The sequence below is a fragment of the Agelaius phoeniceus genome, chromosome 1 (assembly GCF_051311805.1).
Source record: "Agelaius phoeniceus isolate bAgePho1 chromosome 1, bAgePho1.hap1, whole genome shotgun sequence".
Lineage (NCBI taxonomy): Eukaryota > Metazoa > Chordata > Aves > Passeriformes > Icteridae > Agelaius > Agelaius phoeniceus.
The window spans coordinates 130,824,978-130,956,714 of NC_135265.1; the positions used below are offsets into that span (position 1 = coordinate 130,824,978).

The 131,737-nt window shown below is 38.9% G+C and overlaps 4 protein-coding genes across 12 annotated transcripts; 2 read left to right on the forward strand and 2 right to left on the reverse strand.

Moving 5' to 3' along the window:
* The first annotated feature begins 1,615 nt into the window (after positions 1-1,615).
* On the forward strand, positions 1,616-59,554 carry RNF19A (ring finger protein 19A, RBR E3 ubiquitin protein ligase). The gene is made up of 11 exons (XM_054631954.2): positions 1,616-1,948; positions 4,863-5,017; positions 38,241-38,991; positions 44,782-44,990; positions 46,913-47,057; positions 47,614-47,776; positions 52,177-52,291; positions 54,297-54,458; positions 55,126-55,339; positions 56,843-56,986; positions 57,354-59,554. Exons 3-11 carry the CDS (start codon positions 38,375-38,377, stop codon positions 58,027-58,029), a joined length of 2,445 nt encoding a protein of 814 aa, XP_054487929.1. The 5' UTR covers positions 1,616-1,948; positions 4,863-5,017; positions 38,241-38,374; the 3' UTR covers positions 58,030-59,554.
* A 4,520-nt stretch (positions 59,555-64,074) lies between these two features.
* SPAG1 (sperm associated antigen 1) lies at positions 64,075-101,766 on the reverse strand. 4 transcript variants are annotated; one of them, XM_077187465.1, is made up of 20 exons: positions 101,610-101,685; positions 100,597-100,809; positions 100,147-100,288; positions 99,436-99,595; positions 98,987-99,112; positions 94,286-94,353; positions 92,327-92,445; positions 91,754-91,859; positions 89,435-89,565; positions 88,709-88,815; positions 86,137-86,299; positions 81,815-82,237; positions 81,333-81,432; positions 79,076-79,228; positions 74,722-74,894; positions 72,067-72,208; positions 71,045-71,171; positions 67,709-67,873; positions 65,427-65,804; positions 64,075-65,258 (listed from the first exon to the last, which is right to left on the reverse strand). In XM_077187465.1, exons 3-20 carry the CDS (start codon positions 100,284-100,286, stop codon positions 65,127-65,129), a joined length of 2,913 nt encoding a protein of 970 aa, XP_077043580.1. In that variant the 5' UTR covers positions 100,287-100,288; positions 100,597-100,809; positions 101,610-101,685; the 3' UTR covers positions 64,075-65,126. The 4 variants fall into 4 exon arrangements, with proteins under 4 accessions (XP_077043580.1, XP_077043571.1, XP_077043582.1 ...); XM_077187456.1 differs by lacking the exon at positions 100,597-100,809 and having other exon boundaries at positions 101,610-101,766; XM_077187467.1 differs by lacking the exons at positions 100,597-100,809; positions 101,610-101,685 and adding an exon at positions 101,270-101,562.
* A 1,347-nt stretch (positions 101,767-103,113) lies between these two features.
* Positions 103,114-106,866, reverse strand: POLR2K (RNA polymerase II, I and III subunit K). Of its 6 annotated transcripts, none has more exons than XM_054638784.2 (4): positions 106,784-106,866; positions 104,476-104,539; positions 103,671-103,763; positions 103,114-103,269 (listed from the first exon to the last, which is right to left on the reverse strand). In XM_054638784.2, exons 2-4 carry the CDS (start codon positions 104,534-104,536, stop codon positions 103,247-103,249), a joined length of 177 nt encoding a protein of 58 aa, XP_054494759.1. In that variant the 5' UTR covers positions 104,537-104,539; positions 106,784-106,866; the 3' UTR covers positions 103,114-103,246. The 6 variants fall into 6 exon arrangements, with proteins under 6 accessions (XP_054494759.1, XP_054494752.1, XP_077043608.1 ...); XM_054638777.2 differs by having other exon boundaries at positions 106,671-106,862; XM_077187493.1 differs by having other exon boundaries at positions 106,756-106,846.
* Positions 106,867-115,928: 9,062 nt separating this feature from the next.
* FBXO43 (F-box protein 43) lies at positions 115,929-119,717 on the forward strand. The gene is made up of 4 exons (XM_054647564.2): positions 115,929-117,412; positions 118,271-118,373; positions 119,193-119,378; positions 119,469-119,717. Exons 1-4 carry the CDS (start codon positions 115,929-115,931, stop codon positions 119,715-119,717), a joined length of 2,022 nt encoding a protein of 673 aa, XP_054503539.2.
* Positions 119,718-131,737: the final 12,020 nt, after the last annotated feature.

Here is a 131,737-nt window from a genome sequence, read left to right on the forward strand (position 1 = left end):
GTACTGATTTGCTGAATCCCTCTGGACATTTAGAAAGTAATATATTACTGAATTGCTTTGCTGGCTGGTTTTTGTTTTATTGGTAGCTGCACATTTGAGCTGGTAAAATGGTTTGCTATTCCAAAATTTGTTCACTAACCTACAATGCTATTCTATCTGCTAATCTTTTTGTTTCTCTCTTCATTTTCTTTCCCTCACGCACCGCCATTCTTGTCTTTTTCTCATTTTATGAGCTAATTCCCTTTCTCTAATTCCCTTTTTCTGTATCAAATCCCATACATAACAAAGTGTCCAAGATTTTACTCTGCAAGTTGTTGTATGTAATAAACTTCTGTATATCTTATCCAGGTGAACACAATGGCACCACTTACACACCCTAAGTGACATGTACGTGTTTGCAGTACTGGAGCCTGAACAACTCACCTAGCCACTGGCTTTTACAAGCCAAGAGGGAACTACTGTGGTTTGTACACAACATGCCAAAATTCCAGTATAATCTCATTGGTGTTACCCTTATTTTCCACTTCCCCTCCCTGTTTGTTCTAACTGCCTATTCTGTCATTTCAGATTAAGTATCTCACCGTGGAATCACTTGTATTTACTTTTAATTTGATGTACTGGAAGTAGTTCTATTGACTTAAACGGAACTATGCACATAAATAAAGGTAAGTATACGTGCAAGCCTTTAACTGATGGTACACTGCAAATCCCACAGGAAAAGCATGGTACATTTTATTCATTTTACTATCTCTGCACATGTTAAATGCAGGCTGGGTGATTAATAACTTTTTCCAGAGTAAGTTTTCAGGTTTCATACCAGCTTAATGGAAGAACCACTAGTCATAAGCACAGGATCAGCTCCAGTTCCACAGAATTCTGAAACGGCAGTGTGAATTATCAACTAGGGGGAAAAAAAAGCACACGATTTAAATCTAATGTAAAAATAATGTAGGCAGAGAATTCTGAAACATGCCCGAGGAGATTCGGCGTTGGGCCAGGAGTGGAGGTCAGGAGCAGCAAGCCGGCTGTGGGAGAGGGCGGCAGCTACGATAGGGTTGCAAAGGGGGGGAATCCCGTGGAAGACCGGATAGAGGTCGGTAGCAAAAGGAGAGGAGAACCAGACCTCAGGGACGGGTGATCGATACAGGTCGGCCGGAGGCAGCCCAGGGCCGGGGCTGCTGGACGCCCGGGGCTGACCGCAGCTAAATGCAGGACACGGCCATGCCTGAAGGAAGGGATGGGGGCTTGTGGGCAAATTCTGAGGCGGCTTCTGTTCCAAATGGCAAGGGGGGGCGAAAAGAAGGTAAATCTGCATCTTGCAGCACGGAAACAAGGTTTTGTCATTTTGGCAAGTGAATCAGCGCTCAGCAGCCCGACCTATTGAAACGCCCCGATAATTCATTCTTCGCCTCGCACTTTTCCATTTCCATAGGTGTGAAGCCCACGGAACTGTATATGCATATAACGCTGTACCTAGTGCTGCTACTGTGGCTGGCAGCGCTGCGGCGTCCCCCACCACGGGGGGAGAGACACCGCACCCACCCGGCCGGCTCTGAGCATCCCCCGCACCGCGCCGGGGGCGGCAGCGAGCGGGGACCGCGGGACGCGCCCCAGCCCCACCGTGGGGTCCGCAACGCTCCCGCCTGCCGGGGCCGCCCTGCCGGGGGCGGGCGAGGGGCGGCACCGCCGTGCGCGTTGAGCTCAGCGCGTCGCGGAAACCGACGGTCCGGGCGCCGCCTCCCTGCCGGGCAGCCCCGGCCCCGGCCCCGGCCCCGGCCCCGCGTCGCCCCGCCCCGCCCCGGCCGGGCGGTGCCGCCCCCTCCGTTCCTCACTCGCACTCACACACACACACACACACATAGACACATACACACACACGGAGGCGCTTCCTGCGCGGCGCCGGGCTCGGGCAGGCGGAGCAGCGCCGCTTCCTCCCGCCGACTCACAGGTATCGGGGGTGGGTCCGCGGTGGGGCGGGGGGCGCCGAGGGGCCCGGCGGTGGCGGCGTCCCCCAGCTCGGGCCTCCGCCGGCGGCCGCCGCCCTGAGCGTGGCGGCGGGTGAGGGGTGGAGCGGAACCTCCGAGCCGGAGCCGCCTCTGGGCGGGAGCCCGAGCCCGGGGGAAAGAGGGCCCGAGAGCGTCCTGGGGGCCGGGGGGAAGTCGGCGGCGTCCCCCGCTGCTGCTCACATTGCTGGAGGGTGAAGTCATCGTGGCCATTGTCTCCCCCCGGGCGGAGCGAGCGGCTCGTGGCGGAGGAGGGGGGCACGGCCGGCCCCAGGGCTCGGGGAGCCCCGGGTGGGTCCCGCTCGGCCCCGACGCGGTGTGCGGGGAGGAGCTGCCGCCCTCCGCCAGCCTGGGTGGGCCGCGGGGCCCCTCGGCCGGCGCCGCGCTCCCGCCGCCCGGCAGCGGGCCGGGGGCCTGGGAACTCCGGCTTGAACTTGCGGGGCACCGGGAGACCTGGCACGGGGAGGGGAACGCGAGCAACCCCCGGGCCTCCAGCGCCCCGGGGGCAGCGTTCGCACCTCCCCCCAGAGAGCTTCTCGTTGACCCCTCCGTGGTGTGTTGGCCAGCCCGGATGCGGTGGGTCGGAGCAGTTTGCAGGGATAGTGCATCTCGGCTGTGAAGGCGGTGGGGGACAGGCAGTGGGAATAGCCCGCGTCCTGCCGGGTGTTTTCCTTGCATAGGTCCTTCTGCAAAGCTGGGAGTTTTCCACCTAGCAATTTGCTAGACACACACAGCAGCTACTGCAGGCGCACCTTTGAAAGATAGGGAAGAATTGGTAACAAACTGTGTGAAAGCCAGCGTGCATGTAAGTGAGCTGAAGAGGTGATGGCTGGCCAAGGGAAGGCTCCTTCTGCCTTTCTCGTTCTGCTCCAGTACTGCCTCTTGACAGAAAGAAATGGGGCTTTGCCAGAGGGGTAGGAGTGGAATGGAGTTATGGGGATATACCAAAGGGACAGTAGTAGAATGCTGTTAGTGCTGAGCAGAGAAATCAAAATTTGAAGCTTTCATGCCCTTGTGGTAGCTTATTGGATATATGTCTGTGTTTTTCCATGAGGAGCACAACAAATCTTGTTTCTGTTGAAATACTGTAGTTGGCATTGGTACTGATTAGAGCTCTATCTCAACTGTCATCAAGGATAGCATTATTTTATTAAGCACAGTTTGGGGAAACACATCTTGCAGGGCTTAATTCTGGAGACAAAGCTAAACATAAATTAATTTTGAAAATTAATTTTCCCCCTCAGTGTTTTTTTACTAACTAATCTTTTTGTTAGTCAGAGAACCATATTTCACTGTCTGATTAAATGTTTCTTTTTAAATTCGTTGGAAAAGAAAGTTTCTGGTTTAATATCCAGGTCAGACTGAAGTAAAATTCTGAATTGCCCACCTAACAGAATTCACTTGAATGCTTAGAAATGATGGCTGTGTAACATTACTTAACAGTTTACAAAATCTGATACTTATTTAACTGTAAACATTTAAATGCTTGTACTTCAAGCTTTCAGAAAGCTGAGAAAGCACTTTTTATTTTTAATTGCATGTGAACTCAGCCTGTTTGTCCAGAAAATGAAAGTTTTGCTTTTGCACAATGATAATAATGCTAATCTTAAAAACGAGTTCAGTAAAAGGCTTACATATGTATAACTCTTCTGTGTACATATTTCTTGAAGTATGCCAGTTTCAACTGCATTTTATACAATTCAGCATTTATAAAATGCTGAATTCAAGCTGTTATGTTTATGTTGTCAGCTATTTTTGATTTTGTGGACATAAGATCTTAATTTCTAAAAGAAGGAGCTGAAATGTTTAAGTGTGTTTTTCTTCTCTCCCCTTCAACTTAAATCTGTCAGACAAATGACACATTCCTCCTTATGCAGAGCAGTCATCAGATTTTGATTAATTGTACTAGCTGAGGCTCAGGAGGAAAGAAGATGCTTGACAGATGTATTTGTTTACCTTCGTAGTGTGTACAAATTCTGGTCTATCCATTAGTAAATGAATCATTAAAACTCCCTTAGCTAGGAGATTCCCAGTTAACATTATTAAATGCATTAGGAAAACTTGGTTTATGTAAATATTATCAACCTGTGAAAGAACACAAGCCCTTGAATTCTTATGGCAGTTAGGTAGAGTCTTTTGTGGTGGAAAATATATGTTATACATTTTCTTTCTCCCATATTCTTAATTAACAGCATTTAGCTACTATTGCCCTATGAGAAACAGGGGAGCTACTATGAGAAAAAATTCAGACTGAATTTGTTTGGTGAGTAGGTGATTCTTCCTAACTAGTATGGTAGGTAGGGTTTTTCTCTCTATTCACTGAGCCTGTTTGATTTGTGCTTAGTCTTATTAAAGTATTCCTTACAAAGATCCAACACAAATACCAGTCCCCTTCCTTCCAGGATGACAGTGTAGGATGCCTGAATCTTTTCATAGGACTTCTGAATCCTGGTTTGGAAGCACTAAGAAAGATCTTTGAGCTCTGAAGTACAACTATAGTGCTCTGGACCACTGTCCTCTGATGGCCTTTAGCCAAGCTCATGCTCTCCATTATGGGGTCAGTTTACTCTGGCCCATGGTCAGACATCCATATTAGCTTTGTGATTTGTTTTCTGAATTGTGCCTAAACATCATGTACTAGCAGAATAAATTTAAATACCTGAATTAAATGAACTGATGGATACATGTTTTGGGTTCTACTCCTAGTGTGATTTCTGGTTTGTAGCTGAGATGTGAGTCAGTCCAATTCTTTCTGAGGGTCGGTGAAAGCTCTTTGAATGATTAATAAAAGTATTAATTTTAACACTGGCTTATCCATGTAGAAGCTGATTTCAGATTTTTGTCTTGTGTTTGTCTTAGCTCTGTTTCCATTGTGCCTTCTGTGTTAGCTGATGGAAGATGTGTAGCTGAATGAATTGGTGTACCTAATACAGCTTCAAGACCCTGGGACTGGTGTTGGATCTTACTGCTAAAAGCATGTGAATTGCACCTGGAGATAGACTTCTACCAAGAAGGTAAAAAGTTACATTCAATCTTAGAGAACTGATTGTTTTTATTAGTGTTGCAATGTACCATTTTTTCCCAAGTAGGAAGAATATGGAAGAGGCTGTATCAGTACCTCTTAAAACAGTTGTTTAGGGTTTTTTTTTATGTTCCTATTTTTTGCAAGAGGAGACTTCCTTTTCTTTATGAGTCTCTGAAGTGGAAGTTTTAGTCTTGTTTTATTTTTAGTTAATTTCGAGTAGTTTGTATTTTGAATTATCAATGAAATAATCTTTAAGGAAAACCATATACCTTTGTGTGTTGTATATAGATTACACTTGAGATATTGTTGTGCTCTATTTTAACCCAGAAAGAAACTTTCAAGTAGAATTACACTCTTCCCCCTTAAGTATTCACTTGAGGGATTACTTCAGCAGATTTCTTCAGGCACTTAAAAAATTTATTTTATTTCTTGGTGCATTGTAATAATAAATAGGTGTTTAGTCTGTTGCTGATATTTATGTATTGACAGATTTCTTCCAAACTTGTGTAAACTTACGTTCACCTCATTATTGCAGATCTTTCTGTAAGTTTATTTTTTAGTTGATGGAAAGAGACTGTGGAAGAGATTTCACTCATCTGAGTCATAAGGTGCCTTAGCCTTTTCTTCAGTGATCTTGAGTGTTCCATGTACATTTCTGGTGGTTCTCAAGCACTTCATAGCTGTGTTTTACCTTGGTTTTGGTTGCTGGTCCTTCTCTGGCATGAGTTGCTTGCTTTTTCTCCTCTTAATGCAAGTACTGATTCAAAGCAATGGGTATTTAGAAATAGCTGTAAATGCTGTGTGGGACTAGAATATTACAGGGCTCTACAAGAACTTTTCTTCCTGTTGTGAGCATGTCTTATGCCAGCTTTAGAATGGTCTTTGAGTTTTCAAAGTAGAATTTGTAGAAGGAAGAAAAGCCCCACAGGTGAGCTGTGAGATGTCATTTGTGATACGACCCTTAGGTCTTCCACCATTATGGCAAGTGAGAAGGAGTTGTGTGTCTGTTTTGCTTTACCTTCATTGATGTTGTAGCATACTTCTTAGAAGAATTAACCATACCTTGGGGCTTATCCATGGAACAACAAAAAGTAGAAGTACTTACATTTTAGGTTACTTTTTTTTGTAATGGAAGGATTACTGTAGATTTTTCCCCTTTTAAACTGTAGATTGAAGGCAGTCACCTGCTGGGCAGCTGGTAGCCTCCTGTTGGACATGTAGCCAGACACAAAATGAGAACAGTTGTTGTGGGGTTTTGGGTTTTTTTGAAGGGTGAGTTTCCAGAGATTCACTTTGCATCTAGACATACTGCACCAGTCTGAAAAGCTGATATAAGAGTTATTTTAACATAAAGCAACTTAGCAAAATGACCTAGTGAAATGAGCTTAAAGTTTCATATATACAGGTGTTTCCTCAGGCATTAAAACTTCCTCTCTTTAGAGGCCAGCATATCCCCATATGATGTCTTCAGCAAGACATTTAAAGGGCACCTTGCAGAAATAAATGTTTGTACCAATTGAGTTTGGTATAGTCACTTGTTTTTGCTTCCTAAATAGAGCACAACTCTGTTAATGCAAGTATCCTGTTATTGTTCAGCACAAACTGTCATTGTGGGACTATGTCAGTTCTGTTCTGCTTCCATTTATAGTCGAGACAAATTACTGTTAAACAAACATTTTTCCATAGGTCCTTTAGTTGCTCCCATAAGGCAGATTAGAGTTTACTCTAAATTGGAGCGCCTAGCTGTCCCCTTCTGTTGTTCCATTTAGTGGATGAAGAACTGCTTCAGCAAAAGAACTAACTCTGGGGAAATGGTATGCAGTAAGAATCATGTTGTTTGTTCTCATTGTGTTTCACTGATGCTGCATATCCTTAATAAATAAAATTACCACTTTTAAGTTTCTTGGTTAATGATCAGATTTTTCATATAAAAACAAACTCTGTGAGCCACATCAAGTAATGAAGTTTTATTTTTATCCTAAAATGCTTAATATGTCAGACCATTCCAGCTGAAGTGTTTAGGTGCATTGTGTACGACTTCTGGTGAGACAAATTTACACATATTTTCAAGAAATGTTTTTTAGGGAGTGCAAAGTGGTCTTGCACCTTAGGGATCTTCTGAACAGTGGAGGTTCAGATGGGACTGAGGGTTTTGGTTGAGGCATGGGGCTTTGGCAGTGCTGCCTGCTAGTCTTCTGGATATGATGGCACCACAGCACTAGTGCTGCTGTGCCTTGTTTTTATTTTTAAGTATTTATACAAAATAACCTTGTTAACTGCTCTTAGACAAATAAGAGTCTTTCATAGCACCATAACAGTTGCATTCCAGAGGAAAAGAGTATTGGTGTTGCTGTGTCTAAATGCGTCATTCATCTGTTTCCTTTGCTAAAAGTACATGGTGCTCAGAACTCACTGTATATTTCTGTGAAACTGGACAAGGGGAGGGATGTTTTGGCAGATCTTCTGCAGTATTGCCATTCAGACCTCAATCTCAGGAAGAAACATTTATACTTTTTTTTGAGAAATAGAAGGCTTTTTTTGTGTAAATTAGATAGTTGATGAGTGCTTTCAGCTTTTTATGACCTGCAAATTGGGGTCATGTGCCAAGGCCCTATTCAGTGTTGCAGCTCTTCCTTGTATCAAGATCTAATAGGACTTTCCCAGTAAATGTTTTATTGAGTATTAATTAACATCCATACAGGAACTGTGTATAATAAGTGACAGTGCTGACAGAGAGTGGTTGTTGCAACATACTGTTTGGATTTTCTCCTTCATATCAAGATGGTTTTGTAGGGAACTTCCAGGTGTCCCTCAGACTTCTGATAGTGGAAGAACGTTTGGATGGGAATAAATGGTGATTGTGGTGACATCATTCTACTGGCAAAGTTGAAGCCTGATAACATTTTCTTCTGGTTAGTGATTGGGAACTATCTTACTGAGTCTGCCTTTCATGTTTGATAAGCAATCTAATACATTGATCAATGCAAAGAAATGTATCTGGAAGGTGGAGCGTGTTCAAGGTTACTTATTTTTAGATTGTGTACTGGGAAAATGACTTTAATCAAAGTGTTCTCCACTGTGTGTCCTAATGGAGGTGCTCTGATTTGGTGTTCTACTATACTATTACGTCAAATATAAACAGAATAAAGCATTTTAAATTACCTTTTTTCCCCTGCGTTGAAGACCTTGCTTCAGTTTACTGAGACAGGCAGCTACCTTTTCACTTTCATTTTACTTGTGAAGCTGTATCTGATACTTACTTTTTGTTTGATTCTGCTTTTTTCAAAAGAAGTTAAGCTTTCCTTTATATGATACTGCTAAAAACATCTTGGGAGACCAGGAACCCTTTTACTCAGGGTCAGAGATGGAGGTATCAAGCTTCCAGCTCCTTTTTAAGTGAAGGGAATGATAGTGCTTATAGTCTGTGAAGCCAGGCTGTTGCTTTACTGAAGTGTAAGATTTTACAGTCAGTGTAAGTTTTATCTGTGGGACAACATAGAGAGGAAACCTAAAAGGCACACTGCTCTTCATTTCACACCACCATGGTTTTAAGCCATCTGCTTTTTGATTGAGAGGTTTTAGTACCTAATGACCAAAAGTATTTTCCTCATGAAGTGACTAGTTTGGGTTTTTTTTAATCTCCTCTCTTTCTTTACCTTCCTATTCCTATTTGCAATTGTACTTTCTTCCCTTTATATGCCAGTATGCTTTGTTTGGACTTTGTGGTGGTTTCTTCAGTATAGCTGAAGAAAAGTAGACTTCGCCTTCTGTGACCTGACACCAGGCAGAAATTCAGCCAGGGCAAGAATAGAAGAGAGCTTGTAAACTCAGCACAGGACTCCTGAGTCTTTCCATTATTAACAATTAAAGATGATTCCAAGATAAATTAGGTAATGGATTAACTAACTCATGAAAAGAGAACAAGGATAAACAAAGAGAAATATCCTGCTTTGCAAGAATTTAGATTATTAAGATCACATGCTGCCTGCATGTCTGGGAAAGGAAGAACAAACTTCCCTGTTTTCAGTGTTTAATTTAGTTAGTAGATAAGGTATATGATGTGCCAGATTAATTCAACAGCAAAAGATAAGTTTAAACTTTGCAGGAGGTGTTTTTAGTGGGGAATGGGTTAAGAAATGGAAGCATCCTGTTTAGTCCTGCCCAGCAATGCCACAGCTTTTTCTTTAAAACAGTAAGCAGTGAAAACAGTTTCTTCCTACCTCCTACACCCTGTCCTAATCAGCATAATATCTTGGCTGGATCTAGACCAAGAACTGCTGATTGAGTAAAACACTAAGACAGTGACATGGTTTTGTTTTCATTGTTCCTTTTTTCTGTTTTGTTTCTGAGGTGTGAAATATTGCTGGGGGTTTTTTTAGGGCTATACAGTCATATCCTTTTTCTTATCTCAAACGTCATACAATATTGCCTTTTTGTTTTAAGGGTAACAAATAATTTGGAAGTAACAGTTGCAACCTAAATTATCTTTCACAAGCTGTGGGGATCTTTGCACTATATGCTTTTTAAAGCCACTTTATGGAAAATTACATATGCACAATTAATGTAAAAGCCACAATATGCTGCATTTGTGGGATGGAGTTTCTTAAACTATCTGTAAATTTGCTTTTGTTTCTCTCTGGTGGATAAAAATAAAAAAAATATTGGTAATAAAGAATATTTGATATGGTTGGTATTTCTTATGAAATGGTGAAAATGCACCTCTAAGTATGCAGATGAATAGTTTTATTGTGCTAAAAATCATTCAGTGAGAGAATAAATTAGAATCCCAAAAGGAAGGAGCTTCCAATTGGCAATACACTGAAGAGAAATGCAACACTTCAGGGGAAGCCTTGGGTAGATTGATGCTTTTATCTGTAAAAATGCAGCGTGGGTAGTGAAACTCTGTAAAATGCAGTCCTTTTGAAGTTAGAGCTATTCACCTTTAAAGTTCATCCCTGAAATAGGGTGCTTTGTACAGTGTTACTGTAGATTAGTATTTGGATATGGGTGACTTTGGAGTATTGGGTGATGAAGTCTTGTTTTGGTGATCTGATTTTCCTTCAAAAAAAGGGGGTTTATTAGATTTAACTTCATTATCACAAGTGTCAAGTCATAAAAACAATTGACTGGAGTATGGCTTTGAGTATGTTTTATTGAAGTCAGTACCTACTTGGAGTAACTTTAACTTACCTAATTTTCATTCTGCAAAACAGTGCATTTTGTAGGTGAAGAATGGCTCGGGTTTTCATTGTGTATAGAATGGAAGAACTCTGTCTATTGTAGAGACAGGGAAAATAGCTCTAGGATGCTGGTAGTTTAAGTGTTTCTCAGAAACCATGATAATGAGTGCACTAGAAATACTAGAAAGGGCAAGGTATGCCTTCTGCAGCAATTACATGACTGGTTTGGCCAGGCTTTGAAATGTGAAGGATTGCACATGCAAATGGAGAGTGAAACAGATTCTGCCACTGTATGCAATTAATTGTAATTTTAAGGTTTCAGGTAAAAGTCTCAAATGTTAAGAAAGGCCAGAATTAAAGCTGAAGAAGCAACCATAGCTGGATTTTCATTTGTGCCTACCTTTATTAAGTTACTGTTCTTAATTACACAGCTGTGGTTTTTTGGGTTTTTTCCCCCTGCAGAAGCATTTTTCAGAATACAGTTGCTGTCTCTACTGGGGCATCCATCTACTTTGGGCAGAAATAAACCTAGTTTCTAGGGCAATTATTTCCATTGAATAAGAGATATAATGCAAATAGAGCAAAAAAAGATTTTTATCTTGTCTGAAATAGACATCTGAATCTTGGCCGTGTTTGGTGGGGTAGGGATGTGTGTACACTATTGATACTGCAGGTATCTTTGATCATATTTACTGTGTAACATGCCCAAGAACTTAGTTTCATTTAGGCTATCTCAGGTCAGGCATCTGAGGTGGTAAATAAATTAATCCTTAATCACGTTCTAATATTGCATCTATTAACAGGGATAATAACCATGCTTCTTCAGTGGAGTGAGAATGGTTTTGACTATTTCAGCAATATGAATCTAACATATTGGTGCTCTGCAATGGCTTAGGGGAAATCAATTTCTGCTTTCAATGTAGCATTATGCAGTAGTTATTTGCTTGTTTATTTATTTATTTGGGGGGGGGGGGCACAATGAGTAAGAATAAACAAAATCCTGACCAGTGACCTGATAAGTGTGTACCAGGCACCAGGCACACTGGGGGGGAAGGGATAAAAGCCATGCAGTTAAACTGTCATAATGTACTTCAGCAATCATTTCCAAATGCAGCTTCATCAAGTAAACAGAATTATTTCTAATGTAGTTTGTGTGTTGTTTTCTATCCATTAAAAATAATAACTGAAGTCATATCAGGAGGTTTGGAAGCTACTCACTAGGCAGACTGCTGCTGTTTGAGCTAGTAGTATTTAATGATACTGTGTCATGCTTTATAGGGATTGACCCAAGACAGTATGATCCATGTGCTTGTGTAGAGTGTTTTATCTCTGTCTTTGACTGTAGAGGATGGGCAATAGAGGAAGGCTTACTTTGAAAGTACAAGCTGCTTCTGCTGGTTTTTTTTGTCACTGGCAATGTAACTTTTACTTTCTGCATCATTAATAGTGTTTTATGCAAATCCTGTTCATATTTAGCCAGTTAAGATTTTTTTTAGGCTGATACCTTAGTTGATCTAAAATCATATCCTTTTCAATACCTAATCTGATGTCTTTCCTTTTTCTCTCCTATGATTTGGAGAGGCTTTCCCTTTCTGTTTCCTGTTCAACTACTCTGTAGAATCTTTCTTGCCTTTGTTGGCTTGTTTTCCTCCGGTGTTTGTGATCAGCCAGTCCGTTCTGTCTCTCATACATAATCTCTTATTACTTGTGCTAAAGTTCACAGATTGCTTTCCCAAACAACATCTGATGGCTTCCTCACTCTGCAGTCCCCTTTTTTGTTCTTATATTTTTCTCTTTAGCATGCTCTGATGGAGTTGCTGTTCAACCATCCAGTTTCGGTGCAGGTTTCTGCCTTTCTGGCAGCCACCACTTTGACTATTGCTAAAATTGCAACACAGTTTAGGTTGAAATCCCACCCTCTCCACATTTGGTTGAAGTTTCTTCTATGTTGCTGCCACTTATTAGTTGGATGTTGGAAAGGATAAATCAGCTTCCTACCTTTATTTTCTGGTACTTTGATCAAGGCATATTTTTCACCTGGAAGTGAAAGGAAGATTCTGTTCAGTTCCAGGCTGGATCAAGTTTAGTAGAGATATTAGCAGATAAAATACATGCTCTTTGCTGAAGACTGGGTATCTTTTTCTCATATTCCCAATAACTTGCAAGCATGGATATATTCACATTGCTGGAAGGGTGATAAAATGTACATCCAAGTTATACAGGCCAGAATTCAAATTCCAGCTTCAAAGTGTGCTAGTGTTGAACATTTCCAGAGAAAATACTGCAAGTTTTTGATTTATTTTCTCTTCTAGGATAATTTTCTCCATTAGATTGTTGTGGTTTTTTGGGCTGTGGTGGTTTTTTTGTTATTGTCTTAAATACTTTGGTTGAAATAAGAGTTCTAAAGAACATTCTAGTGTATAACTTCCAGCCCAGTTTGCTTGAGAAGATTCTAAGCAGGTTGGAAAATAGGATGTTAGAGCGGGAAGTGTCAGGCAGTCATAATAATAACTAGCCTTTCTTTTAACAAGAAAATACTTCTTTTGAAGTAAATTACTTGCTAAACTCTAAAAATGAGGTGAGTCACAGTGCCTTTAACTTACTACTTTATTTTCTGTTTTCAATAGCATGGTTATATTTTTCCAATTGGACTTAAGCTGGCTGTGTGCTTGCATTCTCCTCCCCCATAACATCTGCTGCTTAACCATGAGGTGCTGTATCCATCCTTGCTTTACAAGCCTGCTGCTGATTTTTGTAGGACTGCTGTACTCTGTTGTGTGCTGCTCTAGAGTGAGTTCTGGTAAATGATTGCCTTCTGGAGTTAGTGTATAAGCTAGTTTGGAAACTTGGCTGGCGGGACATTGTTAATTTAGCAAATAACCACACTGATTTAAAATGTGAATACTTGTTACCACCTTCTACTTATTAATGACTTTCTCTTGGAATTTACTAACCTACAGCCATTCATATAATGCAATGAGTGTCCCTGCTCCTATTCAGATCCAAAGATTTAGCTTAAACCCTTGGTACAGGCAGTTTAAACGAAATGCCTGAGCTCACTCTGAAGAGTGAAAGGTGGCCGTGTTCTGAATTTGTGCTTCAGGGTGGGTTAACCTGCAACAAGAGATAGCATGGGCCATTGCTTGTACTAATTTAACCCTCTGAAGCTAATTCAGTGGGGGCTGCTTCTGTAGGATCTGAAAATATGTAGTGAAGCTTACTGAGCATAAAGTTCCTCTATACCAGAGCCTCTTGCTCTGTACATTGGAAAAGTTGTATTCTCTTTAGTATTTAAATATTTTAATATTTTAAAATGCATCCATATCTACCTACATTCATGTCGATCCGTGTCTCTGTCACACTGAGTTGCTTTGTGCATTGTTGGAGGAATTTATGTTAAAATACAAAAAACCTGCAAGCTGCCTAATTGCACATTAATATAATTTTGTAAATGTATTTTTTCATGCTGAAATACATTTCTTAAAGGTATATTTAGCTTAATTAGTCTTAAGCAAGTCCAGATGTTACTGTAACTTCAGTGATAACTGATTTATAAAACAAGAAGTATGTTTGAACTGAAACTGAGGGCACATTGAAAACAAGTGATGTAGTATCTCATGGAATTATGCAATCCCTTAAAGGGGGATTTTGTGTTGTTAGTTTGTTTGAACTATCATGTCCCTATGTATTTTACCACGTTATTTTGGTGATGCTGAGGATTTTCTTCATATATTTACAGCTTGAAGTGACATTACTGTTTTCTTGTCACTGTGATCATTTATTTTATGCTTAGGGCCACAGAGCATGCATGGCTTGCTAGTACTGTGAAATAATACCTTGTGGTTGCTTTCTTTTAATAAAGTAGCAAGATAAATATTAAATTATAAGTTCTAGCAGGTAACATAAGGAAATGCTTGAAAGATCTCCTGCACTGACAAAGTTTGTTTTTCAGAAGTTTAAATAGCTTTTCAATGAAATTATACACCTGCTTCCTCTAATGTATTTGTGTAACATTTTTCTTTGGAACTGCAGGAGGAAATAAATGGTTTCAAGTAAACAGTGAGGCTCTTGACTTCAAAGTACTTCTTTCAAAAGTGAAACAACTTTCCTTTCTTAAATAAATAAAAACCAAACATACCTTCCTATCTTAAATTTTTTATTTGTATGTATAAATCTGAAGGGAGTTTCATCTTGAGTCTTTCATAGCAAAAAAACTATTACTGTCAGACACCTCAGATTATATTAGGGACCTGGTTTAGTGGTGCACTTAGTAGTGTTAGGTTAACAGTAGGACTCAATGGTTTTGGATGTATTTTCCAACATAACTGATTCTGTGAATTTGTGTTGGAAAAGGTTTACTGACTTATTTTAATTTTTCATATCTTTATTGTAGTGGTGTAAAAAGAAAAGTTGTCCATGGAGATGAGCTCTCTGGTTGAAAGAGAGAGAGATATTTTTTGTAGTGGTACTGCAGGGCAGTGTCTTTTCTTCTTCAGTGACTCCTTACCTAGAGTATCCCAAAACCAGATTAGATGGCATCTATCTCATGCTTTGCTTAACCAGGACATTACTTAAGGAATATAATTAAAATAGAATAGTTTTTACTGGCAAACGTTGCTTAATTAGGATGTCTGTAGATACTTGATTTTCAAATGCATACAAATATGCAGAATTGTTGGATGCCCTTTTGTTTTTGTTTTTCTTATACAGCTACAGTATTGAATGCTGCTGAAATTCTGTCATGTTGAGGTTTCACTGCCAGTTCATTTCTTCTGCAGATCTGACCTGTGAGGATTGCTTCCCCACATTCTCCTGGGATGCCATGTGTTTAATAGTCTTGCTGTGTCTGTATAAGTGTGTGGTTAGCATTTTAAAAGAGGTGATGCTTTTTGTTTGCTTTGGTCTGTTACCAAAACTTTTTATTAAAGTTTTCTCCTTTTATATTATGCTCTGTAATGAAGTGCTTTCAGCAATCTCTTGGAAATAATGTAATTTCCAAGATTTTTACTATTTCAGCTCTATTTCACAGCAGCTTTTTGGTAGCTTTGGAGAAATATTTATCAAGTCCACGACTGGTGAAATATTTTATTCTTGTTGACAAGCCAGAGCAGGTATGAACTACATACAAGTACAAGGACTATGTTTTATTAACTTAATGACTTCCTCTTACCTTTATTCAGGGCATAATACTAAATATTTGTATCAAAATTGTGAAATTATTTGGCACAAGAAATCTCTGTCACAGCTAGATGAGATTGTACTTTGATTCATTAGAACAAAGCTACTTTAATTCTTTTTTAAGGAAGCTTTTCTTCTCAAGTTTGTTTATTTAATCAGTTACATTATAACATAGTATATATAATATATTGCTTTTCATCATGTATTTGGTATTTTGGGAAAGATTAAAAATAAAAACCAACACATTTCCTGGAAAACTGAGATACTAATAAACATTTATATGGCCATAAAATTTTAACTTCAAGGTTATCTGTGTAGTTTAATACTTATAACTAGCTTGTTCCTCAGCAAAAGTTGTGGGTTAATACTCTTTTTTAAAAGGCAGACTTTGAGTTACTAGAACATCTGAAATCCAAGGCATCAGTTAAAAAATCCTCCTTCTTGCTAGTTGTGATTGCAGACTATTCTATAGCTAATTATTATATTTCTGAGGCATTTAAAATAATGAGGAAAAATAAGATTTGGAATAAAAATAATTCTTTTGAATAATTGGATTGGTGTTACAACATTAGATTTCTTAAAAAAAATAATTAATTTGAAAAAATGTGTGGACTATTATAGAGGTTATACATAATGAGAAGGGAATATGGAAATTAGAGAGAGTTATTTCACCCTGTTCTGTAGAGGAAAAACTAAGAAAGTTTACTGATATGCAGAGGATCAGAGTGCTCCTATATTCCTTTTCTTTGGTAGCTGATACTACGATTCACAGGAGTTCAAATTTCCCCTCCACTTTTAAAATTAAACCAGTCTGAATCCAAGGTGCTTCCTCAGCCCAGAATGGTTAAGGACATAAATTATATGTTGGTTTGGAGAGACAAGTTCCTTTCTGACCCCTCTGGATGGCTGGTGAAAACGTGGTAGCTTGGGATTAAATCAGTGTCAGCTGAAAGACATCCAGCCTGCTCCAGGGTGATTCTATCCCACCTTTAATAATGCTTCAAAATGAGAAAAAATGTGCCATCAGTTTGCCATAAAATTTATTATTAAGACAAAAACTGTGCCTGTTCAGGATTCAATTTTATTAATTTCCTTCCCCCATAAATTAGTTTTGATTGAGGGACTGGGGGGCAGGGAGAATATTTTGGTGCAAAGTTGAAATGCAAGTGATTATTGTGGTCTCTAGTTGGGGTTATAGTCTGGTTCTGTTGTTCTTTTCTATATGCATTTTAGACAGCTGTCTTAAAATGCCATGTGACATCCTGAATCAAAATAATCTGGGTATTGACTGCCATTTTAACTTTTTGTAGAAAGGATTTCTCTTGAATAGCTGGCTTCTCTATTTTTTTTTAACCTACTTATTTTTCACTCCTCTTAAATAGCAGATGGACAGACCAGAAGAAATGGTGTTCAAAGATGACAGGATTTTGCATTTGCATGGGAAAGTGATTTCAGAGCTTGTTGGTGTCATTGTATGTTCCTTCTCACAGTTCATTGAAGGAAGTCCTAGTGAAATGTAAATGCATTATCAACAACGTGTCTGTAAAATGGAGGCCCAGAGTTGTTGGAAATAAAGCCTCTTGTGTGGCAAAGCTGGAAAGAAAATGAAGGGTTCACTGTAATTTGGCACTGATGCTTGTTTGGCTGCCCTCCCAACTTTCTTATCTTGGCTGGTGTTCCATCAGTCAGTGAACTTGGATATGGATCATGATGCATCAGAAACACACCTGTGATATGACATAATATTAAGAAAAAGAAGACCCAAATCTGTTTTCCTTTTCTGAACAATCCATAGTTACTCTACTATCTGTTAAAACTATGATTTTTAGATCAATTTGTCTGTTGAAGTTCTGTCACTTTAAAAAAGAATGAATCTTGTGTAAGATCAAAAAAAATCAATGGTATTTCTTCTCAAGATTTGTTATTTCAGCCTGATTAATTTCCTGTTTTTCTGCTGACCATTGACAAAAGGAGAAACAAGTATTCTCCAACTGTAAATCTAGAAAATATGTAATTGACTGTATTACAGGTGGCTGTGTGTGGCTGTAAATGATGCAGAGATTTATGCAGTACTCCCCTCTGTCAAGCTCTGGTCATGCTCTTACTTCCCTGGGTAGCACTGCTGTTCCAAGGCTTCACATCTTTTTGGGTGGAAATTCAGTTCTGATATTAGAAAGATGAGGATAAGTTAGAACTTCTGTCCTCATACTATAGTGTGAGAACAAGAATATATTCAGTTGGATTGGTGGCAAATTAAATACTGATTTTTGAAGGAGCAGTTTTTTGGGTTTTTTGTGTTTCATTAGGCTGTTGGGCTCATTGCCATAGACTTTCTTGGGTATTCACAGTGCTGAGAGAAGAGATTTGGTATTTCTATGGATGGCAGTATAGAAGTACTAGAACATACTGGCAGGAAGATAAATGTACTTTATGAGTCTGAAACCACTCTGACAAGTTAAAAGTTCGTGTTTAGGGCCTGGGACCAATAGAAAATTTGTTGCACCTGTCATTTGCACAGTGGAGTCTTACATAGGCTGCAAACAGGATCCTGAACTCATAAAATTGAGAGTGACTTGTTATGATCTGGTGAACTTGGAGGGTAGTCAGAAATGCTGATTTATTTAAATAACAGCATGTGTTTTCTCATGGCTACTGATATCTTGAAATGTAATAAAATGTAATAAATTTGTAATACCTTGTATGATTTATATTTGAGTAAAATATAGATTGGCCTTTTCCTATTGAAAGACTATGTCTTAGACAAAAGCTATATCCACTCGCTTTCAATCAAGTACCTAAGCACTTTCAACAGGGGTTTTTTTAGCATGATGTAGTTCATTCTGTAATTTGCAAATTTATGAATTAGTAGACAGTTGGAAGTTTGCAGTTTCTTTTACAAAACATAATCGAATTAAGTTATTGCTTAAATAGCTTTTTAAAAATAAAATTGGGGATTACAGTAGTATATTATTGAAATCCTTTCAGGACTTATATTTCTGAATTAGTTTTAGTAATAATATAGCTGGTTTGGCCTTTTACATATTTATTTCTCTGTTAGGGAAGATTGCTTCACTTTGGAGAAACAAACCAAGGCCTTCAAGCGTTTCAAATCATTTTGTCATAATCTTTCCTTCTAAAGGTATCAGCACTTTCCTGTTATAATTTACAGAGTCAATACATTACATTTTGTGAAATTGTTTTTGTCTGTTTTTTATCAAGTGTTTGTCTTTCCTTCTAGCTCCATATGTCTTTCCTTTCAAGGATGAGAAAAGTGTACTGTTGAATGGCATTGAATACCTCCAGGCTGCCATTACAGATTGTATATTTTGCCAAGCAGAGGAAAATGTAAAGGGTCCTTCTCCAGTGATGTCAGTCCTGTGGTGGGTATTGTAAATAGAGCAGGAGATAAAAGAGAGAAATAGTTGTTTGTACTGACACAGTCTGGGAATATTTGGGACAGATGATGGAGTTACATATGAAGGAACAAAAAACATGCTTTGTTTCTGTTCCAAATGGTGGTGGGATTTTTAAATGTTTTTGAGGACAGCCCATGGTGGTGAGTGGCCTGGTGTGCTACCTATATTAGAGTACAAGCAAAGGAGAGCAAGTTGTGGAGTTACTGTGGCTTAGTGCTTAGCAGCTCAGACAGAGGAGGCTGATCCTTGCTGCCATCCCAGCCTGCCTGTGAGTTAAGACATGTTCTCCTCTGCCCATTGTCAGCTTTTCTGGGCATTGTCTCTGAGAGTTTGGCAAGTCACATTATCTGGCTGCTTCAAACATCTGTCTGTAAAATGAGTGATGCCTCCTTTCTCTTCATGCTTTGTTTTTAGAATTTATACTAGATATGAAAAAAAGCACTTACACATGTGATAAGTGTATGATAGAAGGGAAATATTCTTTGTAGGTATTCATTTGGACTGGGGCTGCTACATCAAGTAAACATCAAAGAATTCCTCTTTTTAGGAGTTTGTTAGCAGCTCCAAGTATTGTGTATACAACTGTGCATGCAATACTTAGAACTGACACTATCTTTTATAAGTAAGATTAATACTTCACATTATGAAACCAGGCATTCAGGTTTTTTGTTATATTTCACTCAAAATGTATTTGGTCTTAAGCAAAAAAAAAAAACCCCACCAAATATTGTGAGAATATTTGAGAATCCAGAGGAAAGGTTTCCTAATGTTTAAAAATATAGTGCAACTGCTCTGAGAATGTTATAATGTCTGTATTTTGGATCAGAGGTTGGGGTGGGTTTTTTAAATTTTCTTCTGCTTTTATTTTCTTAGTTCCTTGTTCCATCTTTATTTTATTTCTGTGAAAATTTGCAAGGAATAGCAAATTTTTAGAAAGTGGTTCTGAGCATTTTCTTGAAAGACTGATTGTTGTGGCATCAAAATTCTGAACGTTTCACATACAGCCACACTTTTTCAGCCATTGTAGCAAGTGGTGAGGTACTTACATTTTGTATCACAGCTGCTGGGCATCAAGTCAATGATGAGAGACTCAAGTGAGAAGGGAGAATGCTTCCTTCTGCTCTTGATTCTGTCAGGATGAGAGGCTTGAGACAAAGTGTGAGCTGTCTACCTTCAGTTCAAAGGATGTATAGGAAAACATGATGGATAGAGGCAACAAGAAGAGGTAGAAGGAAAAAGGATAAATGAGGAAGAGTAGGAAGAAAAGGTTGCATGAAGGAACTGAGGGTGATGTAGACTGTAATAGCTGGTTTTAAACCAAATCTCTCTTTTTATGACAGCTGTCCCTACTTCACATTTTTGCTCTCAAACTAGAGCACCTGCAAAGAAAATTATAAAAGGAAAGAAGAGACTGTTTACAGGTCCTTAACCCCTGCTAATTATTGACCAACATCTGGGGAGGAGGGATGGAAAGGTTTAAATGAAGCTTTGCCATGCACAGCCGTCTCAGCCACCACCTGTGTCTGTGTCTGCTGTTGCAGGAGCACGGGTTTATTTCACAGCATTCTTCCTTTGAGATGTATTCCACAAGCCCTAGTTCAAAACACGCTGTAGCAGACTGTGGTGTCCTTGAGAGAAGCCATTCTTCCAGGTTTGTTGTGCTCCTCAGAAACCCACTGGCCAGCGTTAATCAAATCTGTCACGGGGATAGGAGTTTCAAAGACAAACTAATTCTAGTTAATGCTAGCTAAGTCTTGTCACTTGGTGTCTGCAAATTATTAAATTGCAGAAAATTTGTGTAAGAGAACCTTCTCATGCCCTGGCAACAGAAAAAATACTATTGGCATTTAAATCATTAGACACAGCCACATTATTGGAGTGTGCTGGGATATATGCTTAAGATAGGGAATGCCAGAACAAGGAGTCTGTGGCACCTCACTTATAGAGTGTTTGTAGTGTTGGGTGAGGGCCTTATAGAATATTTAGGTGTTTTCCTATATGCCAGGTGTTGATCAGCAGGTCAGTGCTGTCAATGCTCAGTCTAAGTTTTGGACCTATACAGTCTTATATTGGTGCAAAACAGCCTTAGAACTTTGGCAGCCCACAATATCAGAATCTCATTTCAGGTGACAGCATTAGCTTAGGTATTTGTTTCTCATTTTGCAAATTTGGAAAATAATCTTCCATTGCAGAATTTCTATGAAGGTTTCACAGGACTGCTTTGAAGATTGATTTGCTAATGATTTTGAAGCCTTCAGTCTGGTAAAAATATCTTAAGGATTTGTGTGGTATTTGTGAATTCAGTGTTGTATAATGTTGTTATAAAGCAAAAAATATACAACATGTAGATATGGAGCCTCATTTAGTATGGAAATGAGAAAAAGCTGTTGCTGGATTGAGACCACTCCAGAAAAATCAGTATGTCTGTGTGATTCTTCAGGAAGTTCAGAAGCTGGACACAGCCTTTAAGATCTCCCCATGGCCTGGAAATGACTGCTAGAGCACTAAGTGGCATCCAGCAGAGGTCTTCCATCTTCTCTTACTGCATCTCACCTACCTGATGCTGTACTTCTCATTGCTGGAGTGGGAAAGAGTTGGCCCCACTTAATTTGTGTCTCCCTGTCCTGGTAGCTGGATCTTTGTTGTGCACAGGGGAAGAGATGTCCTGATGTCCCTGGAAACGATGACAAGGATCAGGTATCACAGCCAGCCATCATAGGTGCTGAAACTGGACCAAAATTTGCATTGCCTTACAGTGCACCAGCTACACTGTCAATTGGCTGGTTGGGGGGATGATGAATTTAGTTTTTATGGACAGCTTGCTTTCTGGAATCCTTAATTTTTGAGCACTCAAGCGTGCAATATTAAATGTCCTAATAGTTCTTAGTGTAGCTTTCTGTGCCTCTGTTACCTGAAGAGTATTTGATAATACTCTTCAATATTACTCTTCAGTTATACTAATTTGATAATTTGTGTGTCATAAACAGATAACTTATTTATTGGGGAAAGGACTTCCTGGGGGGCAGAAGGAGGGCAAGATTTTGTCTTCTGTAATCACCACCAGCAGTGGTGAGATGGCAATTGCTTTCACTTGTTTTTGCCAGGTATGGCATGGATGTGTAGAATTTTCATGTACTAGAATTAAGTACACTCTAGGAAACAGTTCTATATGAAAAACTGAGTTGTTTAACACAAAGGTTTTGTTGTCCTTGTTGCTAGAAAAAGACTTGGTAGCTCAGTTTTTTTGGTGGATCTTGATACTGTAAACAAACATGAAAGGACTAGAAAAAGTGTTTTTAGTAAGGTAGAAAGTCAAAGTAGAAACCAGAGTTGTCAGAAATACTGAAACATGGACATGATCCAAACTTCTATATTAATTTCCTTCTTTGTTATCAGGCTAAACTTAAGGAAGGAGTAGATGACACTTACACAATTACCCTACACCAATAAGTACCTGATAAGGAGAGGGCAATTTCTGGACACTTGTGGGTTTTCTCTTACTGTCTTGAGAACAATTTGTGTTACATCCTCCCCTTCTTTCCCTTCTTTCAGTAATTTGAGGTGAGGTCAGATTAGTGAACAAACAATACTGCATCTACATGTCAATTGTATAGAATTCTGCTTTCTACGGTAGGTTGACTTTCACTCCACACATTTCATATTTCTTTTCTCGTTCTCATTTTTCTTCTCTCCCCTTCTGTCTCAGCTGAACAGTCTTGTATGATTGTGGCTTCAGAGACAACTATGTTACTGGACATTTGGAGAGTAAGGAGAGAGGGACCAAGACAGGGAAACCTGTGAAGTTTTAGTAGTGCTTTGCTCTTTCATTGAAAAGCCGCAAATGCAGCTGAAGGTGCTGGAACTTCTCTAATGGGGAAGTGTGGGCAGATACAAACTACCTCAGTTATATCAAAACCGAAATTTAAACAAAATGGTGTGTTTTAGTGTAGCTGTTATCTTCCCAGAAAGGAACAGTCAGCCTGACCAGAAGGTATTTAAAAAGGCTGCACTCAGCATACATTTAATTTTAGGTTAAGGCTTGCTAGTATAAGTAAATAACATAAGTCTTGTGAGTTGTAACAGTCCCTTTTTGGGCACAGTGTTGCGCCATGTAAGTTGACCTGGCAGATTGTTCTTCTAGTTTATTTGCATTTATCATTCATAATCTCTACTGTACTGATGTTTGAATCCTTTTTAATATGCCTTGGCCTTTCAGCTTCCTTAAGTTCCATCACATGACTCTCACAGTTGTACCATTGTGATAACTGCAAGGTGACAACAGATTTGCTCTTCAGAGGAGAGATCTTTAATAATACTGGCTAAACTGCAGCAGAGTACTTCTGTAGCTGCACACAACTTGAAGAGAGTGAGGAATCATTTATGTTCTTTCATACAGTATTTGATAATTTTCTGTCCCTGGAATTATTTGAGGATTAGTAGGATTGCAAATCAGAAAGGGCAGAAATAAGGACAGAAAGTGAATTGTTACAAATACTTTTGTTCATAATCATAAATGGTGCGAGCATGAAAGAAGTGAATGACAGAACAGCTAAAAGAACTTCAGAATTAATTTCCTGAATAACTTTTCTGTTACAGCTTTTTTTTTAATGCAATGTTGAGTAATTGTTTAGAAAATAGAATAAGCTCCCCTTACTGAAAATAGACAGTATACCAGAAATGTTAAAGAAACTGCATTTTTTTCAGAATAGAATTTGTTATCTACTGTGTAGACTTATAGACTTGAAGCTTCTAAATAACTATTAAATCATTAAAGCTCCTGTTTTATCAACTTACCTAAGTTAAAATGATCTGATTTAAATGTCTCACTTGTAGACCACTAGAACTCTTTTGACATTCTATATGCCTTATTTCTTAGGTAAAGACACTGAAAAAGTTAATCCTACAATGCAAACAGATGTGCAACCAACATTTTTGTAGGGAACTTTAGTTCTTCAGTAATAGTGATTGTGCTTGTTTTATTCTCTGTTCTGGCACTGGTGCAGTGTATGATTCATTTTTGTCTCATGCTAGCTTTAGCAAGGAAACCACACACATACTGCAATGTAACAAGGCTAGAGAAGTACATTTCAGACTGAATATAAAACAGTCATCAAGAATATTTATTTGCTCTGTTGAAGTTTCACCCTGCATTATAAAGCAGACTTGCAGGGGAAAAAAAAGCTCTCGCACAGATGCGTTTCACATTTGCTGTAGGCACTTCTGTGCTGCCTGAAGAATGGAGCTGGTGGTAACACTCTATTCTGAAATCCTAAATACTTTCAGTTTGTTTATTCTTGCTGTTTCTTCCTCCCCACCCACCCTGAGAAAACATTTTTAAATTTGTTTCAATGGCCAAAAGAAAGGTCTGGGTTCAGACTAGAGCTTAGGAGTTACACCTGCATAGTAATCCTTACAGTTGAGGGGAAGAAAGCTGTGATATCCAGATTTGATGTCCAGATTTTCTAAAGAGCAGCTGGCATCATATCCAGGTATTTTGTACTGATCTAGTCTTGCTGTAAGATAGCAAATACAAATACAGGTTTGTCCAGATCACAGTGCACTGAGTTGGAACTGGATAGTAAGCTACAGTTAACTCAGTAATGTTAAGTAGTGTCACCAAGTCATCTAGAGACAGATGTGGCCCTTTGTGAATATGAAACTCAAAGCTCTTTGTGTTTGGTTTTTGTTTAAATGTCAACATCTTCTCTGGTTTGTCTGGTGTCTCTGTCAGATGCTCAGTTTGCTTCCCAAGATGATTTTCATTAACAAACAGACTCATGTCAAGAGCTGTGGAAGCTAAGTGTCATTATCTTTGAGTGTTCAATGCAAGTTTATAAAATCCATGTTATGAATGTGTTTCAGAATGCTGTCCTCAGTTAGGGTTCTTCTGTTTCATCTGACACCTGCTGGAGGTCAGGTAGAAGCTCCGACTGAAGTGAGGAGCCTTTTATTATAAATATATGAGGTAGCTGAGAGTAAGGCATGAAGATGGTTGCAAGGTCATTTTGCTTACAGACTCGAGTGTGAGGATCTGTGACATGAGCCATCCATCACACTTGTGAGTGTGCCTTGGTGGTTTTGTGTAGCTTGCTGAGAGTGAATGCTACATTTCTGAGAGAAGAGTCAGAATGTTGCTGGTGTTGGATTGGTGCAAAGGGGAACCCTGATCACTGTAAAAAAAAAAAAAAACAAAAAAAAACCCCAAAAAACCAAAACAATAGGGGGGACCTCTGAGTTATTTAAAATATCTTTTTAGTATTATTTTTCACTCCCCAGGCAACCAGTGTGAGGTATTCTGCCACCACCACAGACCAGTGTCTGCAGGCAGTTTCAGCAATCACTTAGTTTTCAGCAATCCGCAGAGTGTACAAACTGTTAGCTTTGGCTCTGCTTTCTGCTTCTAGAATAATTCAAATATTTCTTACTTGAGGCATCTGGTTTGTTTTTGGAAGGTGGAGAAGAAGGCAGATGCGCTGCCGTCTGCCCTCGTTGTGTCTGGGCCAGGCGGGGTGGCCCGAAGGGACAAGGTGCGCCGGCCGGGGGCTGCTGCTGCCTTCGGGGCCGCGCCTCTGCCCCGCCGGCTCTCGCTCTGCGGCCGCCGCGGCCTTCGGCTCCTGCTGCACTGCTTCGTGCCCCTCCTGGCTCTGCTCGGCTGAGAGAATTTACCTGAAGCCTGCATAGCGAGCCAGTCACATGGACAGACCGTGCCAGATACAGCTCTAATCTCGGGCTGAAAAATTGAATTTGCCCTCCCTCTCTTCCTGCTCTTTTGCATTCGTGTTCCGATGCAGGAACGCGAGCTCTGAGTTCCACAGCACGAGGGAGAATGAACGTAACCATTTCTAAAGCGTCTGCTGGCAAGAGAGCTCTGACGTCAGGAGAGCCGGGGTGAGGTTTTGCTGTGCGCACTTGCAGCGGCTCTGCTCTGGGACCGAGGCGTGCTGGAATGGAAACAGTGCTTGGGGGTGGCACTGGGAGTCGTCCTTGGGGCCTGCTACTCCCTCTATGGCCTTTGTGGGTAGAAAATGTACTTGATAAACTATGTTTGTGCCATTTGTTTATTACAGGCATTTCAGAATATTCTGTAAATATTTGTGCCTGACACTACTGCAGGATATTGCTTTTAGCTCTTTGAACTGCAATTCCAGTAAGAGTTCTTTGCTGGTGTTTCAAGTGAAGATATTCTTTAGAGGCAAACTAAATATATTGCTCAAGGATTTCCCTTCCCCTCCCCCCCCCCGTGTTAACACTAGGTTTAGATAAGCAAAAAGAAAATAAATCAGTAATCAGCTACTACAATTTGAAATTCTTAATGGTTAACTTGCAAGTAGAAAGAAAACAAGGACTCAAAGACACTGTGAATTTAAGAGCCACCAGAGAAACTGGTATTTTAGATTTAAGATGAGCAGAGATTTGACTTTTGTTATTGCTGACTAAACAAATATCTATGACCTGAAAATAAATATGAAAGCCTCTGTGTTATATTCAGTTTAAGGTACTTGTTTCATCTAAAATTTATCTGGCTGCAGACAGCTCAGGAAAGCTATATTTAAGGCCATCAGAACAGAATGGAGCAGTGGATGCCACTGTGACAGGATTCAGAGTCATGCTGTAGGGTTGCAGCTGAATTTAAAAATAAACAAGAAGCTTTTGTGTTTGCAAATTGTTTGCGCTGCTTTTTAAAGGAAGAAATCTCAACACTTGAGGGCCAGATCTCAGGTTTAGGCTAACAGGTACTCATGGTTAGAGGCAGCATCTTCTGTAGTAATTCAGTTTACCAAATCTGATGTTTCTGTGGTCTAGGAAGCTTTTAAATCTGACTTAAGGTGTTGGGTTTTTTTAGAGATCTACTAAAAAGGGTACAGTTAAAGGCATATTACCAGTGTTACTATTTAAAAACCACAAAGCATGGTTTTACCTCAGAACCTGAAATAAAACAGGTTTGTTTGGAGGCTGTAATTAGGAAGCGTTTAGCTGTTCTAAATAATGGAGAAAATAAGCACGGTAGCTTTTCTGTGAATTGCAATATGCTTGCTTTGTATTTTCTGCCTGTAACTGCTGGAAATAGGTAATTTCTCACAGTCTGTTGCACAAAGGGGCCCAGCTAATGATGTTTCTATAATTATGTAGAAAGAGCTGTTTAAGATGATGCTTTTGAAGGAAAAAAGTAACATTCAACACAGAAAAGGTACATGAGTTTGAATGTGAGAATGTGAGGGGGTGAGTGGAAAGGAAAAGGCTTTGCAATCCCTCCTCAAAAGCATGAGGCCAAGGGAGTTGTATTTCAGAAATACTTACTGTGCTGTGAGGCCTGGCAGTGGAGGTGTAATTCACTAATTAACAAGTAACAGAGCAAGTGGAATAGTGCAGCTCTTGGCACACGCTCGTTTGTGTCACTGAGCACTAAAAACTGCTCTAGCATCCTCAGCTGGCAGAGGAACATCACTGTAGGTCTTCTGCAGGTCTTTTTTGACTTTGTATTCTGTTGCTAAATGTGTGAAACGTAGCAGGAAAACTCTGAGTATTTATTTTTTAAAATTTGGTGTGAAGCTTTCTGACCATCCTGAATGTGGCAGCGCTGTCAGGATCTTGTCAGCACTTTGTGACCCAGTGTGTCACCTGACACGAGGCCTCTGGCTAATGCAGTGGTGTGCAGGGGATTCACAAACTCCCCTGTGTTGATTCATGCTTGGACACCGTTAAGGCAATAACGCCTAAGAAAGTTTCACAAGATTCAGTCTTTAAAGCCACAAGTGGGTGTTTTTGTGATGACTTTTCTACCCATTTTATGCAGCAGTTGTTTTGCATAGAGAAACTCTGCTTACTCCTCAGTCTGTGTTGATGTCAGTGAAAAATGTTTGGAAAAACTCTCATCAACCTGGCTAAATCCTGCTGTGTGCTGACAGAGCATATCTTCTGGCATAGTGTGATGTTGTTGTAGGTGGGATAATTGTGCTGGCAGAATAACTCCTCCTATTGGCATGTACTGTATTTCCAGCATAGGTACAGCATCAGATGTACTTTAAATGACTGGCATTCAGCTTTTTCTTGCTGTGTGCTTTCAAAGTAGTGTTTACACTATTTACAGTGCTAGTGGAGTCTGCCTGTAAATGCTGCTAGATCATTCCCCTTCTCCTGCGCTGAATGGGCTCTGTCTTTTCAACCTGGTGGTTTTTATTCATTTATTTTCAGCTGGACTAGAATAATCTTTTCCATTATTTTTTTTTTCCAAAGACACATCAGTAAGATTTAAATTTTCACCTAGTGTAGTCATAAGCAAAGATCTGTGGCTAGTCCGTTGTCTTTGCCTTCCTTTTCTAATGTTCTTCCTTCATTTTACATTAAGTTCAGCTGTGAGATAAGTTTCATGGTACTTCTGCCATTTCCTGACGCCAATGGTTTTTCTGGAGGCAGTGAGTTTCCTGTCTGGAAGCTACAGGCAGTGTTTCTGGCAGGATGGAGTATTTTTGTTTCCCTGGCTAGACCTTTCCCTGTCTTTGTTTTTGTCTCTTTTCTCTCAGTTGTTCTTTCTTTCCCTTTTTTTTTTTTTTTTGTTTTGTTTAATCTTGGGCTATATTTGATATTGCAGCAGTTAATTTAGAACTATTATTCCAAAAAACTGACATGGTGATTTGAAGTATATCCATGCAGGATTTTTCAGTTAACGTACTTGGCAGAATAAATTAATAGGTCAGGCTGCAGGAGAATTTGAATGTGTTTTGCTAGGTTTTGACCTAATCTCACCTCTTGAGTGAACAGGAGCTGTTGGTTAGGCTGGTGCAACTTTGTACCTGACCTGAGGGCAGTTTCAGAAGCTGTGGCATTAGCCATTACAGAGTTCAGAAAACTCTGTCATAGTTTCTGTCTGTATCCCTGACTTGCTGCTGCTAGAATAGACAGGCATGGATTATTCACTCAGTCATCCAAGCTTTTCTGAAAGTTTTCTATTTAATTATATTTACCAAAAGTATTAATTCTCTGTAACGAGATATCAAAGAAGACCAAAGCAGGGCAGTTGTTCAGTTCTCAAGGGCTGAGATACTGGCAAAGTGAGTTACTGTGAGTTGTCACTGTGACTTCAGACACTGACCAAGTTCTTATCCCCGTGGTAAGGTCTTGTTAGTCAGCCTAACCTGATCTCTTACCTGGACAGCCTAACCTGGAAGAATTCAAAACTCTTAGTAACTTTTTAGCAATTCCAAATCCCTTTTAATTAGTTTTCTTTAAAAGTTTTATGCAAAGTATATCTGTATATACGGGGGGGTTTTGAATGGTAAAATAGTACCAACTGTTTAATCAAGTAATCCATTAACAGCTCCTAGGATTTCTTAGTTGGAGGCAAAGCTATTTCAAGATTGGGGGGGAGGGGGATATTGGTATTTGTGAATTGTTTTTCTATATTTTTTCTTTATCTCCCTTGCCTCCAAAATAGAGGTTGATTATGCCAGAGATAAAACAGAGCTGGGAGATGCTGCCAGTCAGACAGTCAATAATATCTTCCCTCAGTGCAAGACAGAAACTCTGGCTCTTGCTGAATTTAAAAATCATTAGGAGCCAGGAACTGCAATCTGTAACCTGTTATATATCCCCTCAAGCTGCTGCCTCTGGTATGCTGTTCAAATTCTGTTTGTGTGCTCTCTCCGGTACTCCTGTTCATGGTTCCAGATCCCTCTACTGCAATATTTGTCCCATCTCATTTCTTGCTATGCCTTATTTCATTTGTTTTTGTAGTGGGGCAAACTTGTAAGCCTGCTTGAAAACAAAAGCTTGTCAGAATTCAGTATGTAGCCATAACTGTTTGACCAGGCAAAATTACAGACCTAAAATGAAATCTGCTTATTCTGGAAATCTGTTGGTATTGGTTATTTTCATTTTGGAACATTTTCTGTAGGAATGATCTCAGCATTCGAGAGTGTTGCAATGTTTTCCACTTGCAGGGATGGTGACACTGCAGGAAACAAAAACTGTCTTTTGTTATTTCACTGGTGTATGTCTTTAATTATTTTGCAATGTATAGTGTAGAATAAAAAGCAACTGCAGCAATGAAAGTATTAATACAGATAGATTAAACCTCTTTTTTTGGTACATAGTAGACGCAGCTTGTGCAGTTTTTAAATCCCTTAGTGTTCCACTTTTCAGACCACTAGCTAGTAAAATATTTTAGAACAATACTTATTTTTATGTATCTGTATCTATATATAGGTATATAAATCTCTTCACAATATTCCGAAGTGAACATACATGCCCATCGTTGCGCTGAGAGAACACATTCAGTTACTTTTGCAAGAAAAGCATAGTGTGAGGATTCTAATGATTAAAGGATTAAAGTAGTTAAACGTTTTGGTGATTTTTGTTTTGCTTCCTTCTTGGTTTTGTTGTGTTTTTCTCCCTTCAGTGTTTCCAAGCCTTTGGTTTCCTCTTGGCAGAGTTTGGTGTACATTTGTTTGCTGAAGGCACCAGAGTGCACAGGAGAAGCTTTAGACACGCAAGCGTGTGCGTGGTTGAACTAAGATTGCTCTGCTGAGTTAGATAAGGGAAAATTGCAAATAGTCTTACTGGCAACAGACACAGGCCTGCAGATACACAAATAGAAAGCATCTCTCCACTGAGTTCTTAGCTTTGGTTGACCACTGCACACAACATACCCAGATTTAATGCTGCTGACTTGGAAAATTAATGTTTTTAGAATTTAAGGAATTCTTTCCCTTTTGCCACCAGACCGAGAGAGGCACTTTGGGTGTACTCTCTTCTTTACAGGCATTATCTGCAAGAGGAAAAGTTTTGCCAATCATTTGTTCAGAGACTTTCAGAATGAGCTGAGCAGCTTGTGAGACTTCCTTTCCTAATAGCAGCTGTCATGGACACATGATACAGGATGTATTGCTCATAAATTTCTAAGGAAGAAGCATAACTTTTTTTTTTTAATAAGTTGTTGAAGATTTTTCTAGCTGTCAGGGTTAGTTTGTCATGTGCTACATACCATTGTGAATTTTAAAACAGAACATTGTATATCAGTTCACTTTTGACAGTTCTGTAGGCTTCTCTGTATTTTAAATACTGTCAATCTTTTGATTTTCATGCCTGGTCAGTCTGACTCTCTCAGTCCTTGAGCCCGAGTTCATAGTCAATCTGTTTGTGTCATTGTTTTACAAACAATATTGCTTTGTCCTGTAAGTGAAAATAGAATTTCCAGATAATTGACACAGGACCTTAAGGAAAAATAAAGTGCAGTCAGAACAAACTGAGACATGGTAACAGTGCAGTAGGGGTAATTTAATCTCTGCTTCACAAATGCTTTTCTCTTAATTTTGTATAATAGTGTCCATGAATATCAGGGGGTTTTAATAACATCAAATCGAGGAATTATGTGGGCTGAAAGGGGCGTTAAAGATAATCTAGTTCCAGCCCCCCTGCCCTGCAGGCCACTAGATGAGGCTGATCAGGCAACCTGGCCTAGAACACTTCCAGGAGTGGGGCATCCATAGCTTCTCTGGGCAACCTGTGCCAGTGCCTCACTATACCCTGAGGAAAGAATTTCTTCCTAACATCTAACCTAAATCTCCCCATAAGAAGTCAGGTGAGACTAATTATTAGAAGACTTTCTCTAAAATAACTGACTGCATTGTAGCAACTTCCATATGTTAAAGCAACTCCTGTTGCTCCTGAAACACCCCTTGTTCCTCACTTGGCACTTGTCTAATGGTCTACATGTGCCAAGCTGGCTTATTCCAGGGGGTTTGATTTCCTCTCAAATTAGGGGTAAGGGCTCTACCCTATTCTGCTTACCATGCTGATATGGGCATGTCCCAGATCGTGTCAGCACCTTCACTGAGCCCCCTGTGAGCTCCAAATTAGTGAGTGAGTGCTTGGTATGGTACTTGCTGGGAACTCTGCTCCCAGTCTTTTGGGTTTACATAAGTTAAGTGATATTATGACACTGTTTTTCTGTCATTTAAAGATGATATGTGAAGTTTAAGTCTTGGCATGGCAAATTTCTAAAGGTTTTGAAAAACTTTTGAGTTAGTTGTGGATTTGGGAATTGTGTTTTTGGAATAATGGCCTCTGCAGCTATCAACAGTCCATTGTAAGCATAAAGAAATGAGATGTAATTAACTAAATGATCAAGTGATTTTCACTCTGGAAAGGATTTACTAATACTAGGAGCAACTCCAGTAACTTTTGTAATAAATGTTCTTCATGCTATAAGAAAAGCATTCACATACATAGCTCTTAGAACAAAGCAGGATAGAAAGTAAAAGATACCTTCCTGTGAAAGTATCTGAAAGGTAAGACTTCCATAACACGTTAATTACCATATTGGTGCTCTTTTTTGAAGGAGAAAAGTTATGATGAAGTAAAATTTACATGAGCATATATTTAAAGTAGTTTTACACAGTTCAGTTTGATTTAAATGAATTATTTAAGAGGCTTTGACAACTTTTTTTGCATCCTGTATGTCATACTGTAACAAATCACTGTAAATGTTTAATAAGTATCTGTATGTTTGAGTTTGTGTGAAAAGCTTGAGAAATCTTCTGATACAAATTTGTTAACTTTCTTTTGAAGAATTAACTGTTCAATTTAGTCCAAACACTATCAACCCTTTCTTTCACCTTTTATTAGAAATCAAAGTCAGAAGACAAATCAAAAATGCCACACAAATTAAGCTGAAGTGTCTTTACAGTCTTTGAAACTCCACATGGAAAATGTTGCTATTCTTGATCTTAGAATATGAAGGGATATATGCTGAAGGAGTCATAAAGCTATTCTGCTAATTGTTGCAGTTAAGCATGTCACCTGCACAATATGCATTTGCCTAATACAATGTGCTGTATTGTGTTACCATTAAAGGATTTGTTTTTCATCTTAGTGCATATAAAGGTTCTGCCAGAACCTTTGTTGTTTCAACATAATTTTCATCTGTTTTCTTCCAAGTTGCAATGTTGGTTCTGCTTGTACTAAATAATCTGTAATAAAAGTAACAGTCCTAACATGCCCTGACACCATGTGCATTGACATGACTATGGTGAGATGTTTTTCATGGGACAGAGTGTTGCAGAAGCACAGAAATGTCAAAATTTAACCTTGTCTAAGATGTTAAACTTTTCCAGGCTGTTCATCACTCTTAACTCAGTAATGCCAGATGTATGCTTGAACCTGAGGCATGTGTAAAGTGCGTAGGGATACACTCTTTTAGAAATCTTCAGGCAAAAGTGTTTGCATTTTTCCCCCAGTTTTAAACACTGCTGTGGAATGAGCTGACATTTAAAGGATGGCCATTGAAATCAGGTACTTGTTTGCCATTTCAAAATCCTGTGTGTTGGTATTTAACTGAGTAGCTTCAGCTCTTCCATCTTTTCGTTTTACATTTTATTTCACTATGTTTATAGTTCTTAGACCATGGATTAAATGAAAAGGAAAACTTGTTTTAGATGTCTCTTTTAGATGATTACTGATGTCTCTATGTTAACAACATCACAGCTTAGAAATTTTAGAATTCTGTGTGATTGGTAGGAGATGCTTATTGGAAGAGGGAAGCAGAAATTCTCTGTGATGGTGGTTGAAATTCAAGTTCTGAAGGTTAGTTTATTTGTTTTACATCTCTCTTTAAGTTGGATCAGTGCATTTCAGAAAGCAGCTAGAGAGTACAGATGTTGGGAATTGCAGATGTCAGAAAGGAAGCCATTAGGAGTCAGTTTTAATCAAAAAGTAGCTTTCAGTATGCTACCAGAGTAGGAGGAGCAAATGCCTAAGATGAAGAGAGTTTATTTGGAACAGTGTTTAAGAATCCGTGTATCTCGGGCTGTTGTATGCATCCAATCCGGCTAGCTCTGGACTCTGGCCCACACAGTCTTACATAGACAAAGTAAAAGATGAGAAGTGCTCTTCTCCACGTGGGGATGAGTGTCCTGTTCATTGGCTTGGGAGGAGACACTTCCAGGTGAAACCTTCCAGGTGAAAAAGAGGGGGTGACATTTTTGCGGTGGAGTTTTATACCCGAGGGGATGGGGGTGGGGGAAGAGGACCGCGGCCATTGGGATGCCATTGAGGAGGGGCGAGGGGAGGGGTAACCAGGGGCCAGAGCACCAGGGGATATAGCAGAGGGGTGCATGAGGGAAAGACCATGTGACACAACATAGTCAGTACAAATTTCCAATCACCCAGTGCTAAACAACAACTAAATAAACTGTTTAGTGCAATACAACAGAACAGAAGTCTAGATTTACTATTTAAGCACCAGTTACATGAGGGAATATTTAAGGTGTTTAGTGAGGATCTAGTTACATCTATGTTTATGGTGGGTTCTCACCTTTCCTATGCCGATGTTTAAGCCTGCCTTTGTTTTGCAAACGTGTGAAGCTGTTTGCCCTGATGGCAGACTTTTTGCCCCAGATTGGACATGTAATGGAAGAGTAGGCAGCATGCTGAGCTTGTGCATCTGGTGTGTTTGGAGGACAGTTAGCAGCATGAGGGAACTGATCTCCCCCAGCAGCTGGGCTTATGGAGGTAGGCGTTTGTCACTCTTTTCTTGCAAAATCAGCAGAGTTATTCTCAGCTGCACTTAGGGCATTTCCAAAGTGTTTTGAAATTGGTGAGAAAAACAAAGATTGTGCCATGGAGAGCCATATGAGAAGATACTTATCACCCCAGTCATCTGTTCAGTTGAAATCTTCTCCTTTGGCAAGATTATTCCCAATTCCTTTCCCTCTGCCTCCATTATAAGGTCACCAACAGCATTTACTTAAAGGAGCATGGTCAAAACAACTATTGAAGGCATTTAGCTGGACGCTTATTAGGTTTCCCTAGCAAATAGTTTAGGCAGGGTTGAGAAGGAACAGATACCAGCTTAATACTGAGCTTCAAGTAGTTCAAGTCTAAATGTCCTTTATGCATCTTCAGATGACAAGGTGTGTTTGTGCTGTGGCAACTGGTGTTTTGTGGTAAGTCTGTGGCACAAGCAGAATGCAAAGCACGGCTGGAATTTGGATTTATGGTAGGGCTTTGGGCATGGCGGGGAGCCAGAAATATGGTTTTTCTGTAGTCGGTAAGTGCTTTTGAGGAAATGATGAAAACAGGGGTGAACTTTAAAGTTTTAGGATTTGCACTCTCTGTTTTTTCTGTCCATTTGCTGTTGCCCATATTAGTTTCTTCTGTGTGTTGACAGAGTTCATACTGGTCAGTGAGAGTAATGCAAAACTTGCAATGTTTGTTGCCTCAAAATCAGATTGTTTATTACTACCATAGTTTGTGTATCTCAGCTCATTTCAAGTAGTTGGATTTCAGAGCTTCAGTTTGCACACAGCGTATCCCCTTCATGTGAACTCGTTGTTGCTGGAATAATGCAGGCATTGTGTTCTCTGGCTGTACAAAATCAAGTATTTTTTACTTATTTTGTCAGCAGAAACATGCAGATGCTGTGTTGGGTTGGGCAACATGAGAACTGGCCAGTGCTCCAGATTGCGCTAGTCAAGCTTTTATGGTTTTGTGCAGCTCTGATCATTATTAGCATTGTAACATTTGTCTTCATTTTTTCCTCTAATAAATCATCTGCTGAAGCTTTTCACTTCAGCAAAGTCATCTTTGAACGTCACTAGAATGTCAGTCCAAAATTACTATATAAGGAAGAGCTTGCCTTTTGAAACTAGTTCTATGCATTTAAATCTAAAGAGCATAATTGATGATTGTCTGAAATAACTGGCAACTTTTCTTTTCAAAAGTCCTGTCAAAGTTTAACTATTTTCCTTAGAAGAGCAATCTGCTCTTTTAGAGAGACTGCTTATCAGATCCCATTATGCAGAGAGAACTATGGGATGTACTGGTCTCTTTTTTTAACATCATGGGAGAATCTTTGTTTATTTAAAAAGAAAAAAAGTACAACTGGTTCACCACCAGAACTGCTATTTCTTGATTTTGTACATCTGTTGGAACTGGCAGAAATGCTGTAATAACACATTCTTTCCTCTCCAGAGAAAGGGAGGAGGGGAAGGCTTGTAGTCATACACTTGGCTGTGTTACTGTGTTTACTTCCTACCTTTTTCTGTTTTATTTTTAAAAACAAACAAAACCACAACCCCTCAAAAAAAACAGACAGCAACAGACTTTTTGCCTGAAATTAATGCTTTGCTTGCTATTCATTTTGTTCATGAACTCTCCTGATTTAGGAGGTTGGCACTTTTCACTGCCCTCGTGGTATCTGTGTGAACATACCAATGTTAGTAATTATCCAATTATAAAAATGCTTTTAAGGTTATTCTTGCACTTCTGAACATACAAATTTAATTGTCAGCAATGGACTGTATCTGTAGTATATTTCAGACATGGTCTATCAGTTGTGTCTGTCTATGATATAACAGAATACCAAGATCCTGAAGAGAAGGACATCTGTGAAAATTATGGAGTAGTTTTTTTCAGTTTCACATTTTTTTATTTTTTTAGATCAGGGAATGTTTTAGTTCATTTAATGAGAAACAGCGGCTGCAAAATTATTAAATTTGTTTTGGGAACAGGAGCAGGTAAAGCATCCAAGATGGGTTTTTTTGACTAAAAACGTTCCCTTAGGAGGGAAGGAAGAGTATGTTATGTTCTTGAGGTATTTATACTCTTTTAGACTCTGAAAGTAAGCTAAGATTTTTTTTTAATATGTTCACACTAAGATTTTCCTCTATTAGGAAAAAAAGAAGAAAGACAAAGCAGTAATAATTCAGCATTTGAAAAATAGAATATGGTGGCTTTTTAATTCTAAAAAAACTCTAGGGACTCAGAGTTTTTTTTAATCAAAACCAGGAGAAGTACGTATTTTTTGGTAGGTGTTTTTGTGGGGGGGTGGGGTTTTTCCCCCTTTTGTCTCTTGTCTTTGATGTTCCCACTTGGGGAAGGTAGTATCCATGCGGAGTACTGCCATACCTGCTGGTAGTGGACTCTGAGTGGGTTGTCTTGGCTCCCTGCTGGTGCAGACCCAGCAGCTGCCCGTGGCTGTGTGCAGAGGGCCCAGCAGTGGCTCTGCTGCCAGGGACAGCCTGGGGGCTATTTCTGTGTTTCCTCTTTGGAGAGGGATTCCTGTTTCCGCTGCTGCTGAGCCGTCCCCTGAAACTTCCCTAGTCTCGACCCAAGCAGCTCAGTGATCCCTTCCGGAGGCTGCAGCACGTGTTTGGATTTGTGCCCGTCTCTAAGGGCTGTGCAGACTGCTTAGCTCTTATAAACACAGGCATTCATCTCTACATTCCTTTGTTCCTACCTTTGGACTTTAGTTTTAGTATCCAGTTTCTGATTTTATCTTTTGGTAAGGTCATAGAAACCCATTTACACCTTTCTGGGGGGTTGGGAAACACTGAGGAAAGAAAGGATGGCAGTAGTTTTGCAGGGCAGTAGCTTTGCATGTGCATTTGCAACACTGGTGCAAATGTCTTCTCATTCTTCTGTTACAGATGCAGTTCATCAAAAGTTTAAAAAATTCCTATTGTACAGTCAAGCTTCCAAGAAGTGGGAATAGTTGCATGTTTGGGGAGAACTTAGTGGTTTTGGTTGGAGATGATCTGATGCTTTTTCCTCTGTCAGAGGAAAACAGGAAGAGTTCCTTCTTTCTCTTCTCACTGTGCAGTCATTTAGGCAGCAGAGAACAGAAGGAAATTCTTGCTGTCATCTTATACATAGGTAATAACTGAAGCTTGGTATGTGATGGGAATCTGGTTTGGGGGCTTTTTTTTTTCCTTACAGAAATACATCTGATAAAAAATTCAAATGTTGTCACCTTAACTGTAGTCTTTGCCGTGCCCTTCAGCTTCTATATAATCAAGCAGTGTTGGCTGTCACTCTGCAGCTCTGCTCCTTGAAATATTCAGATGCCTTATGCTATAAATATGCATACTTCTCTGAGAACCCTCAGATTTTGAGAATATCTTGAGTTGTTTAGCCACAGTGATTTAATTTCTGCTGTCAGTCTGAATGGTTCAAAAAACACTGAGGAATCTTTCTTTTAATTAACTGTATTGGATTTGTACTTGACCTCATCACATGTGCAGAAAATGTAAGGTAGAGAAAACAGAAAATTTTCCAATGCTGTAAGCCTGTTGCTAAGCTTTATAGAAGAACTTGCATATTTACTTAATTGTCACCTTGGGTTTTGGTAATTTGTACACATGCATAGACACATGCACACACCCTGCTTCCCTTGGGGGAGCAGGGGAGTGCAGATGCCTTTCTCTGCACTGATTAAGTGTAACAAAGATAGTCCTTGACCAGAAGGAAATTTCAGGCTTGTTAAGATAAGAAGGATGTAAAGGCTAGAAAAAGCTGACAGGAAGAGGTATTGGGTCAGATGGTGAGGAAAAGAAGGTAGCAATAGGAATAACAGGTCACTAAGAGTGCTGTGACCTTTCAGAACCACTAGTGATTGTTGTGATTTCTAATCCTGTTTTTTTCATCTCTCCTCCTAATACAGGGAATTCTTCTGAAGGATTTGCTGGAAGCAGATACATGTGAATTTTCTGCATGAAGACTCTCAAACTGGATTACATAATAATATGCCTGTATCCTCTGCCTCTATTTGATCCTTAAAAATGATTAGGGTTGTATATGAAATTTAACCCCTTTCTGATGAGTGACCTAGACATGAGTTTACATCGGCAAATGGGCTCTGATCGGGACCTCCAGTCTTCTGCTTCCTCTGTGAGCTTGCCATCAGTTAAAAAGGCACCAAAGAAAAGAAGAATTTCATTGGGCTCACTTTTTCGGAGAAAAAAAGACACGAAACGCAAGTCTAGGGATTTAAATGGAGGTGTTGATGGAATTGCAAGTATTGAAAGTATTCATTCAGAAATGTGTACAGACAAGAACTCTATTTTCTCCACGTGTACCTCTTCTGATAACGGAACAACCTCTTGCAGCAAACCAAGCGGAGACTTCATGGAATGCCCCTTGTGCCTTTTGCGGCACTCCAAGGACAGGTTCCCGGAGATAATGACTTGTCACCATAGATCCTGTGTGGATTGCTTGCGTCAGTATCTGCGCATAGAGATCTCTGAGAGCAGAGTTAATATTAGCTGCCCAGAATGCTCAGAACGCTTTAATCCTCATGATATTCGTTTGATATTAAATGATGACATCCTGATGGAGAAATATGAAGAGTTTATGCTTAGGCGATGGCTGGTTGCGGATCCTGACTGTAGGTGGTGCCCAGCTCCAGATTGTGGGTATGTATTTTTCCTGTATTTGCAAAAAAGTCAGTTATAAATACATCATTTTCATTGCATTATGATTTTTGAAAAGTCACTCACTTTACTTAGGGTGTTGTTACTGTTGTATGAATAGGTAGCAGGTAGAATTCTCTTTAATTAGAAAAAAGACAAGAAATCAAAACAAATTAAATTGAAAACAACAATAAGAACCTCTCCAAGCCACAACCACTTTCCCAAATAAAATGCTTTCTCAAGTAGGTTTTCCTTTTTTTTGGCATAGAGGGAGTTTCAGCAATGTCAAGCAACTTTTATTGGTAGATGCCTGCCTTTTTTTACAGCAAGCAAAAGAAATTTTGATGTTGCACTGCCAAGGTAATGATACAAAGCTCAAACTGAAGAGAATTGAAAAATTGGTGACTGTAATTTAACTTAATTTGTTAAAGCACTGTGGGCAATTTGGCTTTTTAACTGTGAAAAATGATTTAAGCTTTTCTTTGAATTAAAAGGCCTTTCCTGCTTCAGATATCTTCCATCTTGTGGCTGATTGAGACAGCACTTGTTGCCTGTCAGCAGGATTCTGATGTAAGATAATCAGCTTGTTCCTGCTTATTATCTGGGGAACATAATGTTTTAACTTTGCTTTAATACTTTAAACAGTTCTGAAATCATGCTGAATTCTAAGTAGGCTGAATACTAGTGAGCAGCAGCTCATCATGCTTTTGTGCTGCTGGTGTCTCATAATGCCATTCTTCAGCAAGCTGCTTTTTAGAGATTGTTAGTGTTATCATACTGCTTAAGGATTATAGGCATGACTGCAATCCAGATGTGCAGTGCACACTAAAAACTCAGAGGCATACAGCTCTGTTTCAACGGCTCACAGATGAGCAATAAGAAGAATGAGGAAGAGGAAGAATGTTGCAAGAGAACAAGCAAGATAGGACTGACTGTTAGGTAGATTAAATACTCCAATATTAATAACCAGGTGCTTAACTTTTAGGACTTATTTAAAATACAATTTTGCTTTCATACTTTGAAAGAAACCGAATTTGCTAACGCAAGTCAAAAGCAGGGACTGGAAAGGTGATAGTTTCGTATCTGGTCCAAAGTGGGATGGCATCGCTGTGGCATAGTTTGAGAACAGAAGGAAAAATAACTTGAGAGATATTTTGGTTGCATGAGCTTGTAACAAAGTCATATGGACAAAGCCACTACAGTTTACTCTTAATATTTTGATACTGAAAAATAAAACAACCACTGGAAGGTATTATTTGATATCCAGAAGCATGCTTTGCCCTGAGTTTTTGTGGTATAAACAGTTATCATTCAAGTTGAGGAGAAGCATTTAAGACCTGTTAAAATATTTTCTATTATACCATGTTTGTGTTTCAGATACTTTTTTAGTATTTAATTAAGTAGACTAAGGCAGGTTTGTTTAACCTGTTTTGGTTTTTATGCATCAATTTTCTTATCTGTTTAAAAAAAAAAAAACTTCTAAGAATCTTTAAGTGGTCAGAGCTGTGATGATAATTGCTATGGATAATACCATCATAAAAATAAAAAGTGGGTGTTCAGAGCAAAGTTAAAGTTCCATGCAGTCATATGGGACCACAGCAATGCATTAGTGTGCAGCAAGTATTTAAGTCATTGCTCCAGAACTGCTTGTTGCATGCTCCATACTCTGGGAGGGGAGTCCTGTGAAAAATACAGTATATTTCCAGGCAGATAAACTCTGCCATGTCTGTGTGAAGGGAATAAACTTGTACTGCATGGGCAACCTTATGTCGAGCTTTTGGTACCATGATTTTTCATTATACTTGAAGTGGCAGGGAAATGCTTCACAGTGATAGATGAGTTGTGCTTTTAATGTACAGATAGTGCCCCCTCACTGAATTCTCATTACTCAGTTTAAAGTGGAATAAAGTTGGCTACTTGGGTACTTCTCAGGAGGATCACTGGTTTTGGTTGTCATCCTAAACAAACAAGGGCTCTTGCAACCATGTTTTGTCTTTTTTCCATCCTTCTGATTGTTTTGAAACCTTCAGAACCTTTAGATCTGTTGGGCAGCAGGGATTGAGAATTCAGCAGAAATTAATCTAAGTACTTTAGGGGAAAGGGCATACATACTACTTGAACAACAGACAGACCATCAGTAGTGCCTCCAGCAACAGTAGTACCTGTGTATGAATCCTCCTGTTAAAAATTTAAATTTGGCTTTCAGGCAGCCACCACAGCACTGTCTGACAAGTCTGTATGTGCCCAGCTGAGGGAAAGCACACAGAGGGAGGTGGGAAGGAGAAGTGGGAGTGGTGTGGAAAGTAATAATGGGGATTTGATGTTGTGGTGGAGCTTAGTAGGAAGATGAAGGAACTGTACAGGTGTAAGGTTTAGGGAAGCAAACACTACTCAGACTTCCACAGAAGAGCCTTTGCTAACAAAGGCTGTTCAGGGATGATGCATGACATTCAGTGCACACAAACTGCAGATCAGCAGACATTTACTTTAATAATTATGTGGTGCAACAGTAGTCACAGTTTCTAATTGCTTTGGCAGCTAATCCACTTGTACAATATGCAGTTAAAGCTGGGGTTTATTTCTTTTTCTGAACAGTTTTTGAAGTGTCGTACTGGCAGAATGCATTAGGGTTATGACCTTTTAGCATGGATCAAATATTTCATGAAGGAGATGGATGGAATGCATTTACTAAATGTGCAATTAATCCCAAAGTAGGAGAGGTGCAATAACTTCAGAGGGTAGCATAATTTCCTGAAGTTGACGTGAAGATTGGAAACAAGTAGTGTAATAAATAGGAAATTGGTGTGAAATTGAGCATTTTAGTAGGAAAAAATTACTGCACAAATAGGTAAAAAATGGATGGTGCACAACAGTGCTTCAGCTCTTCTTAGTGTTGATCAAATGTCCCATGTAGTACTGTTTCAGGGTTTGGGCAGCACACGAAGTCAAAAATCTGGACCAGATAAAGAGCACATAATTATAAAAAGTTTGATCCCTGAAATGAAAAAAATGAGGGAAGCTAGATCAGTCTGTTAAAACATAGGAGTTTTTTTACATCATTGGTCTCCTGGGTTCTAAGGAAACAACAGTTAATGGTTAAGAACTAAATAATTCTTTTTCCTCTCTATTTCAAATCTATTTGAGTAAAAACAAGTCCTAGGGTCAGCAAAACATGAACCAAACAGATCTTGAAACAAAGTTATCTACAGTACCAAATGTATTGCTCTTACTTCTGTCCCAGTGGAGAACTTCTTATCCTTCTCATGGAAGAACTGCAGATCAGTTTGGAGGAGAAGCTCTGCCCTGGATGGGCTTAGGGGTGTCCTGCACTGCAGCAGCCCCATGCCAGAATGGTCCATACCACTGGCACCACACACTTTCTGACCCTGGGCTGCTTCACCCACAGCTTCTGTTACAAGCTCAACTGCATCCTGATCATGTTGTTACCTGAAGCACTGTGGAAGTCTGGACCAGCTCTAACCTACCAGCAGTGGCTTGATGGGAGACACTGTCATTGGTGATCTTTCCCTGAGGAAGGAGCACTGGTACAAAACCTCATGAGCCTTCTCCTAGAACAATATCTTTATAGTCTGTTTTTCATACCAGTTCTCCAGTGTAATTTTAACAGGCATCACTGAATCAGTATTCCAGATGAGTTCTGTCTTTTCTTCTGTTTGAACTGTTTAATGGTTTTGCTCTGAGGTTGTATTGCTGACATCATTAGAAGAGAGCAGTGATGCCTAAATGTTCATACCTTTATCAGGCAAAAAGCAGATCATGCAAACGAGTACAGATTCTTCTTCCATCTTTTCACTATGCAGCCTTCAATTAATGGCTCACTGCCTCTGGTTTTTGTTTTACTGGGTATTACTCTGAGTTTGGTTGGTTGTCCCTTCTCTCACCCTAAAGGACTTTAGGCCTTCATATCTCCTTTGAAAAGAATGCAAACGTTAAAATTAAACCTGTAATCCTGTACAGTTCAAACTGAGATTTTTCTCTGGTCTAAAAAGTTATTTTCTAAAGGTTTGCCAAATTCATCAGTCCCAGGTAGGGAGTGCTTTCAGGGATGTGCCCATGCTTTATGAGTGATAGGAAGGTGGCAGGATATAAATTGATACTTTATTCTGTGTCTTAGACTTGAGATATTTTTGGTCTAAGATTAGCAAACTTTGAATGTATCCCCGTATGTTGAAGGAGTGTTTGGATCAGAGTCTCTTTGTGTACATGCAAAGCAATTATCTCTTCAGTTTGCAGAAAGTGGGGAAAATGAAGCTGATTAACTTGGCAGCAATATAGAAGAGTCTAGCAATTATTGAAATAAATCTCTACTTGGAAAGCAAGAAATATTTGTAAACAGACAAGCATGTATCTCATTTGTAACTGCATCATCTGTAAGTTAAATGTTGAAAGCCCTATTTGTTTGCAAGATTTCCTAGGGAGGAACATCAAATATGCTGTTTTAAAACAATAGTGGAAGGGACAGGATTTGCATTAGCTTTGCAGAGTTTCAGATCTAGCTACTTCAATAAAAATAGCTGAATTTTAAGATAGGCTTATAAGTGGGAATATTTTTAAAGTATCATTACTAATAAAGAATATATTTTGAGTTAACTTATGCAACTGGTATAAAATGGACAGGGGGTAAAAATAAACAGTCTTTAAAAATAAAATTACCTTAATTTGAACAGACAGAAACTTAAGTCTTGTTGCATTTATAAATCTGTTGAAGTTCTACTCAGGGACCCTGTTCATGTGAATAAAAGCATACATCTGTTTTAAATGTTCATACCAGTGGACTTAGTATTACATATTTAAAATAAAGCTATGACATAAAATTATTGAAAAAAGCTACAATGGATATGAATCAATAAACATATATACATATGTTTGTATTTACATTGTTAATGTGAACACATTGTGTTTTTACCGTGTGAAATTTGAAATGCAGGTCTAATGAAGGAACAGTTTTGTCACTTCAGCTCTCATCCTATAGAACTGTTCATGTAGTGTCTGATTACAAAGCAGTGTGACACAGGTTTGTAAGTGTCAGCATTCTTGGAGGTTTTTTACTCTGTAGTGTTGTCAGAGTAAAAGTGGCATTGAGGCCCAAACTCTTACCAATTTTTACATTAGTGTTTGAAATGTATTTTTAAAAATGCCTTAATTATTGAGAAACCAAAATCCTATTTATAAAATACTTGGTTCATTGTCTTGACATTTTAAAATACAAAGAGTTAACAAACATCTATTTAAAGTAAGTAGTAGTATTCATGATAAAAGGCAATTAGTAAAATCCTAAAATGTCTTGCAGTGTCCAACCAGATGTCGTTACAGCTGTAGGTTACATTGCAATGGACGGGGTCAATCTAAGACATGCCCAGAGTGACTGGGACACTTCTGAAACTATAACTTTTCCTAATTGCTTCAACACCTTTTTTGGGTTTATTGTCCCACTCTTCTAAACTGTGGTGTTTCTTGGTGACTGTAAACCTTACAGTATTGCATTCAGCTTCAAATACAGTATATTTGAATACTGCATGGAGTAAAGATGAGTGAGTGTTGCAGTGATGATTACAGTATTTCTGTACAATCTTAATCCAATGCAATGGCAATAGAGTTGTGGAAAGAGGAGTTTAGGAACTGGTGCTGGCCATCTCCTGAAGGAAGAAGTCAGCTTCTGATGTCCACTGCCTTTGTAGCTGCTCCAGCTGCCCTGCCAGCTGTGTAGCCAGCTTTGTTCTATACTTGGAGCTGGTTTTATGAACAGAACTCTCTCTCGCCCCGTTGTTGAAGGTACGCAGTGATCGCGTTTGGATGTGCCAGCTGCCCCAAGCTGACGTGCGGGCGGGAGGGCTGCGGGACGGAGTTCTGCTACCACTGCAAGCAGATCTGGCATCCCAACCAGACCTGCGATGCTGCTCGCCAGGAGAGAGCCCAGAGCCTGCGCCTGAGAACTATTCGTTCTTCATCCATCAGCTACAGCCAGGAATCTGGAGCAGCAGGTATTTATCACTGGGGTGCCGTGTCTGCAAAACATCTTTTCTGTACATTTGCACAATTAGCCCTAGATAAGGAAAGAATGGAATAGTTACATGGTAGATAGATATTAGATGCTTTGTCTTTCAGAAACATAAAATAATAATTCTAAATTTGGATTAAAATGTTGTGTTATGCTTTGAAGTACTCTGTGACCAGAACATCTGACTTAAGTCTTAAAAGCTTGTCACTATTTTAAGTTCTTTGTAGTTGAAAAATGGGAAATCAAACTTGCTGCTAGGCATCCTACGTCTTGCACATTGAAATTTTTAGTTGTATCACTTTGTACACTTGCTTTCTCTACTGTAGGTGAAGTTCCCCAGCTGTTAAAATTAAAACTTGTAACCACTGATTTTCTGTTTTCAAAAAGACCATTACTCTGATGCCAGCTTTGATGTTTGATATCTTTGTTAGTACTAATTTCTGGTTTTCCAGGAAATGCTCATCTGTCTTGTCTACCAGAAGGCAAACAATTCCATCTCTTAAAGCTGAGCTTGTTTATAACTCCCAAAAAAAGCAGATAAACTATTCAGAGTAGTGTTTAGCACATCAAAATTCCAGTTTGCTGTTGATAAGAATTGGCTCTGAATTACACCAAGCTCTGATTTATTTGGCAGCTTTTGTCTCTGCCTGAACAAGCAAGGTAGATAGATATTTGGGATAAAGAGTCCCACTTGCACCTTGTAGTTAGAGCTATTTTTCTCCAATCCAGCCCCTGACTCAAGAGTCTCTAAATTTGTAGCTTGCACTGGCTTATTTTAACAATGCATCCCATCTTGCCCTAAAAATTAGCATCCTGCTTTAGCTTTCAAACAAAACTGAAAATAAGCTAAATAAATTAGCACACCAGCTCCTTTCCTTACCCTTTCAGTTCCTCTCAGCCTGAAGAGCGGTAGCTCTGCCTTTCCTGTGCTGAAGAATTTGCTCTGTGTACTTTCTGCCCTGTAGGCTGTGCATGTGCTCTCATGTGGGAGTAGCTAATGAATCCTTTCATCTGCTTACTCCTTGTGCACTGAGCTTGGTAGAGGTACTTTTTTCTGCTGGTTCTGCACCCCTTTAGGTATTCTTTCTATCAAGTACGAGCTCTCCTTTCCCTTTGTCTTACCTAGTAGCACCGAGGCAGTAAACTTGGAATTCTGTGTTAGGAGCTGCAAGGTATTTCTGCTGCTGTGAATAAATAGCTTGTCCTGAAGTGCAGGTGCTAAACGGGAGTGAAGATCACAACTGTGGGGTGTGTGTGTGTTTCACTGTTGCTCAATGACCCCTTGTTTGACAGAGCTGATCACTTAACCTCATTTTTCCACATTTGACTTGGGAACATGGAGATTTTCCAGAGTTTTCTTCTGCTCCACTATATTTTTTGGGGGCGTTAGTAAGTATAAAGTAGGGCTGTGAAAAGGACTCAAGAGGAGGTTGGCAGTACCAAAGAAGCACATTAATGTGAATGAGGAGATGGATTTAAGATATGTTAACAGAGTGGAGATTGAATATTAAAGTACAAGATTCATAACAGCATGAAAGGTAAAAGAGGATTATATTTAAAGAGACCTTATTATCAGTCCTGTGTTAGCATACATATTTAATGTCAGACTCTAATATATATTTCATTAAGCTTAGAAAATCCTTGAACAGAGAGTACGCATTAACTATTCAATTACTTGAATGTGGTCTACTACACCTTGTTTTCATTAGTTTTGCTCAGTCCAAGGTTTGTAAAAACAGATTTGATACCAAGTCATGGCCAACTGAAGATTTGTAAAGCAACCTTATAAAAAACTTCAGTTTTTCAGATAACAGTTCAATCAGTTTTCCCAAATGTATTTCTGTATTGTGATTATATTTGATTGTCTAAAGAACTGATATGATTCTAATATTTGTCTTTAAACAGCTGATGACATAAAGCCATGCCCACGCTGTGCTGCTTATATAATAAAAATGAATGATGGAAGCTGCAATCACATGACTTGTGCCGTCTGTGGCTGTGAATTCTGTTGGCTATGTATGAAAGAGATCTCAGATTTACATTATTTAAGGTACATTTAAGAAAAAAAAATTCTATGTGGTTGGTGATTTGTTTTCTAAAGTATTTAGAAGGAGATTGCCAAGTGCTGTAAGTCTGGCTTTCTTCTTCTTGGAGTAGAGAATCACAGTTGAAGTGTTCATATTAGAGAATTAAGTCAGTTTTCAATATATGTATTTAAATTAGTGTTTTACTACTTTTATTTTAAAATATTTTGTAAATTTTATGCATGCAACATGTTCTTAGTACAAATCAAGTATTTTGGATTAACACACCCTCTTTTTACTGATGTCATGATACATTTATATTGTCCTTATATTAGGCAATACAGAAGTTCTGATTATACAGGTTACTGTGAACCATAGATTGGTGTGTAGCAATATGCTTCTTGTTACATTGCAAAATATGTTTTCAAGGCAAAAAAAATCTGATTAAATAACTGATGATGTGTTACATCTGTAACTTGAACCTAGGGACAATAATTTTGTAACTAGAGAAATGCTCAATAGTGTATAGCTACCTTGATTTACTTACTGCTTCTTTACAGCATTCTTATTTCTCTCTATTAGCCCGTCAGGTTGCACATTTTGGGGAAAGAAACCATGGAGCCGTAAGAAGAAAATCCTGTGGCAGCTCGGGACACTTGTTGGAGCTCCTGTAGGAATTGCCCTGATAGCTGGCATTGCTATTCCTGCTATGATTATTGGAATTCCTGTCTATGTGGGACGTAAGGTAAAAAGTGCTTCAACTCCCAACACGCTTCAGGTTTTACCTTCTGTTGTATGGCTTGGGTGATACTATGTTCAGTTGGGTATCTTAACTGGCCTCTAAAAGAAAAAGAGAAAACAAAACCCCAAACAATCTCCAAAATACCAAAGCAGCCAACCCCTGCTGTGTTTAAGGATATTTGTGTCAGTTGTAGAGGAACGAAAAGCAGTGTTTTTAAGAATCTAGGTTCTCTTAAAACTTGCAGAGCAAAACACTGAACAATTTCCAATTTCTACATCCTGCCATGAAAGTTCCAGCATGCTTTTTCAGAATTGCTCTGGTTTTAATCTGTGGCTTCCCTTCTGTCCCTTAAAATGAAACAATTTTTAGCGCACAAGGAAGACAAAAAGGATTTTTTTTTTTTTTCTGAAAAGCAGATAGTTAGCAGAATTTTAGTATAAAATTATACTTATTCAGGTTTTTGTATACACATATTTAAGCATTTATACTCAGCAGCTTGTTAGTTGCCTTGGGCCAGTCCACCAATGTGGAACAGTCTTCAGTGCTAGCTAGCTTGCATTCATTTTACTTCTTCTAGGAAGGAGCTAAACATGATCATGTTAATCAGAGGGCAGTTGATATATTTCCTCTTAAAAAATATAATACCTTTTACTATAAAGTAATCAACAAATTCTTATATGTAATTTAAGATACAGTAATAAGTTATCTAGATCTTTAGGAAATAGGCTTTTTAAATGATGGCTTGGAAGATTTGTTTATCTGCTTTTATCAGCATGGATTCTCACAGTGACTGGCACAGACTCATAATTCTGCATTTGTTGGGGAGGGAAGGGGGAGTGTGTCTGCTAGACAAAATGTTTAGGGGTACAGCTTTTCCACTGTATTTGTTTAATCTTTTTCTTTCTAACAAGTACCCTACTTTCTGCTGCAGTTGGGTTTTGACCTTTTTATTCTGTTACAGCTTAATCCCATACAGTCACGGGAACCTTGTAAGTGAGGAGAGGAAGAAGGCAGCAGTTACCTGTTTCAAATTGCACTATTAACTTTTCTCATTATATTTTGGAATAGGGCCCTATCACAGAGCACCTTTCATGTACTAAAGTCTCAGAGCATTAGTCTGTGAGGGCAGCCTGGTGAGAATTTCTGTGGTACCCCAGTGCTTAGTGGTCATTTCTCTGTGACCCTTGTCAAATATTTGCGCTTCGAAACATCTGACAATGGAGATCCCACAGGCCCTTCAAGCTTGGTTTTCTTAGAAAAGCTTGGTGTTTTTAACATAGGTATAGGAAGAGAATTTACATTAGATTCCTACTGCTCTATTCTTCAGCTGATGCAGAGAATCCTTTTGTTTTGCAATATGCTGTTACATATTTAATGATACTTCAGGTCCATTCTTAACAAACCTAGCACTTCCAGCTTTTCTTGATGAACTGTCAAGAAAACACTGGTTTAGGTTTCTGATTCTCCTCTTGTGGATTTCCTTGTAGTCATTCATGCCACCTTTTTGTCCAGTTTGAATACAGCAGTGAAGCTGCAGCATTACTACTGCTGAGTTAAATGAAGGGGTGATTCTGTGCCAGTAACTACCAGTTACCTCCTCTTCAACAACATGCTGTCTTCATTTTGTGTGCTCTAAAACACAAACTCTTTCCCACACACTGGTAATTCAGGCAATTGGCTTCTTCCTACAGGTAGTCTTGAACTCATTGCCATTCAGCTGCATCTGGTCATTTCAGACCATTTCAGCTGCATCTGGTCATTTCAGGCCATTTTTCCAGCTTCTCATGACTGGAGTGAATTCTGGCATTCTTGTAACCATGCCAGATTGTACTGGCCTGAATTTCAACACACACGTTCCTCTCCTTCCATCTTCCACATTAATGAAAATGTTCAATACCCTTGGATCCAAGGCACATCTCTCAGAAGTACAGAGTGAAGAGTCTCAATTTGGGGAGTTACAAAAAATGACTATTCACATGTTTTCTGTAGTTTAACATGAAGCTTAGTAGATTTCTCTCATCCTTTTTTTTCAATCTGGACTATTATAACTACTTGAGTGTCATGCGAGAATGTAAGAATTTAAATTAGTCAGTGTGTGACATCTGTTTCTCCCCATCCTCAAGGCTGACTTATCTTGTTACTGGAGAAAATTAAATTGGCGTGATTTCTACTTGAAAAAAAAACCCTCAGTGTGACCTTTTTGTTTCCTACCTTTGCTTTGATGTTTACAAGGACTCAATTTTCAGGAAATGAAAGTTCATTCATTAGTCTTCCTCAGCTTCTTGGTTTGTACCCTTTTTAAGATTATCATTGCCATTTAACCATTTCCAGTTTTCCTGGATTTTTTTTTCCAGACACCTACTAATAATAATTTTCAAAAATTACTATTAATGACTCTGAAATTTGGCCTGCTGAGATATTTCTCAGATCAACTCATGTAAGTACACTCCAATCTGCTGTATTTATACAGATTTTACTTCTTTGTCACCAGTTGTCTGGCTCACAGTTGATCTTTAATGGCAACTGAAGGGAAAAGAAAATAGGAACAGGTCTCCAGTTTCATCTGCTGGCTGTCTTTCATTTCTGTTAAACAGCAAATTGATCCAATTTGGTCTTCCTCTTACTAGCACTGTACTCATAGAATAATTTCTTCTTGACTTTGATATCCCTTGCTTTTTGTCTCCCCTAGGTTAACCTTTCTGATTTTGGCCTAACACCCTCATGCTGTTCTTCTATACCCATTCATAGTAATTTGACCTACTTTCTCTTTGCTTAATGCTGCTGCTGCTTTGGTAAAGGAAGCTTCATTGTTCTTTTTCAACTTTCTGTCTGTCCTTTGCATTGGAAGAGTTTGTGCTTGTGCTTTGATAGAGTTTCCTTGAGGAAGTGCTAGTGTTCTGGTTTTATAGATATAAGTCTTGAAACCTGATAAGTTTCTGTGTTTATTGAAATCTCTCTTCTGGCTTAGTATTTTTGTTTGGTTATTCTTTATTATTTAGTCAATATCCAGAAGTTTCTTATTTCATAGTAGTTTCTACCAATGTGACCTTCTATCTTGATGTTTTAAATCAATTTCCATTCCTTTCTTTTTTGCTTTGTGTTTAAGGACTCCAGTAACCTTTATGGATGTCTGTTTGTTGTATTATGCCTTTTGTTTCGGGAGTTAAAATTGTCTGTTACAGTAAAATTCAGCACCTTAGGTGATCCTGCTAATTGATCAGAAACCTAATCTTTCTGGGTTTATAATTCTTACATACTCCCACTGTGAGAGTGTTCATGTTCAGTTTTTCCCTTTTCATCCATAGGCATGTTCAGTATTCAAGTGCTCCCTCACTCTGTATTGTACCTCAGAGCAAGTAAATGCATTCTCGTTGCACAAAGCACAGTGCCTTCTCTGCCCTTTCCTTGCCTGAACAAAGACTTTGTTTATTCCAGAATGAAAACAGCCTTACCAAATCTCTAATTGAAATTATATTTTAGAAAGCACAGCATTCAACAACATGCTATTTAGAAAGCATGGCATGCAACTCGTTTTTTGTCATTGTCTTCTTGTGTACTCATCTTTTGTGTTCTTCCTTAGATGGAGTGAGGATTAACTTGGTTTTGTGACAGCCATTAAGATACCTGTTGTTCCTTTGTAATTATATCTTAGATGTAGTGCATACCTCTGAGAAGCCATGTTCCTAGGGAGAGTAAATGAAACACACAAATGTGGGAAGTCTCTGTAGCTCAGTGATCTTTAAAGGCCTCTCAGGTTCTTGTGGGGGTTGTGGCAGGTGAGTTTAAGGCAGTCACATTTCAGAGTTATTGCAGACTTGAATAATCAGTAAGAGGTTTGGGCCGCAGGTTCCTCAGTAAACAGAAGCACAGCTAAGACCCAGGCTTGCAGAAACATTTCTTGTCTCAACAGCTTGTCATGAGGGGGTACTGGAGAAGTGGAGTTCTTGCTTTCCCCTCCCTCCAGGCTGTGTTTGGTGAAGGCTCTCTTGTGGCTCTGTTATGTCAGCCTGTTTCTATAGATCTAGTAATCTGTGAAAGTTTCAACTCCATACTGTTCAGGGAAAAGACAACTAGGAATAAGATGTGTCAATTTGATCATATGTGGCAATTCCTTTATCCTGAATTTTATCTGCTTTTCCCAGCCATGTAATCTGGAGTAATGATTAAACAAGGCTCTTCAATGACTTAGCTCTTCAAACTTGAGGCTGAGAATAAATGCTTAATTGCTGGGTGGGAGGACTTCTTACTTGGAGAGTAAAATTAGGATATGTATAAATTTTATTTTCTTTGAGATAAGAAATAAATTGTTGCATAGAAGTGATGATTGCACTTCTTCCATCCTTGCAGCAATGTATTATTGATGTTGATAATACTCTAAACCCCCTTTCTTTTCTTCTTTCAAGATTCACAATCGATACGAAGGCAAAGACATTTCAAAGCACAAGCGAAACTTGGCTATAGCAGGTGGTGTAACCTTATCTGTAATTGTTTCTCCAGTTGTAGCTGCAGTAACTGTAGGTAAGCAAATACTACTATTTTGTGTCTTGGTAGCACCTTGCAACCAGAGCTCTATAAACACTCATGAATAACACAACTAAGTGCTGCAGTTTCCTTTTATAGGTGAAAGAACCAAGACAAGGAAGAGGTTATACATTTATTGGGGCAGAGTCAACTTGATTTTAATGTAGCATTTCCTGAAGGATTAAAACTAATTTTTATCTTGAAAATTGAAGTTTCTACATTGTCACTTCAGGCTTTTAAGATTGAAATATTTAAAGGTTTTTTAAATGACCAAGAAAAAAACTGTTGCCACAGTGTCTATTCATATTTTAATAACTTCATATCAAAATTTTCTCCATGCAGAACAAAAACAAAAAAAAATCTCTTAACTTTGCAGTAGTTGACAAACCACTTGTTTTGCTCTGAGAGTCAGTTCAAATTACATCACACTTTTTATCATGGTGATTGTTGAGTATAGCATTTAAGGAGAATCTTGCTGTTCCTTACAAAATAGTTGTCTCATCTTCCCAGGTAATTTCAAGATCACTGTAAACCCAGATTGTTTTTGAAAGGAGGGGACTTGCCTGGCGCTGCCTTCTTCTTTGTTGCAGCACAGGCATCTTCACAGTTGCTCACTAAGCTGCTGTGGATAGCTAACTCACACTAAGACACACCATTTAGTTTTAAGTTGGATCAGCCCCCTGTACACACATTTTGTCTGCAGTGTTCCCCCTTGTGCCAGAAGCAATGCTCAGAGAGTAATGAGTAACGTCCAGAAGATGGGGCCGCTTCTAGCCAGTGATGATTCAATTTGGCCATGAATCTGTGGCTTTAAACTGCTTGTTATCAATGGTGGACCACTGTGCAAATGAGGATATGCCAGCCATGAAACTGCTGTCAGTCTGCATTGCATTGTTCTCATGTGGCTGTGGTGTCAGATCCCTGCTAAACAGGTGGTGGGACACAGAGTCTCACAGTTGTATTTATAGGTCTGCCTTACTTCATTTCTCTTAAGCTGTTTCTTATTCCTGAACAGAGATGAAATGTGGCTTTTCAAGGAAAGCACTTGGATTTTATGTTGTGGAGTTTTGCTTTTGCCCCATTGCCATTAACAAATGGCCTCCAGTCTCAGGGCATTGTGTGGTTTTCAAAAGAATAACCATAAGAATGTGGAGTGCCTCCTTGAATGTGAGCAATTTCTATTGAAGGAGACTTTGGAACCCTTAATTTAGATTAGACTGAGTAGCCTTTCTATTAGGTCTGCTTCCTTCCTGATATTTTCAGAATATGCCAACTTGACATTTTTCAATCTGCTGGTTTTTGTACCTTCTATATAGTTCCATCAGCAAAGCCATAGGATGATTTAATTCATATGCCAAAGGATTAGCTTCCATCTTCCACTCGAAGTGGTGGGATGGATGTGTATCTGTCTGTGCTTTAGTCTACAGTTCCTTCAGCTGGTTCTCCTTAATTCCTGCCACCGTCCTCCATTGAATTGTTTACTTTTAAAGGAAAGCTTACATTGAAAAATCCCAGAGTAATAATAATGTTAAGTCTATTAAATTGATAGCAAAGCCTTGTCTCCCTTAAGTGGATGTAAATTGAAGCCCATTATTAAAGTAGTAGAGGTGCTAATTTTTTCAGTTGAGCAACATTTGAAATAGAAGTCTGCTATTTCTGCCTCTCAGGTGGAACAGCAGAGTCCTCAGTGGAGCCTTTCTGAATCTTTAGAGGACTTTAATTTTGTTTGTAAATTATGTTATGGACATATGGAAAGTATTAATTCATCAATCATTAAGTTTCTCTTCTTGCCAAGGCTGACAGAGGACATTCTGCCTGCTAAAAGTACTTTCCTGTCATTTTACCTTTGTGATTTACCAATATTTCTTAATTTTGCTCCCTCTTGATCTCTTTCAAGTGTAATATTAATCAACTATTAAGTTATCTTGGAAAATGAAGTTGCCTTTATGAAAGGCTCCAAAATAAAAGTCAATTTAATGAAAAACTCTACTTCCCTCTGTAGGTATTGGTGTTCCTATTATGCTGGCTTATGTGTATGGAGTTGTTCCAATTTCTCTCTGCCGAAGTGGAGGCTGTGGTGTGTCAGCTGGCAATGGAAAAGGTGTCAGGATAGAATTTGATGATGAAAATGATATAAATGTTGGTGGAACAAATGCAGCTGTAGGTAAGAAAATTCAGTGTTGTGTTTTCTATAAATATGTGGGCTTTGTGACTTGTATTTTCTATCTTGGATACTAGAGTAGCTACTTGCATTTGAGGCTGCTTCTGCTCATTGCTGAAATTGCACCTCTCAGATGATAATTGCTTCTCTGTGTCATTTTGTGCTGGGCTGTATTACAAAGTTATTGCCCATTTTAATCAAAGCCAAACTCAAGTCTTCTCCATAGGTAAGAGTTTTAACATACCATTAATGTTGCTCTTTCAGAATCCTGGTTTGTGGAAGCTGGTTAGATTTTTTATTTTTTGATAGGGCCAACTAAAGACTGGTCTGATGCTTCAATTTTTTGATTACATGGCACTATGCTGTGTGATGGGGTCTCTCTGCATTCCTTTAATCCGTGTTTCCTATCCTACCCATGGTTAATGTTTTGCTGTCTTAAGTATGTGATGTCAGGCATAGCCATTATAGCAGCGCCAGGAAAGGTGTCTTTTAAAATTATTTCTGGTTTTGGGGATTTTTTTTTTTTTTATTTTACAAAGTTCTCTTTTTGTGACCATGTGTTTTATAAATCCTTCTTCTCAGCATAATTTCAGAAACAGCTTTCACGGTCACATTCCAGAAACAGCTAAGTGCTGCTTCCATAGCTGAGGAGCCTTGTGTGTTTCTGCAGATACGACGTCGGTGGCGGAGGCGCGGCACAACCCCAGCATAGGGGAGGGCAGCGTGGGGGGCCTGACGGGCAGCCTGAGCGCCAGCGGCAGCCACATGGACAGGATCGGCGCCATCCGGGACAACCTGAGCGAGACAGCCAGCACCATGGCCCTGGCTGGGGCCAGCATCACGGGCAGCCTCTCAGGGAGTGCCATGGTCAACTGCTTTAACAGGTGAGGGGCTGCTGCCAGCCCTGCTCCACCTGCAGCCACAGCCACTGCACCTCCTTGGCTTCCCAGTTTTTGTGTGCCATGGAGAGTGCCATGGTGAGCTGCTTTAACAGGTGAGGGGCTGCTGCCAGCCCTGCTCCCCTGCAGCCACAGCCACTGCACCTCCTTGGCTTCCCAGTTTTTGCTTTTCAGTATCAGTTCCTATTTAACAGAAGTGTCTCTGGGAGATAAACAGTTCATCCCTGACAAACTTACTGTTTTTCAAGAGATCCTGCCTGACCACAATCCTCAAGACTTTGCTTTTGTTTAGGCTGAGTGGGGCCTGAGATCTTGTTCTCCTGCTTCCCCAGGAGAGCTGCCTGTAGCCAGGAGTCAGAGGGGGGTAGCTCATCTCTAATGCAGCTGGGTTCTCTGGTGCACCTCACCCAAAATTCAGAACTGCTCACTTGTTTGGTCTGCAGGCACCAAGCTGTGCCTTCAGAACACCTGGGTGGAGTATGGACTCCAAATGGACATCAGGCAGGAGGGGAAGCAGATGAACACCTGGCCTTGCCAAGGTGCCAGCTTCTTGTCACATGCTCAGTGCCTTTTGTGAATTTGGGCCTTTCTGGGAGTTGGCTCTCCTGCACCCTGAAGAGAAAGGGACTGTGTAGAAAGGATTGTTAGCATGTGGAATATGCTCCTTAAATCAGCTTCCAGCACTGCTCATTTTGAGTAATTTGGCATTCCAAGGTATATAGAATAAAGAGAGTGGGATAGTATCAAGAATGCCCCTCTGCTAGGACAGGTGTACCAGGCTGTGACTGCTGAGTGAGATATACATACCCTCTTCTTTAAAGAGCTGAGAGTTAAAACAAAAAACAAAACAACAACAAACACAAACACGCCAAAAAAAAAACCAAACCCCAATTTCAATGTCAGTGCACAGATAAACAAGACATTTGGAAAAAAGCTTGTAATTTGATTTCTGGCATATCTGCTGAGCCCAGCTTAAAATTTCTCAGGTTTCCATTATTCCTGTTGTAGTTGATAGCACTACAATGTAAAGCAGAGTACAGAACACAGTTCTGTGCCTCTTACTTGATTAGCAGTAATTTACAGCAGGGGATTCATGGGTACTATAATGTCTTGAATTTATGTACCCTTCTGATTGTTTTCACCATTTTTAGAGTATAGTGTACTATCTGCAGAAGAGCTGTAGCTGAACCTGGAAGCTGTCCTTGTGAATCTCAGGAGGGAAAGAATCCAGAACTTTCGGTTAACACCTTTAGGAAATTACTCTGTTTTTGCTTTGAGATGTTTTTGTTTGCTTGTTTTTAATAAAAAACTAGTAATTTTGACAATGGGAATGGAGAACGTGTGTCAGTAGGGTAAATAAGCCTATCTGTACTGGAGTGACTCAAGAACTCTTATTTCATAATTACTGACTTATTTACTCACTGCCATCTACAAAGTGTGCTTTAACTGTTGTGGTAGTATATGTAACTTTCTCTTTCTCTTTCAAAGACTGGAAGTACAAGCAGATGTGCAGAAAGAACGATACAGTCTGAGTGGAGAATCTGGCACAGTTAGCTTGGGAACAGTTAGTGACAATGCCAGCACCAAAGCAATGGCAGGATCCATTCTGAACTCCTACATCCCTTTGGACAGGTAAGGGAAATGTGGTGAAAATAGAATATTTATAAGCCTTGCTTATTAAAGGATATTTTAAGCATGCCTCAGCTATTCTGCATTCGAGAATACACTTTGAAACAGTAGATTTTGTTACAAATGGAACTAGGTGTGACTGTTTTCTGCATTTTGCCAGGGTTATTTCCTAAGAGGAACGCCATCGCTGTAGCTCAGTGAAGCGTTTGGTGGTTCAGACTTTGTGTTTTCCTTTGGGCTGTTTATTTGGTTAAACATTTCCCCTTACAAGATACACAGTGAAAGTGAGAGGGATGTATGAAGGAAAGCACCAAGAGTTTGTTCCACCCTCCGACGGCCTCTTACACTGACGGATTCTCCCCTGTTCTAGGGAAGGTAACAGCCTGGAAGTGCAGGTGGATATCGAATCCAAGCCAGCCAAGTTCCGGCACCACAGCGGGAGCAGCAGCGTGGAGGACGGCGGCGCTGCCGGGCGCGGCTGCTGCGGCCCGCCCGAGGGCAAGGCCGGCGCCACCAAGTGGTCCAAGGACAGCACGGCGGGGAAGAAGTGCAAAGGTAAGCTGAGAAAGAAGAGTAGCATGAAGATTAATGAGACGAGAGAGGACATGGATGCTCAGCTGTTGGAGCAGCAAAGCACAAACTCCAGTGAATTTGACTCTCCCTCTCTGAGCGATAGTATTCCATCTGTAGCAGATTCGCACTCCAGCCATTTCTCTGAGTTCAGCTGCTCAGATATGGAAAGTATGAAAACTTCCTGTAGCCATGGCTCCAGCGACTATCACACTCGCTTTACCACAGTCAGTGTTCTCCCAGAGGTGGAAAACGATCGCTTGGAAAACTCTCCACAGCCCAGTGGAATCCCTGTGCCTGTTCCAGCTGCCCCAAGCACTGATGTTCCACAGCTGAGTTACATTGCTGAGGAAAGCATTAATAACGGATCTTCAACGGATGTAGATTTAGGGGTTGGTGAAACACTGAAAGAAACAAACAACAACCATTCACAACAGGCTGTGGAATTAAGCACTGCTATTCAGACTGAAATGTAAATCTGTAAGTGCTGCAAAAATCTATTTGCCACTAAAGAACCCTGTCAGAGCTGGTTGAATCACATGCGACTTCCGTAAGTTTTGGGTGACCAGCAGAAGCAAGGTTTTGATACAACTGCATTTTCTATATACTTATCTGATAAGGCAAAATACTTCCTATGGATCTTCAACCTATATGAAGAGACATGAAGGCTTTAACCAAGTGCATTACAGCAGTACAAATATGTCCATGTTTTGTATTTTTGCCACGACTTTGCTTGAAAGCGTATACTTGGTGTATTTAGATAAAAATTGGTAAATTCTTAATATGTTAAATGCTGAGATGAATAATATGTCCTGCACTGTTCACTTGGAAAATATGGGGTTTGGGATAAAGGGTGTTAGCTGAGCATTAGTGACTTAAAACCATTCTTGTGTGAACTCTTAAATTTAAGGGAAGCAAAGACCTGCAGAGACCTATACAAACATACTTCAACAGTGAATATTCAGAATGACAATTTTGTTTCATAACTGGACACACTGTATTTAGAATGCATGTAGAATGAACTGCATATCTTCAGATGGATGTGGCCTGTGTCAGAAGTGTTTGTATGTGTGTACACTTTGAGCAGGGTTATGGCTTTTACATAATTTCAAAACATAAGAAATTGGTACTTAATATATGGTGGAATGGAGACATCACCTGTGTAGAACAGTGGGGTTACCTATTTATTCATGCAACCAATCATGCAGCAGGTAAGGCTACTATATAGTGTATAAAAAGTGTAAAATAACAATCCAGTGATTTCTAAGCATTGTAGAAAAGCAGATGCAGTCACCTTTCCTTAGGGGGAAAATTGGTGCCCCGTCCATTCTTGGTGCCTTTGGAATGACTGGGTTTGAAGTGCCTGGTCGCCTGAGGATTTTACTGTAATGTTTTCCAGAATGTCCTCTTTGGCCACCTTGGATCACAAAAGAAAATCCTAGTGAATAAATGACTGTCATAGATATAATAATGAGGTATTGGCCTACCAAAGACTCACTCAGGCTTTAGTGGACTTGACATCTCTTTGCAAGACATGCTTGTCTTCAGTCCCAGAATCTTAAGTGCAGTGCAATGACTGCCCAAATGCAAAGATGGGTTCCAAATATGCTGGCTTTTTTCTTTTTTTTTTGCAAATGGAGGATGTACAGCTGAACACAAGTTGAAGTTGGCCAAAGCGCCCGCACTGTTAACATTTTTGGCTAAGTAATTCACTAAAATGAAAAAAGTTGTGAATCTCAGAATAACAGTTAACAATGTTCTGTCTTGTGTTTCATGTATTGCCATTATGGTGCTACTGGAGGTTTGATTGGATGAACAGAATGCCATGAGCTACAGTCCTCTTCCATGACTTATCCTCACCAGTTTCAGTAATAGCTTATAACACTAGTGCCAGTTACGTTATTTGGTAATGCTTGTTACAGTATTTGTATATTTGCAATTCGGTTTTGCTCAATAATATGCGTGTAAACTGCATATCTGAAATAAATGTCTAAATACTGACTTCTAGTGGCCTGTTGTTTAATGTGCTGATCAGCCTTATGAAAATGTGTATGTTCCCAGGGAGCCTTTTTTCCTGGTTGCTCTTATCTCGTGCTGCCTTTAAATATTTTTATTTGATTAGGTGTGCTTTGGAAGTTGAATGTTCTCATTCCTGGAAGGGTAAGATCTAAAGTCAGTTGCGTTTTGTACAAGATTTCAGCCTTCTGTAAGATAAAAAGAAATCTGATCTGCTTCTTTGGCAGGCAGAACAGTAAATGGTTTTGGGAGAGGGATGCAGTTCTGGCAGGAGCTCTTTAAACAAAACTGCACTAGCTTGGCACAAGTCAAATGGCTGACTGAACTCAAAATCTGTTTTCTCCATCTAAAGTGACACTCTTCTCAGTTCACATGGCCTGCACAGAGTTCTTTCTGGAACACCACAGACTGGTCAGAGTTTCTGGGTAACACCTGGTGTTTTTTGCTGAGCTGAACTGCCTGTTCCTTTGGCTCATTTTCTCACCTGCATCATGAGAGGCCAGGGAAGTGAGAAACTAAAACCGATGGAGGGATGCATTGCAGAAGCCCAAGCTCGGTTGCCTCACCCCAAACCCATATGCAAGTTATACTTCTGTCAGATGGAAAAGTTATTTCAGCAAGTTTAAACCTACCTCTTAATTTCTCAGGACCTCAGTTTTGCTGTTCAAGTAATTGGAAATATGGTTTACTCTTGTAAATAAATTTTATCAAATAATAGCATTATTTTCACTGGCTCGGAAATCATCTGATAATTTTATACATCACTTGAAGAGGTTATGTTAAAATGCAGCTAAGTTTTTTCTGGAGATAAGGTTTTAGCAGCAAACCATTTTGCTGATTAATTTTGTAATATTTTTTAATTCAGAGGTAATATTTCATACATGAGGCAGTCTTAACAGCACCAGTAAATTTAATGCAGCACTGAATTTTGATTCTATAAAAAAGAAAAATATACACTTCTATTAATACACTAATGTAGAAGAGGCTTCTCTTATTTACAGATCTACTGTAAAATTCACTAACTTTTTTTGCACTGAAATAAATTACAGGGATGTCCCTCATGGGACATCAGTTGTAAACTTGATCTTTCCTGTAATTTATTTCAGTACACCCACATGGTGGGTTTTTTTCAGAAATTTTTTTCATGATTCTTGGCTGATTTGACTAATTCATGTCAGGTTGTGGATCTTGAGGAAACATATTTTAATACCTGCTGTATCTGAGACTATTTGAGATAGTTAGAACATTAGGTAAAAACCATCATAAAAGCTTTCCTCATGGTGTTTGCATGTCTTTGTTGTAGTGAAGCATCCAGGCTTGTACACCCATCCTTCCATTCAGTCAGTGTCACAAAGTTTTGCATGTATGAGCTAATTACTTTTTACTGTTGCATAAAGATTTTTTGACTGACTTACATCACTTTCAGTCATTCAGATCGATTTTTAAATAGTTGCCTACTTAGTAATACCACCACTCTGATGGATAATAATGCATTTTAAAGATAATCAAGCAGAAGGTTGAAAAATACTAGAATTAATGAGCTTAAAATCCATGAATATTCTAATTCAGGTGAAATTGTGGCAGTCTTGAACAGAAACTTTGGAATGATGTTGAGATTTATTTAGAATCACTTCCTGAAATGACAAAGATCTGAGGAGCACAGTTACCACCTTGACTGCTCCTGCCAGTCCCAAAGGTGACACATGGATCTTCCCAGATGGAATAATCTGGTGTTGCTGTGGGAGCAAAATGGTTTTCCTGTGAGGAATGAAGAACCCCCAGGCCCAGTCGTGGTGAGAAGCACAATCCCAGACTGGTGACGAAGATTTTGTTGCCTTTGGTCTCAAAGGGTAGGATAGAGAGAAAAGTGGCTGTGAGGTACTTGGTAATCAAAGCTGGTTTGGAGGAAAGGAGGAGTAGGATCCACAGCCTTAGGGCTGACACTGAAGTTTGTGCTGAACACAGCCCCAATCCTGGCAGGTGGCTCTGGGGATGAAGCTGCTGTGGCACCTCGCTCTGTGCCAGGCCAGGTAACTGAGTGGCTTTGAGGTGTGACTGCCTCAGCACCTGCCTGCACACAGGGACCAGCAGGAAGCATTTGGGGGACAGACCCAGCCAGCTGCCAGGTACAGCTCTCCTTGCACCAGATCCTGGTGAGCTGGCTTTACGAAAGCTGCCTTTATTGTTGATTCCATCTCAACAATAAGGACATTAAAATTCCCAACAGCCTCAACTGGAGTGCTTGTGTTTAGGCACCAGAGCTGTGCTGCTGTGGGGTTGTGTGGGCTCGAGCTTCCCTTTGCTCACAGGCTGCATTCTCAAGCACGGCATTCTGTGCACTTTATCCCCTTATAATCCCTCTTGCTTACAAGGAAAACCACTCCCATGTTGCCGACTGTGTTTGTGCGGGTGGCATTTAGCAAGGAGCAGCCGAGAAAGTGGCACAGGCTTGTAAGGAAATGGCACTGCCACAGCTGGTGGCTTTGTCTGCACTGCAGTGTGTTACATGCCCTCGGGAGGGCCCAGGAAGGCACAAGGACTCGGTTGGTGATAATTCATCCCCTCAGCCAGCCGGGCTGAGCCCCTGCTCCAGCTGCCTGCCCTTTGTCCCTTGGGGAGCTGCAGCTCACAGGCACTGAGCAGAGTTACACTCACCTGGGTCATAAATCTTGATTACAGCACGGAAGAAGCTTTGTTCTCTGCTTTTGTTCTCTGCTTTGTTCTCTTTGTTTATTGTAACAAACAAGTCTTCTGAAAGGCCTGGCAGTCACAGGAGTAGCCCTTTATTTGTGCAACTGGATTATGTAAAGCAGGGCAGGTTCTGATGAGTGGAAATACATCCCACATAAAGGCAAGGAGTGTGGTTTGCCAGTAACTGAGCTCTCACCACCACCTACCTGCACCTCTGGGCAGGGAGAGTGGGAAGAGTGGTGGCCCTGTGGTCCAACCCTGCCATGCTGACACTCAGCCCTGGCAGCACCTGCCAGCCTGGAGCTGGCTTCTCAAAAAAACATCAAAAATACTTTGAAAGGAGCAAAATAACAACAGTGTGACCCACCCCATTCCTGTACTATTCCCTGGCCACTGACTGCATTTTCAGTGGCTACAGAAAGGATCCTGCTGTCATGTCTTGTGTGAAAAGCAGGGATCTGTGTCCAGGAGCAGCTGGGTGTGTGTAGGCCTGGGACACACATGCTCTGTGCTTGTGACTGGCTGCATTACTGCCACTGCAGGGTCACATTCACTCCCCTGCTCCCATCACCTGCAGAACCAGTGCTCTCCTGCCTTTGCCCTGCTGTTGGGTTTGGTTGTTTTTACAGAGGTGGAAGGTGACACTGAGGGGGTGAGTGACAAGCCAAGAGCACAACACCATGCTGAGATGGGGGTCTCCCTGCCACAAAGCCAGGTAAGACATTTGGGGTGCTCTTGCTCCCCCCTTTTGCCCACTCAGTTGTTTCTAGGTGCTGTGCCCAGTGAGGCCATGCACTGCAGTGCTGAGGTGGCAGCTACAGTCCTACCTTTGCCTGGCAGAGCTGCCAAAGCTGCAGAAGAGATTATGGAGGGCAGAGGGAAACAGAAAAACCAGCATAAATAAAGGCCAAGCACAGAGCAGAAACATGATTTAAAATATGGGAGTGTACAAAAATAGGGGATAATTAGACCAGGAGACAGGGACTGTCCAGGGAGAGGAGCTCCCAGCCCAGCAGTGAGGAAAGCAGTAATTCAGCTCTGTGGCTTCTGCTGGCCATTACACACATGGGACACAAAACACATTTTGCAGCAGGTCCCATGGTGAGCAAGGAGCTGCTTTTGGCCTGCAGCTGCTCCTGTGCCACACCTGGGGTGCTGCAGCAGCCTCTGTGCAGAGGCCACTCGGCCTCACCTGGCCAAGGACATTGTGACAGGTGACCCCACCTCTGCTCTTCAGCTGCAGCTGCTGGGGGCTGCAGAAATTCCTCCCACAGTTTCCCAAACTAAGGCAAGAGGAACTGACTTAGGCAGCCCCTACCTGTCAAACAAATGGTGAAATCCACCCAAAGACATTCCATTCTGCAGCCCCTGCCCCCCAAAATGCCCTCCAGTGCCCCTTCAGTTTTTAAGACCGGTGCCCTTGTTTGAGCTGTTCAGGCCCAATCAGCAGCACAGTTCCTTACATGTGTTTGATTCAGGCTTTTTCTAAGTTTTGTGTCTTTAGAAATTGTTCTGCCTGTCCATCAGGCCCTCCCAAATGCTGTCTAAAAAAGCAGCCAATCTCAATGAAAGCTGAAGGAGGCAGGACCATCACCAAAATGACTGCAGGCAGTGCTGGTATTTTACATCCTAACAGCCTTAATCTGAGGAGATCACACACAAAGAAAGTGAAACCTGTTAATTGCTCAGTATCAGTTGTACTGATGATGCTTTAGGAATTAAAAGCCTCATTCTTGGCCCTCCAAGCTGAAACTCATAATCCACATATCAGAATTATAAGCCTAAAGTGTACTGAACCAGAAAAGAAGCCATAATTGTATTTCTCAAGAAAATAACTTTATTAATTAGTACATACCTGAGAAAAATTTTCATTAGAACAACATTCTTAAGGATATTTCTGCAGTGCTAAGTGAGTTTGATATACATTTATATCATCTGTGCAAAGAAGGCATCAGGTATCTGAAAAATTTAAAAGCTTCACCTTTGAAGGAACTTTGTCAGAATCAAATATAAAACATAAGTAATGCCTGAAATTAAAAAAAAATTATACTGGTCCAAAAAATTGTTGTAGTTTTATAAATATATCTGTAAACAGAAATAGCTGGTATTTTAAATAATCTGAATACAAAACTCAGAGTTAAATATTTCTATTGTGCAGTGCAGCTACCTGTTCTTCTGTCACTGCCCAACAGAAGTCAGAAAACCAGCCATCCTCCTGCACACACAGGAAAGGAGTTCTCTGTGCACTAAAAATTACTCACTCGTTAAAAACATACCCATCCATTTAATAATTGTTTCCATGAAAAGAATCAATAATTCATTCACCTTTTTTGTTAAGATGTAATGAGCCAAAATATTTAAATCTGTTTTGTACAGACCAGGAATAGTGAACAAATAGATGGTCCACAGGAGTTTTCTGAAAAATGTTAATACTTCTTGTAAACTCATTTTAGCAAAGTTACTGCTAACTGACCCATTTATCTTGAAGACACTTCTTTATCACAAGAACACAGAACTCACAAAATGATGTAACAAGTGATGACTAAAAGTGTATTTACCTACTGTACCATCAAGGTATTTCCCATTGCATATATAAGGTAAAATATATTTTTCTGAGTCTAAATAAAATCAGTATGCCAAATGAAATGAACTCTTTTACTGAACACAGAGGGGCGTTAAATTCTAGAGATGTATACAACTACCAGAAGAAAAGAGCAGCAAGTTCTAAATGTGCATATGCTGTCAAAACAAAATAGAATTCCAGCAGTCCAGGTAAAGACCCACTTGAACCCAGGCAAGTCTGCAGAGTTCATTCATTCATCTTCTAACATGAACTATATGCATGCAGCCAATAAACTTTAATTTCTTAAAGTTCATAAACCTGTTTAAGGCTCTCAAGATCTTCCAGTGAGTACTGATCACTTTGGCTTTCTGTCAGTAAGTCAAACAGATGCTGTATCTCTTCTTTTTCATTTTTGCTGAGAAGAGCCAGCACCACCTGAAAAAACCCCACAACAAATTATTTTATAATCAGCACAGGTTGAGTGAGAATCAAAATATCTGACAGAGACACATAAGTCAGTGTGTTTTTTCCTTTTAAAATATGAACATTTCCTTTAGATTTCTGTGCAATTTAAGTACCCATTCAATCAGTCTAGGTTCTTACCTTAAATCTTTTGGCTTTGCTCAAGTAGAACAAGTGCTGATATACAAGGCCAGGATCTTTTCCAGCTATGTAATGTTCCAATGACTGGATAAAAATTAGAAGGATTTCTCCTTCAAGTTTGTTACTCAGCAGCACTGGCAGTGTTTTTGGATCAGTAGTTGTTAAGAGATCTGCACAAGCAGCTTTATCCTGACTGGCATTCAGTGCATTGATGATCTGACCGAAGTCGTAAGCGTTGGGTGGTTCTGAAGCACGGAGCCTCTCCGAGGATCTCCTTGGCACTGCCTTTGGAGCAGCCTCCTCAGCAGCCACGGGCTGAGCCTCAGCATCTTCTGATGTGGCAAAGTGCCCCTCTCCCTGTGCATCAGGGTCAGTCACCTTCACAAACAAAGGGGCAACACATCACTTCATGTGGACACAGAGATAACCAGAAGCTTCATAAACTGCACTTATCCATCACAGCACTGGATTAAAGCTGGCACTCTGCTCTCCAACAAAGAAGTGCACCCACCTTCTTCCATGTCCTACTGCCCCCAGAACAGGAGCTCTCCAATTCACCTTTAAAGGCTCACTGTCCAAAGTGTATTTTTCACACCTCCTTTTCACTGCTTGGCACTGCACTGTGGAATCACCCCTGCAGAGCACCAGGAGAAAGGAGGACTCCACACATGTATTAATGTGAAGTTCCAGCAGACAGGGACAGCTGGAGTCAAGGCAGCAGGCACCCATGTTCCATTTCTCTGCTCTGCCTCCAGGGCACTACAGGCACAGGGCAGCTGCATCAGGTTGCTGTTTGGAGTCTTGCTTTGGAGGGAGAAAGCTCAGCATGGATAACCTGCCTCACTATCCACTTAACTTCTCCTGAGGCTGCAACCTCCATCAAGTTTCATGAATCAGTAACTAAAAATTAACTATGGGGCCAACTAACTACATTTGCTAAAATCTATTTCAAGCCATCAAAAGTTGTGAAATTATTATAACCTAAAACTTACTGAACAGGGTCTGTCAATGCCAAGTATTTTGAAAAGTCTGAAGATACTATATTGCATAGAACAGGAGATTAGTAATTTTTGGAAAATACTGCATTTGGCTTATAGACATTTTGTTGTATTTTTCAACAATCCTTAGAATCAAGGGAGAACCCTTGACTGTCTTTTATATAATTATAGCTTGACTAACAAACAATAATGATGATAAATTATTTTTCTAATTTTGTTTTTCTTTACAGTCTGTCTTCATGGAAAAAGACAATCTTGTACTACAGCAGGTGAAAGAGGGGAGCCTCTCCACAGGGGCAGTTGTAATGATGCCAGCAAACATAAATGCTTCCTGCATGACCCCTAGAAAAATTACCAGTGCCAGCAATGTAGTTAGCTGGTCTCTGAATTATGTTGTCACTTCCCAAACTGCCTCTATCCACCTTCCAGGTCCTGTTGTTTGTCACAACTCAGAGCTTAACTAACACTATACCAGATTATGCCTGTTACATAAAATCCCATGAGCTCGTGACAACCTGAAGTACTTCGAGAACATTCCCCCCCCCCCCCATATTAATAACTGCAGTTTCCATTATACCAGATTCTGAAATTACATTATCAAATTACAGTACCACTGTTCAGACTGGTAACTATGTATTTTAACTATATATTTTTAAATGAAAAGGGGGGAAAGAATTCTTTAACAACCAGCAAAGCTACAATCCAAAAATATCAGATGACTGAGAAAATCCTTTCATCACCTAATTCTACCCAGAACTGTGCAAATCTAACATTTTGATCTTGTACATAACATTACATCCTGTGTTTCTTTTATAAGATCCTATAGATGTTTTACTCTTGCTCTTTAGGGTAGGATTTCATTTTTCAGACCCCTAACTTCAGGACCAGCACAGGAGCAGCCAGCACATCTGCTGACCACAGACCTCTGCCAGCACAGCCCCAGAGGCTGCCCAAGGAGCACAGAATTCAAAAATGAAACTGCTATTTCACAGCTGCACTCTGTAAAACATATTTCAAAGCTTTTGTTTAAAAGGAGCATACCCTTGAGTTTAGTGCCATCTAAATGGACTATTTTCCTTCCTGCTCTAGTTCTGAATACACTTATGAGCAGTCCAAGCTTTATCATGTGTAAAACTCCTCCAATATGCCCTCAAAATTATATGAAAAATACAACACCATCCCCACAAAGATACAGATTCAAGATGGACAAACAAAAGCTTTAGTAACTCTTCAAATGTGCGGCTTCTGTTGTGTTTGCTTTTAAGAAATGAACAGGCACACCACCTCTTGTATGGTTATCTTCTTCCCGTGTGCTTGCTGACTGCCATCTCCAGCACTGCTGTCAAGGTGAAGCAGCTGGGTTACCTCCTCTAATTCCTTCTGTGCTTCAACAACATTTGGATCTATTAGAAGTACCTTGTTGAAATCATCAGCACTGGCTTGATAATTCTGTAAGTAGAAGAAAATATTTTTCTCATAAGCACCTCCCTAGAAAAATAAATCTGAAGTACCACACTGTTCTTTACAAGTAAGAAAGGTAAAAATACTGGGATCTGGACACTAAGTAGACAAAAATAATCTAAATACTGATAGTGTGATTTCTTTAGAGGGGAAAAAGGAAATGAGAATGAGTTAATACTCTGTGACTAAGTATTTCCAATTAAATATGTAATATGAAATAATTTATTTTCAGAAACCTATTCCCTGTGTCAGAGAGCAAATTATTGAAGTTTGCTGCTTTTAAGCATGATTACTTACAGTGTAACACTGCTTCACAATTAATATAATGTGAGTCCAGTAAGTCTGCATATTTGCATTGCCAATAAGAGAATTAAACTGAGCTTTGATTAAAGATATATCTAATCTTCCTGGGCTTCAATCCAATAGACCATCTCTTACAGTGAAATTTTGCCAATACTTGAGAAGACTGGGATTATGTTACAATCTCTGGGCTAAACAAGATTAGGACAAACACAGTGACAGAGTGGCATTAGGACACAGTTCCTCAATAATCAGTCTTGTAATTTTTTCCATGCTTTTATTTCCCATTTTTTAATGTATAATTACTATTTTTAAACTACATTTTCTAAAGTCACAAAGTTAATAGCATCAATTGAGGAGACTGGAATTATCACAAAGGAAAATCAAGACATCTCAAGGGCTGGAGTATCAAAAATAAAGATGAAATGAAGCAGTAAACAGTAAAAGACCATACAGACAGCAAAAGACCAACATAATTTCTTGTGTGAGTGGTCTTGTATTGCTTCTGTTTGGTCTTGTATTGCTTCTGTTCCCAAGCAGCATCAAAAGGTTACTATTAAATAATTTGTATTATGGAAAAAAAATCCTCATGTAGCACCTGAGGTACTTCCTCAGCACCTCAACTGTAACAGAGGAGCCAGTGTCCAAGTCACTCAAACTCCTTCCCACATTTTGTTCCAAACTGGTGGCCAGTATTCAAGGTGCAGAGGGGCTGCAGAACATCAGCAGTGAACTGAAGCCTGCCAGGTCATGAAGGAACAGAGAGAATGAGAATTATGTACCCCTAACAAAGGAATGCACACAGGGGCCAGGTTGCTTTCATGAGAAATCCACTACTAATTAAGCTTAATCATCTGAATTACAGATGTGAGGATTCACAACTACAGAGAAAGAGATTCTGGAACAGACTTCTGGAAATAGTAACAAGGGTCAGCAACCAACTCTACTGAATTTAAAACTGCAGCCTGCCTGACTGCCCAACAAAAATCACACAAGATGACTGTACCCAAAGCAGGAGGGTGGACTACCAGCTGCAAGAGATGCTGTTTGGGGTCCCGTGTCCTAGGCCTAACATAACCTCCCCAACATTTTTTCCTGATCTTCCCTTAACTACATCCTGGTAAATCTGTAAAAAACCCCTCATTTACTACATTAAATTCCACTGCAGCTTTTTTAGTTAAATGTGTGTCTAATTATTTACAAATAATACTTCCCACCTTAGTGAGGTTTTTGCCGAACTATATGCCTTTAGCTCATACAATTCTTCATTACAGAGTAATTTGTCAACTTCAGATAATTTTTGTCATTTTATCTGATTTTACCTATCACTTTCATCCCTGAAATTAGCAATAATGAAGGCATTAAATTCAACCACAACAAAACATTTTGGGAATCCCCAGCTCAGGCTGTTCTGAAGGAGTTTATCAACACTATGTTTCACATTGTCTTCAATAATGCAAAAATAGCACTTTTTCCTTGGATATGCAAAAAGCAATTCTCAGCCTTCTTCACAGGTGTGTAATATCCTTTTTACTGTCTGGTAGAATCACATTTACACTGATGTTTTATCAATTTTAACAATATAAGGTTAGAGGTGATTAATAACAGGTAGCTTAGCACAGTTACAGAAAAAACATTACAAATTGGGACTTATCACACTTCAAAAATTTTATAGGTACTGCAACAGAAGAACAAATGTATCATGTATCATGTTCCTAGGACCTGCATTTGGAATTATAACATGGGATGAGAACAGGCTGGTATGCTGCTAAGCACAAACAGGTTCTCAGGTGCCTTGTAAGCTGAGACACCATCCAGTAATGTTTTGTTAAGGCATCAAACATAATGGAGGTCTGAGTAAGCATCCATGCATCTGAAGGACAATGATGAAACTTGGTGTACCTCCAGTCCACTCCTGCAATGTGGAAGACAGCACTTCAGATGCTTGTTTAAAGACACTTGTAAATTTAATACACAACAGGGGATGAGAGCTGCCATCATGAGCCCACAAAATCAAGAAGCTGATAATTCAATACCAAGTAAGAGCTGATGGGTAGAGCAAAGATTGCTGTGGGAGAATTGTGAAGTGTTAAGGCTGACTTAACATCACTGAAGATGGGGAACCACCAGAGGGAGGGAGAAACAGAACAGCATAGTTCAGTGATGGAACATGAGATTTGAAGTCACATTCGGGATGGATATGATCAATGTGTCTGCATTTATGATGATCAGGTAAAAGGATACTCTAAAAACTGTATGTAAGATGAGCACTGTGGAAACACCACCATCTCCATGCAGATGGAAAGGGAAAGGCTGAGCACTGCCACTGCCACAGAGTGACAAAGTACAGAACTGACAAAGGCCTGTAACGCATTGGGGGAACAAAGAAAAAACAGTAATTCAAACCTTGGTTTAATGTGATACTTAAACATGAGCAGATGCCAAGACAGCTTGAGATTTTGGTTTGGACAGATGAAGACAAACTTGGAGAGAATCCATTTGTCATCAGCAAAGTCATAGTAAACTCCTTGACAGATAAAAGAGACTGGGATACCCAGAAGGAGAATACTAGAACATTAGAACAGATTTGAAACTCACTTAATCAATCTCCAGTCAAACCTTATTTATTGCAATATTCTTGTATTTTCTCAAATTACTACATCAACATGCAGGTTTTGATGTAGCAAAAATATTTATATAAAGTTTTATGTATGCCTAATGCTCTACAAAGTAATAAATCATCACACTGAGTACTTTGTTTGTAGTCACCCGTTGACAGCAACTACCTCATCTCCTTTGAAGGGGATAAAAGCAAGTTTAGAAGTGCTTAAGAATACCTGGCATGTTCTTTTTCCTCACCTGTAATCCTTTGTAGGCTAGTGCTCTTCTATAAAAAGCTTTAATATTAGAATCTTCTATCTGAAGAACATGATCACAATCCCGCTTGGCCTCTTCATATTTATACAGTTTCAAGTAACAGAGAGCTCTAACACAGAAAAACAGAATACACTGCAATGTAAGTAATTCTACAGTGCCAGCATCTTCTGACTCACAAATGTTAATTAAAATACTTCAAACAATTCAGTCTCAATGTGATTTTTTTTAAAGTACCATTAACTATCAAGAACATCACTGGATGGATTTAGAGAAGGCTAATTCCTGAAAAAAAAGCCAAAATGTAAGTACAACTAATGCTTGAAGTTAAATAGGTATGCAAATATTTTAAAAGCAGAGCTTACATTAGTACAATATGATAGTATAGTGGTTAATGTAATACAGATTTTATACAGCCATTCTGGGTAAAAAAGTGCTCTGCATTAAATTAACAACACTGCTCTCTGTACCTAATTATTACTTGGAACTCTCCTATTCAAGTACTGGTCTAATCAAATCCTTCTTAAGTTTGTAGGAGCTGATAAGATTACAGCATAAAGAATTATACTGCTGAATTAGGTCAACCTTTAAAATAATGCTGATGTATGACTGTGTTCTTACTTTTATTTTCTCAGAATGTACATTTTCTCTGAATTATTACTCTTCATATCTGAGATACTGCTACTTCATGTTAAGTTTTTAATTCAAATCATACCAGTATTCTTAAAAAAATCTCAAAAGCACTACAAAATGCTATGCTAATTATAATTTCTACTATTGCTTACTTTATTTATATATAAGATTTTAAGATATATATCAGTGACATTAATACTTGCTCCCCTTGAAAAATGTTTTTACAAGAAATCCATTTTGTTATTATAAACACCAAGTAGGGAAAAAAATCCCTTTTTCACAACAATGAGTGAACAGATGCAAAATCTCTATTTGAAATGAGAAAATGTAACTACTGCTATCCCACAAAGCAGCATTAGCCTTTGGATCTTTACCTGTTAGTGTAGACAGTACATTCCTCAGTATTCAACTTCATGCACTCACTGTATTTATTTGCAGCTTCTTCATATTCCCCCATTTTTACAAAATCATTCCCTTCATTTTTCAACCTCTTGAACTTCTCTGTAGCTTCCTCACCTAGAGCAGGGAAGGATCACAGTGTCACATCAGGTCAGTTTGTTATGGGTGGCTGAACGATCTGTGCAGACTGAGGATTAACACCTGGCAGAGGACTCCCTGCACTGTCACTCTGTCACTCTGTCACAGTGTCCCAGTCTGTCACTGCACTCGGCCATTCCTGTCCCCAGCCTCGCCTGCTGCTCCAGCCAAGGCACAGCCACACCTACATTTGGCTCAACAAATACTTCCCCATCCACCAGTGTTACTTCTCTGCTGAACATAATGGGAATGCAACAGACAGCTCCAAGCTTTCCCAGTTCCTGTGTGGTAGAGAGGGCCTACCTGTGAACCCTGAGGCCCTGCTTTTACTTACACTGGTGGAGACTTAATCAGCAGGATTAAAGCCTTCCAGATCTCCACCATCACACCAAGGTGGCCATAATTTGATCTAATATTGTCTTTGCAATCATACCACAGTTACTAAGCTAAACTGACATGACAATACTCTGTTAAGAACTATTTCTAAAATATGCAGTGAGGAACCTTGAAACACCTAACTAGACTTTTTAGTGTAGTAACTGTGTTATTCCATAATTGCCTTCCTTCTTAATTCCACATCATTTGCTGCAGATGCTTTTGGGTTAGGCTACAGTTTTTAGCTGTGTTTGCAGTGAAAAACTGATCCCAACTGCAGCTTCATGACTCTGTTGTGAGCAAACAGTAATTACCAATATAGCTCTAAGTAAATCATAATGAAATAATCCACTTTTTGCACTGTGCTAAAGAATATGAGCCTCCTGCCAAGCTTCAGGTTTTCAACACTGAATATAACCAACAATTTAAACCTATAACTGAACTCACTGAGTTCTTTTATAAAAACATGGCAGTTTCCTATGCCAGAAAACTACATGTAGAGTTGGATAAAAATAAACTACATGAATCACACAACTAAATTATAACTTGAGTTGTAAGACACAAAGAAAAACTTACAGTTGTTGCAAAAAACTGTCAGCCAATGGTAAGGATTAACTACTGACTGAACATTATTGTTGGCAGCCTTTCAGTACCAGCTATCACTGTCAGGTCTCACTGATGCAGCAGAGGCCTGAGAAGGCAACCAGAACCTTAAGAGTCAGCCTTCAGTGAAGAAAACAGTTACACAATCATTGTTTGACTTTTCTAAAAATAAAGCCTAACCAAAGCCTGCTCTATTTGAAATAGACATGACTTGTATCACAAAGCTGCCAAGCACTTGGAGGACACTCAGTATTGCAGTAATGCATTATAGACACATTACCCCATCACTGGTACATACTTGGCCAACAGCCCAGTTACAAACTGCAGCCACCCCTGTTGTTAATTGAGGGGAGAATATCTTCAATACTACTTTATATTGAAATAAACTCAAAGGGAAGCCAATTAATACTTGAATAAGGAATCACAGGGTTAAAGCCTTTGCAAAGGGAGTGTTTAATGTCAGTAACAACTGAATCAGAGTGCTTCCTTCACTTTATTTACTGAGGGAGAAAAATGGAAGCTGCAATGACAGGAAAAAAAATCAGGAAGGAAGTTAAGTTTCCCAGAGTTCAGCACTCAGTGATTACATATGGACAAGTCCAGAACATCTTTGAAAGGTGTCTCCTAATCTTCTGCCAAAGTTGGGTGTTTGTTTGGGTGGTGGGTTTTTCTGGGAGAAAACTGTTTTTTAACTGTGTTATGATGTAAGGGAAACCACTGATGCTCGTGTCCTGGGGGGGCATCAGGCAAAACATTGCCAGCAGGCATGGGAGAGGATTGTCCTGCTCTGCTCTGCACTGGGGCAGCATTACCTTGAGTGCTGGGAGCAGTTTTGGGCACCACAACATAAGAAAGATCCAGAGAGCATCCAAAGAAGAGCATGGTGAAGGGTCAGAGGGGAAGCTGGATGAGGAGTGGCTGAGGTCACTTGGTCTGCTCAGCCTGGACAAAACTGAGATCCCCACAAGGGGAAGCAGAGAAGCAGGCACTGATCTCTTCACTCTCATGACCAGAGACAGGACTCAGGGAAGTGGAGCTAGGGGAGGTTTAGGATGGATATCACAAAAAGGTTCTTCCCCCAGAAGCTGGCTGGGCACTGGAACAGGCTCCCCAGGGAAGTGGTCACAGCACCAAGGCTGACAGAGTTCAAGAAGGGTTTGGACAATGCTCTCAGGCTCATGGTGTGACTCTTGGGGTGTCCTGGGCAGGGCCAGCAGTTGGGCTTTGGTTATTCTGATATTTTGCCAGTGAGTATTACTGCAGATTTTATATAACTTAACTTTATATAACTAAATTACATGCTGCAAATGACATCACTTGGTTTAAAAAAATTACCATAACTGCTCCACAAAGCCCATTAAACTCCATCATGTAAATGGCAGTAATTTACTTTGGGTTTTCGCAAAGGTCTCAACGAGTGTTTTCTAAAGCAGTTTCTTTGACATTGTTAAAACATATTCCATTTTGTAATTAGGTTTATTTTCTGAATGTGTATTTGCATTAGCTATACATACAATTCATTTGCAATTCTTCTTCTCTGTTGATGTCTATAGTACTTGGTTTATTCTCTGAAGTGAGGCTTCCTCCATCCCACCTGTGCAGCTGAGCAGCAACTGGAACAACTGGAATTGGTGGCAGCTTCTCCCTCCAACTGGGACCATCCTGATCTATTAAAGTCTTTGTTATCCTGAAAAAGAACAGCCCCACCAACATGACTTTTCATATATTTAACTTGCACTTTAGAAATTTAGAACCAGTTCAATACTGCAATGTTTCAATTAAAAAAAACCAAAACTTGAACAATTATCCTCAAGGCTAATTTGAAAAATATTATCACAGCAGTCAACAGTATCACACTCATTTAAGATTTAGACTTTTTCCACTTTAGAGTATTATGGAAGCATTTAGAACAAAGCTGACTTCAGCACGATCTGTAAATATTCGATCAATGACTGATTCTGTAACTAAGCTCTAAATGCTGCCTACCACATCAAGTAAAGAAATACATAAAAAAAAATTATGTATTTATTTTAGTTAATCTTCTCAGCTGTTCATAGGTGTTACTTGAAGTAAGTGAGATTACAATATTTTCAGGTAAAATGTGATACTTAAATTTGCAAATGTCACATGAAACCTCTTCCACAACTGTCTAAAGAAAGCAATGCAGGTCACAAACTGTTCTGAATTAAGTTGCATTTTATAGTTATATAGTCAGAAATGTATTGATCAATGCCCATTTAAAAATATTTTAATTACACATAAAAACTGTCTAGTCTTTCTTAAACCAACATATATATATATATATATATATGTCAACTATTTCCACATATATGTGGTTCAATCTAAAACTATTTAAGTGGGAGTTTCCCATTGCCTTTTTCCCTTTTAGAAAAAAACATAAGTTGACATAGTAAGTGAAACAATTTAAGATTTCATGGTTCTATTAGAAATTTTGTAGTGTTAAAAAAAATAATTATGAGAATTATGAGAATAATAGTGTGATAAACATCTCGTAGTCTCAAAATGGGCTTAAAAATCAAGTCCAACTAGTAAAAAGTCTAATTCATAATTTAAGAAAGGAAAAATCTGAATTGAGTAGCAAAGCAAGTCCCATGGATACTACAGGAAATAAAACTAAAATTTTTCAATCAGGTGCACTTCCATCTAACACAGTGTGAAAAACATACTACATGAACACACATCCAAAAACAAAATTAAGAACCTTGAAAGTGACATGAAGAACAATATAGAATGAACATAAATTACCCAATGGAGTTTTCTTATTTACTTTTCTTCTTTTAAAGTATTTGAATAGCAGCTATTTAAAAAAAAAAGCGTCAGTCAAATACTTTGGCAATAGAATCAGAGCACTCAGGACCATATTCTTTTCCCATTGTGGTCTTATCAAAACACTAAAACAAAAAAGCAGCCCCAGTTCTAATCTCCTTTATGTAGAACAGAAATTACCAAAATATTTTAAAGAATTATGTAGATTAAAAAGTCTGTTTGTAGAGCCATATAATGAGTGTCTTACACCATGCTGCATAAAAACCATGTGGTTTTGACTTGAAAGTGAGTTTCTTCATTAACAGAATATCACATTCCATAGTATAATTTAGTTGCTTTATTTGTTTTCTAAGTGACCAAAACCACTATTTTAATCTGTGTTAACTGCACATGCCTTTGCAGGGGCTCTCCTCTGCCTGTACCATTCCTAAGTATCTCAGAGGACATACCAACAATGTGGCTTGTCCAAGTACTGCTTTGCTCTAATTTCACTAAAACTTCAGGATTTTAATGATAGCCTGAACCCAACTACTAAGAAAAAATGTGGCACACCATCACAAATTGAACAACCCAAAGATTTACTCAGGTTGTTTTTTTAGGCAACAAAACAGTACACTTCATATTAACATATCAATTAATTAACTTCAGATATTTCCCATAGAAGTAATGGAGTAATTCCACAGGAAACCAGAGTCATATTGAATTCCTATTTGTTTTTTCATTTATCATAATGGGCTTAAAAAGTTGCAGGAAAAAACTCTTAATTCATCAAAATCCACAGAAAGAACCCTGCAGTATCTGATGATTAACTGACTTCTTGTAATATCATAATGTAAGCAGAGTTTTTTGCAAAAATGCAAACTTGTGTGCCATGATTAGCTTAAAAAGCACAGGTGTCTCATGAAAATGCTGGGACAAACTCACTCATTTCCCACCACCAAGGCCCCAGCTTGACCCAACAATCCTGCAGTTCTGGAGCTGATCACAAATTTCTTTCTGAAGTACAGTACTCATATGGGACTTTGCAAAAACAGCTTCTGAGCTATTTCAGGCAATTTGCTCACTGATACTAAAGGAATTGGGACAATTGGAATGAAGTTTCAGTTTAGTAGGAGGAAATGCATAAACATATTCCCACACATTAGCTTCTGTATTTCTAACAGAGAAAAGTAAATAATGAAACACTCAAGAGGAAATTCAAATACATGAAGTAGAAAATCCACTGATGTTCACAATGCTAGGAAAATGCCACTAATTAAAAGCATATTGAAATGCAATCTCCAGTTATTTGGCACACACCTTTAAATGAGCCAGTCCTTCCAGTTTATCTAAAAAAATCACCTCAGGAATCAATAAAAGACACAATTTAACATCATCTAACCAACAAAATGAACAGTCAAATAACTGTTTATACTTGTTTCCATTATGCACTCAAACTCTTATTTCCTTTTGATTGCAAAATGATCAAAGGTTTGATATTAAAAATCCTTGTCTTTTATGTGAGTATTAAAAATATGCAATTGATTCTAAGGTTTTTGAAAAGTCTGCTTAGCCACGTAAGCACAGAGAGACAAGCTTCAATGTGGTTTATCAAACCCACCCTCAGACACAAGTAGGATGATGAATTTTTCCTGTCAGCATCCTAAAGCATGGCTATATAATTTCCCACAGAAAATTAAAAACCAAGAACTCCTCCAATAAAATAAGGTTGTTAAGACCTGATCCTCCTAATATAAAAAAAAAAAAAAAAATTACATTTGGGGTAGTCTCTTTAAGTTAAAAGACAGAAATGTTTTTTTAAAATTCATATTTAGAAAGGTCTCTTTAGAAATGAAAATGAAAGGTTTAGCACAGTCTCAGTTGAAGTTTCAAATGATAAAATATTTTTTTTAAAAATATAGTTAAAGTTCAATTACGCAGGAGGTCTATGATTTAGGAACTAATAATTTGCAAGCAAAAGTGAATTACCAGCAGAAGAGAAGAAGGAAGAAGCAGCTGAAATAAGGTGATGGGTTGCCAGGGAGGAAAAGTGTAATGAGCAGTGAAGCTAAAAACATAAGGAAGGCCTAGAGAGGAGAAAAGGAAGAGTGTTAAGGAGAAAAGGGAAATAAGCTTATTACTAAGCAAGTTCCAAGTCAAGGAGAAATATGAAAAGAGTATCTGCAGATAAAATAAGCCAACAAGATTTTTAAAAAGTGTAATAATTACATAGATACCAGGATAAGCAGCTATTCCACCAATCCAAGTGCTCTATTATCACCACAGATACAGAAGATCACTAAAAATTTTTGTGGTATCAAAAAAATAGGACTTCTAAGAGATTATAAAGTGCCACAATTTCCTCTGGTCAAATAAAGAGAATTTAAAGAAAGATATTATGGGCTTTTTAATGAATAGTGAAAGTGCTCATGGTCTTGCCTTAGGAAAAAAAAACCTACACTAGATTCCACTGTAAAAGTCACATGCATGTGGGTTTCTGCTCAGTGATTAATGGCTGTTCTGTTTTCAACTTTATAGTATTAAAAGTATAATTAGAGAAATTCAAAAGTCTCTCTTAGCAGAAAGAATTAATGTTGAAAGTATTAATACTTGAAAATAATATTCAATTATATTTTTTACACCTCTAAGCTTTGTAGCCAACCACTGTTTCAGGCTATTTCACTATTTCCACAACTGCAGCATACAGAAGGATTCACACTTAACATAAATCTCCAAGTGCCTCAGAAAGCCTGTTAATATGTAAAGGAAACAGGATGTCAGAGAAATGGCATGGACCTTAAGAATTACTTTATATAGTATAAAATAGAAGTTAGGAAAGAGAACAAGTAGAAGCACTATTAAAAAACCCAGCCTTAAAATATTAAAAATATTACATTTTTGAAAAACAGGAAAGGAACCCACTGCTAGGAGAAGAAAGCTGAAATTATGGGAAAACAACTAAAAGAACACCCAATCCTCCACCTATAATGAACTAACTCTGCAACAGCTCCAAGGGTACAGAACAGAGGGAGCATGTAAAACAAACAAATTTGAATTCTCTTCTCTTTTGACTGTTATCAGAGCATTTGTGTGTGCAGTGACCTGTTAGCGCTGTCGTTTGCTGCCTGGATGCTGCTGTCTATCTGCAGGACTGTTTTGTAATCAATGTACGCCTGTCGGTACCGCTCCATTGACTCGCTCGCCATTGCTCGGCGTAGAAGAGGCTTAAGGGAAAATGGCTGGAGCTCCAGAGCCCTGGGAAGACAAGAAGAAAAATGCAGGATTGAAAAGGAGTAACTGAATTAAGTGAACTACTTCATGATATACACAACTATATGCAACCCTGTGATTTCAGATGGCACTTACAGTAAAATAACTAAGGAAAATGGGTCTGAGTGGTTCATATCAACGCCCTAAATAACACCCAGTTTTGAAATTGTTAGTGCTTTTACTACAGCTTACTCTACTCAAAGCTCTGTCTTCCATCTGGAAAACTGCTCTCATCACCATGATATGATTAATGGAATGGCACCTGTTTATGAGCAAAAGCTGTTTTTCCTAAGTCATGCCTAGATTCACAAGGATTTCAAGTATACGGTGCTTTTGCTTACATGACTTTCAGTTCTTCCTCCTTAAATGAAAGTATGAACTTAAAAAACCCACTGACTAGGACAGGAACATGCATGCACTTTTCTTTGGACTTGAGGTTTTTGCCTGCCTTTTGTCTGTTTACATTTTTGATTGTCTGTCTGGTCAACACCAACCTCAACACTGTGCAATTAGAACCCCTTCCCAACACCATGCCTTTTTCCAGCAGTATGAAGCAAAGATTTTATTTCTCAAGAACTACCTTCTTTTCAATGATTCTTGCTAAAGAGAGATAAACTTTTGAAATAGTGAAATTAAGATGAGTCTAGACAACTGGATTTCATGAAGTCATAAAGCCACCCAGACTGAGATATCCCAGCTTTCTGCTACAGACATGTTTAGCTCCAAGATTAGACAAGGCTGCTCAGGGATTGATACAGCTGGGCCTGAAGACCCTCCACGGGATCTCTGCCCAACATCTCTGGGCAACCTGTTGCAATGTCAAGCAGTGTTCATGGGGAGAAGTCTTCTCCTAGTACAACCCTACAAATTTTTTTACTTTGAAATCAAGTAACCTATTTGTAGGTGATCTATTATATTGTGTTGCCTACTGAAGATTTGACATTACATGTGTTTGCAGTTCTGCATCCCAGTCTCTCAATTTTTTCTACCTCTGTATTATTTCTACCACTAAGCACTATGAGTTCTTGCACATCCAGGAAATATGCATGACATTAAGGACACTATCATTAGATAGTAAGAATAAAAAGCTTCTAATTGGTAAGAATACAAAACCTAAAACCTCTGTATTACTGATTCCAGCTAAAGTTTTACATACTTCAAACTTCCTCAATAGGAAGATGGGTCTTAGATACACCATCTCAGCCAGCTGTCTGCAATCCTGCATCTATTTTAACAAAATAGTGCTAATGAGTAATTTTTTTCAAAGAACTTATTCTGTCAGGTAGAATACATACAGTAAGTTAAATGCTTTGTACCTTTGTACTAAAAAGGTACATGCATATTTTATTTTCTGTTTTGGAGGGCTTTTTTTAACAGTAGTGTTATGCTGTACAAAAAACCGCACTGATTAATTAATATGATTTCTAATTCTTTTAAGATTCTTTTTTGCACCTTAAGCCTCAGCATTATAAACTCAATCTATGGAAATATTAAAAAAACCCAAACCATCAAAAATACAGTATTAATTTAGTGGGACACACTGTTTGGAAGTTACTGAAGGTGTCTCATCTTCTCTAACTCCTGTATTCTTAAAAGCCACAATAAGCAGAAAGGATTTTAGCTCAATTCCTTAACAGCTGTAATTATTGTTTATAACTATGTCAAGTATATATTAAAAACCCCCAAACCAAAACAACAAACCAACAGAGAACACACACACATACACCATACATGTGCTCAAAAGCGATTTCCAATACCGTGACAAGCATCTGGCTTAAAGCTTTTACATATTTGTTACTGTAGAACTCCACTGTAAACCTGCTTTGATATTATAAATTTGAATTCCACTATGCATTTCTGTGAACATAATAAGCTTAAAAACTGCCCGTACACAGTAAGACATTAAGTTAAAAATTATTTCTTTCCTAGTTTCATATGATTGTTTATGTAACAAAGGTATCTGTCATTTAGACAAGGAATCAGACTTTATTGGTACTGTTCTGAGTCAAACAGCACTAGCAATATATCAGTTAAAATGTTTAATCATCACCAGGAATGTTGTTGCTCTACATGGGAGGTTTCAATTTACCTGTTACAATCCTGAATGCAGTCACTGCAGTTCCCTTCTTTGAGGTAACATGCTGCTCTGTTTGAGTACAAGATACTTAAATCGTCTGGACTTTGTTCTCCTAAAAGAAGTTACAATTAAAATCAAATAGTATTACTGAATTTACACTTAAGAATTAAAAACCTGCATACTCCAAGCTGCACTGCAGCGATGCAGTTTGCTGACACTGCAAAGCAGTAAAGAGCTTTCTTTGATCATGTCGCCTGGAGTATGTAAGTATTCAAACATAAATGTCAATAGCTCTACCCCTAGAAAATTAAAACATTATTTCACTCATCATTCTGTATCTTCTGTCACGTGAATTGCTGTCTACTGAAATGAGGCAAGATTTACTGCATGGCAACTCCTGTCAAAAATCCAGGGGCAGGCTAAATTCATTCACTTGTACTTCCTTTAAATCATCTAAACAGTTCTAGATTTAAAGTATAAGGTATTACACTCACCAAGACCAGTGACATATTCAATTGCTTCCGAATATTTGAGCACAGCTTCTCCAAACTGTCCACTCTTAAATAACTCGTTTCCTTCATTTTTTAGTTTTGCTGCAGTAGGAGGAAGTGAAGTGGAGCTGCCACCACCAGCCGAATGAGAGCCTTCCCTATGCGGTGTGGAGATCTCCTCAGCTTCGGCGCTTTCACTCTTCTCATCGCTGCGTAAAAAGCCATTAACTTCGCCTTCGTGGTCCGACAAATGCTTTTCCGACTTCTTCTCTGACGCGCCTTTTTTTCCCCCGCTCTCAGCGGAGTCCTTGTGCTTGTGCGTGTCTCTGTCCTGCTGCGCCTTGCCTTTGCCGTGCGACTTTCTGTGCGCGTTGCCCATCGCGGGCTCCCCGGCCGCCGCCCGCGCCGCCGCTGCCGCGCCGGAGCCTGCGAGGGCGTTAATGAGGCGGGTTAGAGCCGCATCAGCAGCGCGAACTATCGGCCCGCCGCGGCACGGGGGTGCGGCACAGGGACACCCAGCCGAGCCCGCGGCACCCAGAGCCAGGGGGGCTTGTCTGCCTCGGAAAACACTGCTGAGGACACACAAAAATTCCTTCTTACAAGTAACCTGCAGGTGTTACTGAGAAGGGATTACTACGAAGCCTCATTGCCCCTTGCTGGGCACATGGGAACCCCTGTTCAGGTGTCAGAATGGTACAGGGCTCACCTTGACATTAACTCTTTAAATACCGCCTATTACAACACGGACGCTTTGATCTGCCGTGACCAAAGCAAATGCCTGCGTGTTAAAGTTAGATCACAAGCTATCAAACTTGTAACGTTATACAAAACTCTCCTCAAATATAATATGGAATAGGCAGGATAAAAGCTTATAAATCCTTCTCAAGAAGATTTCATTTAACCATGTCAAAAATCCTTTTATGCATACTTGTGATCATTCAACCTTTACTGTTATTTATTACAAATTTATTTAGGAAAAAATCATAGAATAAGGGTATTAGATAATAAAATATCTATCTTCTATATTCACCTGAATTCCTACCAGATTACCACCACAGTATTCAAAGACAGATTTCTGCAGAGCCTCTCAATACTACTAAGCACACAACAACTCTGCCTTTTGGTACAATTAAGATGCTATCTTCCCCTTCCCTTAACCTGATGTTCTTATCTGCCCAACAGAATTTTTTCAACTATTGGAACAATATTTTCAATTGACTTTAACAAAATATCTGACACTGACTCAGCATGGATGAACTCCAGGCGGTCCAAAATGAAAGAAATATTTTCTTTGAACACACAAAATGTTACTGCAATCAAACTGAACAGGATAGGAAAGGATAAGATTTGTAGAAACAACAAATCCTCTAGTGCCTCCTACCTAGCTGAGATCCCTGTTTTGAAATACCATACTTAATAATAAGTTCATACTCCACAGAGGGAGCAATGATAGGCTAAATCTACCCACACAGACATTTTTGTAAAACTTAAATTATTTATATTTGATACATCCACCCACCCACTCATCCAGTTGATGGTACCAAATACACCAAAAAGTCTTAAAGTCTATTTGCTAGGGAGAATGGTGGTAAAAGGCTTGCTGGGCAGATGAATGAAGACACCAGTATATAAAAAACTTCCTTAACATACATGCTAAAATACTCTCATTTTACATACACCAAAACAGAAAAAAAAAAAAATTTAAATGTCACAGACTAACAGGTGATAGGACAAGCTTTTACAAAACATAGTGAAACACTGTCAAAGAGCATCCCAGCTTCTAGAGACAAAGAGAAAGCAAGGCAGGCACACAATATGTGGTGTGAATGTTATTAATGTGAATAATCTGTAATTCCTGAATACAGGAAAAAATTCCCTAAAGATGAAGTGCACAGAACCAGTCCTGGATTAAACAGGAAGCATTTATAGCATTTGGAGTCTGGAGTCCCCCTGACAATAGGAATGCTGATACCTTATGTAGCTGCTGGGTAATACTAATTGGTTAAATACTTCAAGTCTGAGTAAACAGCATGCAAAAAAATGTACAGCTATATTTCTCAAATATAATTCTCATTGTCTTTTAGTTTCAGTCTTTAAAAGCAATGTTCCTGTACTGGTCTCTACAGAAAAATTAAAGCAGTATTCTGGGTTAAAAAAATACCAATACTTCTGAACTTTTCTTAAGGAAAAAAAAATTCAAGACACCTTAAAAATTTGAAGGAGAATTTGAAGAAAGGTAATGAAAAGTCTGGATGGAATTTTGACCAGAATGACAACAAATACACACAAGCAAGAATTTTAATTTATGTTATTACTAAAATAGCAAACTTAAAATGGAAGGACCATCATAAAACTAAAGAAATCCCCACTGAATACTCTAACAGGAATATTTGAAGTTTGGTGAGTGTTTACTATTATATAATATATAATAATATATTACATATTATATTATTTAATATTGCAATAGATCAATTATATACCACACAGCTCAACAAATTTGTCTTAATTAAAAGGGGCTATTTAAAATGTATCAATTTATCTTTAAACTGTATTTATTACTTGAGGTTATAACTTCTGGAAACATGTCAAAATACCAGGTGCTTTGTCAAGCACATGATTTTTAGTTTTTGCAATGCCAGAATACTGGGTTTTGTAGTTTCTAGGATGCAAGCAATTTTCTGTTTCTATTGTACAGAAAGGGCTCCATTTACTTTTGCTTTCAGCTACATAGAAGATGAAGAGAGACTACACTCTACTTAGACTTTTTTGTTTAAAGTTCAGAAATCAACTTTTCAGCCCTAAAGAAAACAAAAACAAAATTTTTCCAATCTCTAAATTGTAAATTCAGTAGGAATGCATCAGGGTTACCAATTAGAATGTGAAATAAATGTGACTACATGACTGGACTACATGGACTACTGGACTGCCTGTGATTACAGGACTAGAGGTTTAGTCTACTTATTGCTGTTAGATTCAAAGAACATTTTTTATTCATTAACTGAACTGAATTCATCTTTGTTTCCAGTTGTACAAGAAAATACAGTGTAATCTATGAAAATACTTTCCACTTAAATCTCAGAAGTACTTTTGTGTATCACAGGAACACCTTGGTGTCAACTGACAATCTTCCCTATGTTTAAAGGCCTAACCTTTCATCAACAGAATGGAAGTCTTCCTATGGAGCTAGAAGGCACAGAGTCATCTGAATGCTCACAATAGAAAACACCCCCAAATGAACAGACATTTAAGGCTAGGGACATGATGCACTCCTTTCTTCCAAGGTTTTAGCTCAGGAGATTTGGTAGACACTAACTGATATGGGAAAATATATTTTCCCTAATCTTGTGTGCCAGTAATACATTATTATATCACACATTTACAGTCATACATTCATGATTAAGCTGCAAAACCCACAGACTGATTTAGATTCAAGATAAAACACAGAAAACATAAAAGCCACCGCTGTGACTTTAAATACCTTAAAGAGCCAACATAACTATAAGAAAGGAGAAGGGTGAAATCAGCCTAGGGATTTTACTCTGTAGCAGGCCAGAGGCCAGCCATGCAGCTGAATCTAAAAGCAAGCTGCCAATGCAAGCCTTCCTAGCCCCTGCTGCCTCACCTCTTGCAAGCCATGGATTCTGATTATGCCAGTGGCTTCACCCAAAGAGCCTTGCAGTTAACCACACACTAATCCAGGAATGGGAGATACACTTCAACTGCTTGTAAACTACATCCAGTACAAGAATTACATGTTGTTTACCTCTAATACAAACTTCCAGGGCACAGAGATGAGCTCTTAAAAAAAAAAAAAAAAAAAAAAAAAAAGAATTATAGTTTCCAAAACAAACAACAACAAAAATTATAGATGTTAACAAATTATACTTGATCATTTTTACACCCTTTGATGCAAGCATGGGAAGAAAAATGAAAATGTGCTGGTGGGAAGGAAGGCAGGAAAGCTGTGTGAGAGGAAGATCTCAGGAACACAAAATGTTCCCTCACCAGAAGAAATTTTTAACTGGGTCCACATCAAAGGGCAGGTGTAAAATTACACAGGGCACAGGGAACTAGGTGATTTAGAGCAACATTTTCCATTTGTCTCTGTTATGCCCATTCTAGAAAGAATTACAAAGATGTGTAATAAAACTGGGTTCTAGATTTCACACTCAGATCTACTTTAAGTAGTCAATGTAAGTTTAGTCTTCAAACAGGCAAAATTCTTTGCAAGAATATATGGATGAATTGTGTGAATAAACATTAGTACCTCAAAGACAACTATTTTTCCTTAGGTTAAAATAAAGTAGGAAATGATAAGACATTACTTTTATCTCCACCACGTCTTTCACGTTCTTCTGTATTTTCCTCTCTTCCTTCACCACTTTCTGAATCCTCTATCTCTTGAATAAGTATTTTTTTTCCTTTGCCTTGAGGCTCAGATACAGGCTTTAAACCTTTCAGTTTCTCTTCAATCTCTAGCAGACTTTTCTACAATAGAGAAAAAAAGCAGCAATAGCAGAAGTGTTTTTATGATGTATCTAAATTACAGTTCACGTACAGCAAATACATTCTGTTAAATAATCCATGAAATCCTGAAGAATTATCAAGATAAATGTTGCCAATATTAAAAGATGGTAATAAATGTGAATTTTACAAGAGTCAGCATCAAACCAAGAGTAATAGTCAATTTCTGTCTCTCTCACAAGAAATAGACACAAGATATCTTCACATCTTTGTGTGAAGATATCACATAAATAAATAAATATTTTTCTTGACTGCACTGCTTATCAAAAATAAAAAAAAATAAATTCAACGGGAAAAAAGTAGATTTATGATTGTGAGATCTGGCATGGAAGAGATGTGGAAAACAGGTTCTCTAGAGAATCTCCAAAAAAGCCTAAAATCAGAATCAAAATTTATGCTACGGAGAATCTGATGTCAGATGGACAACTGATGGAAAAATACAACTGAGAGAACAAGAACCAAGAGACAACAGTCCCTTAACAGTGTAGCAGAAGGACACTATGGAATAATGATAAGGTTTGCTCCTCTTATAAGAACTGCAATTAAATGATCAAACAGCTTCTCATTCCATAATATTTTTCCATTACTCAAAAAATCCCCTTTAACTGCACTTGGAATCATCAAAGTTGGAAGAGCCCTTTAAGACCAAGGCCGACTGTTAACCCAGCACTATCACTGTAACCCATAAACCACTAAATCACTTTACATTGTCAGAGCAGAGTAAGACACACCCAGCATTATGTGGTATTCTGAATGTAATTCAATGCTGTGCAAGAAAGTGCCTCAGTACTTTCTCAAGAAAAAGACAAGAACAGGATCAAGCAAAGATTCACATGGACAAACTACCCTGAAGAATTCCAGTTACTGACAACCAATTCACTTTTCTGCTAGAGATTCTGGATATAAATATGCACTCTGCATATGTTCCATACATTCATATTTATCTCAAGAGAGTTTTGAGGATTCTCCAAGCAATGAGAAACTTGAAAAAATGCCCTGCCAAGCACTTCTCATTTTTGTATGTGCCAGCCAAGGCATAATAGCTGGCATGAATAAGGACAAAGTACAGATATCTGCTTTCAGCTACAAAAGCACTGTTCAGCAAAGCAAGTAATGGAAGAGTGCAATCAAAATGAGTGACTCTGTCTGGTATTATAAGAAGTCTCAGCACAGCCTATTTGATACATCTTTTCACATAGACTGTTGTACAATTTGTCATCACAGACTCACAAGCTATTTAGATATTCAGGCTTGTAAATAGAAAATAAAAAGACCAAAATCTCTTTCAGAACTCAGATCTAAAGACATGTAATTAATTCTTTGCTTGATGTGAAACTCAGGAACTATTCTGGACAGGAACTTAGCTCCAGGAGCACCCTAAAAAGGATAAATGCTGTATGTGGTCAATTTGACACAAGAGGCATGTACCACTTTCTCTGGTACAAGCAATAGTAATAAATAACTCCATGGAAAGAAGCAGGAATCAACAAGCTGCTAGCAGCTTACAATATGCCACCAACAAGAGCTGGACAGAAGTTGGGACAATTGCACAGCATCCAGAAGTCATATGTAAAAACATTGGGAGGGTAGTAGTATGATGGATTCATAATTAACATACAACGAGCAGTTTACTATCAAAACTGCCCAGTACTGAAGGTTCTCAGGACACACAGAGTCCAAATGCATGGACTGTTCTAACCTGCAAAATATCCCTAAGATATCAATAAAGGACACAAACCAATCCTCTCCTTAACAGCCAGAGTAATAGTAGTTCAAGGACCACATCCTGACCCTAATTTTCAAAGAAAGCATCTGGCTTTCTTTGAAAAGCCAAAATTGGTTATGAAGAGTCCAGATTTATAAGAAGGTACGAAAGGTTTTCCAGTCTACTCTGGAGATGAAAAATGAGAATTTATAACACCACACTGAAGCAAGAGCAGAATCCAGCTCTCCTCCTTTTGGGTAAACTTTACCACTGTAACAACAAAAGCTTGGCATCTGTTGGATTTTTCTTCTCATTATGTACTCAAACTTAAATGCACCTATCTCAATGAATCTTTTCAAGAGAAATTTCCAAATAGCTTTGATCAGCAAGACACTAATACTGCAAGCATGTTCAGCAGAAAACGTTTTAGGCACCTAAATTACACTAAAGAGAAGGCTTTTCCTCACAATCAAGTCATGAACAGAAGATCTGGCCACATTCAATACCTAATTTCCACCACATGTGATCTTGGGAAGCTGATCAATGGCACAGCAGATTGAGTGTGTCCTCAAAACTCATAGTTACATCAAACAACAGGAACTGCACTCACTTTAGCCTACAACTGTGTACAACCTCTTTCTAGCCATATTCAACTCACTGATGTTTACCTTAGCCATAGAGTTTTCTGGTTCAACAGACAACACTTTATTCAGATCCTCTATAGCTGTCTGGTAATTCTGCAGATGACTGTGGACAGTGGCACGACGCATCAAAGCTACAAAAGAATGAAGTGTATTTTTATGCATTTAAAGTATAAAGTGAATAAAAATACACTGTTTTTTCTAGACATAAGTGCAGTTGTGCAGTTTATAAAATTCTGCACTTACTTCTATATTACTAACAACTGTTTTCTTGATGATCTTTAATGATGCAATTTCACATGACATCTTTTGAGGCAGCAGTCATGAATTGTGAAGCACCTTTTCATAATTTTCAAATTTTCCACCTCCACCCATGCAAATACAGTTAGCTACATTCAAGTCCTTGACTTCAGAAAGGAATAAACCAACAACTTTGCTTGTTTTCATGTCACTTTTAAATTAATTTATAATTCAGTGTGGGTATTATGGAAACACTGCATGAATACCAGAGGGCTTATAGTTATCATATGGAAAACGTGCTGCCATGTAAGAATTCCCTTTACATATCAACAGGATGAACTGCATAAAACTTCACTAACCCCCAAAGAATGACTCAAACTGCTTTGGGGAGCTATGCAGTTCCCTTATTTGTATTTAGACCTGATGTAAAGCTCAGTTCAGTCAACTAACAACATGTACCATTTTATTTGCTAGAGGTAAAATATTACATTGAAATTTTATTTTCTACTTTACCTTTTATGTTGCCAGGTTCCATATCTAGTACCTTCTCACAATCCTGCAAAGCATTGTCCCAGTCCTGAAGTTTGATTTCTGCTTGAGCTTTGTTATTATACACAGCTGCAGTTGGTATTACTGATAAACTCCTAAAAGAAAGGGAATATTGCTCGTGTTAGAGTCGGAGTTAGAAAACGTGAATCTAGAAAAACTTCAGTACTGGAAGCTATAGGAATATTAATCCTGGTATTCTAACCACAGTAGTGGTTAGAGACTCCCTCCTATGTGACCACAGGCAACCATCTGCCAACTAGATTTACTGTCTTCAGAGGCCTCTTGCTTGCCAGGACTTAGACCTGAGATGTTGCAGAGGAGATGCCATGGCTCATCTGTCACTTAGACTACTGCCTCCTCCTGCCATCCATGTAGACTCCAAAGAAACTGCCAGATGGAACCTCTGAGAGATGAAGAGTAACTACACAGCTCTGGGGATTATGATGAAAAGGATGGTGGTGGGGGAGGACACATGGGATTCTCCTTGATCTTGCTTGTAAGATGGAAAGATTCAGCAGTGGATAAATTGTCCAGGTCCATGTCTGGCTGCAGGGCTGGTCTTGTAGGTAGGGTTTTAGTTTCTGTGACAACAGGATCATCTCTGAGGAACAAGGACAGCTAGGATGCACATAACAAAATGGTGTAACAGAATCTTTGCCAACGACCTTGTTAATGTTGCAAGGAGGACCCTAAACTGTGCTCTCTGGAAAGAATAGCAATGGAAGTGCCTGGGGGACAGCACACTGCAATAGATGCAATTTCATTGTGAAAAAAAACATGGCTGAAGAACAATCTCAAACACTTCTCCACAAATGCACAACACATGGGAAACAAAAAAAAGAATAAAAGCTCTATGCAGCTATGTTTCCAGTGGGATAATCTGTGCATGCTCTTTAAAAAGGGTAGGAGGGTGAGGAAGAAGAGGAGATGCATTCTAGTCTAAGCAGTGATTCAATGTGTGAAGGTTTGTCTTCACACACAAGGAACAGGCAAGAGACTGACAAGCCAGCCAAGAAAGCCAATGGGTAAGAAGAAGAGGTCAGAAGAAGAGGTGATTTTCCATTCTAGCCACAGATGACCCCTTCAGATTATTAACAATTCACTCAAAAATATTTTACTTAAATATTTATAACTCTAAGAAAATAGATTGCAGATAGGATTAGAAAAGTGACCAGTTAGAACAGCATGGTGTCACTATCATACATTTCAGAAGGCATACAATGCTCCATGGGGGTCAAAAATGGAAAAACTCTCCATTAGAAAGGATTCTGCCTATCCTTAGTTATTAGTACCTTATTTATGTACCAAAAGCAGACGTTTTTACTTATTTTTATATTATGTATTTGTATTTTATTTATTGTATATGAAATACAGCTATAGACTTTTTTTATGTTTGTGTAAAAAACCCAAACAAAACAAGAAAGATCCTTAGGCTGCAAAAAACCAAACGCATCATGCATCAAATGCCTCAGTTAAGCAGCTTGTGCTCTATGAATATCATTCCAAGTGTGCACACACACATACATATATACATATCTATCTATATCAGCAACCTCCAGATTAATTTTCATAAGCTTTTCTACAAAACCCTAACTCCTTCATTGACATTATGAATGATAATTCCTAAACATAAATCTTTAAATATTTATTTTATTTCTGTTCCACACTATTTCGATTCATTATTTTCTCCATACTTATCTGCACTGACCACAAATGTATTAACTTTCTCATACTTTTTTCAAGGTTATCCCACTATAATATCATAGCTCATTAATTATCTTTACATTTCATCTCACAGTAGTGTCATATCATTATCCTCCATTTACACTGGTAATTAATACCCCAAGATTCCCAGGTACTGTAAATTTCTAAACAACAACTTTGACACTTTCTGATTTCTAGGGGTTTTTAAGTCCTTACCATTTCAGAGCACAGAGTTAAATTACATTTGTAATTATTTCGTTTCTCAGCACTCTGATTATCCTTTTATTTTTGTAAACATGCCCTTGGAATCTCAATGGTTTAAAAAAATCTGAGGAAGTTTGTGACAACTGCAGATTGCATTCCATCACTTTCTAGCCCCTTCTCTTCCGACAAATAAAAATTAATATGAGGATGGATCAGTGCTTTAAATATTCTTCTGTCAAATCTTTTTGCCCTTTTGAAAATAATCTAATTGTCACTAGTTGCTTCAATAAGAAGTTGCTTCAATTACATTGGTCTGAAACCAACATTCACAAGTAGGAGTTATTAAAATAAAAGAACACAATAGTATTTACTCACCGAGTGTAATATGTCACTGCTTCCACATAATCGCCAGTGGCAAAAGCTTCATTGCCCTTTTCTTTTTCACGAGTAGCAATAAAAATTTTCTCTCTCTTTGTCATTCCTAGCAAAAAATATTTCTACATAACAACAACTAGCAACTTGCACAGATGTAACCAAAACAGTCAGATAAAATACTCTGAATCTCATAGTTTGCATTATTTTAAAAGCACGTGGCTTGGTAAAAGAAACATTTGTATTTTATTTTCTGTAATAAAACACTAAATTCTTCTGATAGGCATACAATTCAGCATGCAAGAAAAAAGCAGTTGGCTAACCTCTATGATTAATTTATAATACCAGATATATGCTTTACTTCTTTGCCTTGTGTTCTCAACTAATCTTACTGTTTATTAAGCAAGACTAGATTTTTTTCAAACATGGCTTCAAGCTCACTTTAAAATCTAACAACTTTTAGCATCTCTAGGTGCTGAAAAATAAGGGCACTTCATTATATACTTCTTTAATTAGTATTCATACTCTACAACACAGTATTACAACTAAAGAAAAATTATGTTTCTAAGACATTACCAGTTGTGTCAATTTTCTTTTCAATTATGGGAAGACTTGGCCTACTGAAGAATCTTGCTTTTGAGTTACTTTCTTCACAGTCTTCATCAATTTTAGAACATTCCTTTTCCACATCAAACCTTTAATTCATAAAATGACCAATTCAATAATTCTGCATGGCAAGACTCCTCAGCTGACAGAAAGGCATGTTGTATTTTCATTACAAACCAAAGGAAGAGATACAGGCTGCATTCAATTATTGGTGACCAAGAAAAATCTCTGCCTCGCCTCCTCACCATATTCCCCAAAACAGACAGGTAAAATTTAAGAAACAGTATCAACAGGCTCCAGCCCTGCCCTATCAAACATCCCCTTTAACCTTGGCCAAAATACCTAAGAAACAGCTTCAAAGCAATTTATACTGTAAACTTGAGACAACATTTCAAAGCAGCTCTAAAGCAGTTTTGAAAACAGAGTTTAGGAATGTATATCAAACAAATATTGCTGCTGTAATACTGTAAAATAACTATAGTAATAATCAATTTCTACACTATACATAAACATTGTTTTTACTGCTTTTCTGTGTAGGGTGTAATGGAAAATAGCCTTTTCACAATAATCTGAACAATATGAATAATTTCTTTCTGAAATCAAGATACTATTTTGAAAATTTCTCCAACTCAAAACCTTTTCACATAACACTTATTGTTCTCCATTTTGAATCTGATCTTTTGCTAGCTAACTTTTACCTATTTATTATAAATTAAGCACATTTCAAATATTTTTTTTAAATAAGAAGCAAAACTCTTTGTTTAGAAATTGCCTAAACAATTATTTGAAAGCTCAAGAATTTTCCTCAAAGCATTTTAAAACCACTATATGCTTTAAATTGGAAAACATCTTTCAGACAGCTCTGTTTCAGTGTACTCATAATCCAAAATAAATACCCTCTATGGAAAAATTCACAATCTGTACTATTATCAGCATTCTAAAGCACTTAAAGATTGTGTACATAAATGTGTAAACAAAATCTGTACAATTACTTTGGAAAGATACAGTGCCAAGAGTAAAGAATAAATGAAAGAATAAATTGTTGCAGAAATTATTTTTATGACATAATTTCTTTGTCCACATTTGAGCAGAAAGGCACCAATTTCTGAGAGATACATGCATGAAAATAACTGATATGCAAAACTTATGCAGAACAGGGTTTTTTTAAGGGCTTTGGGATATAGTTTCATTACCCAAACCCCACAAAATCCCCATCTACTGCACTGGAAATTTGTGCCTCCTCACTCTGATTCTATAGCATTATAATCCAGATTTCAGAAACTACAGAAAAGCTTCTATAGTGTGCAACACAGGAATAACAATGTGCTTTTTGCTTTCAGTATTCAACAATTTGGGCATGAACCTGTCACGTAACTTGGGAAGGTGATGTGCCACCATTACATGATGCAGAATGTCTTTGTATCAGAGCTCCATCCATTCTAAAATAGTTACTGTCTAAACCTCTATTAAGTGTAATTGCATCTGAGTAAACTGATGCACCTGCCTGAAGCTCATTCTTTGAGGTTAGTGGGGCTCAGTGCAGGAGTAAGTATTCATCAGTTTTGTTTTCAGTGTAGAACTGTGGCTTTAGATATAGACAAGTCCATGTTTATAGGTCCATGTTAAATAACCCTACAGCTGTTTTCAAAAATCTCATCAATTAAGTAATCAATTTTTATTTATTTTTCTGCTGCTTTACTATATTTCACACACCTTGTACAAAAGTGTAGACTAACTTGTTCTCAACTGTTAGCAAAACAATGTGTCATTCGCATTTTAACAGAATATTTATTAAGAAAAACCTAAGTTTCACCAGTGTTACAGTTCCTTAAAATGTTGACCTTAATACTATGTTTCTGCAAAATACACTGTGTTCCCTAGTTAAATAAGATTTATTAAAAACTGAAATATAAAATTAATTAAACATACTTGTCCCATTCACTGTAATCCCGTGGTATGTTTTTCTTGCTTCTTTGTTTGTTTTGCAATTTTTTATTCTAAAAGAGAAACAAACAGCCATCTTGTAAGACAATTTGTTGCAGTGGAATTCGCAGTGGTTTCTTTGGTTTTGTTTCTGCAGTACATATTTTCCTAGTAACCACCACTACTCATGACTAATCTTAGTTCAGTCTTGAAAATGTAATTCATCTTGGTTTAAAGATTATTATTATTTCTGAATGATGCATTTCACAAATCATTGCAATCTGAGGGGCTCCTGAGTCTCACACTTCTTGTCCGCTGTCCTGTCACATCACAGAGGCACTGAGTGAAACTTTCTCATGAGTATCTTGTGATGCCATCTTCCCAACCACCCTTTCAACATAGCAAGGGAGAACTCAGTCTTCAGAAGACCCAGCCTTGTGATGAGGTGTTTGACACTGAGAGCGAATCAGAACCTGGTTTTAGGCTTCCCTTTCCCAAGAGAATTCCAGGCACAGATTTTGGTAGTCCCTGGAACACTCACAACAAATTTGCAAATAAATTACTTCAAAGTAGTGTCTGAACTTCTTTTTACCATTTATCACTTCACTAAAGTCAATTCCAAGATTATTTACATCCATTTTAGATTTTAGACAAGCTTTATCATTGAAGCTTGCCTTACCTAAGATTTTATCTTGAGGATGTTCCTGCAACAATCAGTTCTGACAATCAGATTTGACTGCCTTGTATCTCAACCCATCTCCTACATTAATGGACTCTATTTCCCTAGCTGTCCCCTTTGGCATCTCTTCTACCTCCGTCATGAGACTATACTTCTATGCCCCTCCCTGCTTGTTGACTTCAAAATGCTTAATAGCAAGGTGTGGTTCCAAACAGGTATTTCACAGTGGAACAGCCAGTTCAAAATATTCCCATCTACCCTATCCTGGCCATTCAGTCCTCCTCTTACCTTGCAATCCAGCATTCACTGAGTTAGACCAGTGTAATTCTTTGTAGAATTGCATATTTACAATTTTCTGTATTTAAACAATCTGATAGAGATCACAGTACAATCTCCAAATATCTGTACCAGTTCAATTCAGTATGTGATAAACTGGACCAAAGAAATGACCAGAAGCTTCCTAAACTCGCTTTGCCAGTGGTGACACTGTAACGAGGACATACTTCTGCAGCTGGATGTAAACACCTCAATTTACATAATGCAAATGTGACCCTTCCTGTAAACACTTCTGACTATCTATAATGTTAGGTTACACAAATTTTTGTAGTATATAACTCCAGAATTACTCTTAATGTTATGTCTTTCAGGAAGCGAGACAAAATGACAAATATGTTCAGTGATCAACACATGTTTAGAGGAGGGAGCTCCTAAATACACCTTCCTGAAACATGAGTTATCCTTATATATCCATCCTGGTGTATATTACTATTTTAATGAATATCAAGGGTTTTTTTTTCAACCAAAGTCCTTAATTTAAATGAGCAAAAATACTGCAACTCTCAGAAGAGACTCTCATAAGGTACTGACACTAATGCAACTCCAGCTCAGGGAGAGAACTACAGCATGTACATTTATAGAATGAGGAAGAAACATTGACTCAAAAACCCACCATTTAAAAAAAAATCTCAAGTCTCATATATTTGAAATAATTGTAATCAAGTTGTGATTCCAACAGAGTCAGGAATCTGATCTTATTATTTCTGATTAATAATATTATTTCTGATCAATAATATTTCAGAGGATCTCATCCAAGAGGCTTTGATAAAAAATGTACACTTGCACGCCATGGAACTCAAAAAAATAAATCTCTCTGCTTGTCATGTTTCCTGCTACAATTCATAATGTATGAATCCCACTGGGTTTGAAGCTCACTGAACATTTTCTGGACCAAAGATGAACACTTACAAATTGGCTTTAGTACAGGTGACACAACTTGGCCTTGGTTCTCCTGTGGGCATCCTAAAACATTACTATTCTATGGCAGCTAACCACTGTTATTTTTTAATTCAGAATATCCAAAACAACATGAAGGCTATTCAATCCTCTCATGGTGGATTTTTATAACATAAAACTTGTATGCATTTTGCATGCCCTGGGCTGTGGCACAAGGAGGTATCTGAGGATACAAATCTTTCTGGAACAGTATTAGAAAACCATGTTTGGCAAAGAAGCCTAAGCTGAAATCCCATCAATACAGTCTTTTGAATATTAATATCTTTAAACACATGCTTTACTTCTCTCCTGGACAAAATGAGACAGCAAAAATTATAATTATGCAGTGTGGACCGTTAAGACAGTTCTGGGCAGCCTGATAGGAAAAGAGGGGTGTAAAATGGAAATTTCCACATTGTGTTATAGAGGGGAATATTGCAAAAATTTTACTCTTTTTCAGCCCATTTTTTGAATCCCCCCCATGGATTCACAGCAATTAAAAGAAAACACTTTACAGAGTTACAAACTATCAGTAGTGAATTGAAATTACACCTACATACAGTATTGGCAAGAAAATGTGATTACAGACAAAACAAGATGCTTTCATTTACCAAATTTGTACCCATTAGTGCAATCCACTGGTTTAGGGTCAATAATGATTTCCAGAACTGGATTCATTGAAAATGCTGAACGTTTTCTGTATCAGATCAGATGAACAGTCTCCAACCAAGTAATAACATAAAATTATGGACGGCTTTGTGCATTTATTTCCAGCAGAAAGGATAAATTTGGATGATTCTAAACTTGAACCCACTTACAAAATTATATGATGCCAATCTGAAAAATAATTATAGTCCCAACTGATTAGCCAAACATGTTTAAAAACTGTAAGATGACACATACCTTTATAAGAAAGAAATAAAGGAAAAAAAAGAAAAGCTGATTATGTACATTATTCGAATTTTTGAGATTTCATGTTGCAGGTATAAAATTTAGTGTGTGCTATATAAACAGGTTCTTTTTATTCAGTGGGAATCTAGTGGTGATACAACTGTAGTGCTGCATAAAATATTTCAGGCTTTCCTGCTCTCTTCCAGGACAGGTTACAATTCCCTCAGAGGTTGTCTGCTTAGACAAAAGGAATGGAAATCACATACCACAGGTAAAGCATAAAGCTATATCTAGGTTTCCTGGGTAATAATGTTAACACCAAAACCTAGTAGGGAGAACAAAAGCTGAAGAGCAAAAGAACAAAATTTGTTGTGAAGACTGCTGCATGGTTTAAAGGAAGAGGGAAAAAAAGGTGAATATTTTGTCTTTGAATGGAGAACACATCCTCTTTAGTAACATGGCATATCCTAGATTTCAAGACACTTTCCATCACTTTATGCTAACATTCTAAACTGGGTTTACTGAGTTCAGTAAAATGGTATTAAACCATTTTCTGTTCTAGCAATTACACAGGACATGAATCAAGGATAAAGCTATAGTGGCACAATCCATCTCAGCAAAATAGGACAGTCAAGAGGAACATACATTGCAAAATATTAAAGAGTACACATTAATTAAAAAACCAAACCACAAACCAAACCAAACAAAAGCACACCTTAGCCTCAATACTAACCACTTATAAAACATGCACTGGAATCTCCAGCCTCTTTGTATACCACATAACAGAGACTGCCTAGCTATCCCAAATGTCTTGGTCCAACATCTATGTAGCTGACAATAAGAAGTAGTTTCTGACAACATAAGAACACAGATCAGGCATTTACTAATACATAATTATTCAAGAAAATAGAAATTAGTATGAAAGATCACACGGCCTGTAAGGATTCCTTCATAATGTTTCTGACTCACAAACCTCCAAAAAGAACAATGCTTAATGAATTTCCTATTGCAGTGTCCCAGAATTTAAAAAAAATAATTTTGAGAATCAGACTGAACTGATTTGTGACAATACCTGACAATTCAGAAAAATCCCATCCACACCTACTTGTCTGCCAATCACTTCAGCAGCACTGTATTTAGTATTAGCAAGAAAAGCTGGCCAGAAAAAAAATATTTCAGGCAGATAAATAAATGAAAAAAAGTAAAACTCAGCAAAATGTAAGGAAACTAATACCTGGGGGGAAAATGTAAATATGTTTTCTGTAGTCATGAAGATTTGTTAAGTCTGCTTAAGGGCTAAATTGGGAATTATGCTGTACAGCTGCAGTGGGAATATCAACACAAGGTACCAACACAATCAAAGGCTACATATACACCATAGCCTACCCAGTACAGGAGTGGCTACAGAGTAAAACAATTGCTGCAGAGGCTCTAACATCCCCACTGTATGAGTTCCAGGGTGTTTGTTTTGGACTGGCTTCTGACTGGTCCCATGGAACAAAAGCCTGCTGGCAGCTGGAGAAAATCTCCTGGCATAATTTCATCCAGAAGGAGCCTAGTTCACATGCTTAAGCAGTACTTGGAAATATGAATTGAAGAACATAAAAGGCTGTTTAAAGAGATCTGCTTTGGCAGTGAATTCTTGATCAGAATTAAAACATTATTGCAATACACATGCTAGTACAGAAAGCACTTTTGTTTAAGCATTGGTCTCTTGCAAGGGAGCTTAAAGGTCCCTTGCAAGAGACCAATGCTTAAACAAAAGTTTTTATTTTCTGGTTAACAAAATAAATCTAGTAAGAAAGGCACAATGATTAGAAGTTCATACATATAAAATCTCCCAGTTTTAGAAAAACTGGAGATACCTGATCAGTGGGAAGGCAGCTGCTGGAACAACGAATGGGAGGCAAGTTATCTTGTCTTTCATTTGGTGTGTCTGTTCTCAGGAGCTGTGATTTCTTATCATCTTCATTCATTTCTGCCAGCCAGCTCTGGAAATAAATAAATAATATTTTTTTTACCTTAAGGCAGTAGAGCAATTATCCTTAAAAAGCACTGCTCTTAATGGGGAAAAGCAATTAAGACAAAGAGCAATAGTGCTTTTTTTGAATAAAAAGTGATCTGCAAAAAAAACCAACACGTAGAGTTAAAATGGGCAGTTAATGTTCAGTGACATTAAGCAAAAAATAAATTTTAAAACATAATGCTTTGATAATTTCCTCTTTTAATCAAATAATTATATTCTACTTAGGCACAAGAAGATTGATACATCACAGTGATTGTATTATGGCCCACTATAAATGAGATCCTGTACCATCAGTTCACTATTAATTGCTTGCCATTCTTCAGCTGTGAAATCAGAAGCTGTGGCTGCAGGCTTATCTTTCCTCAGAGCTCTGCTCCTTGGATCCAAACACTCAATTCGCTTCTCACAAACCATCGTCAGTTCAGGGTAACACCCCTCCTCCCCAGACCTTTAAAATGCAAAGATAGAAATGTTAACAAAAAAGAACTGCACCACATCCTCCATGTTCCCTCCATGTGTAGTCCATACAGTGACTGCAGAGGACTATTTTCCTGTTACAACCCAATTTTACTAACACCTAATAACATTTTTATTAGAAAATCCCAATTAACCTTCAACCATTTTCCAATGCCCACATACACTGTTCAAAAGTTCTCACCACAGTGCTCATTAAAAAGAAACTTGTGTCATTTAAAGCAAAAGTTAAACAGATGTGGCATCTGAAATTGCTAGTCATGCAACATGGATCATGAGGGAACCAAAACAGAGTGGCAGCGTTTAAAAAAACCTAGCACTGAGCTACACAAACTTTTGGATGGTTAAAAAAAGACTTGGATTTCTAGTGTTATCATTGGGACACTTTGAGCATGATCACTTTAACTTTGTACTTTAATTTTAAATTAGAAAGTCACAGACAGGTTCAGACAAATAGAAAAGGGTTCACTCAAATTTTACAGAACAGGAATGTAATTATTAATGAAGGTAAAAAAATAAATTTACCTTAATACCCTGAGAATCTTTTCCAGGTGCTTAACATCTGTGCATTTTTCAATGAATTTGTAGTCCAGATGACTAATAGGTATTTGATATGTTTTAGTGGTTCCTTCACCCAGAAAATATGGTACTGATGCATCACCCATAACTAAATATTAAAAGAAAAAAAAAGTGATTCTGTAAGCTTCTAGTTACATTTTGAAGTAATGCAAATTTAAGGAATAAAATTGCTCACTCGCCACTGTCTCATGCAAGCAGACCTGTAAAAGAAAAAATATCAGATTTGAAGGCCTGATCACATTAACTGTTGCTGACTAGAGGCTTACTGACAGAAGTATGAGATATGCTTTTTAAGAGTATGCAACTCTACTGCAAGTCAGAACAATTCAGAAAGACCTCTTAAAGAAAAATTGCCTATTTTTACCGATCACATTCTCTGTTTTATTTAACACATACCTGTTTTAACCAAGTGGGATAATCACAAAGGAGAAGATAGTGAAGGACACTCCTTTTTTCAGAGGGAAGACATTAACCAATGCAGCATATCTAAAGGAACAAAAATCTTTGGCTTCTCGGTAGACAAAATAAATTCAATTCTCTTTCCTCAATGACTGCATTTTCTGGGTCTCTGATTATATTACACATGAATCTGAATCTTTTCCAGTAAGTCTGTTAATGAAGAAATGAGGGATTCAAATAAGATATTTCTGTCTCCCTGTGCCTTTGATCTGCTCATCTGCATCTTTTTCTGTATTGACCACAAGCTCTAGGGAGCTGAAATCTCCCCCCCCCCGCCTTTTACATAGTGCACGAAGCGATCAGTTAATTTTGAAGAAATACAATAAGGGCAACTAGCTAGTATGTGAAAACAACTATGTGTAGTTATAAACCAAATTAAAATAATTGTGTTCTAATGTCTTGCATAATTACACACATTAATTTGTAGTTACACAAAAAACGTTTACAATACAGTATCACTTAAATAATAACTGGTCATAATTAGGTGCTGCACAGAGATTCTGCCCCAAGACTTTGCGGTTTCAGTACTGGAAAAGGAAGAAGTCGCATGGAAAGAGGGACAAATGTAGGAAATAATTAAAGAAGAATAGAAGAATTAAAAGCTCATCACCACCGGCGGTTTTTCCCGTTTATTCCCGTGGCCGGGAAGGAGCTGCCCAGCACCAGGGCACCGCGGTGACCAGGACTCCCGGTGACACAGCCCGGCTCCAGTACAGCCTCCCCGCACACCCCTGGCAGGATGGGGGCTTTACTTCCAGGCCGGCCCCCGGGCTGCCCTCACGCCGCGCCGGAGCCGGGGCAGCGCGGCGGGCCCGTGCCTAGCAACTGTTGCTATGTACAACATGGCGCCGGGGACACGGTGCCGCCCGCCCCAGGGCTGCCCAGCCGAGGCTCCCGCAGAGCCCCGCCGGGCTCCAGCGGCCAAACTGCCGTCGCCCATCGGCACCCACCTGCCCGGGGCCGCGCTGTCTCCGGGACACGGACGCGGCCCTGCCCACACCGCAGCCGGGGGCCGCCCGGCCCTCGCCCAGGCCGCGCAGGCGCAGCTGGGCTCAGGACGGGGATCTGGGCTGAGGGGAGCGGCTGCCGAGGGCGGGCAGAGATGCAGCGCCCGGGGGTGCAGCTGTGGTCAGCATCATCCTTGTGTTTCAGCGTAGTATTTCACTCAGCGGAGAGCAAGCGGTCCCTCTCCCGCTGCCGGTGTCCCCAGTTAAGTGTTGCCCGTCAGATCTGCACTCCCCCAGCCCTGCTCTCCAAAGGTCCGTGCCCCTTCCCGAGGGCACTGGGGGCTCTTCGCCGCCTTAGTCCGGCAGCCAGAGGCACCCGGCCTGCCCGCACGGGGACCAAGCCCGCCTCCGTTTGCCGGCGAGCTTCGGCAGCGCTGCTGCCGCCCGCTCCTCCTCACCCTTCCGAGCACCCGTGTCACAGCCGACCCCTTCGTTCTGCTGTGCAGGCACAAGGTGCACGCTGCGCAGGCCAGGCTGGCGAACTGCTGGCAACTGTGTAGTAAAAAAGGTTATCATTTATACCCAAGTGTATCTGGTTTCCAGGAAAAAAAAAAAAATCTAGTCTTTGTAGCATAGATCAGGTACCTAAGAAAATCTTAACCAAACAGCTCCAAAACAGCATCTCAGAATGCTCTTTTTATCCCCTATACCAAGCCACAGCAGTTCATTTAAAAGTCACCACACAGTCATGCAGACCTTAAAAAAGATATTATTACAGTGATGAGATAAGCAAGTTATCTCAGCACCGTTAGCACCATCGGAGCAAAACGGAGATCAGACACACACAATCCAGCAGTATACTGTAGTACCCTTCAGTAGTATTATGTAACACACATTACAAACATTACAGCCAAAAGTTTTGGCTCATCATCACAAACCCACCACTTTAAATTACAGACCCCTGAAAAGTCATCTGAAAAGCAAAACAAGATCCCACTTTTTTGGGGTGCTATCCAAAAAATCTTTGTAACACAGATCTAATTCTTTCCTTGAATACAAACAAGTCAAACAACACTTTAAAAATTTCTATTTCTGCATTGCTTCTTAATGTTTAACTTGCCTCCCTCTCCCTCTTCTTTCAGGAGAAATGATTTTTTCATACTTTCAGACATCCATATTTTTGACATGTCCACAACTGGGTGCCAGAATTGGGTGCTCTGATGTCCTTTAAGATTTTCTTTTTTGAAATCCAGATCTGTTTCAAATCTAGCCTTCTATTCATTTTCAGTAGAATTTATTCAAACCACAGTTATTTTACGCAGTTCACTGGAGTCCAAAGAACATTTAGCAAAGTTAAAATGCAAATAAAGTTTAGATGAGAGTAATGAAAACAAAGATAACTCAAAAAGAATACAATTATCACTGAATTTAAAAAACACTGCCTACTTTGACTACAATTTAAACAACAGCTTTAGAAATCTACTGATGGAAGACAATATAGACAAAATTTAGTTTTACAATGAACTTTAATATTTCAATCTCTTAAAACACAAATAAGAGCGTGCATTTACACACAAACAGTTTTACAGAACAAAGTTATCAGAAAGATTGTATCATGAAGTCACTATCTTCAGCAGACATCATCGAGCATCAAAAACGACCACTGGAATAATGCAGTTAAAGAAAAAAATATGTTCTGGTTGAAAAAAAGATGGGGGAAGAGGAAAAGAGACTGTCTAAATCTAATCACAACTTTCTACATAAAGTATTTCAAAAGTCATTTTTAGTAAGATGCTGAATAATATCAACAATTCACAGTATGTTACCCAGCAGATTATAGTAACTTAATATAGAAAGAAAATGGGGAAAAAGAAGAGAAAGTGCCAGAAAAGAAATCCAGGTGCCAAATAACACTGCAGAGATTGTGCTATAGTAGCTTGCTGTACTGTATTGATTTCTGACCCTGAAGAATTGCTATGTGATTTTTTGAATCTTCTGTTCTGTTTCCTCTTGTCTCCATCCACAGCTTTCCAAAGGCATTCAAGTGCACTTGTAAAAGGATACATCTTTTTGTCCTTTTCTTGTACATTATTCTGTAGCCACATTCTCTGCACCTGATAGGATCTCTTGCCTTTATTTCATTTTCTGTATGACATTCTGATGTTATGGAGGAAGAAAAAGGAAATGGGGGCAAAGAAGAACAGCACTGTTAATGCACAGATAACTTTGAAAAGGTGTGATAGTCAAATTCCTACTTGTGGCAAACAAACATAGCAAGTGTAATTAATCTATATCAAGAGCTCAATGGTAACAAGATACCATGAAAAAAAGAAAAAGAGAAAATAAAAAGCAAGCTTCATTTACATTAAGATAAAAGAGAATCTTGCTAAAATCACCCAAATATTCTTGCATAGAACACATTCCACACTTGATACTAGATAGTCTACTAATGAAAATTTCAGTTCATCCCTCCAAAGCCCAAAGTCTACTGCCTTAAAAGACAAAATATTCCAGGGATTCCTGAAAATCACCAATTTTTAAGTTGTTGATTTATCTATAGGTAACAGAGAATTTGACTCCTGTACTTCAGGAAAACCTGAGTGCCCTTGCAGCACTGTCAATAAAACATACAGAGATCGAGGAGCTCCACACAGCAACACAAGCTCTAGGGAATTATCTCCACAACACTGTGTATGTACCCCATATGTGTGTCACCGTCAATGCATAAAGCTTTAAACACCATCAGGACATACACTGCAACTACTTCTATCTATGTACCCTTCAGTATAATGACTAAGCACCATTCACTATTAAAACACCAAATCTCCAGTAACAAGTAATAAAAAAATCAGTAATGTCTTTTCTTTACCTCCACAAATGTAAATCATTGGCTGCTGCTTTGGAGGCTGAACATCCTTCTGTGAATCCATGTTCTAAAACAAAAAATACACAACATGCACATTAGCTTGGGTGTGGGGTTTTTTGGTTTGTTTTTTGTTTCCAAGGCATATACAATCACTTTAATATCTCAAGCTGAAGGTAAGAGAACATGAAATCACTTCCTTAAAAGTAAATACAAACAAATTCCATTTATATTTGATGCACAGGGCATGGGCTCATTCAGGTTGAAAGAGACTTCAGAAAGTCATTTAGTTTGACTTCTTAAAAGCAAAGTAACATCAGGTTTCACAGAGCTTTACCACTCTGGTATAGAAAACCTCTAAGGATGAGGACAAAACTGTATTTTCTATTAAACAGTATTTTAAGCATTAAAGACTAATGAGTAATATTTTTTTTTCCTCCTTCCTGCCAAAGTTAAGAATTTCCTTGCTGGAAATATAAAGTTCAATAATTTCTTATATGCCACTCCTGTAACAATGGTGCTAACAAAGAAGGTAAGCCTTGTCACCTCTCCTCCTCCTCTGACACACTAGCTAACCTGATACACTATTTGTTGTTCTAAGGTATTAGAAATACTGGGAATAGACTGTGGGTAAAAGAGTAGCAGAAAATAAAATGCAAAACAAAACAAAACAAAACCCAAAAAACCCAAACAATGAGTGGCCATAGATGAAATTCAACCCTTCAAATCCTACCAAATCAAGAGTAATAACTCAATGTTATTCTCCAAACACCTCTTAATGTCCTAGAATGGTTTTGATTGTTCAGACTTTAATTTAAAGACAACTATTTCTTCATGGCATCAGACTAAATAGTTACATATACTCCACAAACACTCTACCAATCTTTAAGTAATCCTATCCTAACATGTAAATGTCCTTGCAACCATGAATTTTAAGGTGGTTACTGTACATAGATAAACACTTTTTCCCCACCAAATTTAAGTCTAGACAAGAACACGAATATTTCCTATTAAGTTTTTTGAGGCGGCTGTTTTCTGTATTGCTGTTCTGACACAGAAAACAAGAATTCCTACCCTTATGCCAGTAAATAGCCTTCTTGATGCTTCCTTATGAGAATGGATCTCTGATGCTTTTGCTTACAGCAAATATTATTTCCCTCAGCTTCAGAGTTTGTTTCAGCATAAATTCAGCTGGGAAAACTATGATACTGAAAACAGGGCAGAGACATTTCATACTTTAGGAGTCTGATCAACACTTGAAAAACCATCTTTTTAAAACTCCCACTATGTCACTCCGTTTAGGAGAACTGGAAAGAATCCATTAAACTCTACAGCTTTCAAGTATGCTACACCATAATCATAGTGGTATTTTAACTCACATGTGCTACAGTTTTTTGTGTCAGCACGTTGCAGTAAGATATGTGCAGCCACCCATTACCTGTGGAAAACAGCAGACTCAGAATTCTAAAACACAGAGCTGAACTAAGGTGGATCAACGTTGTAGCTAAATAACCTGGGTTAGTGCTGCTTGTGCAGCAAAATTACACTGCTGCTAAGGGCAGCAGTGAATTACAGTTCTGTGTTTTGCATAGTTTAGCTGGCCTTCACACACCCTGCAGCCCTAAGTGCCACCAAGCTGGCAGAGCCAACAGGCCCAGTGATGCACCAACATGTGCTGGGGTGAATCCATTGCAGAGACATGGGGTTACCATGTGCAAGAGCACTTCAAATCACAGAATGGGAAAGGCTGGAAGGGACTACAGGGTCATCTGATCCAACTTCCCCACTTAAGCAGGACCGTTCTAGACCACATGGCACAGAAGTGCACCCAGATGGTTTCTGAGTACCTCCAGTGAGGGGGACTCTGCAACCTCTCTGAACAATCTGTTCAGTGCGCAGTCACCCACACTGTAAAGAAGTTCTTCCTCCTATTCAGGTGGAACTTCCTGTGCCTCAGTTTCTGCCTGCTGCCTATTGTCCTAGTGCTTGGCACCACCAAAAGGAGCCTGGCTTCATCTTCTTGGCACCCCTCGCTTCAGATATTTTTACGCATCAATGAGGTCCTCTCTCCGAGCATCTTTTATGCACCCGTAAAAGAGGCCAACCCGCTCCTTCACGTCCCGCAGAGCCCATGAAGGAGAAGGGCAGATAGCCCTCTCAGCCCACGGGCCGCAGGCCCCCCATCCCGGCCCAATTCCGACCTCCCGCACCGTCCCGCGGGTCTGGCACGCAGAAGCGAAGCCCACGAGCCTGGTCCCGGCCTTTCCCTGCCCACCACAGCCGCACCAGCACCGCCCAGCAGCGAAGGGAACACCCGGAGGAGCCGCCCGCCGGCTCCCGCAGCTCCGCCGGCCTCGCCGCCTCCCCGGCGCACGCTGATGACGCTCGCCCGGCGCCCGCGGGGCGGGGCGTGCTGCGCCCCGCCGCCAGCTCCGGCTCCGCGCCGTCAGTGGTAATGAGGCTGAGGCAGTAACGAATACTCCGTTCTGGGTGGTAGCCACCTGAGGGGAAAAAAAGGAGAAAAAAAAAAAGGCACACAGATTATAGATTATTTTAAAACACAAGCTTCCATACGAATAGCAGCGTCAGTTGTCAATGAAGAAAGTAGGCAGCTGCATGGTTAGGTAAAATGAGCCCCAAGGTACCCGGTGTTTTCATTCTTTTATTTAGCTGTACCCAACATATTCGGGATAGACAATGCCCCGCGCCAGATCTGGTCATACGGCTGCGGAGTTTTAAACCACCGAGGTGTTCTACCTCAAGGTCCCCTCTGTTTTCAGAAGCATTTTAACAAAAATTTCGTGGATAAACCCGGCATCTTGATATTTTGATGCCGTGGTCGGTATCGTATGTACCCGCATGAAGCCAGACTTACACTCTACAAACATATATATTGCACATTTTAAGTGTAAGGTTCTGTTATGAAAGAAGTTCATATGTCTGTATTTCCCGATGTACTGAACTAAAACAGTGCAAGATTTGAAACGACCCCGCTTGCTCTTTGTCACTGGCTCCACCTCGCTTGTGGTAGGAATTTTGAGTTTTCAACTGACAGTTTGTATAATTAGGTATCTTTGCTGTATTTCCCCCCATGTTTAAGGAATACTATGTTTTGTGAACATGCCAATTTAAACTACTAGATCGTTCTATGGTTCTCTAGTTTAAGGAAAGATCTCTTCCTGTTTCTCAATATTGAATAAAAATTGTTTCCTAAGCATCCAAATTAGTACGGATGAGGTTTTATCAGTTGTAATTCATTGATGTTCTCCTACCAGCAAATCACCTTCATATAGGACTTGTATATTCCCTAAAATGGACTCAGGTAATAATAAATAGTTGTAGTTTTCCTAATTCTGTGTTTAAATTAAACGTAATGAAATCAGCAATGGCTTCAGACTTGCTTCTTCACACTGCTCTTTAAGAATAAAGCTACACGTAACTTTTGGAATGTCAGAATGAAGCACGGGCAAGAAAAATGGTTTGTAAAAGGCAGAGGTATTGTTATAGGTCACTACTTGCATCCTCTCCTCTGCTACGGAGCCGCTGGTATGGGTGGGGTACCAAGAGGTTTAAACAGAAGAGAAAAACAGCCTGATCTCTATCTTTCTTGGTAAACGCATGGTAAGAAATTACAAGTCCTAAAAAGGCAAATAGCAACACCCCCCCCCCCCCCCCCGCCGCCCCCCGGTATTATTTCTCTAGGCTAGTTAGTATTTTAAAAACGCATTTGTCAGCCGACAAATTTAAAAGGACTTAATAAATATATCTCCATGAAGAATTTAGTTAATCCTCTGAAAATAATGCTTCCATTATTAATAAAGAAATAATGTAATTGTTTGATTATCGGCATCCTTTCAACATTCACTTGGAAAAATGGGGTGCTTTACCAGGTCTTAAAGCTTCGGTTACTTCAGCCGTTTCCGATAAAATCCGCCCCTTACGTACGAGAGGAGAGCTTTGGTAAGTCACATTCCCATCTGCCGGTAAATTCTAGCCCTAAAGATGCTCCTTCGGATTTAGAGTGGCAGAGAGTGTTGAGACTGTGTGAGAGACTCCCACTGTACTGTAAAGTGAACTAATTCTTAGGGAATGGGTAGGCAAATGAGAGGAAAGGCTTGTGTGTCGAGATGGGGAAGGCACAGGGGGACAGGTGCTTTAGACAGGGGAAGGAAATGCAGCCGTAACCGAGCGCAGTGAAAGTGTTGCAGAATGTCTCACCTCGTTTCACTTGTAAGAAGTAGCGTTCTCAGGTTTTGGTTGGGTTTTGTTGTTGTTGTTGTTGTTTTTGTTTTGTTAGTTTTTTGTTTCTTTTTGTTAAAACACACTTTGTAGTGTGACTTCTGTGTATTGCATAAAATGTCGCAATTACGACTTGTTAAATTTCTTGGATATTTTTGATCCAGCTCGCATAAATCCATCCAGGTTTGAGTGATGGAGACAGAGCTCGCAGCGGCTGTCCCACTAGTAAGCTTCCAGGTTTACTGAGAAGGTATTTTATAAAAAAAGTACAGATATTTCAAAACCAATTTTATTCAGTTCCTGCGAAACAGACGGTACTACAGAAAGCACTTTCAGAAAAGTTCTACTACCCTAAAGAAAGTTTTTAATGTTTTCTCCTTTTAAAAAGGAAGGGGGAGATACTCCAAGAGCCTTTCCCTTTTTATGGCCCTTTTTAGCCATAACTGTTACCTTGTAGTCAAATAAACCGATATTCTTTCCCTAAAAATGTCGGTTTCCACCGGCTCTGGGTAGGGAATTTTTAACCCCTTATTTCCTCGGGGCCCTCTCAGGCAGCCTCACACCAGGAGGAGCGGAGTTGCCAAAGGGGAAGGCTGAGAAATTGCCAGATCCTACGAACAGGGGTTACGTTACTTAAACCGGGAGTTTGCTTATTAAAATGTAGGTGTTGCTTTTAGAATCGGTTTTAGGTCTGACGTTCCCCATCCCGCCGGTGTGAAGCCTCACGTTATCCTTACCGAGCCCAGAAAAAGCAGCCATCCACGTGGTTGTAGTTTTGGCAGTTTTATGTTTGGGTTTATTTTAGTATACAGAAAAACTAAAACCACAGCACAACTCAGCCGCCAGTTTCTGAATTACTACAAGATTTTTAACAAATTAAACGGGAGTAGCCCGTAGGCCGTTCACGACAGGACAAGGTGTGGAAAATGTGCTCTCCCCGTAGCTAGGGAGAATGGTCCTTCCTGGAATCTCTGGCAAAAAGTACAAGGGGAGATTTGAGGAGAACCTACGCGGTGCTGGAGTTGGGGATCCTCCTCCCGACTGCTTTGAAGGTGATGTACTTGACAAACTGTCTGTGACTGTTTAGTCCTGGGCTGTCGGGTAAAAAGGTGCTAATTAATTCAAATTAACTAGCGCCCTTATAACCCAAGCTCAAAGGCTGTGGTGCCGATAAGGATTATTAGCTGTGAATGCCTCAGGCACCCCTGAGGCACCCCTTAGCGCCGGCGCCCCTGCGCCTCCGCCCCTCATTCCCCTCCACCGTAGGGAGCGGAGTGGGCTCTGGCAGAGGCGGGAAAACCTCACCCTCGCTGCGCTCCTCTGGAGAGCAGAGCAGGGGCAGGAGCGATTCGGGGGCGCTTTAACAGTGGGCTGGGTGCGGCGGGGGCCGCGGGGCTGAAGTATAAAGCGTGAAGAGCGGGGCAAGCCTCGCCGCTGTTCCCTCACGTCCCCGCGGGGCGGGCTGGGCGCTCCCGGTCTCCTCAGGCTCCCGGCCGGGCCAGCGCGGAGGGGGCGGGGAGGCAGCGGTTGGTCAGGGCGGGTAGTTCAAAGCCGAGCGAGGGAAAGCGGCGGCGGCACGCGAGGGGCCGGTGTGGGTGGGGAGAGCGAAGCGGCTCCTCGCCAAGGGCAACGGGCCCCGGGCCGGGCGGCGAGAGCGGCTGAAGTTTCTCCAGCCCGCCTTCGCTCCTGCTCCTCGCTTTCAGCCCCGCTCGGGGTGCCCCGCCGCCGCCTCAGCTGCTCCCGGTGGGAGGGCGGCCTCCAGGCTCCGCTCCTGTGCCCACCGGTTTGCCCGGCGAGAAAGCGAAGCGGTTGCTTTGCTTGTGTCCGGCATCCCAGGGGACTGAGAGACCCTCGGGTGCTGGTCCTCAGCTGCGTCTCAATTATCGCCATCGCTGGGTAATTAGGCATTGCAGTTAACACATATATTTGTGGAGTGAAAGCTCTCAGCTGCGTAATGTTTCTCTTGCACCTCTCTTTTCTCTCCACATCCTTTCTCACTTCAGGTCATCACTAGGGGTAAGCAATACTTTGAATACACCGCTTTTGCATTGGAAGATCTTGATTTGCTTCACAAATTAGGGTAAGTGACCCACATCATGCAGACAGGACTTGGCTGTGTCATCTTCAGTATTATTACCAGGAAGGTATCAGTGACTTTGGGGCCAAAGAGTGGAGTCTGTTTTACTGCAGATACCATATCTATTTAAATAACAGCAAAAATACTTCTGTATCACCAAGACTTTGTCTATTTTGTTAGCAGTGTCACCACAGTGGTTTTTAAAAAAAGGCAGAAAATGTCTTGTTCAATGCATAAGTGTTCTGTGTGTATTACTGAGGAATATAAGTTGCTAGGAACAGGTGTGACTCCATCCTAGAATTTATGTCTACATTGGAGATACCATTTATATTACCTTCTAGTAACCAACATTTTCATCTCTTTAGGGTGCTTGGGAAGACTAAACTTGTTAGAAATTATTCCTTGTCCAAATCTGCAAATCCTGCCCTAAATTTAGTTTGGGTCTCTGAATATTAATTATTTTGTCCAGTAAACTCCCAGAAAATTTGCAGTTGATTTGTAAATTGATTTGAGAATGGCAAAATTAATAATAGATATGAAAAATGCACACAAATCTGTCCTTAGTACATGTGGATTTTGTTACTTCCTCTGTAACTGACTAGTGGTGTGACCAGCCTTTCCTTCCAGGCACATCTGTTTGATGACATCTAACACAAAGCTAATAAAACTTTCAGGAACTAGTTAAAGATCCCCAAATGAAAAAGGTGTGGTGTTATGGCTCAAATTTAGTAGATGAAATTCTCATAATAAAAAAGTGTTTATAAAAGGTAGTGTTATAAGAGCTTTTGTTATGTATCTCTTATGAATAGAAATAGAATCTTGCTCTATTATGGGAAATGTTCAGCACCTCTGAAAGGCTTTTCCTTTTGTATTTGTAAAATGAGACCTCATGTTAAATTAAAACTTAACTTGTACAGGTACTACATTTTGGAAAAAAATCATATACAAGCTTGAGGTGTATACTGGGGTTTGTGTAAATCCCAGAATGGTTCAGGTTGTAAGGGATGTTAAAGATCATCCAGTTCTGAGCCCCTTCCATGGGCAGGGCCACCTTCTACTCGATCAGGTTGTTCTGAGCTACATCCAGCATGACCTTCAGCACTGCTAGTGATGGAGTGACTTCTTTGGGCAACCTGTTCCAGTGTCTCATTGCCCTCATAGTGAAGAATTTCTTCCTAACATCTAGCCTAGCTTTCCTTCTTTCAGTTTAAAGTCCTTACTGCCTTGTTTTATCACCAAATGTGCTTGTAAAAAGTCTCTGGCTTTCTTGGTGGGTACCCGTGGGGTACTGAAAGGCTACAATTATTTTTCCTTGAAGGCTTCTCTTCTCCAGGCTGAGCAGCCCTCACTGTCTCAGACTCTTCAGAGCAGAGGTGCTTCAGCCCTCTGATTTTTTCATGCTCCACTTCTGGACTCACTCCAACATGTCCTCCTTATTTTTGGGGGCCTCAGGGCTGAAGGCATACTCAATGTGAGGTCTCAGAATTGTGAAGTAGGGGGTAAAGAAGTAAACATAAGTATAAAAATGTATGAATGAATTGAGAGGTATAGAAAAGAGGTGAAATGAAGCTTAATGGACGGCCATTCTTCACTTTTTTTTTTTTTTGTCAATTGGCAATTTTATTTATTTTCTCCTGTAATCTTTTCTAACAGATCCGAATCAATGTCATGCGCTCACGAGCTCCCCCTGCCGGACGCTGGCCGCTGTACAGCATTATATTCGGCTTCTACTAGAGTTACCCAAATTTCTTTAACTCTGCTATTCTGACCTCCCTTATAGCTGCAAAATCTTGTTTTGCTGTGATTTTTGTGTTACTTGAAACACAAGTTTGCTTCTTTTGTACTGTAATGTTTTAATTTTTTTTTCTGTTCTCAGTTCTACCCTAGAATGCCTGAGAGTGAACCTGCAAGCATGAGGTTTTCCTGTTGTTGCTTCTTCAGCGTCCTGCCTGAAAATTAATTTTCTAAGCCTGGGAGCCTTTGGGCTTTTGTTAAATGTGTGGTTAGTTCGACTGTATTTAAGGGAAATACTAATATTTTGAAAGGTAAGTGTGGATGTGTGACTGGGGTTTTTTTTGGGTGGGATTGAGATTTTGAACGGCTGTCTCTAGCATTCAGTTTAAATTTCTATCAACATTTTTGGCAATAATATCTACTGGCAACATTTGCTAACTAACTGTAGTTTTCCAAAATTCAGCATAAAAGTGAAGATAATGCCCTCTTGTTATGACAGATTTTTTATAGGTCTTTGTCTTCTTACAAAAAGAGCTATGCTCATGTGGTCCTTTGCTCATAGCATGAATAATCAACTGAAGTATAGCAGTGTACTGCACAGAGATTCCATACCTTTAAAAATATAGGAAGAAGTTCTTTTTTGGTTCATGAGAAAGCCTTTTCAGCCTATTTCCTAAAACCATGGAATCACAGAATGTGTAAGATTGGAAATGACCATAGGGAAGGATCATCTAGTCCAACTTTCCTGCTTGAGCAGGGTCCTCAGAGCATATTACTCAGAATTGTGTCCAAATGACTTTTGAGTATCTCCAGAGGAGGAGACCCCTTGAACTCTCTGGGTGGCCTCTTCCACTGTTTTGTCATCCTCACAGTAAAGAATTTTTTTTTCTCATGTTTAGGTGGAACTTTCTATGCAGCAGTTTTTACCACTGCCTCTTGTCCTATCACCAGGTACCACCAGGAGGAGCCTGGCTGCATCCTTTTGATACCCTCCCTTCAGCTACTGATAGACATTGATAAGGTCCCTTCTCCAGGCTATACAGGCCCAGATTCCACAGCCTTTCCTCATAACTCAGGTGTTCCACTCCCCTAATCATCTCCATAGTTCTACTGGACTCTCTCCAGTATTTCTTTGTCTTTCTTGAACTGGAAAACTCTGAACTGGACATAGCACTCCAGGTGAGGCCTCAACAGGGCTGAGCAGAGGGTCAGGATCACATCCCTTAACCAGCTGGCAATGCTTTTCCTCATGCACCACAAGGTACCATTGGCCTTCTTGGTCACTCTGCTGGCTCATGGACATTTTGTTGTCCACCAGGACCTTCTCTGCAGAGCTGTTCCCAGCAGGCCAGCCCCCATCCTGTGCTGCTGGTCCCTGGGTTCCTCACCAGGTGCAGGATCTGCATTTGCCTTTGTTGGGTTTCAGATGGTTCTCTGCCCATCTCCAGCCTGCCCAGGTCCTTCTGAAGGGCTGCACAGCTCTGTGGGGTATTGGCTGCTCCTCCCAGCTTTGTGCCATCAGTGAACTTGCTGAGGGAGGTGTCTGCCCCTTTCATCCAAGTCACAGATGATGAGCTGAACTATAGTGGGCCCAGGATCAACCACTGGGGGACACCAGTACTTACAGGTCTACTAAAACATGGAGAAGTGATGCAGATGAAACATTAAATGCTATTTGGAGTTGGTCCTGCAGCAGCAAAGAAGTAATCTCTAATTCACTAAACACTAAGAGCTTTGCCCTTGTGTTTCCTATTTTTGCTGTCACTTATTTCATTGTGTAAAACAGGGAACAAAAAAAGCAGAGACAGAAAACAAATGGGAAAGAAAGGTACTTATAGAGGTGAATGGGAGAAGGGAACAAAGCATGTCAGATTTCAGTTTGTTGTTGTCTTGGAATTATTTTCACATACCTGTCTTTGATAGAAGAGTTTTTCTCAGTTATGTATGTGGATTTTGTTTGTTTAAGTCTATTTGATTTCGTACTGATATTAGCAAGATTGTGTATGTCTTAACACCATTCTGCTGTTTAACATCCTTTTCCTTTTGAACTTCTCTTGTTGCTATCTTCTTACAGTAGAAAACAAAACAAAGCTTTTTTTTTTTAAAATATTGCAATCATCTTAAAAAGTGCTTTCCATATGGGTCGAAAAATGCTGATTAATGATCCAAGATCATCAAAGAATAGTTCTGCCTCCCTTCTCTCAAGCAGTTTGAGTTCCCATTGCTAGTATTATTGGCTTAGGGCTAGATTAAGAAAGGACTGTTGAGACATTAACAATGGCTTAGCAGTTGGGGTTGAAGCCACCTTTAAAGACTGCTACTTCTGTTTTGAAAGTTCAGTTGCTAATTCTAGGCTTTTTGTTCCTTTTAGTTCTAGAAGCCAGTTCTAGAGGCAACATACTACAGTAAAAGGTGCTGATTCAAACTCTTGAGTATTGCAACCCTGATGGGAATGACTTTGGTGTCTGTGAGAACAGCCCTCTCGCTGCATTAGTCATAACATCTTTTGTACAGTTACTGTGCATAGAAAGCAGTGACCCAATGCCTCTACAGTTAGGGTGGAGAAACTCTGCAGTGTGTGAGTGGCAAAAGTAAGCCTGTTTCCACACATCTTTTATTTAAGTGTGTGCATCAGCCACGTCTAACCTTTCTAGAAAAATATATAGTAGCTCTTAAATTCTAGGTACCTGGTGAGTTGTCATTTTCTTTAAAATGTAAGCCTTCACAACACTCAGTTTACCTGTAGAGATGACCAAAAGCAGAGAGCTTCTTTACAAAATAACACTTAAATGTTAAAGCAGATAAAACAGCGCTTTTCACTTTGTAACTAGAGGTCAATTTCATTCCCTCTGGGGACTCTAGGGATCTAAATAATAGGGAGACTTCTAGACTTGTAACTTCATGATTAATCCTCTTATTTTACTTAAGGAGAAAATGTCTTTTGTCTAAACTCATCTATTACCAGAGCTTCTGCTCGTTCTTGAGTACTGAACTATGTTGCTGGATGAACCAGTAACAGTGCTAATAAAAATCTTGGCTCTACTGGAATGCTGGGGAGTTTTGTTGCCAGTTTCAGCACCAATGAGCCTCTAATTGCTGTGTAGCTTATTTGAAGTGCTTTTCCATAGGTGAGGAATGTCAGGTCAATTAGCTAACTGGATATATGTTTTATTTGCCTCACAGTACAATGTGCATTTTAATCACTTAATTCTAACCATCTATTTTTGTGTTTATGTATAAGTACTGTTTCTACTGAGACTAATGACAACACTTTTGTTATGACCGTTATCAGATAGACTTGCAAAATGCTTTCTCTCTAATCTGAGAGGGTTTTGGTGACTGCTTTTATTGTTTGTTTCAGAAACAACAGTGGTATCTTTATTTACAAAGTCAAAGTGTCAAGCAGAAGATGTCAGACAGTCATCTAGTGAGGTTTAGTATTCTTAAAAGAAATAGATTAACACCTCCCAGGAGCAGCTTTAAATACTCAAATTTTAGAGACACGTGTTGCACTTCAGCATTTCTGGACAGCAGATGCAATGAGTCAGGAGAAGATCCTGAGGCAGACCGTGAAGAAGCACCCAGTGTAACAAGTGTATTATTGCTACAGGAGCGTTCTGAGCACGTCCATCCAAGTGCCTTCTTTCCCAGGTCACCATCGATTGAAAAAGAATTGAATTCTATCTCATTATCAGAAGAAACAGAAACAAATAGAAGTGCAGATTTTTTTGAAACTCCTAAATCAGGTAGAAAAGGCTCCTCACTACGCAGAAGGCTGCTTTTACCCAATACTGTCAAAGCTGGCACAACTGTAGGATGCTGTGAAAGACAACTTAGTTCTTCAGGAAGCATCAGGAAAAAAATATTCTCTTGTGTTTTGAGCTCTGAAGAAAAGCTTTCACAAACTGCTGCATATTCTCCAAAAGATAAAGATTACAAAACTCTGACAACTAGCACTTCAGAACCTGAGAATTCTAATCCTAATTCTCCAAAAAGGAGGCTTTCCTTTTCACAACAAAGGACTTCTACACTAGAGGAGTCCCAGTGTAAGGATCCTTTATTGTTAGAAACAGAAGGTTTGTCTCCAATTCAGTGGAAGGATGTCACTGCTAGTAACACTAATGAATTCAATGAAAATGTTCTTCTGAGTGTTAGAGATGGGGTGCTTAGGACTCCTACTTACAGTAGGAGTAGCCTACCTGAGGCCAGTGAGGGCAAATACCTGACTTCTATCACCAGTCCAGTAGAGAACTTGAACTTTGGACTATGTGATATAAACTCTCCCCCTGTTAAGGTACCAAATTACCCAGATCTTTCAACGCCTGAAGACAGTGGATATAATTCACTTCCTTTGGACAAATCAGGAGACTCATTGTCTGATTATGAGGGATCTTTCCAAGAGCTCTTCCAAAAGCACAGAGAAGATTCCAGAACTTTAGACAGTAAAAGAAAGACAAGAAAACTCGAGCGAGTCAGAAGGTTATCCACTCTTCGGGAACTAGGCTCCCAGTCAGAGACAGAAGATAATCATGGCAGTCCTACTTCAATGCATGTGTTAACGAAAGAAAGAGACTTTGTCAGTGAAGATCATGAGTTAGTTCTAAAAGAACAGCCTAGTGGAGACCTGGTTGTTAGTCATGGGGATTTCTCAAGAACTCCAGCTCTGAAAATAGTTCATGAAATTTGCTTGCAAAGACAAAGATTGCACCAAAAGCAAATCTCAGAGAATATTGATGGAACAGAAATATTTGCATTAGATCATGTTCTTCCTGGACTTATTGGCAAGAAAATGGGCCTTGAAAAATTAGATATTTTAACAGAATTGAAAGATAGAAATTTAAAACATGTTCTTGCTATTGTTTTAGACGCTTTGACAGTAGAAAGTCTATGTAGGTAAGTACTGTTGCTTCACACACACAAAAAAAGGGAAAAAGGGGTGCTTCTGCAAATGAATGAGAATAACTTCTGGAATACTGGGTGTTGTTGTCAACAAAATTTGTTTTTTTCTGAAAAAAGAGACATTTTCTCACTGTTAATTAAGTAGGTCTTTCTGTGGAGATCTAAAAAATAAATAGGGGCATTAAAAAGCTGAAGAACCATGAAAAATTAATAAACTCAAAACTAAATCACAATACTTGTAAATTTTAAAATATATAAAAATTCCTTTAAACCTAGAAAGTAATTTAGCCTCATTACAAGTTCCCAATAGTGCATAGCACTCAAAACACATTTTCTAGAATTTTTCTTGTGTATTTTATTTCCTCAGTTATTTCTAAGCACAAAGATGCTCAAAGAATTTTGATTCATGAGTAATCTTCTTGATTAATTTCTAATCAATAGCAACTGTTACATTTCACACAATGTTCTTGATCCCTTTGTTGTAACAAAGGGAATTGGTGAATAGATGGAAGTCTAAGGGCACAGATGTTTTCAGAACTCTAAACACAAGTGTGACTAGAAAAAATTTTGGTAAGTGGCTTATATGGAGGAAGAAATTAATTTATTTCTAAGTCATGGATGCTGCACTATTAATGTTGCTGTTGTTGTTTAGACTCTTGTGTTATACAGTGATATGTAAAGTATGAGATCTGTGTTTCATAACAAAATAAAGAACTAGTGTATAGCAGCAGTCTGTAAAATGACCAAGAGTTTATGAAACCATGCAAAAATCTTTACTAGGTAGTCTTGCTATTATGACTTCTGCACTGCCTGAAAAAAATTGAAAGTGGATTGATTTTTTATTTGTTCCAGCATTTGGAAAGTAAGCAAAAGCTGGCGTGAAATCATTGTACAAGACAGAAATGCAGATAAGAGGAGAAAGCTGTACACAAAACACCTGAAAGAAGCAGCTCGGGTAAGAGAGTTCTCAAAGGTGATTTTTTTTTTTTAAGTATGAAAGAAGATAGAAGGAAAGATAAAACATCTTGTATAGCTACAGAAAAGTAACTGACAGACAGTTCCAAAACGAGCAGGTGATGGATTCTAACAGGAGAATGTAATGGCTCTTACTGCTTTTCAGCTGTCTGCAGTTTGAGTACTGGTCTTTCAACCATGTAAGACTCTTATTTACTCCTCCTGCCCTTTCTTGAGAATCCTGTAGGATCTCTTCCTTGACTAATTCTAGCTTTAGATTTTAAACTCTACTTGTGCCATTGTGCCATGCTGTTCCCCATTGTCCATTTCACTCTAGTCTGCACTGCTGTAGGACCTGCTCTACACTACCTCCTGATAATGTTCATGACTGATTGTGTCACCGTGTCATGGTGTATTTGTGAACATCAGAAGGATATGTAGAAGGTTTTTTAAGGAGCATCTAGAGAAATAAGCATATTAATAGCAGTATCTTTTTTCAGATCTTCCACATGATACATGCACACTTGCTTTTGAGATGCCCTAATTCACAAACATGAGCACCAGTAGAGTGTGCTAAAAGGGTTTCTACCCTGCTCATGTGACTTAGTTTTTGTTGATCTCTCTTGATCCCTTGCTAAATATAAACATTTAATGGTAAATACTTGTGAGATATATATATATATACACATAATTTTATTTTCTTATGTGTTGTTGCAGAGGGAAAAAAACCCAAACAAGTAAAATCTAGCTGCAAATCCTAAATGAAATGAAATCCTAATTTTCTCCCTTTTTTTTTTTCTAAATAATTATAAACTAACAGGAATACTTATTGAAGGCTGAAGATGCTGCTACAAGACTTAATATTCTCAATAGATCTGCTCTAAGGCCTGTTCAAGCTCAAGCCAGAACTCCTGTTTTACAGACACCACCTTCACACACTGAACTTACACCTAGGAGATGCAGTTCTGTTCCCCACTCAGCTAGTAGGCAGGAAGAATACATGAAAGTAGGTATCTAAGAAATGCTTCATTTTCAGTTTTTAGAACATTTTCATTTACTAGAATAAATAGCTGTTTTCTGTCTCCTCTTGCTACAGGTTGCTAAAACTCTGTTCACTGATGAAGCTCTAAAACCCTGTCCAAGATGTCAATATCCTGCTAAATATCAATTGGTAAAGAAACGGGGACTATGTAGCAGAGAAGCATGTGCATTTGAGTTCTGTATTTTATGTCTGCAGGCATTCCATGGGTCAAAAGAATGTAATAGTTTATCTGCAAAACGGAAGAATAAAAAAGATGCTCCACCAGGAAGTGCCCAAAGCAAAAGAAATTTAAAAAGGCTCTAAATTTGTAAAGCATGTAACTAACATTTAATTCTTTTACCCCTTCCCCTAAATTCCTGATCTTGTTCCTATGCTTCCTAAAGGTATGCATTTTGAAAGCATCATCCTGTTTGTTCTTGTTGACTTACCAAGATAACCTCTCATGTATATATCTTAATTAACATAGTAGAATTTGGTTTTTTAAAAAATGAGCATTTAAAAATATTTTATGTTTTGTTTTACCTGTTGTGTAGTAGGTAGAAACTAACATCTTAATTTTTAAATAAAGTGTCTTAAATGTAGTCTTTAATATTTAGCTTACATGACCTCATTGATGTTTAAAAATGTTATTCTTGTCTTAAAGACAAATTAAAGAAAATTATTTCTAAAAAAGTCTTTGAAATCAGATTTATTTATTCACTTTAAATTATATTAAATATTTTTAAAATGTCTCAAAGTGGGACACTGTACAGTTGCAAAAATGCTTCTATTAATATGGATGGTAAAATGTCAAAGCTTACATATTAGTTGTCTGAATTTTTTATTGCAATAATTAATCTATTGTTCTCTTAGCCTCTGTAAAGGAATTCAGTAGAATAGTAATTTATAAACTAAACTGATGCTGTGTGAATATTCTGTTGTACTGAGTTTTACAAAGTTTTTGTCTTGAAAACTTTGGGTAGTACTGTATGTATTCACGTGTCTGAAAATGCTGTGGCATCACCTTTGCTGTTGTGAACTTAGCTTTATGCTTAATCTGACTTGACTTCAGCTCCCAGATACTAGGTCACCTTCACAGTTCTACTTGAGCAAAAGGATCATCTACAGCTGAAAATCACTCTTATCTCAAGATATTTATTTATCTCCTAATAAAGGAAATTGAGGTATCTTGCTCTTGACCTAAATATGCTGATCCCTTTTAGAAAATGAACTCAATCTGCCTCTTGGACCTCCAACAATTTTTGTGTGGCTTTGGTTTGTATCCTAGCAATTACAAACAGCTTGAAATATAGGTGACAGAAATGGACACAGTACTTCTATGAAGATATAATATCAATTAATTTCTACAATAATATTGTCCCATTTGTCCTTTCAAAAAGTTTGTCACAAGCATCTTGCAGAACTCTTGTTGTCAGCTGGTGTTTATTCCTCACTCTCCCTCTGATGTTGTCTTTTGTGTTATATTTTTGAAGACTGTGTATTTGTAGGTAACCCTTAACACTGAGCTATTTTTAAAAGTCAGATAGAAAAAAAAAATCCAAAAGAAGACTTTGCAAGTAAACCATAAGCTTCATATTTGCCTCTTTTAATATTTATTCACACATCTCTTTATTTTTAGTGTCTAAAATGACAAACCCCTAAGATTTTTTTCTTATTTTTTCTTTATTTATTTTTACACAATCTGTGGATGTTTAAGCCAAATGGACCAGGATAACAACTTCAGGATGTTCTAGAAACATCTCTTCTTAGTTCTCGCCTCTAACTGTTGTGATCTCTAATTTGGTTAGTACTTTTATCATTCTTGATTTTTAGCATAGTAGTTTCTCATTGCATTTGGAAGGAGGGGAGACAACATGGTTAATGAAATGATAAGGAAATTTTAACACTAACTCTATTAACCAAATGTTATTGTTAAGGAAAAAGTCAACCCAATATATTTGCCAGAAGTTCATGTTTAATTAATATAAGTATTAGCACTTTAATTCCATACTTATATTTGTGTTTGCTGAGCCTTTGCCTTGTTCTTAGGTTAGACTGGTAGCAACTTGGAGGCTGCTCAGTCTGTTTTAAGGGAACAATTGAGGCAAAGGATTTGGGGGCAGGGTAGGGAATACAGAACTATGTGCACATAGGTTTGGTTTAGGAAAAAGGGCATTCATTACAGAGGAGGAGACTGCAAGTGGGATAATGGTTAAATTACTTAATTTTTAAAATATTTATATTTCTCTAATTGTTTAGAGCTTTAGGTGTTCAAGGTCTACTTAAAAGTTAAGTCAGTTTGAAGAACCATTGAATTTATTCTTTATTTCTTAGGTGTATAGTAAGTAACTATACTTTTTCTAGAAATGCTTAATACTTTCTATTAAAGGTTAAAATGAACAGCTTTCTAGATGGGAAGTTCTATTACACAAGAATCTGAATATATGTCATTTATCTTTATAAAAATTTGGATTAGTTTTGTTTCTTGCTGTTGAATTGCCAAATAAAGTAGGGGATGGTAGTAAACACAATGCAGAATAAGTACTGCATGTCATAACACTTCTGACTGCTATTGTCATCACTCTATGTTACCTTTGCTAAATACCAAGATCTCTAAAATGTCTCAATTAAAAAAAAAAGCTTTAAATGAGTTCTTTAAAATTATTGGAAAGTTATGATAGGCAGTGAGAGTATCTAGCTCACCTTCTGCTGTGGAGTGCTGCAGCACAATTCAGGAATGGATGGGGTTCAATAGTTCTGAAAGTATTCCTGAAATAGGTACCCTTAAGTGGAAAACCACACAGGAACTCAGTTCTCAGTTTAAGAATCAGTTATTAAATATCTTTTCCATTTGAAAAAATTTGGTAATGAGTTTGTGAGTTTTTCCAAAGCTTATAGAGGATAGAGAGAGTAAATTGGTTCTGGTACAGGCATTGTTTGTTTTTAAAGGTGGTATTTTTGATGTCTGCAGCAGCTATTCAACAAGGAGAAGCTTGAAAGGAAAAAAAAATAAGTCCTCTTTCACAATTTAAAATATTTTTCTCTTCTTTTGGTGTACTTAGAAGTTTCTTGGCTTTTTTTTCCTTCTAGATCCATCTCACAAAAATGTCTTCTTGACATATCTCTTGCTCAGTGGGGTCTATCACAAATGTAATCTGGCAATTACAAAAGTAATCTATGCTCTGCTGTCTGAGTGAAATGTGTTCTCTGTGGTCTTCACTGCTTTATCAGAGGTGGGGGAAGTGAGAAGCCAGACTTCCCATCTCTGTGTAAATGTATTCTCTATGAGAGTGATAATTTTTAAAAAATTTCTTTTAAAATAAAATCAGCTTTATTCCTTGACACAACAAGGGAGAAATAAAGTAGTGATATGTTATTCTTTACCTACACATTAATAGAACACAAGGTATGTGATAAGTATCTCTAATAATTTGGGTGAAAGGAATCAAAGCACTTTAATTATAGGATTGCTTTATTGACAGAAATTAAGTAAAAGGGGGCAGGAGAGTGGCAGTAAAGAGTCACTGTTAGTATGCTTTTTTCCTCTATACTGTATCTCTCAATTAGTCTGCATCACATATCACAAAGCTATATGAGTCTGGATTTTGATGCAACAGCGAAAGAGAACCTAAGTTCTCCATAAAATAACAAACATCCAACACAAAACCAAACAATCCACCCCAGCACACAAAACCACCCCTAAACCCTGAAAATTACCCTCCCCACCCCACGTCTCTTCCAACAAAACAAAAATGTCAACCAGAAAACAGTTTACAAGTAGGGATTCGTGTTTGTTTCTCTACTGGCTGAATTAATTCTTGGAGACCTGAGGGCTAGCACAGAGAAGAAGGATGCAAAAGTACTCCTGGAGTAGAAATGACAATGATCAAGAGTATTCTTGATGCCTTGTGTAGGCTGACCTAGAACAGAGACTAGATGGAGCTAAAGAATAAAGTAGGTATTTATTAGGAGGCATCAATAGATCCACCTTGGGCAGCCCAAGAGCCCAGCCAGGGCTACACCCAAGGTGAACCCAAAATGGTCACAAAATCGATGACCAGTTGTGGGGTCTCACACTTTTATAAGTTCTGGTCCATTTGCACATTGGAGTTAATTGTCTAATTACAGCTTTAGCCCATGAAATCCCGTCCTTCTTATTTTTCACTCTTCAGTCCACTGTTGTTTATGCTCTTGGGACTGAGATTTGGATCAGCTGTCCTTGGGTCCCCAGCTGGAGAAGGAATTATTTTGTCTCCCTACTCTGTGAAGAGAGCTTGCTATGCCCTAATATGAAGCCCAGACCCACACACTAAAGCAGCATAGACTCTGAAAAATATAAAAGCTAAAATCTGAGACATCATTCTAAAATGTCCTACCCACAGTTATTCTCCAGCTCAAGATTTCTTCTTAAAACTGATAACAGATTGTTGGAAAGGGAAGAGTGAATTGTCTTTCCCTCTGGAACATGGGGATAGTGTTCAAGATAATATTTGGGTTAGTATTGGGCTGCTGTAAATTTTATTTTTGCAATCCTCATTTCCCTTCAGACAGACATGATCTATATGGTGGGAGAAGTGGCATTGCCTACAAATGCCCAGGGAATTAATTTAGTTTTTTGACCATGATGGTTTGAGCCAGAGCTGTGGGTTTAAATTCCAAAATAGAATTATTGGAAGTAACCTTTTGCTGCTGACAGATGTTGCTGCAAGAATTTTACTTCATAAATCTTTTTTTTTGGAGCAGCAACCATAAACCTCAAGTGGTTTGTGAGAAGGAAATTGAAATTACTTAAGTCTCTGATCATTCTTTCCTTGGTGACAAGTATGGAAGAGCTTAGGCAAAAAATGGTTATAAATCTTTGAATTGTTTATAGACTAGGGAATGTTAGTATGTTTTATCACTAACTAGCCAAAAATGATAAAAATTTTGGTCATTAAATTAAGTAGCTCAACACTATATGTCAGATCATTTTCCTATTCCATGTATTGGTTACTCTTTGAAACACTTTAGGCAATTGAGGCCATGCTGATTAATTTTAATACAAGAAGTAATTTATTTTATTTCTGTTTTCATAGGCACATGAAGAAATACAGCAGTGTCAGATTAGAAAGGGACTCCTGGAAACTAGTGCCAAGCTCTTATATCAACTCCTCAAGTTCTGTCTTAAAACTGGTTAGAATAGTGTCCCATTACCATGTTGGTGGCCTACTCCAGATTGCTCTGCTAGTCACTTAACCTGTTGCCTTTTTTTTAGCACTGCTTTAAAAATAGCTATTCTGTAGATCTAATCCTTCCCTTAAACTTCCCCAATATTATGATTGTTCTTTCACTGACAAAAATCCTCAGAATTTATTCTCATCTCTTAAGACAATCCAACAACAACTGTTGTGTCTAACAACTCCTCCCTCCTCACTGTTTCTACTGGAATCTATTCTTTTATTCAATTTAACCAGTATCCCAAGTGAAACCTCCTCAAGAACTAAAATAATAATATGGCTTTCTTTTCTCTACAAGAAATACTTTGACCAATGTATACTAAGATAAGCATTTCTTGTATAGGTCTTCTGCACAGTCACAGTTCAATCACTTGGTGTAGTACTCCCATATTCTTCTAACAAATTTTGGAAAGATCCAAATTTTTTTTCCAATAATTTCTACTGAACCTTAAATGTGTAATCTCATACTTTGTTCTTCTAAGCTTCAGGCTTTTTTCTTTCTCTGCTTTAGTCTTGCAATAATTTAGTATTTAATGTGATTATATTATATTTTTACAGGTGCAAATTTTTTGTCTGTGCTGAATCTTATGGGATTTTTGATGCAAAATATCTAGCAATTTCTGTTACCACTTGTCAGATGCCACAGCAGAACCTGACTGCTTTTTGGGAATGATGTGTTTAATTTTAGTTAAACAAAAATAAAGCTTGTTTTCACTTTCTTATTTTCTGAGCTCTGATTAGTTGAAATGCCCATTAAAAAAAGACTTAACACATTTTTTTCTCTTTGACAAGCTTCTGGAGAGTGTTAGAACTTACCCAAACTTGTCAGAAGCCTAAATGCTAGTAAGACCTTATTGAGCTGGGTGCTAATGGATGAGTAGTAATGAAACCAGCCCTTCAGCTGAAAATATTGATGGCACGACATTTTAAATGAACTTACAAGCAGTGTCAAACACTCAAAGTTTCATGTAAAAGTAGACTTTTGACTTGAAGACTGGAGTTCAAGTGTTAAAAGCCCCTCTAATTTTCCCCCTCTGTGCTTTAACACTCATTCTGAAAGCAATTCTGCAACAGTGCTTGTGTCTTAATTATGTAGGCCCATTTAATCTCTCTGTAGGCAAATGGGATGTGGAAACCATGCATGTATTTCAGCTGATGCTTTTCACTTTGGACTCATAGTGAAAAAACCTATTTCCACAAACTACATAAACTTAGATACTGTGTCATGACTAGAACCAGCTGAAGTGGTAGGAGGATAGTAACTGGGAAAAGAGGGACAACTAGTTGGGAAGCAGTAGTGCCCTAGATAAATTATAGTAATGTTTGGTAAAAATTTTTGGAGCTGCAAAATTATTGCTGAGATACTCAGCAATTGTTCAGCAGTCTTCCACTTCAGCAAAAATGTTAATTATCATCCTAAAGTGCTGCAGATGCCTAAATGGAGAGCTCTTCTCTCATGTTCACTGAGCAGATACTGAAGTTCCTAAAGTCCTGACCTGGGTGTAATACATTATTAGGGGCCTGAAGAACATATTTCCTACAAGTGCTTTGTTCTGCCAGGACTCAGTACCACAGTACCCAGACTATATTTAGACCACTGGGCTACAAAATGAAATTTTCCTCTGGTTTGAACACATCACATTTTCCTGGTGCACATTTTGGTAGATTAGATGCTCTGGACATGGCAGCCATAGCAACATTTTTGGCTTTTAAAAATGAGTTCTGCTTTTGTTGCAAACATTCTCTCTCCTCTTTTGAAAAGATTTGTACAAAAGCAGCACTCTCATAAATATTGCAATTTCAGTCTTCATTTTCCTTTATGCTTTTGCCCTTGTGTACTCTGTTGTGATGCACAAAACCTATTACTGGGATGCAGTTACCTTTCAGCATTTCTGCTGGAAGTGTTTCTGTTAAGAAAATGTTCAAGACTCTGTATCCCAAATAGGCATAATGTGAGAAAGTACAATGAGTCCCATTTTCTGCTCCAAACAGTAATGCTCACTGGGACACTGTAAGTTCCCGTTCTGGACTTTTTCCTTGGTTTAAATAATTTTCATAAAGTAGTCCAGGGAGAATGTCATACAACACAGAATGGATATCAATAAAACAAACTAATTCTTGAAATGCTTTGCTCAATTAACTTACTTAAATGTGAAACTATCCTAATGTTGAACTGCTTTCCTCTGTAAAAACAGCCCTTAATTTAAATGCTGATAATAAAGTACCACAAGGGGGCACCAAAGGTTTTTCTTACAGAACAGAACTCTAGTTTTCATTCCCTCTTTAACCCATACAAATTAACTCAACGTTACAAATGCAAAATATTTTGAATGGCTTAAAGCAGCGCTGGCCATAATTCCTGCCCCAAGGAGCTGCTTACCAAGACCTACAAGAGGAGTGGGCATCCTGGGAAGCAATCCCAGGTATTACTTCTCCAGGGCCTCCTTTACAAGGTGAAGCTGTGCTGGGCCCACAGCCAGCTACTACAGCAACCAAGCAAGATCGTGGAATTACAGACTGGCCTGAATTACAGCAAGATCATGGAATTACAATGCCTCCTGGCTCAGTTCCTCTAGCAGCCATGGACATGGATTATCCAGAGGTCTCCATGTCAGTCTAGAGTACAAAACATAACTCTTTCACGCAAGTGCTGCAGTTGAAACATTTGAGAATTCCTAGTTTCAGCTAGGTGCAAGCTCTGGACTTTATTCCCCAAGTACAGAAAATATATTTGATAATAAAATCCAATATGGTTTCATGAAGTATGAATAAAAGTGCCTCCTCTATTATGACTTTTAAATGACCACAGGAAAAACATTGTATGCATTTTATACATACTTAAATGATGTTCTTAAGGCTTTAGTAAACAAGAAAGGGAATGCATTAACTTTTTTAGAGTCAAATTGGAAAAGTCTAAGTATTCCCATGTAACATTTTTGAAACAATATCAGAATGACAGACAGCATTTTAATTTTATTTTATTTTCAGTCCGTTTAATGAAGACTGGGTGAGAATTTGATAACTTAAAGCATTCTTTATTTTTCAACTAGGTACTCCTGGAGTCTAGGAGAGCAATAAGTAGTTAGGAAAGCAAAATCCTACAAAATAAGATGGCTATAATTTTTGGATGCTTTTCTGAAGCATTATTGAAATCTTAAGGAGCACTTCTAGTTATGGATTCTCATATAATTCTCAGAACCTGTTGAGTAGACACTGCTGTGTTCTTGAAGTGGAGGAACATGGAATATCTTTCTTTTTTTCCTCCTAATTCTTTTTTTCTACTTGCTCATTCTCCCAATCTATTTCATTATAGATCTCTACAGCAGCCACAGCAATGTAACAAAAATATGGGAACTGGTGATCAGTGAGATGTTTTATCTCAAACAGCACTGCTGCTATCCAGATTTGATGCACCAGTAATATTTCACTTGGTTAACTCAGCTGGGGAATCCTGGGTTTGGGGGCTGATGTTTACACCTGCTTGATAGCAAGACAGGGAACACATGCATGCATCTAGTGTTTCTTGTTGGTATTTGACACCTACTGCCAGGAGATGATCTGCTAAGGGACGTTTGATATTATTGGCTATGCTATTGCTACCTGCTGGAGCCTCTTCATTATGCCTCTTGCATTGGATCTTTGGTGGACTGGAACACCTGTTAAGGCATGGTCAAGAAACTGACCTGTCATAAACCAAGCTGTGAGTAACCCCAGAAAAAAAAGTCATGAAATCTACTTGCGCAACTAGAAGTAGGAAGTGATTGTACATTGGAAAAGCTTAAGTTAGCGCAGCCAAAATGTATTACAAACCATGACTCCAGTTTATCTACATGGAAAATAGATAATAGACAATAACAATGCAATCTTTTGTACACAGTGCCAAAACTCTGGATACATCCCATGACAGTGAAATCTCTGTGAGAAATAACTGTCACAGTTTCTTCTGATCTGTATTATGTTTCAGCTGAAAGATATGCTACATTAACTATAGTAGCGCTGCTAGCAAAAAATTATCTCTGCCTTGCTATAGACTTATGCACCATGTCAATGTTTTTATCTTGTACATGGTTTGATAGCTGTGGCTCTAGTAATTCTTTCCTGATTTTCATTGTCTTTGCAGAATTACTTTATTTCTAATAATAATTTCTAAATAATTTCTATATTTCTATTTTTATTTCTAATAATTTTATTTCATAATTTTGCTAAATAGCTTTTTCAATTAAGTGTTAATACTCCTTTCCAAAATTAGGAAAGGTAGTGTGAAATTCTCCTAAAGCTCTAGGAGTTACATCTTAAGACAATAATAGAAATTTATAAAGACCTCAGATGACTGCAGGTGTGTATGCAGAGGCATATACACTACTTGGCATGTAGGAGGTAGTAAGGGTACAAATGTATATCATAAATTGCTAAGCAGTCCTTCCAAATTCTGGTTCATCTTCCAGGCATGTCTCTGTATCCCCCTAATGTTTTTCAAGACCCATTTTAAGCAAATGGAAGTCAAACCATACGTAAGGCCTTTAAATTTGATAAGACACCTCTACATTGTCCTGATAAATTAGGATTGTTTTAGGAATCCTTGGGCCGTTGGCAACATGGACAAGTCAAGAAGTATTCTCCAGTGACTATCCAAATAAAGACTTCTGTAGAGGTAAAGCTCTTTGGACTTTCCTCTGAAAGTCTCCTCCAGTTAAAGGCTTCTAATGTTGATAGCCCCAAGCTAAGTCCCATTTCTTCCTTTACTGTTTCTGGAATAATAGATTTGTTTAGGTTGAAAAAGCCCACTAAGATCACTGAGTCCAGCCATTAACCTGGCACTGCAAAGTCCACCACTAAACCATGTCCCTAAGTGACACATGACACATCAGAAGTCATGATACATCAGAAGTCCCTTAAATACCTTCAGGGATAGTGACTCAACTACTTTTCTGTGTAGCCTGTTCCAGCGCTTGACAATCCTTTTGGTGAAAGATTTTTTCCTAATAGCCAATCTAAAACTCCTCTGGTACAACTTAAGGCTGTTTCCTCTTGTCCTATTGCCTGATATCTGGGAGAAGAGATTGACCCCCAACTCACTACATACAGCCACCATTCAGGTAGTTGTAGAGAGTGATAAAACTTTCCCTGAGCTTCCTTTGCTCCAGGCTAAACAACTCCAGCACCCTCAGCTGCTCCTCACAGGACTTGCGCTCTAAACCATCCCCCAGCTCCACTGCCCTTCTCTGGACACTCTCCAGCATTTCAGTGTCCTTGTAGTGAGGGGCTCAGAACTGGACACAGCACTTGAGGTGTGGCCTCACCAGTGCTGAGTACAGAGGGACAATCACTGCCCTGGTCCTGCTGGCCACACTATTGCTGATACAGGCCAGCGTGCTATTGACCTCTCCAAATTTATTTATTTTTTTATATTTATTAACCACTTGCTTTTTTGCTTTTAACCTAGACTATCTTCAGGAATATTATTTCTCTCCTTTTCAAATTCTTTTGACTGCTCATATTTCCAATAATAGTTTCCTCAGGTGTTTGCACTGATTTTTTCTGACAGCTACAGAATTGCATTAAACTGTGCCTGTAAACTGGGACTATCAGATTCAACACAGAGGCTGTACCATCACCACAGGCAGCCTCTGTGTTTTTGCCAACAGAATAATTTAAGGCATTTAAGGGCCAGCTATCTGACACTGGACTTGTGCTTCTCTCTTGTGATATGACTCCCACTTTGGCACTTCTGCAGTCAATATTTAAATAGGTTTCCTAGCACCTGTTTTCAGTGTATGTGATTGCAGCTACCAGATGCAAAACTAAAATCTCCCTGGTAATCATGTGAAAAAGAATCTGTGGTTATATTCAACTGAAGTCAGACTTCTGTAAAAAATATTTAGGTATTAAAGGTATCACAGCAAGAAATGCCCACTTATATCTGAGAGGGGGGAGGTTTCTATGGAAAATCAATAGCTGTCCATGAGTGTCTCTCTAGAGCTGTATCTGCATTTTTGTAATGAGTATTTGCTATCTTTTGAATGCATAATTATTTATGTGAAAATTCATAATTTCCCTATGACCACTGCCAAGAATCAAGCACAGGTTAGCACCTACAAACACAAGTGTGCATTTGGATTTAGTAAAGCAATCCAGTTTATGTTTTGTCTATACCTGAGTCCCAAGGAAGCGTGTTCATCCAGCAAGCTGGCATAGCTAATATGTGTGGTTCTTTCTGGGCAAACCTGTCTCAGCAGTTTTGATCTGCTTTGCCTGGGCAATACCTTGAAATCCTGACCCTCACAGACATAAATTCCAGAAATTTGTGGAGGACAGATTAAAATTTTGAGTGAAAGTTCACTTCTCCAAATGAAATAAGCAGAGGAGGGAAATGCCAGCAGGTATGAAGTGGACCAATCAATGTTTTCCTTTCTTTTGTCTTCCAGTGCAGCATCTTCTGTGATGGCCTTCTGACAGATCACCATTTTCTAAAATTTCTAACAATTTTAAGCCTAATTTTAGTGTTTTTTCTTTATTTTGTCCAAAATTTTATGGGTATCTCCTTTTTTAGAACTTATTCCCCATCCTGTCTAGCCATTCATCTTTACTACAGGGTAAGATGCTTTTTGGGATAGATCACAGCTTTGACTATATTTATGAAACATCCTGTAGGCCTGCAGGTCTGCTAAGTAATAATAAAAATTAAAATAATAATAATAATAATAGAAATTAAAATAAATTAAGAGCATGGAAAGAAAAATGGGAAAAAGGAAAATGAGCTTGATCTTTATATCTCAGCTTTACTAGTTGGTGAACTTTTAACTGGCAATGTAAAATCAGGGCTGGAATGCACACACACAAGGTATTTGATCTAGATGTGTGTTGTTAACTAAAATAATGAAAAAGAGATGACTGCTGATAGATTCTCCATGAGAGACTACAATGTATATTTTCTGATGAGCTTAATCCTAAATGTAATCTTTGAAGCATGTTGAAACAGCACAAAGACCTAGGAGTTTTATGTCAAAATATAGCTGATGGCAGAAGGGGAGGAAAAGGACCTTTTTAAATTTTATTTTTATTAATTGACTCACTTCCAAACTTCAGTTTTTTTCTGAGCTGTCTTGTACCTTCCACTTCTAATTTTTT

Coding starts and splice junctions, on each gene's coding strand:
- RNF19A (XM_054631954.2), top strand. CDS start 38,375: ATGAAATTTAACCCCTTTCTGATGAGTGACCTAGACATGAGTTTACAT. Junction 38,992..44,781: donor TGCCCAGCTCCAGATTGTGG/GTATGTATTTTT, acceptor CCGTTGTTGAAG/GTACGCAGTGATCGCGTTTG. Junction 54,459..55,125: donor TGGAACAAATGCAGCTGTAG/GTAAGAAAATTC, acceptor GTGTTTCTGCAG/ATACGACGTCGGTGGCGGAG.
- SPAG1 (XM_077187456.1), bottom strand. CDS start 100,286: ATGGGTGATGCATCAGTACCATATTTTCTGGGTGAAGGAACCACTAAA. Junction 72,209..74,721: donor AGAAGAATTGCAAATGAATT/GTATGTATAGCT, acceptor TCCCTGCTCTAG/GTGAGGAAGCTACAGAGAAG. Junction 65,805..67,708: donor AGAAGATAACCATACAAGAG/GTGGTGTGCCTG, acceptor TTGTTTGTGAAG/GTGACTGACCCTGATGCACA.
- POLR2K (XM_054638784.2), bottom strand. CDS start 104,536: ATGGATTCACAGAAGGATGTTCAGCCTCCAAAGCAGCAGCCAATGATT. Junction 103,764..104,475: donor AATGATTTACATTTGTGGAG/GTAAAGAAAAGA, acceptor CCATAACATCAG/AATGTCATACAGAAAATGAA. Junction 103,270..103,670: donor CAAGAAAAGGACAAAAAGAT/GTATCCTTTTAC, acceptor GCATTATTCCAG/TGGTCGTTTTTGATGCTCGA.
- FBXO43 (XM_054647564.2), top strand. CDS start 115,929: ATGTCAGACAGTCATCTAGTGAGGTTTAGTATTCTTAAAAGAAATAGA. Junction 118,374..119,192: donor ACCTGAAAGAAGCAGCTCGG/GTAAGAGAGTTC, acceptor ATAAACTAACAG/GAATACTTATTGAAGGCTGA. Junction 119,379..119,468: donor GGCAGGAAGAATACATGAAA/GTAGGTATCTAA, acceptor CTCTTGCTACAG/GTTGCTAAAACTCTGTTCAC.